General features: G+C 35.8%; 1 long non-coding RNA gene across 2 annotated transcripts; it reads right to left on the bottom strand.

Moving 5' to 3' along the window:
• Positions 1–75,191: 75,191 nt before the first annotated feature.
• Positions 75,192–124,766, bottom strand: LOC116574480. Of its 2 annotated transcripts, none has more exons than XR_004279336.1 (4): positions 124,113–124,766; positions 123,980–124,007; positions 77,542–77,604; positions 75,192–75,484 (listed from the first exon to the last, which is right to left on the bottom strand). It is a non-coding gene; the product is annotated as an uncharacterized LOC116574480 (long non-coding RNA). The 2 variants fall into 2 exon arrangements; XR_004279337.1 differs by having other exon boundaries at positions 124,512–124,766.
• Positions 124,767–144,179: the final 19,413 nt, after the last annotated feature.

Genomic DNA, 144,179 nt, shown 5'->3' with positions numbered 1-144,179 from the left:
ATCATGACCTGATGGAAGGCTGAGACTTTAACCCACTGAGCCACCCAGGCACTCCACCTGCACCAGATTCTTTGCTACACACACAAACACACACACACGCACACACATATAAACTCAAGTCATTTCCTTAAGAAGCATACACTTTAACAGGGGATAGACATCAAAAGATAACCAACCAAGGAATGCAATCATAAAAGCTGTTTAATAAATAATGCAGCCCCTACTCTTTCCCAGAATAGTGAGGCACAATTGATCACATGAGCTAAACTAATAGAGACAGAATAATTTAAGGAGAACTAGAACTTTCACTGGACATTAGGAACCAGAGAATTTGTGCAGACAGAAATGAAATGACAAAGGACAGGATGCATCAGCAAAAATAACTTGTGAGCAAATGTGGGAAACAGAAACCTGAAAGGTCTCCTTGGTGTAGGAATTCATGTTAGGGGTCATAAAGAAAGAAAACAAATAAATTGTTGACTTTATGTCAGTTACATACAAAATATATTTTTAAGGACTAGAAAATAATCTAGATTGATATAGATGTTACACTACCTACTAAGAAAGACTAATATCCCTCCCAGCTGCTTAATTCTATACTATGATGAAAAAGCAAATAAAGAAAGAAACTAATAATTTAATTTTTTTGATTTCTGCTGCATATCAAGGAAATATTAGTAACCCAGCATTTTGCAGCTTGGTAGGTATTTCTAGAATCAGGTAACAAATTAGAGAGAGTTGTATAACTCTCCTGAAAGATACCCTTTGCATCATATTAGTATTTATGGGGTTAGTATTAATTAGCAAAAGTAAACAGAAGAAAAACAAAAACACAGAGACAAGTAACTGAATTCTCCTGTACTTATGAGTCCTGCAGGGTTGCCAACACTTTAAGTAGCCCTCAAGAGGCACTGTTTAGACCTTTTATAGCAGTTCCAGGAATCCTCAGGGAATCTGAGGTCAGCTCATCCAGTCAAGACTTGCCAAAGTCACTTCCTAGTCATGTGCTCTTTAGAACTCATTCACCTTCCCTGAAACACATTTTCCCACAAACTTCTTCACGTTTCTGTGCACAGATTGCCCTTTTTCAAATCCCACCTCTACCCCTTGTTAGCTGTATGACCAAGAGCATGTTTGCTCTTCTGCAAAATGGGAATAGTAAAACTACCTACTTCATAGAATTGTTGAAAAACTTGAATAGTGCTCAGTATGTGTTAAGTGCTATTTACATTTTAGCCTTTACCTTTAGGAAGATTATGGGGGAAGAAAGATTATGGGTAGCACCTAACAGAATTGTTTTAAGTTAAGATGTGCATAACCCATGAATCTTAGAACACTGAAAACAATAAAATAAAATTAGGATGTTAAGAAAAAAAAAGATGTAACCTATACATTCAACAAAGCAAGTTTGTTGGTGTGTGTTTGTTTTTTAATTAACCATCAAGACAACCAAGGGATTTCTGTAGTTATGAAAGATCCCCACACTGAGAGTGAGTTAAATAACAATGGCTATTTCTGGCTCACCACCTAGGACCAAGCTGGGTTACTGGTGATTGGGAGGAACTCTGCCCCACCTGATGTCCCCTTAGTATGAGGATGCTGACATCACAGCATGAGGCTTCACGGTTGAGCATAGCATAAAAAGCCCAACAAGATCCTTAACAGCTCAAAAATATTGCTCTGTCCACATTTCCTTAGCCAAACTAAGTCATATGACCAGGGCCTCTAACATCATGGGTATTGGGTAACCCCATTTGCCAGATTTGGTCAAGGGGAGTGCGGTGAAGAGAGTGGGAATAGTTGTGATAACTAGGAATATCTTCCATAATTATCAAGAGGCTGTAGGCCAGATATATACTGGGGTCTCACAGCTGAATTTCTTACTTAATCATAATAAAATACAACTCATGAATTCTTTAGGTAACTTTTCCCAAATTGTAATCAACTACTTGGTAAACGTTGGAAATATGCTGGTACTTTTTTGTAACTTTGAGATAGATGATTGTACCAAGTGAATCAAGGGTGCCATATGACCACCTGAATTCTTTGCTCATTCTCTGTTACAGTCAAATGTAGGAATCACTATGTAGGAAGTTCAGAGTAAGAATCCCACTAATGGAGATGTGGGTTAATTGGAAGTTTGGAATCAAATTTCATGAGTTCAATATTCACATCTGCCACTTAATTGTGACTCTAGGTGTCTACTTTCCTCTCCCTGAAAGAACTTTTACAGTGGAGGTAACATATACCAATATAAATGTTACCTGTTACTACTACCACTAGGAAGAAATGAAAATAGAAAAATCATCCTGTTTAGAGGAGATTTCTTTTTTATGTAAGAAATAGAAAATGGTATAATCAAAGATGCTCTGGGATTGGAAGATACTGGGTTTTCAGAGGTAAGTCATTTCAGAAATAATATAGTATAGTCTGTCACTGTCTAGAAAGACCCATGGGGAGGGGAGTGGGATTAGGAACAGGGGAAGGGAACATTGTTACAAATGTGTGTGCATGTATATGCATGTTTATAAGATTTCCATATTAAATGTATTGACATAAAGAATATGTTTATACAACTTATATGACAAAAATAATTTAAGTGTTATAAGAATTAATGATATGTGGTAGATAATGCATCAAAAATGGAAAGAATTTTTCAGAATAAGCATCATGATATACTTTTTAGTTGACAGATGATAGAGAATTGCATAATCTCGCTTATGTTATTTGCTCAGCAATTACTTCTTAAAAGTCTTTTGGGGAACAACATATGAGACTTAGTAAAGTTACAATAATGAAATAGGAGAAGTTGAAAAAATGTAAGTAGGTAATCTACTCAGGATCAAACATAATTTCAAAGCCCACTTTGTATAGATGAAAATCCATGAAAACTCATTTCATGCTTCTGTAAAATTGCTTTCAATTATTTTCAAGGATTAGTAAACATCGGGGAAGGTGAATAGGACAGCCTGGTGCAACAACGATTTAACAGGATGGCTAAAATTAGCCTTTAAAATGAATACTGCATTTTTAAATTAAGAAATTGGACAAAGTCCTACTGAGGCTTATCTGGGTTTGGCTTTGAGCCTGCAAAAGTACTTACTATGGTCAACGTCTGCTACTGAAACATTTATTACAGCTGGATGGAGACAGACTTGGTCAAGGAGGAAGGTGATTCTAATTGCATTTACATATGATGTCTTTGCTTTTCACTATATTTCAGTTCAAAATAGTCTTTCACATTCAGCTGGGTTTCTCATCTCCTTGCCCATTTGAAATTTTTTAAGCAAAATTTTTATGGAGGATGTGTAGAGCTTGATTAAGCTTTAGAAAAGGGACATTTTTACATGCCAATTCTCAGATCAAGAAATAGATCAGACATTATTTGCATCACAAATATCCCTAATGAAAACCCTTCTTGCTACTCCCAAAATAACCACTATCATGATTTATAACATGATACATTAATTTTACCTGTCTTATAATTTTGTAGAAATGGAATTATATGTATATTTTTTGTTTTGACACTGTGTTTTGCAATCCAAACATGGCTTTGCATGTAGTGATGATATGTTCATGCTTATATCTGTATATTTCATCTCATGAACATGCCACAGTTTATTTGCCTGGTCTAATATTCACAGTATTGAGATTCCAGGTCGGGGTTGTTTTGCATAATGCCAGGATGAATTCTTAAGTACCTTTTAATGAATATCTGTATGTCTCTGTATGTCTCTCCATTCTTCATCATATAGAACATAATGTAGAACTGAAATTTGTGGGTCATATTGTATACCTATATTCAGACTGGCATCAGTAGATCAGTACTGGCATCAGTAGAAGCCATCAGTTTTCCAAAGAGATCTTAACAATGTACACTCTTGCCAAACAGAGTATGAAATATGATGAGTTCCTGTTACTTAAATCCTTGTCAACACTTGGTACTCTCTTTTTATTCTTTGGTTTTAACCATGTACATCCTTCAGCTTTCCTTTTCTTTCTCAAAATTCCCTTGATTATCCTTTGTTTTTGTGTCCTCAGCTAATTTATAATTAGTTTGCAAATTTTCACGAAATCTGCTGAGATACAGATTGGAATTGTATTAATTCTGTATATCAATTTTGGGAGAATTGAATCCTCACAATAATAAGGCTTAAAATTCATAAATGTGGTATATCTTTCCAAATATATTTAAGTCTTTTAAAAGTGTTTTTAGTAACATTTTCTTATTTCAGCACAGTTCCTGCATGTCTTTTATTAGATTATTCTAAATAATTATTTTTATACTAAACAATATTTTAAAATTTCATTTTCTATTGTTCATTCCTAGTAAATATAAATACCATTTTTTTTACCTTTTATCTTGTGATTTTGCCAACCTCCCTAATCAATTTTAATATTTTATTTATAGATTTTTTTTGAGGGATTTTCAATATATACATCCATCTTAACTCTGAATAATGATGTCTTTTTATTTTTCCTTTTAAATCTTTTTTACAATTTTCATTATTACACCATCTGCCCTGTCACATGATGAATATAAGTGGGGGCAAATAAAATCCTTGCCCTGTTCTTATTTTCAGGAAGAAAGCTTTCTTCACCATTTGGAATTCCTCACCATTTGAAATTCACTATTTAATGTAAGATTTTTGTTGTTGTTGTTGCTGCATTACTATTAAATCAAAGAAATTTCTTCCTAATCCTAGTTTGCCAAAAGCAATTTTATATATAAATATATATAAAACACATTTTATCAAATGTGTTATTTAGCCAATGCCAAGATTATCTGCTGATTTTCTTTTTGTTCTCTGATAATATGGTTAATTACATTGACTACCCAGTGTGTAAACAGTTTCTCGCTCTTTTGGTATAAACTCCACTATTGTAATGGATTTTTCTTTTCTTAGTAATGCTAAATTTGTTTTGCTAACATTTTAAGTTTTTCACTTCTATTTTCCTGAGAGTGTTAGTCTATAATTCTCTTTCCTTCTTGTGTATCTGCTCTGGGTTTCATATCAAGATTAAACTAGCCTCATAAAATACATTTATAAGTATTCTCTCCTTTCCTATTTTCTGAAAGAATTTGTGTAAGATTGACATTGTTACTTTTTTTTTTTTTAATCTTTAGAGGAGTCACTTGTTTTTCCTTTTTTCTTTTAATTACTGATTCAATTTCTCTAGGAATATTCAGATTTTTAAAACTTCTTCTTGAGTCCATTTGATTAGTTGTGCCTTTGATGGAATTTGTGCATTTTCTCTAAAATGCTTATATTTTTAAAATATTTATAGAAAATATAGTGATGTCTTTTTTTCTTATTGCTGGTAGTTGTTTCTTTGTTCTTTCCCTCTTTTGTTAACTGGTAACTTTCCCTATTTTATCATTCATTTATGAAACCGTTCTTTGGCTGTGTTGATTTTCTCTATCATACTTTTGTTTTTCACTAGATTGATTTCTTCTCTGACACATGTGACTTCTTTTACTTTCTTTGGAAATGACTTAACATCCCTCTAAGTTCTTCAAATGGGAACTTAAAGTATTGATTTTCTTTCTTCTTTTGTACTATATTCCTTCACAACTATATATTTCCTTCTTGGCACTGCTTTATCTGTATCCAACATGTTTTGATATTATGTCTTCAGTGAAAAACACGATTTAACTTCTAATTTGAATTCTACCTTGACAGAGAAGCCATTGGAAAGTTTCTTCTTTATTCTCTAAATAATGGAGATGTTATATTTATTATTTTATTATTGACTTCTGCTTTAGCTACAATGTGAGGAGAGAACATATTTTGAATTATTTCAGTCTTGTGAAATTTATAAATTATTGCTTTGTGACTCAGAGTATGATCAATTTTGGTTAACTTACGTGTGCTGTTGAAAGAAGTTTTATTTCATCATTGTTCATTGTATTGTTCTACATACAACATTAGACTAAGTTTATCAATGTTGTCTAGCCTTTTTTGTCTGTCACCTACTTGTGAAAAGTGTGAAACTTATTTCCTTCCATATCAATCTATCTATACTTATTTTGTATTTCATTTAATTTACATTACTTATAATTTATTTATATGATTCATATTTTATACATTTAAATATTAATTGGTGCATGGATATATATATATGTAATTATATTGTACTATTTATCATAATAAAATAGCCTTCTTTATCTGTATTTATGCTGTCTTAATTCTTTTTTCTTTAAAATCTGCTTTGCTTGTTATTATATCTGCACATGAGTTTCCCTTTAATTAATGGTTATGCAGTACACCTTTTCTTGCTCCTTTACTTTCAAACTGCTGTGTTTCTATTACAATGATTCTTCAATAAGCAAATATAGAAGTTTTTTCTGTTCTAAAAAATCTTGAACTTTTAATTGTCAGATTTAGTCCATGCACATTTAATTCCATTGCTGATATATTTGGGTTCATATGTGTCATTTTACTTTTCATTTTCTTATTTGGTCCCTCTGTATTTTTGTTGTTACTCCTTTTTGCTCCTTTCTTGTTTTCCTTTGTGTGAATCAAGTAAGTGTTTCTAAATATACCCTTTCTCTCTAAGTTTTTATATTTTCTTTCATTATTCTCTGAGATCACTTTTCTCAGACTACAGATTACATGATGTATCTTTGATGTTTTACCAGTTGATAGAATTTGATACCTTTACCTTCCTTTGACCTTTTCGCATTATTTTGCATTTTAGCTTCTGTTTTTTTTTTTAAACAACAAAAAATATTATTACTTTATTATTGTCTTTTTTTTTTTTTTTTTAAAGATTTTTATTGTCTTTTAAGGTAAATGCTTATATTTACCCACAATATGCTCTCTAAATTACTCCTTACTAGCTTCTACATTTCCATGTTTCCATCCAGGGCAATTTTTCTTCCTCCTAAAAAATTCATTTTAACATTTGGTGTAGGTATAGTCTCTGCATTTTGATTTCTCTGAAAGTGTCTTTATTTGCTTCTTTCGAGAGATTTTTTGGTTGGATATAGTATTCTAGATTAGAATTTATTCTATTTCAACACTTAAAGATATTGGTAGTTTTTAAAATACTGAAAAGAAAGTCTTGTAATTTTCTGTTTGCTTCTTTAAAGAAATTGTGTCTTTTTGCTACTTTAAAAGTTTTTCTACTGTCTTTGGTTTTCAGTACCTTGCTGAGATATGCCTATGTTATATTTATTCTGTTTACATTTCCTCCACTTATTGAATCTATAAGTTGATGTCATTAATTGCTTGGGAACATTCTTAGTATTTATCTTTACAATTTTTTTTTTTTTTAAAATCTTATCACCTTTGTTCTCTTCTGGAACTGCAGTTACACATATATTAGAACACTTCATTGTATCTTACCCAATAGTTTTTCCTTTTCCTCTCTGATTCAGTTTGGATATTTTCTATAAATCTGCTTCACAGAATTCTCTCTTCTCTAGTTATATGAAACAATTAACCTATTAATTTCAGTTATGTTTTTCATTTTTAGGATTTCTACCCAATTCTTACTATAGATACCAATATTCTATTAAAATTTTACAGCCTTTAATGTGCTTTTCCATCTGACTCCTTTTTCATTTCAGAAATATTTTGAAAGTCTGTGTCTCCAGCTCCAACATCTGAGTCACTAGGTCTATTTCTTTTGCTTATGTTTTGTCTTATATATAGTCACAGGGCTCCCTTTCTTAGATTTTCTAGCAGTTTCCTTATTGAACATGAAATAGTATGTTTTAAACTTTCAGGCTCCTGATGATTTTTTTTTTTTTTTTCTTCAGAGAACTTTCATTCTTTTCTCTCAAAGGTAGTTTGGTAGGCGATGATCATTTTTACTTAACTCAATTAGAGATTAAACTGACTCTCAACTGGTCTGAAGATTTATAAGCTTTCTCCTACTTCTGACTTGATCTCTGTCCTGGGCAGTCCTTTTAAGGACTTCCTATTCAGAGATTGGTGAATTTACAAAACACACTTCCTTTCTCCAGCTGAATCCTCTGCTATTGTTCTTAGATCTGCATTACTGAGATCTCTGTTCTGCCTCTCAGAAGTTCTTTGCTTAGCATTTAACTTTGATGCATCAGAATTCCTCACAGAACTGAGATGGGGAACATTGTGGCAGACTCATTCTTGATCCTCTTTCTCACTGTCATATTGACTCCTCAGGTCTCCAGATTTGTCTCTGGACAAATCTGCTTCATTGGACCAGCTTCATTGGACCACCTAAAACTCTGCTGGTTCCTCCACACTTAGCAACAGTCCTGTGACAGGGAAAATTCTGCATTTCACATCTGTCCCTTTACCTAGAGTAGACAAATGCCTCCAGAATAAAAATGCACAGAACATCACTGGGCTTGTCTTGTTATAGTGCCCTCTCTGGAGTCTCAATTCCTTTAGCCATGTTTGATTTAGTACCTCTTCCATGTTTGTTTGTTTGTTTTTTTAAAAAAGATTTTATTTATTTTTTTGACAGACAGAGATCACAAGTAGGCAGAGAGGCAGGCAGAGAGAGAGGAGGAAGCAGGCTCCCTGCTGAGCAGAGAGCCCGATGCGGGGCTCAATCCCAGGACCCTGGGACCCTGACCTGAGCTGAAGGTAGAGGCTTTAACCCACTGAGCCACCCAAGTGCCCTATCTTCCATGGTTTTAAACAGATTTATTCATGTGTATTTGAATTCAATTTTTAAAATTTTGCTTTTCTTGTAAGGAACATAGGTCTTCCCTTAAGCAACGCTACAATGTCTGAGGGTAACATTTCCCCTAAGCTCCACCAAATGTTTTATTATTTAACACAGAGACCTGTTAGAAAACTTTTGTTCTTCATGGGGTAAAGTTTGTTTGTATCAAGAAGACATGTTTGTCAGTTTATCATCAGATTTTCCTTTATAATTTTACCCACATAATTAAGCTATAGGTAAACACTTCTCTTCCTGAACAACTAAGAATGAATTATAAAGGATATAAAAGGCAGTCATAAATTTAAAATATTTGGAAAAATTAATGTTTAAATATTGTTGTAGATTTCAGCACATAAAGACATAGTTTCTATAGTGGAACTTAAAATTTTCACATACTAACATTCATATGTTCCAGAGGTTTAACTATGGAAAAATAAATAAACAATGAATACTGACTAAATTTTTAAAAATGTCTTTAAAAATTTGTCCATATTGGTTAAGGTTAGAAAAATAGATTATGTCCAGTAAATAAAAACAAACCCGTAGATATGAAATAAAACACATACAATACTTTGGTTCTGTGATATTCTGATATATTATAAGAAACATATATTTAGTTTTTCCTGATTTTTGGAACAAAGATCCTAAAACCCTTGAAATAGACTGTGATGAGAGTGATAAAGATGCATTCTGCTATGTTAATCAGGTGGCTTTTGGAAGGTACCTACAGTTGGTGGCTGGTTGCCAGTGGAGCCAACCACGGCATGAGAAGGGAATTTTCAGTCCCACTCCCAAGGTGGGGGTGTGGGGTGGGACTGAAAATTCCATCACCAATGACCAGTGATCAAATCAAACATGTTTGCCTAATGAAGCCTCCACCAAAAGCCAAATGGGCAAGGTTTGGAGAGCTTCTGCGTTGGTGAACACATGGAGATGTCAGGAGAGTAGTTCCCAGAAAGTGTGGACACTCCCTATTCTTTCCTCACACCTTGTCCGATGCATCTCTTTCATCTGGATGTTCTTGAGTTACATCCTTTTATAATAAACTGGTAATGTAGGAAGCAAAAGGTTTCTTTTTTTTTTTTTTTAAAGATTTTATTTATTTATTTGACAGAGAGAGATCACAAGTAGGCAGAGAGGCAGGCAGAGAGAGAGGAGGAAGCAGGCTCCCTGCTGAGCAGAGAGCCCGATGCGGGACTCGATCCCAGGACCCTGAGATCATGACCTGAGCTGAAGGTAGCGGCTTAACCCACTGAGCCACCCAGGCACCCGTAAAAGGTTTCTCTGAGTTCTGCGAACCATCTAGCAATTAGTTGAATCCAAGGAGGGGGTGGTGGGAACTTAGATCTGTAACCAGTCAGTCAGAAGCACTGGTGACAAACTGGACTTGTGATTGGTGCCTGAAGGAGTGGGGGCAGACTTGCAGGAGTGAGCTTTTAATCTGTGGGACCTCATGCCATCTCCAGTACTTAGTGTCAGAAGTGAGTTGAATTGTCTGAGAATTGCTTGATGTTAAGGGTGGGGGGTAGAGGTGGACCCATGCATTGCAATTGGAGTCACAATCTTAGGTTCCAGTTTGAGTAACAAAATGAATAACATACTATTGCATTGTAACTAAAAATATAAATACCCATGAGTCCATTCTCACATTAATAATGATTAAATAAATAAATGGGACAAAGTAGATAAATATTCTGTGTAGAATCCAAATACTTAGGCAGATACTCCTTACTTAAGTAGGAGAAATATTACCCTCATTCCTCAAGTGTAGGTTTTGGAGACTGACATTTTCCCAAAGAGTAAAGGGGTACACTATGGAAGTGGGGGAAAAATACTTTTACAAGTGAAAAGAAACCTGACAAATGCCACCTCGGCCAGGTGACCAAGGTCAGCACCTTGATCAAGGTTATCTATATTAATAAGTCATACTGATAGCATGCATTCTTAATACGATGTGATGGGAAGGACACAGCACCTCTGTGGCCTTCCTCACCAAAAACGCATGACTCAAGTCTAATTATAGGAAAAACATCAGATACACCCCATTAGAGGGACATTCTACAAAATACCTGAACAATACTCCCCTAAACTTTCAAGGACATCAAGACCAAGGAATGTCTGAGAAACTGTCAGAGTCTAGAGGAGCCTCAAGAGACATGATAACTAAATATTAATGCAGTAGCCTGGGTGAGATTTTGGGACAGAAAAGAACATTAGGAAAAACTAAGGAAATCTGAATAAAGTATGACTTTGGCTTATGAATATGCATGAATATTGTTTCATTACTTCTGCCTAACATATTATAGTCATTTGTGATGTTAACAATAGGGGAAGCTGTGTGTGAGGTGCATAGGAATCTTCTGTACTAGCTTTGCACATTTTTTGGTGAAATGAAGTTAAATAAAAAGGTTATTTAAAAAGTAGTTCAGCTTCTTATACCTTTTTAAAGAGGAACTTCAAAGATAGAATAATGATATTTCATGCCTGTTTTCCCTGTTCCTAATACACAGAGCCTGGCATAAATTATCACAAAGCTAGTTGTCAAGCTTAAGTGAGTTTTTCATTACATGTTGATTTAATATTTTGCTCCTCATAAGCAAATGTGAATAGATGATGTTCACTGAAACTATACAACACCAAAGCCAAACATCATTAATTGTATTTGCACTTAAAGATTCAACAAATAATTTCACCAAATGTTTCATACACTTAGTATGTGGCCAATTAAATAACAGTGATAATACATAGGTTGAGGGAAAATTTATTGAAATATGCTAAGTACACAAATATTTTTAATCAAGTTCTAACTACTTGGCACTTCTCATTTGGCAATTCCTCCTTCCACATAGAATCCCTTCATAGTATAATTGCTATAACGTTCCTAAACAGAATGATTTGGTATATTTTTGTAAAATCCTTTGTTTTGTCTCTACAGATGTATATTATACTTCAGTAATAAAATCTAAGTATTAGCTGGTTTTGCATTTTTTACTAGGGCAATGTTGCTTTTAATTAATCATTCATTTGACAGTTTTGTAACTGGAAATTTCAACACTGGTCTTCTTAGCCTCATCACTTATTTTAATCATCTTTATGCTACTTCCTTGTCCAGTTAATTTTTATTCATCTTTGTCATTTTAAAATAACTCATTTCACGAAAGACCATAAAACTATTTAAATTGAAAGTAATGTTTACATTAGAAAACAAGTACGATAATAGTGTTCACCTCACGTGCAGAATGCAGGGGCGGAGGAGAGCTGAGTTAATCTAGGGTTTCCTTTGCTGTGTAGCCAGTCAATTTTCTCTAGACTCTCCTGTCATTCTGCCTCCTTATAGTTTAACCTTAAGATGTCACCAAATTAAATTTCTGTGCTGTGTGAATAACCCAATTTATCAAAATCTAGTCATGGGGAAAACCAACTCAGCACCTTCCATGTAGCCATTAATTTAAACCTCTCCAGATAATATCTTTATTGCCAGGCCACATCCTCCATCTTTTGTGGGCCACTTACAGAATGATTTACTAAAGGACCTTGAGGCAGTGTGGTTTTTTTTTTTTTTTTTTGGTCCTCCAGAAAAAAGAATCCTAAAAAAGATTCCCCTGAGAGCACTAGACACCAAGATGTTGACATGTTATGCCTTCAAGCAGTGTAATTTAATACGAGGGGGAAACGCCCAGTGTTGGGTTCTGACCATCAATATTTCTGAAAAAAAAAAAAAAAAATACAGCCTTTACAACAAAACAGCTTACTTGCTTAGTTTAGATTATCAAATAAAAAAAGTGGGGTGAGCAATTATGCAGTCTCTAGCATCTTACATCAGAAATAGAAATAACCCAGATTCAAAATAACTTGCAGACTCATCGGTCAATCAAGTAAGGGCACTACTGAGAGAAAGATCTAAATATCTCAGTCACAACAAAGATGACTATTTTCAGGGAGGGCACTGCGGACAAAAACTGTTTGCAGCTGCAACCCAGCCCTGAGCAGACTGCAGACTAGGGGCTGGGAGAAGGACAGAAGTCATGAGCAAAACACACCCGGTAGCCCAGCTCTCCACAGAGAAAGAAAGGCAACACAGGCCATTTTTAGCCACTGCAGTTGTGCAGGGAGTCTCAGGGCATCAAGGTGGCACAACTGTCCCCTTGTCTAAATGCATATTTGGGTTAGTGTCATTGTGTGTATGCAATTGGTTTTTCTCCAAAGCCCCACATGTTGCCTACCAGAAATAGGAAATAAAGCAATGGTAAGTGGTGGGCCCGGCAGAAGAGGAAAAGAATCCATCCCAGGGTCTCAGAGCATAAGCCATGAAGCTGCTAGAATTGTGAACATCCATAAAAGGCCCACCTCCCCTTGTCTGCTTGAGAAAACTTTCAGTGTTCGGTGTTGGGAAGTGGGGAGGCCATGCTGGCTGGGTGGGGTAGGGGATGTAACCTAGGGAAGATGAGTTCACAGCCTAGTTTAAAGGCCCGTATATCAGATAATCAAGTCAAAAAATGAGCAGAAGACATGAACAGACACTTCTCCAAAGAAGACATACAAAGGGCTAACAGACACATGAAAAAATGTTCATCATCACTAGCCATCAGGGAGATTCAAATCAAAACCACATTGAGATACCACCTTACACCAGTTAGAATGGCCAAAATTAATGAGACAGGAAACAACAAGTGTTGGAGAGGATGTGGAGAAAGGGGAACCCTCTTACACTGCTGGTGGGAATGTAAGTTGGTGCAGCCACTTTGGAGAACAGTGTGGAGATTCCTTAAGAAATTAAAAATAGAGCTACCCTATGACCCTGCAATTGCACTACTAGGTATTTCCCCCAAAGATACAGATGTCATGAAAAGAAGGTGACCCTTCTTTTGTCCATAGCAGCAATGGCCACAGTTGCCAAACTGTGGAAAGAACCAAGATGGTCTTCAGCAGGCAAAAGGATAAAGAAGATATGGCCTATATATACAATGGAGTTTTATATCTCCGTCAGAAAGGATGAATACCCAACTTTTGTATCAACATGGACAGGACTGAAGGAGATTATGGTGAGTGAAATAAGTCGAGCAGAGAGAGTCAATTACCATATGGTTTCACTTACTTGTGGAGCATAAGGAATAACACGGAGGACATTGGGAGTAGGAGAGAAGTGAGTTGGGAGAAATTGGAGGGGAGATGAACCATAAGAGACTGTGGGCTCTGAGAAACTACCTGAGGATTTTGGAAGGGAGGGAGTAGAAGGTTGGGTGAGCCTGGTGGTGGGTATTATGGAGGGCACATATTGCATGGAGCACTGGGTGTGGTGCATAAACAATGAATGCTGGAATACTGAAAAGAAATAAAAAATGAAATAAAATAAAATGGAAAAAATAATAATAAATAAAGGCCCGTAAATCACCACACACTCCTGGATACGGGGACAGGCTCGGCATGAGCTGGTAGTTGAGTGTGTTACTTAAGGTAATTTTAAAAGTTGGGAAAACAACAGATTCCATTTCACTTTAAAGTAAAATCATATTGCAAAATGATTTTGGTTCTTAAATATGTAAAACAAGTATTGATGTTTGCAATTTGAACCAAAGCATTTTATAGCAAAAAGTGACATAACTGAATATGCCATCAGTCACTCTGGCACAGGGGCAGTTTTGAAGGAAGACACAGAGGGGGAGAATGAAAAGCCTATGCTGCTACCTTCATTAGCACTCCCAGACCATAAATGGTCAGCAGTGGGAGGAATCAGAAGCATGGCATTGATCTGACCCCAGTGCAATATCTGTGAAGGCCAACTTCTCTGTGTTTTCATATGCCCATGAGTGAGCTAGCCCTGAGGCTGGGAAACCTAGTTTGGGCCCCACTCCCACCCTCCTAAAACTGTAGCGAATAAGTTTCTCAATATATTGATAAATTACAGATATATTTTAAGTACCATGCACCAGCATACTTGATTAGTGACCTACCATCCCTTAGATATAACAGTTTAGTAGGTTATTTACTTATTTGCTCATTTATTTGTTTATCTGATGTCTATTGCTTAATTACATTATGTCAGGCATTAGTTTCAGCTTTATAGAAAACAGGACATATATCTGAGATCTGCCCTGCATGTATGAAAAAGCAAACATAAAAAGAGATCAGTAGAATACAGCTGCCATTTCCATGGGGAGCCATGGAGGTCACTGGCCAATCCAGTCTAAAGTTAGCTTTGCCACCCCAGTAGCAAAATGTTCATAAGGTAAATCCTCCTTGAAGAAGTGTCAATTCCTAAAATTCCTGTTAACCAGTTTATGAAACCTCTATAGGTTCCTTTACAAAGCCAGGTGTGGGTTCTGAATAGCAGAAATATTTTATAGTTATCAGTTCATTGACCCATATTCTTTTTACTTCCATCCCATGTCATTCCCTGTAGGGTAGAGGAAATATGATAGTTCTTAAGGACATACAATGGGAAAGGTAATAAAAAGCAACTCTGAAAATGAGTATATCTAAATACATATTTCTTTGCTGTGGCAGCTAAAAGAGGCTAGAACCAGTGATACCCCAGTGGCAATGAGCATACCTCATGCCCAGAACCTGGCTCCTAATGTCATTTTCCAAACAAAGGAACCTGAGCCCTTTGCAGAAATAGCGGATTCTCTTATGGCTGAGGCAGGAAATATTAAAGACAAGCCAGGGCATCTTGCAGTGATAGTCAGTAAAGAATTGCTTAAAATAAAAACAAAAACAAAATGCCAAAATCAGGGGCAATTTGAGCAACTAAAAACACAGTATTATATTGCATTTCAAATTTTGGAATAGATAGTGATATGCTCATAGTGATTCGAATTAATGATTGATTAAATAGACAAATGGAAAAGAATCAATAAATCTGTACAGAGCAATTTTATATAACTTATGCAAAAACTCTGCTTCACCCCTTAAGTGTAGGTTGTGCATGGTGACATCACTCCAAAAAGTACGATGAGAAAGGGCTGAAGAAAATAACTGAAGGAGAGAAACTGGACAAACACGGCCTCCACCAGGTGTTCAAATCAACATTAACAGTAATGAATCATGGGATGCCTGGATGGCTCAGTCAGTTAAGCATACACCTTTGGCTCAGGTCATGACCCCTGGGTCCTGGGATTGAGTCCTGGGGAATCTGCTTCTCCCTCTGCCTGCTGCTCCCTCTGCTTGTGCTCTTTCTCTCCCCCTCTCTCTAACCAATAAATAAAAAAAATCTTAAAAAAATGATGAATCATATCAATACCATGCATTTTTGAGATCATGGGAATAGAAGGACTCCTTATCTTTGTGGTAAGGAGAGGTATGCCAAAACAAAATGAAAAATGTCAGTCTCCAAAAAGCCAGAATGTCAGTCTCACCATGAGAAAGCCATCACAAAAACACAAATTGAGAGACATTCTATAAAGCACCAGACCAGTACTTCTCAGAAATGTCAAGGTCATCCAAAACAGAGCAAGCCTGAGAAATTGTCACAGCACAGAGGAGGCTAGGGAGACGTAAGAACTAAATGTAATGTGGTTTCTGGGGTGGAATCTGGAACAGAAAAAGGACATTGGATAAAAATTAAGAAAATCTGAGGAAGGCATGGATTTCATTCATTAATAATGTATCAGCATTGGTTAATTGGAGTTTATTAATTAATAATGTTTTAGCATTGGCTCATTGGTTGTGACAAATGGAACATAGTAATATGAGATGTTGACAATAAGGGGAAGTGAAGGTAGGGTGTATGGGAATACTTTATAATTTTGCAACTTCTTTTGTAAATCTGTAACTGTCCTCAGATAAAATATTTATTTAAAAGGGGATACAAATACATGGCACCTTTCCACTTGACTCTCTGGTCTCCCCTCCATCACAAAGTTAAGAAGGGCAGGATATTTTAGGTAGCAAGAGAGAAGGGCCAATAAAAGCTTTCCTCTCTCCACAGGCCCCTCTTTCCTTTTGTAAGAGGCAAGAGGGTCAATGGTACCCCTGTCTGACAGGCCCTTGAACTCTGGAGATGGAAGTGGACATTCAGAAGGGGCAAAGAGTCAGAAGAGGGACAGTGAATAAGTTCTCAAGACCTAGGATGGCTGGCTACTATAATGGTTGCACTGAAATTACTTTCCATCTAGAATCAAATATATATACACTTACAAAAGAAAGAATGATTTTTTTAAGTGAGACATATTTTTAAATCACCCTTTGTATGAGTACACAGTGACGACATATTTATAGTCATAAAAATATAGCAAAAGTAAGAGAGACATATCATCTTTTGTCCACACTTAGACAAACAATGAACATTTAGAAAATTTTAGGTTGCTGCTCTCAAGTACTAACACCACCATCCATACAAGCTGCGGCAACCCAAGACTGAACCCGAAAATGGAACCTTTCTGAGTCAGGGTCTCTGCCCACTGAACCAGCCTGAAGGTTAGCCAAGGTCAAGGAGCAGCTGCAAGGAATGAATCACCAACTTCCTCCTCTCTAGAAGAGGCATCCAGCCTCCTCATTCGGTGCAATGCCAGCCACACCGTCTGATTGTACCATGTGGACTTCTTCCCAGCTTCCAGCTGAGTGTGAGCAACAGCCCCTGCCTGAGTTCATCCTTTGACATAAAGTATAACATTTTTCCTCCCAAATTAACTTGCTTGGGCCTGATTCCTGTACCCTTTGTTACTAAGTAGTACCGTGGGCTGTTACAGTGGTCTCTTTCTTTCAAGTAGATTCAGGCCCTTTTTCAGGCTGTTGGACAGATCCATAGGGTCTAGAAGGCAAGTGCCCAGATTCAAGGATAATTGCTTGGGAAGCCAGTAATCCCCACTGAACTCTGGAGGGTTGGGAGCACATGGGGTCTGGCAGAGAGAAATCAGAATCATTCAGGGTGCTTTCTCATACTTTCTGCACATACTCCTGGAAATAACACCATCCTTTCTCCCTGATGGGGGTGTCCAACCTCCCACAAGAAACCACTGTGGATGTGAGTCACTGTTATTGGTGAGAATGGAGTGCTGGGCATAGGTAACCAGGGCTGGGCCACATTCACTGGCACAGTTTTGTGAAATATTGTGTTTCTCTTCTACTGACAGGCAGCTGGTCACAATTCCCAACTGCTGTGTGGCTAGATGTTCCACTCCTAGCCCTTAGCGTGATTCCTAAAAAATGATTTATCCTTAAAGATAGATTCAGGGTGATTTTTGTTCGATGTTACTTATTGATAAAAAAGGAAGAAAGTAACCATAATAAGTGAGGTACTGATAGCCAAGTAAATAAATAAAAATCTGATACTTCAATCATACCTGTCCTTTCTCTTCATTCCTGTACTTTTTTGATTATCACTTGTTGATCACCTACTATATTCTATGTGGAGAGTTTGGGAATGTGGTGAATATGTGCTAAGGACAAATGTTGGGGACACTGGTGTAGGAGGACAAACATTTCTTATTTTTACAAGGATGATTGAAAGCAGGCTTTCACAAGAAATGACCCAGGATTCAGGCTGCAGCAAAGCAGTACATCAGCACAATGGAGGTTATTGAGAATGAGGGTGGAAAGCAGGAAGGAAAGAAAGAGGATCAGCCTTCCCAGGAAAGGGAGCAGTATATACACAGTAGGAGGTAGGAAGCTCGTGGGTTTTTGGGGAGAGTGCTTGGGGAAGATAGGGGCAGTGGTGTTGAGACATAATCAGACCATAAATGTCTCCTGATCATGCAAAAGACTAAGATATTATATTGAGGGTGATAGAGAGTTATAAAGGAAAGTAAGTAGTGGGAAGGCCTGATTAGCTTTGGGTTTTGCTGTACTCACTTCAGTGGCTGTGAAGGAGTTTGATTTGAGGGAAGTAAGAGCTGGGGAGGTCTACCTTCTGTGCAGAGTTATATCCTGGGAAGGATCTTCATGTGGTGGTTAAAAACAGGGACCCATGGGGTGCCTGGGTGGCTCAGTGGGTTAAAGTGGGTGGCTCTCTGCTCAGCAGGGAGCCTGCTTCCTCCCCTCTCTCTCTCTGCCTGCCTCTCTGCCTACTTGTGATCTCTGTCTGTCAAATAAATAAATAAAATCTTTAAAACAAACAAACAAACAAAAATCCAAGGACCCTGAAGCCCAATTGACTTGCTTTGAATTAACACCTTGGATGATCTGGATTATGTTACTTCATCTCTCCATGCCTCTGCTTTTCCAATTTGTAAAACAGGAAAAATAATAGCACCTATTCCGTAGGGTTGTAGGGCACCCATTCATGAAGGTACCACTTGCATGACACAATCACCACTCAAAGCTTCTATTTCCTAACACCATCACACATTGAGCTAGGATTTCAACATATGAATTGGAAGACAGGGATACAAAAATTCAGTCTATATAGCTGGAGGAATATGTTGTTTAGATATAATGGAAAGGTTGCCTGTTAAATCTTTTCCATATACCTTTAGAAAGAAGAGCAGGAGGTAATATTAATGCACCTGAAAACATCCCTCAGTAATGATTTTGCAAATCTTGTCATCACTGAAACATACAACATCATTACCTCATTCTGGACTCAAGGCAAGACTGGTCCATCCCTTGTACTGCTGGAGATTCCTAAATCTAACATCTGGTGTTATCACCCCTCTCCTTTAAAACCAAACAAACCACATTTTCTAGGACTCTCATTACCTTAAGTCAAGGTTTCACAAGGCATATCACTCTCTGACTCAAACCTACTTCCCCCAGAAAGTCAGTTAATCTCCTTCCATTGAATGCTGACTTTTGTACACTTTCCATTTCAGCAACACTAAACAATTAGCCATTCCCAGAAAATACTACATTTTACCACATCTTTGTGCTTTTGTCCAGCATGTTTTTTTGGCTGGGAATGCCTGTCTTTGACTTTGGATTTACTCAGCCTAAACTTTACCTCACCTCTGAAAACATGAAGAAATTTAATTTCTTCACTTCTTCTCTGGGCTCCCCTAGCAAAATTCAGGCTACATTACTTCATCCTGTAATATTTATTTAATTCCTCTTTTCTCCCACTACTGTGAGCTTCTTGAGGGTAAGGGTTAAGTATGCCCATTCTGTGGTGTTCAGCCAGAATAGATGTCCAGCTAATACTTGCTGAATAAATGTAGCCTGCGGATATAGACATTTTGCTCTAGCAAAATGTGAATCTAGCCTCCCTTGGGCTTTTATTCAAATGAACAAAGTATAATCAGGCCTCATCATCCTATGTCACAGAACAACTTAAAATTTTCTTGTAGAAGCTTTTGGATCCTCTGACCCATTTCTGTTCTTTCTGCCTACAACAATATTTGAACCCTCTAAAGGCCAATGTTGGCTGCCATACCAGTCTGTTGATGTGGTCACTGTGTGATGTCTGCCATGTTTATGCTCTCCTACCCCAGTTCCCACTGGAATGTCATGAGTCCCACCACTGATGGTGTCCTTCAGGCCTTGTTGACATCCAAGAGCCAAAGGTATTAGGGCACCAGTGGTACAGTTTCTGAGCAGAGCAGGCATGGCCCCTGTGACCCTCTTCTAGAGTATGTTACCCATGCCTCATGGAAGGTCTTCTTGTGTTCAAGATCTCACAAAACCTCTCATAAAAATAATCTTTAGCTCTCACTCTTATTCCTTGTTTCCAATCCAAAGTTTACTGAAAAATCAGGAGTTCTTGTGTGGTTCTAACATCATTCATTTTTTGACTCCAGAGCCCTCGTTCTCTCCACCAACACTTACTGTTTTAAAAATCCATGGAGGTGATGATGCACACATCTTCCTAAATGCAAATGATTTTGGTTTGGACAGAGAGCTTGTTGGGTAATCAGGGAGGAAGTTATATACCTACTTGAGAGAGTCCTTGGGGATTGTCTTCCCACAAACCGTAGGCATCATGGTCAGAGCTCTGATGGTTTAGGGAACAGTGGTCAAGCTATTCCTAGAGTCTACTAACTCACCAATGCTGCTTTTGTCATGTCCATTGATTACTTTCATGTGGCTCATCCAGTAGGTACCAAGGTCCTCCTCCAAGGCCTCATGACACCTGATGGCCATGCTTTTTTCCTCAGTACACATGCTTCCCTGATACCACAGCCTCCTGTTTCTCCCTTTCCATTGATCTTAACTCCTCAGCTCCATTACATGCCTCTCAGGACATTTTCCACTGCATTTCTAACCAAAGTTAGACTTCTTGGGATGATGTGTGTCCCCTTATGCCTTGCTTATCCTTCCAACCTCACTTCAGCTTACTCTTCCGTTCACACACTCTATCCTCTGTGTTACCTACACTAGCCTGCTCATGAACTTGGTCAACTTTTCCTGCCTTAGAAAGTTTCCTTGTGCTATTCTTAGTGACAAAAATGTTTTGGCCTTTTCCCTCATGTGTTGTTTTCCTAAAATCATCACCTAAATGAGATCAATGCATGACCCTCCATTATTTTTTTATCTAAGCATGGCCTTCACAGCACATTTCTAAGTCTGTAATTTCATATTTATTTTCATACTTATTTTTTGTTTGTCTGCTTATTATCTTCCTCTACTAATCTTTATGCTTTCTGGAGATAGGTTACATGTTCATTTTGCTGTGCATTATTTATCTGTGCCTTGCACAGAGCTTGCATGGTTGACTTTTTAACAGATGATTGTGCTAAAACTATGCTGGCTGTCAGCATATGAATAGATGCATAATGCATAAGGAAAGGATACTGGATTCGTTCCCTTTAATAACAGGAGTAAAGAATGTCCATTGTTATTACTATCATTGAAATGACTCTGGAAATATGAAGCAAAGCAACTTATAAATATTATCAAAGAAGAAATAAACATAGATTTTTGCTGATGATACTGATGATATGACCACTAGAAAAAGCCAAGGAACTAAGGAAAATTATATGTATATTAGAATTCAGCAGAGTCCATAGGCTGAAAAAATAGTTTTTTTAATGTATCCAAATCAATCAGGCTATCATAAACATCTAAAAATGTGACAAAAAAAGACTCATGCACCAAATCAACAAAAATAAGATGTTGAGGGGTAAACTTAATGAAAAATTATGGTATCTATGTGGATAAAATCATAACTTATATGTAGAAAACAAAAGAAAATGTTATGATTAGAGAAAACTACCACAATTTGGGATAGGAAAATATAACATTTTTAAACTATTGGTTCTCTACAAATTAAAATTCATTTAATCTATTTCCAAATAAAGCCTCAGAAAAATAATTATGAATAATGACAGAGCCTTGTAAAATGTATCTGAAAAAGTAAACACTTTGCAATATTGGACAAATTCTAACAAAAAGACGATATGTGGGGAAAAAGCCTTACTGTGTATTAATATGTGTTGCTTAATATGTGGTAAAGTGGAATTGATGTAGCATTAGAAATAAAAATTAACATAACAGAATAACAAAGAAACAGATTCAAGTATTTAATGGAATTTAACATAAAGATGTGTCATTTTATCTTTTATAAACAATTATATTTGAGTAGGCAATAAGAACATAACACAAAAAGTTGTACAATGAACTATCCCAGCTCCTTGGCTATTCAATTTCTTTCTCCCAGTGGTAATCAGTCTTTGCAAGTTCTGTTTATCTTTCCAAACTTAATCTCCATATATGTAAGTATATGTGGTGCATGTTCTTGTTGTTTGCATACATGGTCCCAAAGTACATACTATGCCTCTGTATGGTCCTCCTCTTTGTTTTTCTTACCGTAGTAAAGTATCTTAGAGATTTAGTAATACTTAGTAATTACTTAGTAATAGTATCTTAGATACTATTCCATAAGTACTTAGAATTATCTCAATGTTCCTATTGCTGTGTAGCTCCCCATTGAATGGATGGCCTGTAGGTGAACTAGTCTATGAATGCTTTTGCATATTGCAGTAGATGTCCCACCATACATAGTTTCTCTTGCGGATGCCACAGATGTAGGATATGTCTGAGCATCACTGGGTCTTAATGCATTTTGCCAAATTCTTCTCACTAGTGATTCATATTCCTAACAATGAATTCCTACTACCCCACACTCTGCCAAAACCTAATGTAGTAAACTTCTTGAATTTCTTTGATCTGATAGGTAAAAAATAGTGTTTTATGATATTAGTATGCATTTCTCTTAATATGGCTGAGGTTATGCATATTTTGTGATTTTTAAGAAGCATTTGTATTTTACACATACATTTTCTTTATGGATTTCGATGAGTCTTTATGTGGTAAGGGACTTAGTTCTTTATGATTTATGAATTATAACTATTTTTCCCAGTTTATTTTTGGTCTTTGACATAGGTTTTTTTTTTTTTTCAATTAGCAATAATTGTGTCTTTGATAAACCTCATTGGCTATAATATGGGCACACACAAAGCTGACATAGGCTTTTTAAAAAAATATGCATATTTAAAATCACTATATATTTTTGAATCTATCATTCTCTTCTTTTTGGGCTCTGTGGTTTTATATCATATTTGAAAATCTTTTTAAGATTATAAAAATATGTTCCATGTTTCTTTCAATTTATTTATTTATGTTTACATTAAATGTTTGATTTTTTCCAAAATTTTTTCTGATGTAAATTTTGAGATAAAGAATCTTCCCCCTACCCTAGGTACCTAGCCCGTTTTTAAAAAATACTTTGTCAGTGTTTCAAAATTTACAGATGGCATGTTAAATCATTAAATAAATATACTAGGAACCACTATGGAGATGTTTAAAAGTATTTGAATGCCTACATATTTTAGACTTAAAAATCCCCCCACCCATGTGAAAACAGCAACAGATTTATTACATTGCAATGTTTTAACTTCATATGGCTAAAACACTATAAATAAAGTTGAAGGACAAATAAAGAATAACTGATGTGCAACAAATACAGTAGAAGTTAAAACATTTACCAAGTATTTACACACTCATATAAAATATGAGCACTTCAATAGAAAAATAAGCCAAAGACAAAAGAGACAACCATACATATTCAAATGTTCAACCTCACTAGTAACAAAAGGATTGTAAAACAAATGCAGAGCAGTTATTCCCCCCCCCCCATTATACTTGTAGGGTAAAAATCATATTAAATAGATTAAAAATATATTTGTGTTAAAAATGTGTCAAAATAGGCCCTTACAAATGATAATGCTTTAGAGTAAGTGCATATAGTCTTCTTGGAAGGGAATCTGGCCATATGTCATGAAATTTTATGTTTTCCTATCCATTTACTCAGAAACTATATTTACATAAATTTATCAAAAGAAACAAGCAGCTGATGTGTCTCAACGCATCAAATATGTAACTTCAGCATTACTCATGTGCTAGAAAACTATAAATATAGTATTGTTCCCTAATAGGGGTCAATTATAATCATTAGTTATAACCATATCATGACATTATTTATCCATTTAAAAAGATCTAAGAATCTGAGAGTTGACATGCAAAATGTTCATGGAATATGGGTACTGAAAAGCAGGTATAAAATATGTTTAACTTGATCCTATTAACCTATCTATCTACCTAATTTATCCATCTTTCTATCTGTGCATCCCTACATCCATCTACCTACTGACCTACTTGCCTATCTAAAAGGATTTTTACATATAATTTTATGAAATTTAGTAATTACATGTAATACAATAATAGTATTATTATTACTATATGGTATCATGCAATATGATAGATACAGTGGACATTGCAGTGGCTTCACCACAATCTATTTTACTTCCTTTAGTAAATTTCATCCAGCTATTTAGACTGTCTTCACTTCAGTCTGTGAGTTTGGGAGGACTCCACCTGTGGCCCTCAGAGTGGCATGGTTGTTTAAGGTCTACATTGATGAGTGTAATGCCATCATCTGGATATGATTATTGAATCAGATATGACCAGTGATTCCTCTCAGGAGAATGAGATGGGAGAATATATTTGCTGGAAACTTATAGTGATGGCAGTCTTTGCTTTCCTGAAATGGTTCCCAGTCCTCTCCTTGGTTATGGACATGTGCATATCTATCTGTGCCCCTTAGTGTTTGGCACCCACCCTGATATCATAACAGAAGAGGAAAGCATTGGTGAGGTTAATGAGATAGAAAATGGAATGGAGAAACAGGACACAGGCAGATCCTCGATGACATCACTGAGCCCTGCATTAACCTAACCCTGAAAAACATCCTGCCTCTAGACTCAGTTCCACAAAGACTCACTATCCCTTTATCATTTAAATCAATTTACTTAGGAGGGCTGTTGTCAACCCAAATGCAATAAATGTACCATAACTGTGTGTGTGTGTGTGTTTTGTGTGTACATCTACATTAGCAGGTAGATACACATACACATAAAGCAGAAAAAAAATTGAAGTGATATTCACCAGAATATAACAGAGGTGCATTCTGAGATGGAATTGTAATTGATTTTCAGTTCACATTTGTGAAAACCCTTCAGAAGTTTTTTCACAACAAACCTGTATTATTTATTTATTCAGAGGAAAACAAAAATAAAGGCAACTATATGAAAACAAAATCAAACAGTTGTATTTGACAGAAAAAGATTAAGTTCAGAATGTAGTAGAAAGGATGTGTGTGTGTGTATGTGTGTGTCTCTTATGATTTTCTGTGACCACAAGTACCAAATGAGCCAAAAATATGTATCAGCCAAAAATTACATATGAACTTAATGTAAACTTTTTTTTTTTTTTTTAAATAGAACAGTGCCAAGATCAAGGGTGTTAATAATCCCACTGTTCTCTGCTCAGGTCAGACCACACTTGAAGTATTATTTTCAATTCTTTATTCCTACAAGAATTTAGGCACTAACTGACATATTCCAGGGATACTGGGGAAGGATTTATGCATTTGGGAAGAGATGGAATTTTAAGGCTTTTGAGATTTTTTTTCCACATTTAAGATTCTATAGTTCTCCAATTTTACGTGTTTTTCTTGGACTTTAAAAAACAATCATAATCTATACAAAGAAACAAAGTTTCAGAGAGTTGCAATGGCATGCCCAAGGCCATACAATTTATGAACAGCAGAATTTTGTCTCAACGACACATTAAAAGGGATACAGTTAGATGGACATATATTAAGAGGACAGTGATATGGATTATTAATGCTGAATCAGTTAGTTTCAAGTGACTCATGATTAAAGAACCAGATGATTTTTTGAGAGTGAGAGGACATGACATCGTTTTCAAAACCAGTAGTCCTAGGGAAGAGGAAGCTCATTTGTAATTAGCTAAAGAAGTCCAATGGCAGAGATTACCAGGGCAGTTCTTTCACTGGTGGTTCTTTCAGTGTGTAAGTAAGAATTTTCTGATGTGAAAACCTGTATAAGGACAGTCTAAGGTGACTCAGAAGAAAGCAGAGTTTCAAAGACTTCTTACTGTTTCCTGGCATCTCTTCCTCCTCCTCGCCTTGGTACAATACCCAGGCTTTCAGCTGGGCACCTGGTGGCCCAGATGGAGACTGCCTTGCCCTGTTCCTTGACAGCATGGTGAAGCCTGTTACTTTCCCATCTACAAAATACTTCTCCCCTTTTACAAACTTACTACAGGTTGGTAGCTGTGTGATGACTTTAATAGCTATGTATTGCAAGGATTTTCTATGATTCAGGGTGCAATGCCAAGGCTTCCCTTTTGAATTGTTTATCACCTAGACATCCAGCATTGTTTACGCTCTTTTACTAGAAGCTCGGGTGATGGCTGAAAACTGTTATCACAGAAAGACTTAGGAAGGGCAGGGAAACAGGCCAGCACAAAGGTAACTGATGAAGGAATCAACCTAGAACCAGGAGTTTGTTGGAACTTGAGGCAAGTTCAATCTTCATCTGCCATCATAGTAAGTCAATAAGTAAGAGATAAAATAGACTAATATAATATAATAAGTAGATTAATCAAGAATGAGGGAAAGGAAAGTCCAGATTATTTTAGAGAAACAGAGGTCACTGCCAGAAGTTGCCAACAAAGTTAACAGCGGTTGCCTCTTTAGGAGTGGTGCTGGGTGGAGTGTGCAGGAGGCAGGGCGTCCCTGCTTTCATTTTTAAGCACTCGTTTTTATTTTATTTTTAAATATGAGCACACATTTTGCTTTAGTAAAAATGCACAGACACACACACACAGCTCTGGCTTGGTTCTGTGATGCTAAATGATTTTCCAATGTGGGTAAAGGCTGCAAAACAATCTGCAGATGGAGCACTGATACATAATGGACATATTTCTACCCAGAGGCTAAAGCGTCTGTAATAGTCAGACAGCTATGCTGCCTTTGGTCTGTTCCGTCTCTCCTTGTGCGGGGGTGGGGGTGGGGAGGGCGTTACTCCTCTTCCATTCGGTTCTTACTCTCACTGCAGCCAAGGGCGCTACTTCAGCCCACTATCCTCAGGTTTCCTTGTAAAAAGTAATTGAAGCTTTCAGCATATTAGAACATGATTTTTTTTTTGTTGTTGTTGTTATATAAAGACTTCACTGAACAAAGATTTTTAAAAGGACATGTATTTTTTATTTGAAAATTTTCTTGTAGTACGGCATTTTACTCCCCAAGATGTAGCGTGTTGGATGTTAAAAAACGAAAACAAAAGCAAAAACAAAAACAAAAAACCCTAGTCAATAATAGAGCTAGACCATAGGAGAACAAACTGCTAGCAGCTCATGTGAAAGTCTCCTACTGTGAGTATCTGCTGTTTTTCTCTAGATCTTGCTGAAATTACAAAATCACAGAAAAAGAAATAAATATTCCTTTTAATGCTACAAGATCTTACCCATGGTAGGTAAGGATGTCAGTAATGTCTTCAAAATCATTTCCTTATGCATTCTTCCTTTTATATTGCATGAGTCACAAATTGACTTTCTTCTTTTAAACATCAGAATCTCAGTTTTTCTTCTGTTATTGACAAACTGAAGGTACAGTGTAGCAAAATAACACGTTTTGTTTTGTTTTGTTTTGTTTTGTTTTGTTTTGTTTTGTTTTGTTTAGAGCAAGCACTCTGAAGGGCAGAGGGTCATCCTGCTTCAAGCTCCAGAAGAATGTGCTTCCTCCCATGGAAGGGAACTAAAGAACACCATCCAGAAATCAGGACTCATCGGTGGGAGGTTCCAGGGCTCAAAGACATTTGGCAGCACTGCCCATGCAGACGTTCAAGTCAGAAGACCAGATCTTGGCTTAGCTTCAAGGAGAGTGAGGTCTTTGTTGTGCTCCGATGGAAACTGGCAAGGTTCTTTGATAGGTGTTAAGGTTTTAAAGGAGTGAGATAGTGACATTAAATTTGCAGCAGTTATTTTACAAAATCTTCAAATCCGTAGAAATAGCCCTATTTCTGTTACAAAATGAGTTTTGGACAAGTCATGTATTAGCTTTGCATTATTTTTACATTTGTGTTCTTATATTTGTTTTTTTCCCCTTCCCCGCTGGGTTTCTAGTTTTCATTGGGGGTTCAGTTTTAGGTGGCTATACAAGGTCAAAGCCTCAGTGACTAATTTTTGGAATTTTCACTACCCTAGAACTTCTACTATGGAGATCTTTTTTTGGTAACATCCGTCAGCAATACTTTAATATTACAAAAGAAGGAAGTTATATTCCTCTAAGTTCTGGGAATCTCATTTTTCACACATGTAAATAAGGAAATCCCAAATATTGTGTTTGTGGGTTTTTTGTTTGCTTGTTTGTTTTGTTTTGTTTTGCCAGCAAGAATCCGATCTTATGAAGTTATGAAGGAAGGCATGAGCTCTATTATTATATTCTGAGACTTAATCTGTAGAAGTCAAAATGTTACTGTTAGTAATTTCCAAAGGTCTTTGAAGGCTCCACCTAGACTTGATTCTGTGCCAAGATAATACAAGCCATTTTCTTTTTCCTAAGGGAATTTGGTGTTTCTTTCTGGATCCACATTTTCTATGTTACTCCAACTCTTCTTACATCTGCCTCCAGCTAGGACTACGCCTAACACATTGTTGCCACATTTCCAAAAAGAATTCACCGAGTCTGAAAACATAGATGTAGTCAGGTTCTATGTATTGTTTGTGGGTTTTCTAGTTTTTGGAATGAATGTTATCCACAACAGTACTTGTGCTTCCAGCCTCACCAAACCAGAGACACAAGTATTTTTGTCAACTAATTTGGTCTCCCACAATTTAATATTAACTGAGCTCTAGAAGAAATTTGCACAAAAATTGAGGGGTATTGAGGGGGGACCCACAGCAATAGTACATATTTTATCATTGCATATTTACTGTTTCCTAGGAGTAAACAACAAAGTTTTTGGTACATTCTATGTACCTCAAATAAAAAGTAATGGTGCAACACTATTTTCTCTTCCTCTAGAGTATTTCTGAGCATAAAATTTCTCTTATAATTTGAGATCTCAACTATGCATTCCATTTATTATGTTGTATTTGATGTGTTGATACTCTGAGTCTATTGAGATAGTAGACTTTCTCTCAAACCTAAGGGAAAGTTGCTAAACCTTTTGAAAATTGTCTCAATTTTCTATTTCCCCTATTTCCCTCCCATCCATTTTTCCTACAATTGTAGGTCTCCCAGTTTGTTACTGTCAACCTTGTGTAGTCATAGAAACTATCAATACTTGCTAGAATTATTTGTAAAGAATATAATGAATATGGTTAAAGAATTTTCAAATAGTTTCATGGACTCTGTAATGTATGTTTGGCTTCCTAGGTATCCCCCTTCCCTTTTGGTTTGTGTATTTCCCTATTTTTGGCTAGATGCTAGATCAAGGGCTTGTAAATTGTGTTCCAGGATTTCATCGAGATGCTGAGGAGCCACCTCAGGTGAGAACTAGAGCCCAGTGTTCTCCTGCCCTTCAACCTGGTAGACTGTGGATCTGCATGTGCTTGCGTTAAAAAACAAAACAAAACAAAACAAAACAAAAACACAAAAACGTCACAGTTGGTTAAACAATTGAAAACCACAGTTGTAGATGGATGAGGTTATTACACAGCTAAATACATTTAGGTAAGTAAATAAGCCATGAATATATAGGCAGCAGATGTATTGAATTCTTTTATTGACAGATGTATTATCTATTGGTTTAATTAGAATCAACACAATACCACTCAAACCACAAAATTCTTTAGACAAGTGATAAATGAGTGAAGATGAAGGGTTACATAGTATGACTAGTTGGTCTTAAAAAATGGGTTTGGCTAGTTTTGGGGGGTTCTGTGGAATGACTTCTCCCTTAATATTAAACCCTTGTGATTTCAAGGAAAATTTAATCCATATGCTTCTGATTCAATTACTCTTAACTCATTAAATTTTTTTTAAAAAGCTATTTGAAATTTGAGAAGCCTTTTTATGAGCTTTAGTAATCCTTTGTTCTTTGAATTAGTAAGGAGAATATTGCCAAGAGTTAATGGTACTTGAACCTCAATACATTTGAGGGGATTCTAAACTTAACAAAAAGTCCAGCATCCTGTCATAACCAATGACTCAGGTACTTGCAAACCCTCTGCCACTTTCTACCCCTTCCATATGCCCAGTGATGTTAGATGGTTTCTTTTACATGTGACAATAATCTTTGCTTGCAAGATAGCTATTACTGCTGAAGGACAATAACATGATAAGTGGAACACACATTCAAGTTATCATTATTTTGGGGGGAAGCTAATTAAATGAAAATTGAACACTCTGAGAGGCAGAAGTCACGACTCCCCTTTACTTTTACTTATCATTATAGGTCAAAATACATAGATAGTTTAGGTTAATCTTGAGCAGGTATTGTACATTTGAGCAAAGGGAATAAAACAATTTGTAATTTAAAGAACACTAAACATTCAAAATTGACATTTGCAGAATTCCTCTGAGAACACAGATTTGCTGAGTAATATCCATAGCTTATGCTCTTTTAACAAAAGACAGGCTTACCTGAAATATCTATAGATTTTTGAGACCTGAGCTGCTATCTGTATATCAAGCCTGTCAGTGATGATTCAATCAGCAGTGAAGAAATGTTCCCTCTAGCTTAAGGGTGGGAAGAATTTGTCTGTTGACTTTTTATTTGTTTTAGTAAGTTGGATCATGAAAACCTCCTGGAAAAAAAGAACCATTAAAGCACACAGAAACCACAATTTCGAACTATGGGACACAACTATTGAATTTGAAGAATCAGTGTATTAATGGCTTTCTAGGAGCCAGAGACAAAATGGCGCATTTGGATCTAAGGTCTCAAAATGTTCATGAGAGAGGAAGAGAATAGCTAGCACTAATAGACAAGCATTCATGATAACTACTATCTTTAAACCTAAGAAGATCCTAATACACTATGTCAGTAGTATGTGGCTATCTCTAATCATCAACATTATCTTCCCATGTAAAATTCATATGGAAAACAGTTGAATTATATGGTATATTCTTCTGGGGTAAGGATAAAGAGTGCCATCTGAGTAGGTTCAGTAATGTTTTTCTACCACCGCTCTTTGAAAAGATTCTTGTATAAGTAGAGAAATATTCTGTTCATTGCAGTGACTAAGGGTTTCGAAGTGAAGCAGTACAGGATAACTTCAAAGCCCAGGACTTCTAAACTTGTAGAACTAAACTTGAACCATATGATCTCTGACCTCCATTTGCTTTCAGATAAATAGAAATTTCCTGGCTCATTGGCAATGTTTATTTTATTTTATTTTTCTAGTAATTGTAAAAGAAAGTCAAAGATTACTTTTGAATGAAGGTCATGATTGTTTACACAACACAAGCATCTACTTGGGTAGAACTAAATGTTTCCAAATACAGTTTTCTAGAAATATTAACTTTAATTAAGGATAAGGGTGTAAAAATGTTTTGTGAAAGTGTCACAAAATCACCCATCCCATGAAATTAGCTCATAATTAGCAAAATCTATTCAATGTCTCTACAATGAATAAGTTTATATAAAAATATGATAGTCTGGTAAGTTTGACCTCTATGGAACCACTCAAGTCTTTAACTCCAAACCTTAAAATAATGGAAAAAAAAAACTAGGCCAGAGGATTTTTTAAATTAATAAAAATATACTCACAAAGGAAGTATTTAGAGATGCAGGAATTGTTTTTAAAGAAAAAAAAAAAAAGGAGCTACCCTGCACATATTTACAACTTCTTGTCAGCACTATACTGTACAGGTATTGTAAAATTATTTGTGGAAAAAAATCTACCAGCAGTTCTGCTTCTTTTAACTCTTTTCCCTTTTGTAGTCTTAGCTCATGACATACACAGTGGAGCAGAACCCACTAAACTACAAGAACAGGGACACACATCCTCACTCAGACCAGGAGAATAACGTGGGAAAGATACCCGTCTGGCCAAAGAAGCAGACATAGGGAACTTCCAAAAATAAACAAAGTTATATTTGTTTTTTTTTTTTTATAAATAAGTATCCAATTTTTCATGTCAATATAGATAATCTGCTTAATAAAATATTGAGTTTTGTTATTTTTCTTTTCTTCTTCTCAAACGTAGGAGTTGTACTGAAGTACTTGAGGTATGTGAGGTATTGGAAAAATAAGCCTGCATGGAGCAAAGGCACAGATGGTTTCTGTGTTTAATGATTTTCCTCCTTCTTCTTCTTTTCATTGTGTTTTAAAGTTGTTTTTTTTTTCTTTTATTTTATTCATGGTTGCCACCCTTTGCTGGCCAACACAAGTTCTGGGTCCTATGGGGACCAGGGTCCTTTAGAGGTCACAGAAACTCTGTGTAAGATCCAGTTCAGTGCAGCAAAACTGAAACTCAGTGACAACAAGGGGGAGACAGTAGCTTCTCATCACTTCAAAACCAAAAGGCAAATTGACTCATCTCAATTCTTTATCTCTGACAATGATTTTAATTCATTGTTTACTCAAAGAACTCAGATTACCTCAAAAAACTAAAATTAAGTTAGCTTTATGTTTGCTTACATATATTATTTGAAATAAATCCCTTGCAAAGACCTATACAACAGCATCAAGAAAAATTTGATATCCTCTTGATTTTTTTTAAAGATTTTATTTATTTATTTGACAGAGAGAGACAACAAGAGAGGAAACACAAGCAAAGGGAAGTGGGAGAGGGAGAAGCAGGCTTCCCACTGAGCAGGGACCCCAATGCAGGGCTCCATCCAAGGAACCTGGGATCATGACCTGAGCCAAAAGCAGATGTGTTTAATGACTGAGCCACCGAGGCACCCCTGATATCCTCTTGATTTTATTGCAAGATGTCACTTTGCTCATGCATTTCTTTTTTCTTGTTTGGACATGTACTGACCAGACTCCATATACTGAACAGAACACAATGTACTAAACAAACTATATACTGAATAGAACCCAATATGCTGACCAAATTCCATGTACTGAGCAGACTCCAATATACTGAGCAGACTCCAATGATAGTTAATAATAACAAGTCTCAGAATAATCTAATTTAGATATGTCATTTAGTTCCCCGCACCTTCAGCCAATCTTTACTGCTAATGTTTATCTTGCTTGTCAGTGAGAAATGGAAGTCAGTCTAGAGGAATGGAAGGGGATAAAGAAGATTTTTTTTTTTTAATCAAATTTACAATTTGATAATTTTTTAAAAGATTTTATTTATTTATTTGACAGAGAGAGATCACAAGTAGGCAGAGGGACAGACAGAGAGAGGGGAGGGAGGAAGCAAGCTCCCTGCTGAGCAGAGAGCCCGAGGCGATGCGAGGCTTGATCGTAGGACCCTGAGATCATGACCTGAGCTGAAGGCAGAGGCTTAACCTACTGAGCAACCCAGGCGCCCCTACAATTTGATAATTTTATTTACAGGTTCTCTTTCATCATTTCCTAGCGGAATGTGTCTGGAACTGTGCAAAGCAAAAGAGAAACGAGAGTGCAGGAGACACCAGAGCTGCTCACTGGCTTGCATTTGGGATGTGACAATGCACCCTGCTGTGCACTGTGATGAGATGGGATCAGAACACCTGTGGGATCCTAATGGCAGTGAGGAGAGCTGGGAGCCCTCTCAGTATTCTCTCAGTATTCAGTAGGGAATATTCAGGGAAGTCATTCTGAAGAAGACATTAACTAAAGGCATGAATCTGGGTTTCTTCCTGTTGGCATAGCCCCACCCATCTTAGAGTTGAACCAGCATGGCCTGAACTCCGGCTCCCCTATCCTCCCATCCACTTTCCTCTCCTCTTCAGCTCCTCCTTAGTCTAGGCTTTATTCTGAGACAACCAACTGTACCCCTTCTAGTTCTTGTGAGTGAGGGAACACATTTATTATTTGTTACAAGGGAAAGAGAGTACAGGAACACACAGGAAATAATTAGAAATAGAATCTGAAAAGGAAGACCAGGTAAAAAATCGGTGCTGAAACACTGAAGTGTTGTGAGTGATCTCCTGGGCCACCAGAACCATGAGAGACACTTTCACAACAATGACCATGCCTTCTGGGGACATTGTGCTCTTTTATTTCAGGGCTTCCAGGGCCTATAGTTCTTGGTTAATGTATGGGAATTTGGAAAGAGTAGGAATAACCTGGCTTTCATAATGCTGCTGTCACCCATAGGATGGCATATAGATGGAGAGAGCTCATGAGCCAAGCCTAAAGCCAGTTAATACCCCAAACTTATGTGTACGTGCAAATGAAAATGGGAGGAGGAATTGGGAATCGGGGCCATGAGGATGGATAGTGATGCACAGTTTGGGCAGAGGGCTAAGAATCTTCTTTTCTCTTAGTCCTTATTTGGGCTCATCCTGCGAGTCCAGAAAAATGAGACACATCAACCCTTACATTGCTGACCAGCACCCTCCTTATGAATACCAGCTTCCACCTCTCACCTTCTCAGCCTGTGTTTCAGAGTGTTGTTGGTAATGAGTCAAGAGCAAGAAAAGAAACAAAGAATAATGGCACATCTGCATTTCCTGCTTCACCAAAATCTCTTGATGCACACAGAGACGAAACGTCCAAGTTGTGCCTCTGAGATCCAGGCACTCTTTTCTCCATTTTAGAGATCTCTGTCTTTCAAAGTGTTCCCAAGTATGATGGGTCCCTTTAGACACAAAGGTTTGTTTTAATTTTTCAATGGTATTCCAGAAGTCACAAGACTCAATGTATAGCCTTGATCATGTGCTGGAGCTAACTTTTCTTACTGGAGAGGCCTAAGCCTCAATGTGTTCAGTGGGGGATATTATGACCTGGTGTGTCCCTGGGCTCATGTGTAGAAAGTGGGTCCTCAGCCCCTGCTGGTCTTGAGAGCAAGCCACAAGCCTACCACTCAGAGAGGAGCCTATATAGGGAGTACCTAGGAAAGGTACTGCATGCAAAGTTGAATTAGTTCAGGAATGACCAATGAAAATTTCCGTGATTTCCACTGGAGAAACATTTATATATATCAGACCTATGCTGTCCAGTATGGTAGCCTGTAGCCATATATAACCATTAAAGTTAAAACTAATCACACTAGCCTCAATTCAAGTGCTCAATACCCACATGTGATTAATGACTACCATTTGGACAATATAGATACAGAACCCTTCCAACAATGAAGAAAGTACTCTAGTTGTCTTTGTCATTTAGAGAGTTCCCATTGAATGTGACTATGGAATCTTGCTTTACTTATGGGGTCGTCTTCCAGATAGAAACTTGAGTCCTATCAAGAAATCATTCTTTTTTTTTTTTTTAATTATGTTCAAATAGCCAACATGTAGTACATCATTAGTGTTCAACCATTCATTAGTTGTGTATAATTCTTTTATATTAACAATGTCTTCTATCTCTTAATTTAATTTTGAGAAGAATTAGTTCTTTTTTCAATTTGATGGCAAGGTGAGAGGCTATTTGTTTTGTTTTGTTTGTTTTAATCTGCTTCTGAACTTGAAATTTCTTTAACCTTTAAGAATGTTGATGTCACAATGACATCAACAGTGGTTTAGGGTATCTATATCTGTACAGGACCCCTGCTGTGTGACCAGTTGCAGCCTATGCCTCCTACATTGAATTATCAGTCTACAATTCCATATTAAGAAAAATGAGATGGACATTTTTGCATCATGCCATCAACAATAAGCTATAATAACACTTCATGTTCAGACAAAATTATTTTCTCCATCCTAGTTTTGATAGAGTTTATATTGTGGCTTATATGTGAACATTAAATACTGTATAAATATTTCTGAGCAAATACTTGAACTCAGTTCTGAATGTCCATCTGGTCTTGGAGTGGCTGGTCTTCAAAAGGAGGAAGGTAGGAGGTAGGAAACATTCACAATCCATTCAGATAACTCCTGCAGGGAGCAAAAAGGTGTGAGAAAAGCAAGGAAGGCTGAATATTGAAGTGCCAGCATTTGAGTAAGTTCTAAATGATTTCATTTCATTGTAAATGAAATACACAACTCATGATAAATCTTAATGACAAAGTAGGTAAGACACCTGGCTTTGGACACAGACACACATGAGGTGGGGTCCTGAATGTCTCCAAGAGCTGGTATTCACTGGCAAGTGGCACGATTTTCTGCTCTATGGACTCTGAATAAACACTTGAATATATCTCATTTGTTGGAGGAGTCAACGAGATAAAGATTTAGTAACCCTAAGTACATTGCCTGGCATGTTGTAAATGCTTAATAGCTGTGATGATGATAGCTTAAAATATTAAAAAAAAATTCAGTGAAACCATAGCTACACATGATAGGTACTCAATCTATATGTTTAGTGAATAAAATCATGTGGAAAGAATATTTTCTAATTTACCTCTATAGGCTGGGTTTCTGTTTTTTAAAAATTGGTTATATAAATTCATCTTTAAAAATATAAGGTAGAGAGGAAAGTTGGCTTAACACCCATCCACTCCAAATCCCTTAAAACCACCTTAGAGTGACATAACAATTGTAATTTGCAGTTTCAAAAAAGCTACCTAAGAGCAATTAGAGTTAACCGTGTCTTTCTGACATAGAGTGTCTTCCTTTATGGATTGGGAGTGCTTCTATATTCAGTGTGAAATCTCTCTGAAACATTCACATATGTCTTATTTGTCTCAACAGTGGCCTTTTGTTTCTTCTGTGACTTGTCACTCCAACTTTCAAGTTTGAAAATGTTGTCGATAAAATATGGCCAGTAAATGAGTAAACCAAACACATTAGTGTTAACAAGAAAACTACAAGGAAGTGTGATTGTATTTTTAGAAACAAATACAGTGGTAACTGTGTAAGCGGATGAGTTCTTTTTTTTTTTTTTAAGATTTTATTTATTTATTTGAAATAGAGAGAGACAGATCACAAGTAGGCAGAGAGGCAGGCAGAGAGAGTGAGAAGCAGACTCCCTGCTGAGCAGAGAGTCCGATGCGGGCCTCAATCCCAGTACCCTGAGATCATGACCCGAGCCGAAGGCAGAGGCTTAACCCACTGAGCCACCCAGGCACCCAAGTGGATGAGTTCTTTAAGAAAGTTTATTCTCCCCATTCAAAATGTTATCAATATAATTCTGATCAGGTGTTCAGTAATCCTTCTGAGTGAGAAGAAAACTATAAAGATCATTAAGAGTTATTGTAGTCAAGACAACAAAAAGCAAACAAAAAACCAAAAATAACCACAACTGAAAGCATTCATTTAAAAATAGTGTCTAAGTACTAAAATATGATGCTTAGAAGTCTACTATGAAGTAGTATTAATTTATAAGAACATAGATCAATTACTCTATCAGAAATCACATAGACTGACAAAATTACACTTTTTGGGTTTGTATGTGAATGGGAAATACAGAGCTAAAAAACAAAACCAACAATTCATAGAGGACTTATAAAGAAATTGGATTATTATTTTATCATAGGATTTCCTTTTAATATTACATTGTATAAATACCTGTCTATAGATACGGATTTCAGACATGGTCCCCAAATGATTTTAAACTAACTGGCAATTTCTAATAATTGCAAAATGTTGATTATGCCAAGGGTAAACTTTTTGCTAACTGAAGCCATCTTCATGTTAGAGACAGATGGATGTTAAAGGTAGAAATTGCTTGTGTGTGTGTATGTGTGTGTGTGTACATGTTATAGCTAGTAAAAAGTAATGTTTACATATGGGAAAATATTTCCCGAAGTCTTGAGTTAAGGAGAGGTTTTTGCTTTGGATTTGGGGTGAGTTTTAAGAAGCTATTTTCTCATAGGGGCTTGCTTACCTGTGAGGACTCAATATTATCAGAAGGACAGTGATGATTTACCATGCATGGTCTAAACAACCAAACAGGGTTAGCCACACTGTTATTTGCCTTTGGATCATATTGTAAATGATATGAAATCTATACTCTTAAACAATAAAGCAAATGATAGGACATTATATTAGTAGATTTATATTGGTGGAAAATCAGAGCAAGAATCAAAGAAAAATCCCTGTACTGGTACAAGACAACTGAATTTAGGCTTCTTAAAAATTATTAATTACTACTTACCATAACTTTAGTAAGTTTTTTGTTTTGAATGAAATTGAAAGACTATAAATCTTTTAACCTAGAAGCAAAACCTTTTCAGAATGTGTGCAGAGATTTAGAACATTGTACTTCACAAGTCATATAACTTGACTCACATGTCGTATACCTTTAGTGTTTGATCTCCTTTCTAAAACCAGGAAGCAGACATACTTTCCATTTATCAAATTGCAAAAGCCATACTGATACCCACAACCACAATTCCCACCTGCTTCCCTTTCATTGAAAGAAAAGTGAAAATGCACATCTGTAATATCTTGAGTTTTGCTGGTGTAAGATACCATTTTTTTCCAATTTAAAAAGTGTCTAATGACACTAAAACATGACCCTACAAGAAAAAAATACATAATTTGCACTTCAGCAGCATTAAAAATATTTGCTCTATGACAAGCCTTGTTAAGAGGGTGAAAAACTAAACAACAGAGTTGGAGAAAATGTCTGTAAGCTACATAGTCAACAAAGAACTTGCATAGAGAATATGTAAAGAGACCTCAAAACTCAACATTACAAAGGAAATAATCTAGGTAGAAAAGTAAATGATATGAGGAGACATTTTACTAAAGACAATACATAGATGACAAGCACATAAAAATCAATTCATAAGTGGCTGAAATTTTAAAAAGTGATAGTACCGAATGTTGAGAAGGATGTAGAGAACTTAATCTCTCACACTTTCCTGAAGGGAAAGTAAATGGTACACCTGCTTGGAAGACAGTTTAGGACTTTCTTATACTAAATACCGAGTAAAATTAAACTATACTTGCCATAAGATTCAGGAAATGGAATCTTGCACATTTATCCTAGAAAATGGAAAACTCATGTCCACACAAGAAAGCCAGTCCACAAGTGTGTACTACAGCTTTACTTTTCATAATCAAAACATAGAAAAAAACAAAATAAAACAAATATCCTCCATTTTGAATAATGGTTAAACACCTGTTGGTACATCCATACTATGAAATACTGCTCAACAATAAAAATGAATGAACTATTTTGGATGCTGATAGCACCTTTCTTTATCCTGATCGGCCTAGTGTTTACACAACTCTGCACCTGTGCAAGATTGCAGAAAACTACACACACACACATACACTGACATACACAAATAAGTATATTAAATAATGATATCTGAATAAGATCTGTAGATTGTACCAATGCCAATTGCCCAGTTTTGATAATGTACTCCTTTATGCAACTTTATATAAATCTGTAAAAAAAATGTCAAAATAAAAACTTAGAAGAAAACAATTTAACAAAAAAATGTCCATGCATTTCTTTCTTTTCACTTCCAGGAAAGAGCCACTATCTACCCATCAGGTAATGATAGAAATTTATGTGCATTAAGACACTAAAAATAACTACAGCACTCCCCATGCAACATTCACAGCTTGATTTCTACTAAAGCACTTGTCTTTCTTTTACTTGAAAATACTTGAGTGGGATTACAAACTGCTATTAATAATTACAATGGTTCTAAAATGTGAGGAGTACGCTTGAAAAAATCCACAATACCCTTCCTGACAGCAACTTCCTGGTTGAGAAATCCAGATTACAAATAGAAGATTATTAAAAGTTTAAAAACCCAGGGGCACTGGATAGCTAAGTTTGTTAAGTGTCTGCCTTTGGTTCAGATAGTGATCTCAGAGTCCTGAGATGGAGTGCCCACCCCCTGCTCAGTGGGGAGTCAGCTTCTCCCTCTACCCCTCCCCCAGCTTGCTCACACACACTCTCTCTCTCTCCCCGCCTTGCCAAAATCTTAACCAAAAAAATCCAAGTTTAAAAAACCCAAAGCTAATATTAGAAGGACTTCTAAAGACACAAAGCTGTAAGAAGTTTCACATTTAGGGAATTAACATAGTTTCTTCCATATAGATAAGCATAGTTAAGATGTTGAGATACAGTTGACAGCATTGTCATTCATTTATTGATCAAATATCCATTAATTATATACATTAGATGACAATAACTCTGAAAACAGGTGAATGAACTATTTATACTTGGTTACATTAAAATCCATTGGTCTATCTTTAAAAATAAAACTAGTTATCATCTTAGATTTTGGAAATTAAAAAAGAACATGGCTATATTTTTCCTGTCAAAGTGCTACCAGTTTAGTGTAAGACTGATAAGCAAGGAAATAAATAAAAATATTAACTGAATCTTGTTATGACATCCAACACTTTTGTAAATACTTGTGGAGATTTAAATGCAATGTCTTTAATTGATGAAAATACATGTTTAAATGGAGATAAAGTATCTTTGATTAACAAAGTGAATTAATACACTTAATAATTAAGTGAAATATTAAAAATAACGTGTGTAATCATTCCTTGAAAAGTAAGCTGGATTTATCTTTAATTTTGAGAAATAAATTGATATCCCTAAACTGTTTAGGGATATATAACTATTTTTTATTCTGGGACTTCTAATGGAGCACTCTGAAAATTATAAATAATAGAGTTTAGAGTAAGTAAATCATATATGTGCCTTAGAGAAGACCTTATCATATTTCAGTTTTTCCACACTGGGTCCAAATAACTTCTGCCTGGAATTTTTTTTTTTCTTTTGCTTTACTTTAAGTAGTACATGTTAATTTAGTTCTGGTTACTCCATCCTTTTCCTTTTGGGGTCTACAATCCCTTTTTTTGTAAAGAGGATGGCCCAGGGTAACCAACCGAGTGATTACAGGACAAAAGAAAAATGGGATACGAATTAACAAGAAGTCAAGAAACTCTCAGGCATACGCCATTTTGTCTTTTGTGCATCATCTCCTGGCTCCTCACTTGGATAGAAGTGACATCAAGAACATGATCATTTTTTCCCTGAATTATGATTTTATGATTACAAATTTTATAATGCTGTTCATTTGCTTTGCACTTATGAGTTTATTTATTTTCACACTTGGTTCTCTCATTTGATCATCAACAGCCTTTTGAGGTGGATGTGACTCTCAATTCAGAGAAAACTGAAGTTCAGATACTCAAGTAGCAGGTGAAAATTCACACACATCAAGTAAAGGAGTTGCCAGTTCACATCACCGGAGCCAAGATGGGTCCTTTCCATTGTAGCGTATTTTGCTCTAAGTCATTTTAAGTTCTGGAAATTTTTTATTGTTGATCTTAAGTATGTGATAGCTGTTTTAGATATCTTCCATTCAGGAGTGGACAGTAGGAATTTTCATTCACTTCCACTCTTTGGGGAGTCTGCCACTCTGGGAATGTAAGAGTTTTTCCTAAGTCTTTTTGGCAGAAACTATGAAATGTCGGCTTTTAATTATCACTACTCCAGTCTTTGTCTTCTATAATTTCTTTCTTCCAAAAGACAGGAACCAAAATCCATGTCTCATCTCCACCTGCTAATCTTGAAACCAGCTGTCAAACCTTTGAATCATTTCACTCAAAGGGTATTTTTAAGGAACCTGTTTTCAAGGCTAAGGTGTTTCAGAATTTTCCTGTTATCCAGCTAAGTCCATAGTTACAGAGCTCTCATCCTAGCCTGGTTTCTGTGAACTTGAGGTTGAGTTGACCTAGTTGATTTAATGCTTGTTTACATTCATAATCCATGCTCCTTTCCCATTCTTTGCTACTGTCTTCTTCCTTATGAACACCCCAATTATTAAAAATAATTATTTATAGTCCTGATATTATGCTATGTGAATTGTGGGTCACACTTGGGAAGAGTTTCTTTTTTCCCTTGCACTGAATTGAAAGACCACTAAAAGTTAGCTTTGTCTCATCTCTCTGTAGATGCATTTTCCTGAACGTTGGTATTTAGCTTATAGTAGTGATCATTTTGATGTTTTTAAAATCCCAGACATTCAAACCAATAGTATTCTTGTTTCAGGACAGAATCCAAGTTAAAAAAATTAATACCTTGAAATTATATGAATGCATTTTAGAAGGAGAGAAAAGTTACATTTGTCAGTATAGTTAACTACAAAAGGATGGCCATAAGGATCATTTCCAGCCTGTCAGTCTGCACTAGGTGCACTGTATTGAAGGCCAGTGTCCAATTATCTTCAGCCAGACTTGGATCAGTATGACTGGGGAGAAACACAAATGCCTGAAATGCACCAGGAGTCTGATTATAGTCAACAGAGAATCAATGCCAAGCCTCCATGGATCCACAAAAACCTGTCCAAGTTGGCAATTCACCTTGCATTTTTCTGCACAGGATAAACCCTTGACTCTCTGGAATGTTTGATCTGACCTATAGATGAGAAATGCAATCAACCATTCCTTATCTGTGTTAGATTTTTTATACTATCAATATTAATATGTTTCTCCTTGATGCCAAAGACAACTGCTCTCCATTGCATGTTCTGATTACAGTGACAGCTTTGAACTTATATGATTCAATTTGCAAATTTTTATTTGCTTCCCTAGCTTATGTGCCAGCTGAGGCAATTTAAGTAGACTGATACATTTTACATATGGTATTTCTTTTCTGTTTTCCCACCTAATGTGACCTTTAAGGAGTGAGTCATTATCTCGTTTGAGATAAATTACTGCTTTTACGCAGGAAATGTACTGGCCAATCATCCTGGAGAGAATAACTGGACACATCTCAAGAAAGGGTTGTGAGTCGGCCTGAGAAATGGCCACAGAAGCCCAGCAAGAGGTATAGCTCACCTAGGGCACTTCTGGGGAGAGGAGTTCAGTTGTCTTTCTTTTCTAATTCCAATGTTGGGTTTTCACTTGGTGCATTTTATCAATTACAATACAAAATTCTATATGTGTACTACTTTGGAACCAACTTATCTTGTTAGTAATGGAAAATACAGACCAGAAACTAGGACATCTCCACCTGCTTCTCTATTCATTTTCTTTCCCCCAAAATCAAATTTTCTACTATTGCCCACACTAATACATAATAGAAATTCAGAAGGTAATGCATTGTGGTAGTTTATTCTTTTCTGAAGTTTTATTATATATTCATGGTTTGCATTTGTTTTACAAATGGAGGAGCTAAAGTATTGAGTACAGGAACTGAAGATGACCTTATCATATATAGTCAAGAGCATATTGTCAGTAGTAAGACTGCTATTAAAAAAAAACTCAGATTTTAGACAAAAAAAATGATAAATGATATATGGGTTCTGAATAAGAATTTCAGAGTTTGAAACCAAAGTAGCTTACTTTTGAAAAATTTAATGGGGATTCTACCTCCAAGGGGAGAAGAGAATAATACTTTCAAAGAGGTGGGTTTAATTTGCCTTCAAGAAAAGCACAGAGAAATGACAGAAACTTCAGTGTCTAGAAGACTTAGGGATATGATTCACAAGGAGGAAAGCTGAGTGTAGGGGAGAAAATAAGGAGAAGAAAAGGCAATGAGTATAGCTCATGTTCTTATCTCAAGTTGGAATTTGTGGGCCTTTACCAATGATGCTAGGTAGGAAAATGGGACCAGAGTTGAGATGTTATATTTTGTTTCTCAAAAGAAGCCAAGGATCCAGGTTCATAAAATATATCTTTATTTTGTTGTTGCTGTTGTTGTTTACTACTCACTGTTCTTATTTAAATTTTGTGAGAACCCCCTCTGTCCAGTGGGTTACCGCTTTTCACTCTTTGTCATAGAGACACGGAAAATAACATTTTTATTTTTCTTTGCTTTGTTCTATTATTCTCAAATTACTTATTTGGAACATGATGTTCTTTTTCCAGGTTTTCCTTCCCTACTCATCACCCTCCACCTGCCACATTGGAAGATTTTTGTACATAAAGAATGGATGATCTAAATTCTGAAAATAAGAGGAAGCCTGCTTGTTAATTCTATTGGAGATGAAATCCATATCCATTTGGAAATAAATGGGAGATAGTCACAAGAATCTTGCTTCTTATTTCCAAATTGGTCTCCCCATTTTCTTCTGAGGTCAGCTCTCGCATTCAGCTAGAGTAGAGCACAGGAGCTGGGGTGAACAAAGTATACAAAGGTTTTCTCTCAAAAAAATTATTTGCTTGGAAAGAAGAATATTTGCTCTCTGGAAGCCCTGTTGGTTGAACTCCTGAATTCCCAATTAAGTCTAGAAAAGAGAATTCATGCATGTCTAAGACTTCTTTACACAAGTTTCTCTCTGTAGCTCATCCTGCTGCTCAAAGACCCTTGACACAAGAATGGACCCAACAATTTTCTTTTTAGAGTAGGAGGCCCCAAATGAAGCTGGAACTACTATATATTCAAACATATGTCACTTTAAATTAGATTCTCCTGTAACCTGTAGCACTTGAAGGTGGAAGCTCTCCTTAAAATGAGAAATAAAAGAATCTTGTTTAAATAACCTCTATCTCTAGCTGATTTAAAATATTTTGACAGATCTATATTTTTTTGAAAAATGAATCAAAAATAATTCAATCAGAAAAGCAACATCTGTTACTAATCAATAGCCTTGCAAGAGAATTAAAATGGTCTTTTTCTCTCCCTTAAAATCTACTGATAATTTTTTTTTTATCTATACCATTCATTGAGATCAGATGCACTTACTCTGCATCAGATCTTGGAATTACATAAATAATAAAGTCCTCGAGTCTGATGGCATGGGAACAGTGGAATGTGAAACAATATAATCAGAGGGAAAAATCTATATTTAATGTAAAGCATTCTAACACTGTAAAGTAAGATGAATTTTAAGCTTCTTTGTTCTCTGAGGCCAGGTTGTGCCATAGCTAATGTTTTGTATTAAGTCTTGTGCCATTTTATCTGAGGTGATGTCTTATTTTCTTTGTTTATGACTTTAGAAATTATTATAATAGGACACATGAAAGAGACGACAGGGCAAGTACAAATGGATAAAACAGCATTCACTACCCAAAGCAAGTGTAAATGGAGCCAATCATTTTTTAACTTGACAGTCCCTTAATCTTTTCTAGTGAGCTCAGTGATGATTTTTCTTGGTTCAAAACCTGTCACGGCATTCATTTGTGACCATTTTTATTGCTGGGATTAGTCGAGGTCTATCAATTCTAAAACTCCAGTTTGGCCCAGCGAATGTCAGCTTTAATCACTAAATGCCGAACAATGCAAGAATTCCAGAGAGTACCTTTGTAGTTATGATTACATTTTAAAACGGCCCTGTAGTTCATGGACTGACCTAAGCCTGCAAAAATTCAAAATACAGGAGGTCCCTGAATAGAGGCCATGCCTTTTGTTCTCTCTAAAACCTTTAGCTAAATTATTCACCAACCCCCCAAGTCAAAATAGAGAGCAGCGATGTTAAACTTAACCAAGGTGGTTGTGATTCGTATATAGACCCAGGCCATTTTCATGTGCCCTTGGCTTGTCTGGATATGGAAATGTTTACACTGGCACTTCATTATTGAAATCCAGGTTTATTGCTGACATTTAATTTGCACATTTACCAGAGAATCCTATCAGATTTTTCTGCTTGTGCCTAAAGTTGGAGGTGCAGATATTCTTCTAGCATGTTAAGGAAGGTCATTTGCTAGAGATTTAGAGAATATGTTAATGCCTTTAAGATCTGCATTTGGATAACATCAAGATAGGGTTTGCCCTGTTCTACCCAGGGGGGTCAGTTAGGAATATGAAAGATTCCTTCAGGCTAAGGGACAATTTAGGGCCTCTGCCCTGTTCTTCCATTCAGCAGAGGAACAGAACTGGGAATATGATTCTAATTAGTAAATCTGAAATGTTTTATGAAAATTCCCAGAAATAATTATCTCCCGAATGAGCTGGGAAATTTTATTATTGTGTCTGGAAGGTTTAGTGGAAGCATTGCTCCAACACTGGCCACTAGACCCTTCAGGGAGAATGACCATCAGCTTAGGAGTGCAAGAGAAAGATTTCAGAGACACTGACTCACCCACAGAAAGGAAGATGGGCATGTAGAAGTCAGAAAAAAATGTTGTACATATGCTCTACAGCCACTCACATAGGACACCCAGGGCCAGGTGGATTTGCCAATCAGTAGGTCCAGAGAGCCACTGCTACCCAGAATGCTAGCAACTAGAAAGCAGTGATTATCTCCCAGATGGTCAAACTTCTACCTTAAGATGGTGTTTCTCCATTCCAACCCTTGAGTCACCTGTTTGGCTTTTGAAACACATGTATACCATAGCCTTAGTCCTCATGAGTGTGACTCAGTGGGTCTAGGATGGGGCCTAGGTATTATTTCTTAAGTTCCAGTGATGATTCTCATGCAAGCCAAGATTCAGAACCATTATCCTCAGGCATATAGTCTTAGCAGCACATCACATATTAAAACAAAACACAAAAATAAACTTTAGTGAATAAATCAAAGATAATTCCAGACCAAGTGGGAAAAAGAGGGAGGATGAAATGTACATGATTTCCTTGGAAATGAAGCTATAATTCAAAATAAAATCGTGGTTTTCAAGCATTAGGATCCATAGAACTACCTAGGAAACTAGTTTAAAACATAGACTTTTTGGCCACACTTCCAACAGATACTGAATCTGTGGATCTTGGTCTAGTGTCAGGAGACTGATTTTTGAAATAAGTGTTCCAGCTGATTCTAATGGCTTAGTAAAACAACAGCAACAAAACAAAACCCAATCTCAGAACTTTCCTGGTTTTCAAATTGTCAGAGGAGGAATATGTCAATATATAGAACATAATTCTACAAGAAAGGTGTCCTCTTCCTCTGGGTGAATTTTATACTGCAATTGAGTAATGCCTTGCAATCCACTGAAGTATTATTCACATATAAATTATTATTATGACATGGGCCACAAGACCCCAGAATTCTACTGATTTTTCTGTTTCTATTCTGATTGTGCCATGAATTGCTAAACAGGCAGTACAGGGGGTAAATTCATATTGATCAGATAAGAAGTTAAAAAGAACTTCCAGGGTATCTATGACTAAGTTAAAATGGTAATAGTTCGTTCTCAGACTTTTTGACTCCAAAGAATTCTTTGGTGGGGTCAAAGGCCATTCAGAACACTTGACCTACCTCATCTAATTTACCCTGGAATAGTGACAAAGCAGGCCTTCAGAATGACTGCGAATCATTGGCCCTGTCATTATCAAAATGCCAATTAATAAAGTTCTAAAATGTTTTGTTATTTTCCAGAACTGTGGGCAGAAATGTTGGCAGAGGGCTAATCAAAACCCTAAGAATATACGAGACGAGGAATCTTTCCTCATGGATTTTAGAATCTAAGTGAGATAAGAGTCACACATGCGAAATAATTGTGAATAATTTCTAATAGTAAATTAATTACGTACTAAAATACACGTTATTAATAAGATGCCTGGAACAGGACTACATCATATATGGAGTCCACAATGCAAGAAGGATGACTAAATAAATGTTGGGTCATTCAGGAAAACTTTCTGGAGAAGGTGGGGCTGGATATGCCACCTGCTGTATTTTAGCTATCAAATGCATTCTCTGCTCACAAATATAAATCTCAAGTAATTCAACTGACTTGAATCTGTGAGTTCCTAACCAACCCTGTCCTGGGTAACAAAAATTTCACTTATCTTGTTTGTTTGTCTGTTTGTTTGTTTGCTTGTTTTTACCTTTTTTATTATCAGAGGTATTTTTTATATTATCAATGTTTGAAATAACAAGTCACTTTGTACTAAAGGATAAAACTCTGGCTGGCTAACTTCTGCATTTCTTCTCATCATCTCTGGGCTCAGCTTCTATCTCAAGACACTTTTCTGCCCATTCCCTGTCTCTCAAATCTCACAACCCTTAACCAGTCCGTATTCATTCTTTGAGTAATATAGGACATAAAAACTATTTCACATGTTCCTGTGAAATATTAAGTAATGAGCATGCCCACAATTTTAACTTCTTTCATAACGGCAGTACAAAACACACACATTAAACACAGCTGATGTAAATGGCCCATGGCGGCTGGGTAGAGGGAAATGAATGATCGATAGGAAAGAAGGAGAAATCCATCCAGAACACTTTTCTAGTAGCTTGTCATCTGTCATCTCATTCAGCGTTCAATACAACTCTAAAAAGCAGAAAAACCAAGAGGTTTTATAGAGGTGAAAGTCAAGAGGAGAAAACCAGAATTTGGAGAGATGAAGCAACTGGTCAAGGTCACACAGGTTCTCAAAGCTCTCTGATCAAATCTGCCCTCTTACTGGTGCATCCAAATACTTAGTGAGAACCCAAGGAAGCACTTCTATAATTACAACACTCTGAATTTTGCACAGCATGTTTGGTAAAGACAATTTTACTGAATGATAACAACAATCCCAAAGGAAAAGGATGTCATTCTCCATTTATTTTTCAACCCCATTTTACTGATGAAATTCCATTTTCAGAGAAAATGAAGGCTTAAAAATGTTAAATAACTTGTTCAGTTGTGCCAAGGTCAATGTTTTCTTCCAGTAGAATGCATTGCTACCAATCTGGCTGGGCTTCAAAGTTACTCAATGGGGCTGTTTCACAAAAGAAAATGATTCCATCTACTGAGCTACTAGAAATTTTATCACAAAAATTTATCCTTTTTAGGTCTCTCTAATCTTTAAGAGGGCTTTTATCTAACTTCCATGTTCCCCAAAGATGTGCATGCACTATTGTTCATCACAATTTTGTTTAAAATAGCAAGTTACATATTGCCGCATAACAAATAACCCTAAACATAGTGCCTCAAAAACGAGAATGCCTGATTTATTCAAGTTTCTTCAGTTTCATTTGGGCTTAACTGGGTTGGCCAGTTCTGCTGTTGGTGTCTTCTGGAGTTGTCCACAAGTCTATACCTGACAACAAAGTCAGGGCTATGTGATCCATGATAGTCTCACTCCTAGACCTGGCTATTTGCTAAAGCCATGGGCACTCTAGTTCCTATTCAAATGATGTTTCCACCAAGACAACAAAGATTTTATCTATGGCATGATATGTGGCAGAATGATTCCCAGGGGACAAGCCCTATTGCTTAGGCATTTATCCACAGTTAGTTTGTGCAGGATTTGCCGATGTCCCATTGGCCCAAGCAATTCATGGTAAGCAGAATAACAGCCCCCAGAGATATCTACATCCTAATCGTGTTGCATGGCAGAAGGGACTTGATAGGTGTGGTTAGGTTAAGGTTCTTGGAATGATAAAAATAATCCCGGATGATTTGAGTGGTCCTGATGTAATCACAAGGATCTGTAATCACAAGGGTACTTATAAAAAGGAGGAAGGAGGGGGTAAGAGTCAGAGTAGACATGTAGCCAAAGCAGAGGTTGGAGTGAGACAGCCATGAACCAAGGAAGGAAACTGGCCTCCAGAAGCTAGAAAATGTAGAAAATGAATCCTCCCCTAGAACCAGCAGAAGATACAGAGTTCTGCCAAATTTTGATTTTAGCCCTGTAAGACCAATATTGGACTTCTGACCTTGGGAATGGTAAAACATATTTGGCTCTTTAAAACCATGAAATTTGACATAATCTGTTACAGCAGCAAGAGGAAACAATATACAAGTCTCATAGCCAAGCCAGAATCAGCATTGGAGGAGATTCACAGGGAATGGGATCCACTGAAGCCCATTAATGTGACAATCTACCACATAGATGTTCTAAATGTTCAATAATAGAAAATTGTTTTAGTGGATTATGATAATACCCTGAGATGGAATAATATTCATTAAAATATGTTAATTATAATTATATTAATAAGATTATAATTATATATATAAGATTACAATTATAATAATATTAGAAGAATGATGTCATATATTGTTCACATGATATTAAATTTAAGTCTAAAATGTAAGTTGCAAAATATCGAGCACAGTGTAAACCCAGATTTTTAGAGGGAAACCTAAATGAACATCTTGCTCTTAGATGATAGATAGATAGGTAGACAGATGTCCATAAGTAGTCTGGATGTGTATATAACCTTCAAATGAGGTATAGAGGTACATATCATAAAATATAAATTATAGTTTATGGATGATTTGGGCATTTTATTTTTCTACATAATTTCAAATACTTCACAATGAGCAGGCATTAAATTTTTCCAAAAAAGAAACAAATCTGTTAAAATGTAATAAGGGTTTTGAAGAAAACAAAAATGAACCACACTCTTAGTACTGGTGTGTACTATTCGTATTGCAAGAACAATGGGGACTAGAGAACCTGACTTTGAAGATCTCTTCTAACTCAAGGAAACAGAACACACAGTTGTGAGACCATGAAAAAATACCGTCATACAACAACATTTGAATGGCAATCAACCAGGTAGCTGAAGAAAGGAGAAAGGGCCACTTGTCAAAGCCTGCACTAGGATTGGGGACACTGAACTGACATTTACAGTGGGTGCGTATATATATATGCTGATGGACAGCAGGGTCAAGTTTGCAGGGAGAAGCATAACTAGAGCTAGCAGAGGAAACATTCTTGATGGAAGTTGAAACTAACTCAGAACGTGGGTGAGCCAAGCTTCATCTGTATTGAACAAGTCAAGGTTTAAGTCTCAAAATAAATGATAGCTTAGAGTGGAAACTTTGAGAGGAGAAAGAGATGAAAAGAGCTTTGAAAGCTAAGCTGAGAATTTCAAATTGAAATAAAAAAATATTGTTTTGTGTTTTGTTTTATTTTGTTTTAACTATCCTGAAAGCATGTTGTTGGTGGTTTTTTTGTTTCATTTTTTAAATCATTTCTTTATAAATAAAAATTTTTTTCTTAATAGTTTCAGATCTTCTATGAGTGTGATACAAGTCTGATCAGAGCTAAACTCATGTGCAATGTTGGGGCCCTGCAATCATGAGAAAGATGCCTGCTTATAATAAATCTAATTCGACTAAATAGAAAACAAAAAGAAACACATGTTACGTCTTCTTTTAACTCATGCCTCCTCTCACTGCTGGTGTGTTTACAAAGCTTACTCTTGCAGTGAAGAGATGCAAATGACCAAACCTACTTTCCCCTCTTGTCTTAAAGGAAAAGAGCAAATGTGGGTGCAAAAGTTAAGAATGCATTGAGCTCAGGGCTCCAAAGAGGAGGAGGAGAAACACATCTAGGAATTTCCCATTTGTAACCCCGACTTTAAATCTAAGGCACTTGGGATTTAAGGTAAAAAAAAAAAAAAAAAAAAAAAGAATGTGGTGCTTGCTATGCCCCAAAAGTGTTAAATCTCCCACCAGGAAGGCCTGATACAATTAGGATGGAAATAAAAGCGGCATCTGTTCTAGTTCATCAGACAGACCACCTACAACTCTTACTTTCAACCTCTTAGGATTTGACATGCCCGACTTTCTCTGTTTCAAAGGAAACATTACTAAGTTCAACAGCCACAGATGGAGCTGACAATCGCGATGCTCCTGCTGTCACTGTGGTGGTCAGGGCCATCAATCAGAGGCATGTTAGCCCTGCGAGGGCCTGGAATCCAGGAAACCCCTGGGCTCTGGAGAGCAGGGCGAAAGGCTGTGGGCCCTCATCCTTTTCCTCACTTGTCCTCGACATCTACAGCAGGTGGCAGTGAAGAAAGATAACTAGGGGACTCCTCGTGTATTCTTTATCCTCTCGGAAAAAAAAAAAAAAAAAAAGAGGGAGAGATGGACTTATAAACACCGCAGTGTGACTTACAGAGTTGTAGAAATAAACTCATCACCATTACTGGAGCCTTTTTCTAAAGCATTACCATTTGCAGCAGAGTCTACAGAGCCCTGGATCTTTAGTGTCCCATGGAACTTGGTAGAAATGCAGAATCCCAGGCCTCACTCCAGGTCTATTTAAGCAGAATCTGTATTTTATTTTTTTAAATTTTTTTTACTACCATTTGTGTTTTTAATTAAACATTTTTACTTTTCAGTTTGAAATAATTTATACTTACAAAGAGTTTCAAAAATGGTACCCAAAAAAGCCCTGTTTGCCCAGAATCGTATTTTAACAGGATCTTCAAGATATGCTGATGCATGTCAGAGTTTGAGAAGCACCGGTATAAGGAGTATGAGAGAGTGAACTTCCTGATGACCAGGCAATAATAATGAAGTGAGAAAGAAGTTAAATGCAGAAAGTTAATGTTACGTTTTTCATCCTTACATAGTACATGGCTCAAAACTGACATTTTAAAAATGAAACAGAGGGGCACTTGGGTGGCTCAGTGGGTTAAAGCCTCTGCCTTCGGCTCAGGTCATGATCCCAGGGTCCTGGGATCGAGCCCTGCATTGGGCTCTCTGCTCAGCAGGGAGCCTGCTTCTCCCTCTGCCTCTGCCTGCCTCTCTGCCTACTTGTGATCTCTGTCTATCAAATAAATAAATAAAATCTTTAGAAACATATTTAATTTTTAGTCTATATTTTTGCATGCTGGACATTTTGGTCAGATCAGTTAAAGTCAGGGTAGCTCCACTGAAATGCACATGAAATGAGAAAGAAATGGAGATAACCACGGTCCACAAAATGGACCAGTCAGACCCATATTCCTGTCAGGGGAATTTGGAAAGGGTATTATTACCTATAAAGAGATGGTCATACCCTCACCTCTATCTCTATTACCTCAGAATACATTTTCCAGATGCTTTTCTGCTTTGACCAGTACTTAACTTAACTGTACTTAAACTTGATCATTATGGTTGAGAGACATTTATTATTATAACGTATACTGAAATTTTTTGAGCAGATTCCATGGTAGCAGTTTGAATATTTTCGAAACCAGGGAGAAGGCCTATTTCTGAATAGAAGTAGCACAAGCAAACAAAGAGTCTTTTGAGAATATTCAGAGAAAACTTAATTCGCTGTTCAGCATTTATGCTTTCTCGTGCACTCAAAACTCCAATTACATTAACTCCAAAGAGCCTGATTTCCACCGTGGTGTGGCTTTCATTTTTTACAGTCAGTTTAGTTTGGACGGAGGGTGTATAGTCTCTCAGTCTCTCCAGTAGCTCCATATAACCTTCCTGAGCCATTCTGGGGTACAGGGGTAGGATCGCCTCTCCAAAGAGACCTCAGTATGCCAGGGGGGGTTGTGGCATGGGCAGCCTAACCCTTCAGCTATTACTGTCCAGCATGGCTCGTCAGTGACACGGTAGTGATGATGCATCTCTCCAGATGTGTACTTTAAAAATACACACAGGAAAACCACATCATCCATTGTCCCATTTTAGCTTTCACTCAGAGGAAAGTATCATTTTCAAATCATTTCAATGACAAGCACCCATTTCAAGGTCAGATAAAATATCTTGCTTTAAGTTTTAAAATGTTTCATCTTCTCTTCCAGCCAGCGGCCATGTCATTCTCTTACAAATGACTATAAATGCTTTGTGGGAGGTTTCTTCCAGGGTTTGTACTCTGCTGTGGAAGTGTTCTGCTAAGAGAACGACCCTGTCAGGGGTTTCTCACTGACGTGCTATGTGACACCTTGCTAAAGGCAATAGACAACTTCTGTTACTGAGCCCTCAGGGGAAATGTAATTCAAAGGGCCCAAGATCTTGCATGTAAAAATATTGCTATTAATATCCATGTCAGAGGAAATGGGTACCTGCACATTTGTGTGATCAATGCCTGCAAAAGGCATCTAGTTCTAGTTCTCCACGTCGAAGCTTATATGGTTCTGAACCAGTATTCTTACAAAAGTGAGAAATTCACAGTTTTCACAAATTGTTAGGAAAGGCTCCTAACAGGTGAATCCCAAAGTCTCAGCTTAAAGATACTTTCAGAATGTAGGTAGCTTTGAAAGGTGCTAATTTCAAGCAATTCGATTTATGAAAAATGTGTAGACAAAATGCCAGAGTGAGATAAACCCCTTTAAATGCAATCTGTAAATAGAAAACATTTCTTAGATAAATTGAAAGAAACGTATACAAAGGAATTTAAAATGACCCATAATCCCAAATCTAAGAGCTAAACACTATTGGCATTCAGGAGTATTTCTCATATTCCTCGCCAGTTTTAAAAATTACATGTGCATATTTGCACATTTCTGATTACACAGAAATACCATTGCCAAAAAAGTCCCTTTAGGACACACTCCTATCAGAATGAGATTGTTAAGTACTGAATCCAAACAAACCTGTGTATTTCTGTCAAAGTCAAAGTCACATTGTCTTTTTGCCTTCCTATGTAAGGAGTCCCCAAAGTAAAAGGTAGGGTGAACAAGCTGATATAAGACACCCATTGCCATGAGAGACTCTGGACCCTGGGAAACAAGCCCAGAGTTTCAGAAGAGAAGGGATGGGGGGATAGGGTAGCCAGATGATGGGTCTTAAGGGGGACACATGTTGAGATGAGTACTGGGTGTTATAGCAACTAATGAATCATTGACCACTACATCAAAAACTAATGATATACTATATGCTGGTTAACTGAACATGATAATAATAATAATAATAATAATAAAAAGACATCCATTCACTGTGGTTATAATGGCATAAATACAGGGTAGCCTGCACAGATCAGGTTCCACTTAATTATTAATAGTGCTCCTGTCTCATGCTCAAAGGTATTCCAGTTGAGACGAGAAATAATATGGTTACCGTATATAAATGGCAGCCTGCTTTTAATGCGTCCACACGCTTTGCGTGGGAAATTAACTGCTCACCTGGGTATTGAATTTGCTTTTCCAGGAAAAAAATATCCCTTTCTCCTATGCAAGCTTTTGTGGGTGGTCTTTTGGCCAGATCTTCATGTAAAATTGCCCCTCCCTAGAGCAAAAGACCCATTTAGTCAACTTTGCTTTATGCAGTTGTGGGGGCTGGGGCTGGGGACTGGGGAAAACTCACCCTTACTTAATGCGGAAGAATCTTCCTGAGGAGATGGGGGTGGTTGGGTGAATAAGCTTAAAGCCTATACACAGAGAAATCCATGAACCGGGTGGCTTGCGCTGGAGAAGTAAATTTTCAGTGCCGTTGAGTGGGTTCCGTCTATTAACTTATCTCTTACTTTGGTCTCCACTTTAAATTTTTTATGAATCAACCCAAGGGTAATGAACCAGAGAATCCTCAGGTTATTGTGTTTTTGTTATGAATTCCTGATCCTAGGAGTTTCCAACTCAGGTGCATAAAGTTGTTCTGACTTGAAATGACTTGAAAATCGAGTTAGGAGGGGGTTCAAAGTTGGGGGCTAATATTTCCTTAGAGACTGTGTGATTAAGAGCAAAGATGGGAAGATGACAGAAGTGTGTGGTTTTTAGGTCTTTTGAATTCTAATAAAAAAAATTTGGAAGAAGGTAAGAAAGAAGTGCTAACCTATCAGTTGGCCATCTTCTCCTCCAGTATTGTCTCAGTCAAGATGGGACTATATCTTGATTTGAATCACAAATTTATTTTCGTAACTGGCTTCTTCTTTCCTTGTTCCACAACTGACTTCCTGCTCTGAAAGGAAAGATTCATGAAAGACAATAGTTTTCTAAATGGTTTTCTGTGATGAGACCATGTTTGCAAAACTGTCTGGCACAAGGGAGCACATCTGCTGAATGCTCATACCAGCTCCAGATGACACTTTGGTCTCCATTGTCTGATATTAATTGCTTGAACTTCACCAATTTCTGTCAATTCTCTCATTTTTGGGGGAGGATCTCAAGTATTGAATTAATTATAATTGGTGGTTACTGACATCCTCACACACTGTAATTCTGAGTTCATGACTAGTCAGCTCTCTTCTACTCATTTATTTACATTCATTCATTTAGTATACTAAGTATACAAATATCCTGTATATATTTAATATACTTAATATATTTAATATATAATGTATATATTATAAAATAAATATATTTTACAATAAAGTATCCTGTATATATTAAATATTTATATATTTAATATATATTTAATATATTTAATTTAATAAACAGCTGTGAACCACTGCCCAATCAAAGACCTTGAACATACCTACTAACTTACATGCTCTTTACATCCCATTATAGAGCCTAAACAATGTACTACTTACATTAATATGCTTTGAGGTATTATCCTGACTGTTCCTTCTGGTATTTGCTCTTTTACTTAAGGTAACTGTTATGAGCTGAACATTTATGTTCCCCCCAAATTCATTCTGAAACCTTATCCCCCAAGGTGATAGTATTAGGAGGCAGGGCCTTCGGGGGGTAAATGGGAGCGTGAGATGAGGTCATGAGGGTGGAGCTCTCATGAATTTAGTGCCCTTCTAAGATGAGGCAGAGACTCTAGAGGTTTCTGTCTCACCATGACGTGCACTGAGGAAAAACATTGTGAGCAAACATTAAAAAGGTAGCTATCTGCAAACCAGGAGGACTGCTCTTACCAGGAATCAAATAACCAGCATCCTTGATTTTGGATTCCCAGCCTTCACAGATGGGAGAAATAAATGCTGTTTCAGCCACCCAAAGTATGGTGTTTTGTTATAGTAGCTGGAGCTAAGACAGTAATTTTATAAAATTTAATCTATGTTGTATGGACTTTCACTCTTTCATTTTCAATGCTCTGTAATGTTCATTTGTGTACATGTATCTTAACTTATTAACACTTTTCTGTGAATAACTATTTGGGTTACTTATAGTTTTTGGTAATTAAGAAAAGGACTTCTCTTGGAGACATGACTCTTGGTAGACATGTATTTGGGTATATTCTGAATGTGGGACTGCTGACTCATAGGGTATGCAGATGTTCAGTTTCACAAAATAATGCCAAAATGTTTTCCATGTGGATGTATAATTTACAGTCCCACTAGTGATGTTTAGAAGCTCCCATTGATCCACATCCTTTCCAACATTTAGTATTGTCAGACATCTTAATCTTCGTAAACTGAAGGGTTGTTTAAGAGGACATTTTAGTCACCTTGACTTACCTTTCTTTAATTAGTGACTGTCTTTTCATGTTTGCTATCCTGTGGTGTTTTCTCCTCTGTTAAATGCCTCTTCTTGTGTTTTGTTCAGTTTTTGCTCATGTAATTTTTTTCTTACTTTTTTTTGCAAAGTTTCTATGTTTTTTTTTTGCACATTTTTAATTTTAATCTTTTATTGGTTTTACTTGTTGCAAGTATTTCTCTCCCATTTTGTAGCTTGTATTTAAGTTTTTTTTTTTATAAACAGATTTTTTAAAATTTTTAATATAATCAAATAATATAATCAAATCTATAATTCCTTTTCATTATGTTTGGCACTTTTTGTGTCATGTTTAAAAATATTTCCCTACCCTGTGGTAATAAAGCTGCTCCTTTATATTTTATTCTAAAAGTTTTAAGATTTTACTTTTGACATTTAAGTTCTTAATCCATCTGGAATTGATTTTTATGTATGGTAAGAAGTAGGAAACCCATTTTCATTTTTTTCCATATGAATAACCAATTCTTCAAGTACTATTTGTTGAGCTGTATTTTTTCCTTTATCAATTTTATAATAGCTTCACACATGCACACACACACACACACACACACACACACACACAGTCGAGAAAATGTCCCCAAGGTTTTTTCTTTTATCCCCAATGACAAAAAAAAAAAAGTAAAAATTATCATCTTGAATCTGTATGGGTGAGATAACATGTCAGGAAATATACAAAGATTTAATCACAACAAACTTATTGATTAGGTATAATATTTATTGCCATTTTATAAAGAAGTCAAGTAAGGCTAAGAAATGTTACATAGATGTTATGAATATAATAAAAAAGTGTTAAATGTTTCCCAAGGTCCCCCAGCTGATTGGGAGCAGAGTAAGGGTTCTAGCAAAGACCTAACAGTCTTTGCTTTCACTACTTTAATAGAAAGGGAATTAAATAAGGCCAGCTGTTCTCATGTTATTTGTTCAACATTAAAAGTGAAAAAGAAGGATTGGCCCACTAGCAAATAAGTAGATTGATACTGCCCTTGGGAAAGTGCCTTTCCCTCTTTTTCACAAGGGTCATACATTGACACCAGTCATTTTTCTCTTTGCTACCATACTGCTGTGTACCCCTGGAAGCATTCCTCCTCCTTAGAGTAAGAAGGGGGTATTAAAATTAATAAAGTCAAATATTGGATAGAGACAGTGAAGGGTTGCCGAGAATAGGAGCTACACCCATCCCAGGTTCTCAAGGGTCTTTGTAGGATTTTAAAGCATGGATAATCGGCATTTGTGTAAGTGAATTATTCCCTCATCATTTGTTTCATATCACAGCCATCTCTCCCAAATATGCTCTGGGATATTTAACCAATTTTGAAAGGAGGGTATAACTTTTAAGAAATTGCTTTCCATTCTTTGCAACTTTAGAGAAGACACCAAAAGTCATGGAACCTGAGAAAATACAGAACCAGTCTGTTCCATGTTAGAATCCCCACTGCTCTGTTTACTAGCTGCATGACTTCAGACAAGTAATCCAAATCAGAGATTGCCATACTTTTCCTGGAAAGAACCAACTAGTAAATAGTGTAGTCTCTACAAACCACAGAGTCTGTGTCTATCACAGTATGAAAGTAGCTGTAGGAAGATATATAAACAAATGAGTGTGCTGTGTGTCAATAAAACTTTATATAGAAATACTGAAATTTGAATTTTATTTAATGTTTCATGAAATACTGTTGTTCTTTGATTTTTTCTTTTTTCCATCCATTTGAAAATGTCAACTTTTAGTGCTTGGGTGCTGGATTTAGTGCTTTTAGCGCAAGAGTTAGGGCTGGATTTGGCCTAGGACAGTAGTTTACTGAGCCCTAGTCAAACTCTCCTCAGTTGGTTTCTCTGTAAAACTCAAATCATGAGAATCGTCATAGGTATTAAGTTGTGGACGGTGTGAGACCATTGAACTGTTTCACTCAGCATAAGCCACAGAGGAGGATATATATATATACATATATATATTTGGTTTATAAATCTGAAATTATTGTATTATTAACTTATTTGATAAGTATGTATTCTATCTTTTTATCTCTTTTCATGTCATCTGTTGTTTGGGGTCCTGGGGATGTAGCAGTGAATAGGATAGAGCTCCTGCCCTTTTCACATTTACAATCTAGTGGAAGGAGAAGGACATTAAGATAAAGAGGTGACACTTACAGCATGTCAGATAGTGAGAAATACTAGGAAATAGAAGTATAAGTGGAGAATTTAGACTGTGGTTTTACATTTTTGAATCATCAGAACATAAAATTTTAAGCTGTAAGATTTTATGACGTCTAAATCATAAAGGAAAGAGGTCTCAGGTTTAAGCAGGGAGCCACTCTATTATTTAGCAGTCAGCAAGAGAAAGAAGGATACTGAGAAGTACATAAAAAAACAAAAACAAAAACAAAACAAACAAACAAACAAAAAAAAACAACAAAAAACCAACCAACCAAACAAAACCCAGGAGAGCATGTTCTCCTGGGAATTTGCTGTTAAACAATGAGAGGGCCAAAAGGAAGGGAGAGGTCTCCATTGACAGAATTCCCATTTGGTCCATAAAGATGAGCGAAGAATGCTTGGATCCACCAGGAGATCAAAGAAGAACGGAAACAATTCATGGGAACCAATGAGAATGAAGACACTTTGGTCCAAAACCTATGGGATACAGCAAAGGCAGTCCTAAGGGGGAAATACATAGCCATCCAAGCCTCCCTCAAAAAAATTGAAAAATCCAGAATGCAGCAGCTGTCTCTACACCTTAAAGAACTGGAGAATCAACAACAAATCAAACCAACTCCACACATAAGAAGGGAAATCATCAAGATTAGAGCTGAGATCAATGAGGTAGAAACCAAAGATACAGTAGAATGTATCAATGAAACTAGAAGTTGGTTTTTTGAAAGAATCAATAAGATCAATAAACCACGGGCTAAACTAATCCAAAAGAAAAGAGAGAAAGCCCAAATTCATAAAATTATGAATGAAAAGGGAGAGATCATAACTAACACCAAGGAAGTAGAAACAATCATCAGAAGTTATTATCAACAGTTATATGCCAAAAAGCTTAGCAACCTTGATGAAAGGATGCATTCCTGGAAAATTATAAACTCCCAAAAATGAACCAGGAAGAAATCAACAACCTGAATGGACCGATATCTAGTAACGAGATTGAAGCAGTGATCAAAAACCTCCCAAAAAACAAGAACCCAGGACCTGACGGATTCCCTGGGGAATTCTACCAAACTTTCAAAGAAGAAATAACACCTATTCTCCTGAAGCTGTTTCAAAAAATTGAAGCAGAAGGAAAACTTCATGACTCTTTCTATGAAGCCAGCATCACCCGGATCCCCAAACCAGGCAAAGACCCTACCAAAAAAGAGAATTTCAGACCAATATCACTGATGAATATGGATGCTAAGATTCTCAACAAGATCCTAGCAAACAGGATCCAACAGCACATTAAAAAGATTATCCACCATGACCAGATGGGATTCATCCCTGGGCTACAAGGATGGTTGAACATTTGCAAATCAATCAATGCGATACAACAAATTAATAGGAGAAGAGAGAAGAACCACATGGTCCTCTCAATGGATGCAGAAAAAGCATTTGACAAAATCCAGCATCCGTTCCTGATAAAAACGCTTCAAAGTATAGGGATAGAGGGAACATTCCTGAACTTCATCAAATCTATCTATGAAAGACCCACAGCAAATATCATCCTCAATGGGAAAAAGCTTGCAGCCTTCCCGTTGAGATCAGGAACAAGACAAGGATGCCCACTTTCACCACTCTTGGTCCGTAAAGATGAAATCTGAGCAGTGGCTAGTGGATTCAGTAACCTTGAAGCCACTGGTGCCCTTGATGAGTAACAACTTTGGTAGGTGGTTGGAAAAGGGGGCAGTCCCTTTGGTTGAAGAAAACAATAGGAGGAGTACTTGGCTGGCTCAGTCAGTGAAGCATGTAACTCTTGATCTCAGGTGTTGTGAGTTCAAGCCCCCATGGGTGTGGAAATTTACTTAAAAATAAAATCTTAAAAAAAAAAGAGGGGGAGTCCCTACAAGCAATCAAAAAAAAGAAAAAAAAAGGAGTTTTCCTGTTAAAAAAGATAGAAATATGTTAGTAGCTAAGGGTGGAAGGGTGGGTTAGGATGAGAGGGTGGGATTAAAGATCTTTGGTTGGTTTTAATTTCTCTTTTAAGTGGGAGAAATAATAACTTGTTAATATGCTGACAGGAAGAACCAACAGAGAGGGAGAATGGAGGAAGCAGGAGTGGAGAGATCAGCAAATTGCTGGAGCAATGTCCTTGGAGTGAACGAGGAAGTTTCTGAACCATTGTATAGATCAAAGGATTCACCTCAACTAATAGCCAAGACAACTCATCCATGGAAACAAGAAAAGAAGGCAGAAGAAACAACACATACTTGCAGGTGGGCATTTGCAGTGGCAAAAGCTGACCTCTTCAGGTTACTTCTATTTTCCCAGTGAAATAGGCTTCGGCTGACAGTAATAATGGGTGCGTAAAGTTGGAGAAGAGAAGGTTTGAGTAATCACATATAATTGTTGGATTATGATTGTTGGATAGTATATAGAAACGTTTCTTAGGAAGGGCACGTGGATTTAATAGTTTGTGGGTGGCCTTTAGCATATCCCCCCCTAAAACTGTATGAAGGATTTTCTTTAGACACGCATATTTGTTTTTTGTTTTTTTCCCCTGAGAGGCAGCACCTTGCTCTCTTTATATTAGCTAATAGCTTCATGACTCACACAAGTTTAAAAAACAAAGCAAGATATGCAAGCCTACTGAAGAAAGAGTTTAGCCAGGGTATCAAATCAGAGTTTGTGCTCCAGGCCTGACTCTGACAGGAAAGCTGGCATTCCTCTTGCCTGTGATGAATTGTGGCTGAAGCCCAGATGCTGAGGTCCAGCTATAGAATTATAGTCAGTGAGTCATCAGAGGGAAAGAGGCCCTGGGTGAGGATCAAGAGGAGTCAACCCGAACAAAGGTCATAGACATTGAACCAGGTGAAGAGCTAGAAGGGTGAGCCACACAGTCCTCAGCAGCACTCAGCTGCCTTCCAGACCCAAGTCAACTACCCTACCACCCGCCCTGTCCCTCCATACAGAGCGTATCTTCGAGGATGTTAAGCAATGGTAAAATCATATTCGAACAAAAGGCATTCAAAACAATTTAGATTGGGGAAGGTATGTACTATGGTGAGTGCTGTGAAGTGTGTAAACCTGGCAATTCACAGACCTGTACCCCTGGGGCTAATAATACATTATAAGTTAATAAAAAAATAAAAAAAAATTATAAAAAAACAAACACAATTTGGTTTCCTCTAAGTTAAAATATATATTTGTTTTAAATGTGAGAATACAAAAGAGGAAGGTAGTTTAGACTTAAAACTGAAACAAATGTCCTATTTTGGGAAGATAATGTAGTATTGAACAATCCCACTGGAGTACTCAAATTAAGGAATTACTTGACATTTAAGAGATTGTTGCTATCTCTTAATTGATTTAATTTTACATTCCCAAAAGATAATGTTGTAAGTATTGTTGTAATGTTGTAAGTAAGTATTTTATAAGAAAATACTTATCAGAATAAAAATCCCAATTGTGATGAAGGTAAATTATGTCACATATAAATTAATCATTTGGTGAACTTATTTTTTAAAATTTTCCCTGAAACTCCAAAAAAAATATTAACTGTTCAATGGGTAACTTTTTTAAATTAAAAACTTTTTAAGTCTTAAGTTATTTTTTTGAATAACTCGAGCTGATTTTTATTTGACATTGAAATATATCTTCCTAACTTACTTCAAAGCTGAAGGGGGAAAAAAAAAAGCAGCTGTCTCACCCGATTTTTGCCTTTGGTATTATTAAAAGGAGGAGAAAAGCCTGCCCCAGGCTGAGATGTTATTTACCAAGTTAAAGGCTAAAGCCAATTGTCATGTCCAAGTTATAAAGTCCTTATGAAAACAGCAACTTATAATGGAAATTTGGACCCACCTAAGCTCTAGAAAGGCAACATGCTTCAATAATAACAATAATAATAAATCTGGTTTTTCTATATTCAAACTTAAACCACATTCTTGCTGTGAGGAAAATCAATTTATATTTCCAGGGAGGAATTCCAAAGTAGAGCTGGGTATTTATCATGACTGAACTGAACTGACAACTTCTTCGCATTCTATTTTGCAGATTTTCTACATGTTTACATTTTTTTATTTTTAATGTCTTAATGAAAAATACTGCAGGTTAAAATTGACTTTTCCTCTTATTCCTAAAGAAAGTTCTCACCCTTCTAATTTAACTAAGATATGACCACAATTCATTTTATTAAATATTCCAATAGAAAAACTCTTTCATAGCAAAGTATGCACTTGCTTTAGTCTTGGCATTTTCCTTTCTAGCTGCCGTCATTCGGTTGAAGCATTTACTTTGAAATGTCTGCCAAATATTTTTGCCCAATACCACAATAACAATGCAGCAATGTATGAGTGATTTATTCTAGTAAGTTTACAACTGGGGAGCCTGTGTGGAATACTCTCTGGAGTTCAAACAGAAGGTTTGCTTTTGTCTCTTAAACTGCAAGTAGATTGTCCACCAGCGTGTGGTGTGCTGACAGACATTCCTTTGCAGGTGTAAACACCACCAAGTAATTAATTGGTTGCTTTAACGTTAAAAAGAGAGAGAGAGAGAGAGAGAGAGAGAGAGGCAAACCCACAAATATCTATGTACATGTCCATCCATGAATTCATAGGTAATGTGCAAGCAACGCATACATGTATGTATGGTAATCATTCCCTTCTACTTGTTCTTATTAAGACTTTTGTTATGGACACATTTTTATTAAGTAAATGAAAGCATCATTTCTTTGCTTCAGTGCTTAAAAACCCCATTTTTATTTCTACCATTAATTAACATAAGCATGTCTTGTTTGGGTTGCCTAACTATTAGACTTCACTCTAAATAACTGAAACGAACATATTTTCAAATTTGTGTTCTGTTTCACTTCTGCGTGTGGCTTTTTAAAAAGCTCCACAACAAAGGGAAAAATGCTCATACGCCGCAGTTCCAAAGGCTGAATGCTTATTTAGAAAGGTCGCTGTATCCAAAGGACAGATTGCCAGTTCTTTTGAATTTTCCTTACTTGCCCCTTCTATGGAAACAGAAAGAAACACGAATCACCGTCTGGGAGGTAATAGGTAGAGACCACCCAGGGCAGAGCTCATTTAGCGTCTAGTGACCTTCTGTTACACACGCAGCAAAGCCGTGAGGAAAAAATCCAGACACAATTCCTCCCTCCCAAGTCCTGAAGTATTTTCTACTTCATCTTGCTCTTTAAAGGTTTAAAAGATGCAGAAGGGGCTGATTATTTCAAAAACAAAGCAACGCCCAACTGGGACTGGCCCTCCGAAGTGTTTCAGCCCATGTTCTCTGACCTCCTTCCTCCCACTTCACTTGCCTTGTGTCTGGAGAATGATTATCTGTTTTCTTTTCTCAAAGAATGGTCAAGAAAGTGGGTCTCTGTGAAATAATCAATTGCAAATGGTGGACTCCTAAGACACAAAAGTGTGTGTGCACACTTGTTGCCTCCGAGCTCCAGTACTGGCATGGGGAAGCCTAGTCTTCGGCTCTGTGCAAATGAATTGATGTGACATAGCTGTGGGATGACAAAGGGACATAACCAAAGTCATCTCCCATGTTACATTTAGATCCAACTGAGACAGATGGACATGGTGTGTCAAACTTGGTAGTGACATTAACCGTGGTAAGGCAACTGGGTCATTCCAAACACATTTAACTTTTTTTTTTTTTTTTAAAGACTGTTTTGTCGGGATTTTTAAAAACTTAATTTTGCTATAGACATGTTTGTGTTGCTGACAGGGGTTGATTTACATTTTCTTTCATTTACTGCATAGCTTAGTCAGTGAAATTCATTATAAAGGACTGGTTTGGAGTCAAGAGTGAAGAATAAAATTGTTCATAAATATGGGATGGGACGAGGTGGTATGAGGAAAGCAAAGAGAGTGAAATGGAGAAAGTCTGAAGAGACTTGTGGAACTTTGTGATGGTACATCTAGATAAGCAAATTTAAGGTAGACATTCATTCACTGGGTCAACAATATTTATGGACTATTTTGCATTGATCTGACACGGAGCTAAAGGCTAGGATTCCAAAGAGAAATGAGACAGAGCTCTTACCTTCAGTAAGCTGGAGACCAATGGAGGAACATGGGCCTACAAATTAGCAGATGGTTCTCTTTTACGCACTTTATGACCAAGCTTGGGAAACAGTAGGTAATCAAATGTTTGATGAGTAGATGAATGAATTGTCTAGCATTGCGGGGTCTTTACTAGGTGACTAATAAATGAGAGCTCCCTAAGTAGTTCAGTTTTGTTTTGTAATTATTTTACATATGTGTTAAAATGTTTTTATTATTACCCAACCAAATCAGTAAGTTCACTGAGACTAGGCACTATGTTTAGTGTTTGTTGTCCAGGACTTGGTGTGCAGAATGAGATCTGAAGTGAGGATTACATCCAGGAAGGAAAGAAATTTTTTTTCAGTTTCATGGTCTATCTTTTAAAGTTTTCTATGTTTTATGAACATGACCATTTTAATACTAACATAACATTGAAATGCTTAATGATTCATACAGTGTCATGTTTAGTTTTTTTTTTATTTTGGAAATCAGGCTGAATTAGACAATACAAATACTACACATATCTGATTCAGCCTACAGGCAAATTCTCATCTTTAGTTTGATGTCACAGTAGTTTATGAATTTAAGCATACACCTGCAAATATCAACAGAACCATGATCATGATGGCTTCTCAAACCCCCACGAATTCACCACATAAATCCCAGGATATATGTCCCATGTGTCATGTTGCCTTAGACCCATGAAATTATAGATTCATGAATGGAAAGTGGTGCTCGTTTTAAGGTGTGCTAGTCATGCACCTATCTGTTCTCAGATACACGATACACCCTATCTTTTCTTTTCTTCTGCTCTGTGTTCAGGGATCTTAATTCTGCAAAAGCTTTTTTCTCTGTTCCTTTGCCAACTGGTATCCATCTGGTTTGGAAGGCACTTGTATAAAACTGAAGGTTGGGAACAAAGGAGATTCCATGGGATATGGCCCCTGTTCTGTTCTGTCCCTTCTCCAGCAGTGGTGTGTTTCCTCCTCAGTCCCATCTGTTGCCAGGGTGCACTGGCATCCTCCTCCCATTGTTCTTTTGGTCCTTGGACTACTGATTGCTTTCTACTGCCCTTGTTGCCTTTTTGGCTTTTCCAATAGCTTTATAGCTAGCTCTCCATATTAAAATCTCTCTGTTGAAATGCCAAGCATGTGCTGCTCCCTTTTCCTGACTGAAGACTGATCAATACTAAGACTTTTGTTCAGAAAAAACATGTTACCACTTGAAACTATTTGATCTGGTATCTGGCAAAATTTCCAAAGCACGTATTTCACTCCGTACTATTCTATTTCATGAGAATATTTTTGCAACTTTATTCACAAGGCTACTCTCTCTATCTCCTTACAGAATAGCGATGACACAAGAGCAAATCTGATAAGCACTTGCATTAGTCTGTTTGAGCTGCCATAACAAAATGCCATAGACTGGAAGCTTCAATTACAGACATTTATTTTCTCATAGCTCTGAAATCTGGAAGTCTAAAATCAAGGTGCCAACCAAGTTAGTGTCTGGTGAGGATGTCCTCTTGAGTTGTAGGTGGCCACTTTCTTGGTATATATTCCCATGACCTTTCCTCAATGAATGCATGCACAGAACAAGGGAGAGGGAATACTCTGGTATCTTTTCCTTATAAGGACATTAATCCATTCAGATCACCTCTGAATTGTGTGAAGAATTTAGTAGAATTATTTCCTTACTCCAAATATAGCTGCATATTGGGTGTTAGGGTTTTAACATATGAATTTTGTGGGGATACATACATTCTTTCCATAAGAGCACTCATTCAGAAAGGCTATTTTTCCAGAAAGCTATTTTTTAAGGATTTTATTTATTTATTTGAAAGACAGAGATCACAAGTAGGCAGAGAGGCAGGCAGAGAGAGAAGAGGAAGCAGGCTCCCTGCCGAGCAGAGAACCCGCTGCAGCACTCGATCCCAGGACCCTGGGATCATGACCTGAGCCGAAGGCAGAGGCTTTAACCCACTGAGCCAGCCAGGCGCCCCAGAAAGCTATCCTCGTTTTACAGGAAAACAAAACAAAAATCCCCAAAACAAAATTTGTGGCATTTAGGATGTATGTGGCATAAAAGGAAAGGTATCTATGTAGAGTAGCAGTTTTCTACTCCAGCATGTGTTGTGATGAGTTATAAAACTTATGATACATAAAAACATTGTAAATAACTTACTCATTTTTATTTATTTATTTTTAAAATTTATTTATTTGACAGAGAGAGAGACAGAGAGGGAGCACAAGCAGGAGGAGCAGCAGAGGAAGATGGGGAAGGAGGCTCTCCACTGAACAAGGAGCCAGATGAGGGGCTCAATTCAGGACCCTGGGATCATGACCTGAGCCAAAGGCAGGTGCATAACCAAATGAGTCACCCAGGTACCCCAGATTTACTCATTTTTAAATAAAAAAATTAGTATTAAATAATTAGAGAAAAAATAACAAATAAGACAAAATCTGTAGTTTAACATGTTGTATGCCAAATTGATCTTATTGTTATTTATAGAACATTAGATCCAATTTAACTGCAGAGCACACATTCTTTTCAAACATCAAAGAAATATCTGTCAAGATCAACCAGATCAACCATATGTAGGGATATGATAAGGATCTCAATTGATCTAAAAAATCTCAATAACTTTCAAAGATTGAAACATTATGACATATATTCTTTTGCTACAGGGAAGATTTTCTAAGAAATCAATAGATGTAAGATAGCTATAAAATATCTACATGCTTGGAAATCAAAGAATACACTTTTAAGTAACTCATTGTTCAAAGAAGAGAACATAGAAATTAAAAAAAATTATAAAGTAATTGATAATAAAACATACAATGTCATAACTGATGTGATGCAGCTAAAGCAATACTTATAGAAGAATTTATAGCTTTACGTGCCAATATTAGAAGAAATAAGGTGTTTTACAATCAGGTGAATTCAAATTTCTAGGTTAAGAAGTTGAAGAAATCACAAATACAATACACATAAAGAAAAAGAAAGAAGTAGTATAATTTAGAGTAGAAATCAATAAAGTACAAGACACAAAGATAATTAACAAATCTAAAACTTGTACCTTGGTAAAGGCCAATAAAATACATTTATTACTGGGCACGTGAGTGGTACTGTGGGTTAAGCCTCTGCCTTCGGCTTGGGTTCTGGTCCCAGAACCCAAGGGATGGAGCCCTGGCTCTCTGCTCAGTGGGAAGTTTCCTTCCCCTTCCCTCTCTGTCTACTTGTGATCTCTCTCTGTGTCAAATAAATAAATAAAATCTTAATAAAAAATACACATATCCTTAACAAGGCTAATTAAGGGGGAGAAAAGAGAAATGCATAATTGTCAGGTACAGGAAAGAAAGTGAGGATTCTACCATCATTTTTAAAAGAATAAAAATAGAATATTATAAACAACTTTATGTCAACAAATTTAATAACTCGTGCAAAAGGACCAATTCCCTGAAAGACAAAACTTACTACAAATGACTTGGGGAGGGGGAAAAAGAAGAAGAAGAAGACAACAATGACAAAGAAGAAGAAGACAAAGAAGAAGATGACGAAGATGAAGAAGGCGAAGGAGAAGGAGGAGAAGCAGCAGCAGCAGCAGCAGCAGCCAATAGATCTCTATTAAAGAAATTGAATTAATACTCCAAAACTTCCCACAAAGAAAATTTCAAATCCACATGATTTCACTGATGGTGGGGGGGAGAAAAACAAAAACAAAAACACTAAGGAAGAAGTAATACCAAATCTTACACAAACTTATCTCAATTCATGACCTTGATATTAAGATAAGATAAAGAAATTAAAAAAAAAAAATTGAAGACCAAAACAATTCTCATGATCATGGATGCAAAACCTCAAAAATAATATTAGTGAATTTTACTCAGGATTATATTTAAAAAAATACATCCTGGCCAAGCAGAGTTTATTCCAGAAATCCAAAGTTGGTTCAATATTGACTATTACTTATACAATCAAACTAGCCGATGCAGAAAGGTATTATACAAACTTCAACACCCATTTATTATCAAAATTCTCAGCAAAGTGGGAATCAGAGGAAATGTTCTAAAAGTGATAAAGGGTACCCATGAAATAAACATCACACATAAAGTTAAAAGACAAAATGTTTTCCTTTTAAGTTTAGGAGAAAAAGATTTTACTATCAATCCTCACTAGTGCAATAAAACAAGAAAAGGAAATAAAAAGCATAAAGTATTGGGGGAGGAAACAGTCTTATTTTTAAAAGGCTTGATTCTCTCTTCCAAAGAAATCTATGAAAAAACTTCCAGAATTAATGGGTTTGGCATGGATACATGAAACAAGATCAATGACAAAAATTAGTGAATTGTATATAATAGCAACAAAAATTTGACAAATATGATTTTAAATGCTATTCATAATAGCTTCAACAAGTATGGAAAACTTCATAATAGATTTAAATAAACATACACAAAACCGTGGTAATGAAAATACTCAATAGTGAAAGACAAAACACTGTTGAGATAAAAAAGATCTAATTAAATAAATATAACCTGTTCATGATTTGAAATATTTAAGATTGTCAATGTCATCTACAGTCTTAACATGATGCCAACGAAAACTTTTAGCAGCATGTTTTGACTCATTGATGATAAAATTTATATAGAATGCTAAAGACCTATTATTTGGAAAAATTAGGACAATGTTAGGGAATCTACATCACTTGATTTGAAAACTTAATATAAAACTTCAGAAAATCAGAGTTTGTGTTGAATTTGCTGTCATTCTGTAGTCATGGGGCTGTTGAGGACTTGTAATGTTGCTAGTCCAAACTGAGATACACTTGATGTAGATGCACATCAGATTTTGAAGATTGTATGAAAAAGGGAAAGTAGAATATCTCAGTGATAACTTTTATGTTGATTGCATGGTGAAATAATAATTTGAATATATTAGGCTAAATAAAACACTGTATTAAAATTAATTTCATCTGTTTATTTTTACTTATAAGTAAAAAGGCTAGTAGAAAATGAAAAATTACATTTGTGAGTACCATTTGTGTCTTGTTTTATAGTTCCATCAAGTGGTGGTAGAATAGAGACTCAAACTGTAGTCAATTGATTTTCAGAAAATTGTCAGTGTAATCTTACTGAGAAAGGATGGATGGCATTTTCAACAAGTGACACTGAACAACTGAACATATGTGGTTTTTTAAAAAAAGGACTCTAAACTCACATCATATTCAAAACTTAATTTGAAATGGATAATAAAGTGTAAAAAATTTAAGCCTACAGCTTTATTGCCTTTAGGAAAAAAAGAAACAGGAAAAAAAAATTTTTGCCCCCCCCTTTGTGTAAGTAAAAAGTATACAAAAACTACTAATGGCAAAAGAAAAAAAAATGTTAAATTTAACTTCCTGAAACCTAAAACCCCTGTTTTTCAAAAGATGCCGTTAAAAAGAAAAAAAAGGAAAAGGGAAATCAGGGACTAGAAGAATATATTGTCAGTGCACATATCTAATGACTTATATTCAGCATGTGCAAAGAACTCTTATAGCCAATAATAAAAAGAGAAGCAATCATATAAAAATGGGAAAAAAATATTTGAACTGACCCTTATAAAAGAAATTTATGAATAGCCAGTGAGCATGTAAAAAAGATGGTCAACACTACCAGTTCTTAGGAAGTGTAAATTAAATCACAATGAAATCAACACCCCTGGAATGGCTGACATAAAATTGATTAATAATACACGTATTGTGGGGGTGTGGAGCTACTGGAACATTCTCACACTGTGCCTCAGGCTGTAAAATGAAATACCACAACCATTTTGTAAACCTTGTTTAGCAGTTACTTAAGACTACAATTTCATCCCTTTATTTACCCAAGTGGAAAGAGAAGAAGTTCACAGAAAGAATTGTACGTGAAAGTTTCCAGCAGCTTCTTTCATAATATGCGGGACACCCTATAAATGTTCACTAAAAGGGGAATGGATAAGCCTTAATTTATCCATGCTCTACTCATAAAATAATATTATTCAGCATAGAACAGTAACATAGTACAGATATATGTAGCAATGTGGAAGGGCCTTAAGAACATTATACTAAGTGAAAGAGCCAAGACACAAGAGACACATTCTGTAGGGTTCCACATACGTGAACATTTCTAACCTGCAAAACTAATTTACAGTTAGAGAAATCAGATCGGGGGTTGCCCAAGGGGGAGGAATTGAATACAAAGAAGTTGACACCAGGGAGTTTTGGGGCAATGTAACTCTTTCATGTCTTGCTCCAATTGTGATTATAAGGTCACATTGCCTTCCAAAACTTATTTTACTGAGCCCTCAAAATGGGTGCATTTTATCAAATGTAAATTATTTTTCAATAAAGTTAATTGTGTAGGGGCACCTGGGTGGTTCAGTTGTTAAGTGTCTGCCTTTGGCTCCGGTCATGATCCCAGGGTCCTGGGTTCGAGCCCCACATTAGGGTCCCTGCTCAGCGGGAAGCCTGATTCTCCCTCTCCCACTCCCCCTGCTGGTGTTTCCTCTCTTGCTGTGTCTCTCTCTGTCAACGAAATAATTAAAATTTAAAAAATAAATAAATAAAGTTAATTGTGTATACATGTACAGTAGATTATGGACAGAAGGTTTTTCTTCATTGTCTACCTGTGTCAAAGTGGAAAAGCAGAATTAAAATCCCCAAGAAATCATTTTTCAGACACTGTCTCAGCTCTGCTCATAATTGATCAAGAGTTACATGATTACAAATATAATGTATGTAATTGTTGAGTCACTTATTTGTACACCTGAAACTAATATTATACTGAATGTTAACTAATTGGAATTTAAATTAAAACTTTAAAGAAACAAAGAAAGGAACAAAGAAATTAAAAAAAGAAAGAAAGAGGCAAACTAAGAAACAGAAACAGAATCTTCACTATACAGAACACACTGTTACCAGAGGGGAGATGGGTAGGGGATGGGGGCTAAGGAGTCACTTGTGATGAGTACTGGGCGATATATGGAATTGCTGAATCACAATATTGTACACCAGAAGCTAATACTGCACAGTATGTTAATTAAATGGAATATAAATAAAAACTTAAAAAAACAAAATGTAACTAAAATATGGATTCTCTTTTTCTAGAACTTGATATTTTTCTTTTTACAATTTGAAAAAAAGAATGACCTTTCAGCACTATCTCTCTCATGAGTCTTAAACCATTTATAAGTGTTTTATTTCCTAAAAGCGTAAAGATCCAAAAGAAACCTCATAGATTTAAATGAAAGGTACTCAGGTTTGTAGCTAGCTGTTCCTTATTCGGGCTCAGCGTATTGGAAATATGTGACAGAAAGATTGTTTTTTCTTCTTCCTCAGCAAGGCAGATGTCCTGGTACTTTTTCAGATCCCTTTACAAAAATAACACTTTTCTCTAGGGAAATATTTGCACATTTAAAATAAGTCAGAAGGATTTTTTTAGTTTCTTTGGGTGTTTGATCATTTACCAGTTTGTTTTGTTTTTCTTGGTTTCCGATCCAAGACCATCTGACACGTGCTTTGGTTTTCTCAGTTGGAAATATGCATACAGAGAAAAGTACGAGACATGAGCAACGGAATCTGGCTTGCCCTTAAGTTGTGCCTTATTTTAAAAGACAAAATCAGGAAGGACACAGTGGAACCTCCACCCTGTCCAGAAAGTGAGTAGCAGGGACTGGGAGGTGGGGAAGTGCTTGCAGAATACCCAGCTCTGATTCTCCCTGATGGGAAGTTGTCTGAGGCATGAGCCCTGCAGATAGTGTGAGCCCTCACGCTATCTTGCGAGTCTGTGGTAGGAAACACCTCAAAACCATATAGACCTTTCCTCTGGTCTGTTTCCTTTCATCACCTCCCTGACAGGGGCATATTCATTCTGCCCAGTTCTTAGTACGATTTTTTACTAGCATCCAGTCTCAATTCTCTACTTGGCTCTGGAGCCCTTGTATCACTGTGTTTTCTTTTTCATCCATAAAACCCTCTTCAAGTCTGGCTTTCTTTACTTTGATGTCAGTGGGAAGAGATAGCCAACTTGAGAAGAGAGACATTTTATTAGCAAATGTGCATTGATAGCAACCACAGGCACATTTTGAAGAGTCTGGAGGAATTTGGGATTCATGTGAGAATTCCTGCATCTCTGCTGCATACAGCGGATAATCAATTATTTTTCTCTTTGTCTTAACCTGAAGTGTCTAGAATATTTCTTGGGCAGGTAGCAGAAATATTACTTAGCCCCAAATCATAATTTTGAATATGATGTCAGTGAACCTGTCATTGTGGTTATTAGCTTGGATTTGATACAGATCAGTTCTGACAGAGGAATCTTCTGATTGGAAATCATGCACGAGTTGTTCTGCAATTTTATAGCCCTTGCTATGCACTTCACATATTCTCACTCACTAAATACTTTGGGGGAAGGTACTACTGTCATTCTCCCCTCTCCCCACATTCATGAAGAATGAAGTACATATAGATAAAGTAACTTGCCTATGTTGCCTGGCCAGGAATTGCTGAGGCAGAGAATTTGATTTAGCTCCAGCATCTGTGTTTGTTGACTAACCTATAGTACCTTGCACCCAACGCAGGTGAACTCCAGATTAATTTTTATTAGTTTTAGTTGAAAAATAGAATAAGTCATTATGTTAAGCCAATTTAAAATACCTGCAGCCAGCTCTACAATAAGATTCAATCACAAGTGTAGAAAATTCTAAAGTGTGGGTATATTTCACCCAAAGCATACGTAAGTGTTCAATGAGGTCACTCAAGAACAGCATTTAAAATAGCCTGGTATATGGTAAACACTTGATAAATATGGGGTAAATTAAATGTAAATAAGAGAAAAAAAATAAAACTGGTCATAAAATTGTTTCTTAGGGTAGTGGGAGGGGACATCAAGAAACTGACCCACCTAATAATAGTAAGCAAAAAGACAATCTGGGTGTCAAAAGAAGGGCACAGTGATTTCAAGGTTAAATCTAGAATTGGTCAATATCAGGCTGTATAATCAGGAGGTCACACAATAACAGCAGGACATCTTTCCTGGTGACCAAAATTGTAAGAGATAAAATATGAAACTTGTATTCTAAGCTCCGTTTTTAGCCTGTAGCCTAGAGAAGCAGAGATAGTCTGCAGAAAGAAAAAAGAATGAAGCAGATGTGGACAGAGAAGCTCAGTCAGGACTACAAGCCTCAATTGGGTTGAGATCCAGGGCTCAGCTCATTTCTGAGGTGGGCTGCATTCTTGTCCTATTTTTTGGAACACCCCTGTATGGGAGTGTACAAGTCATTTAAAAAATCCATTATATATATATATGTAATGTATATATTACATATATATATATAGTATAAGTTTGAGATATATATATATCAAACTGATAACTATCTATCTATCTCATTATAATATACTACTACATATTTATTGGTTTATTTTCTGAATCACACATTCAAGTTAGAAACTTGGATCACTGATCTATCCCTAGAACCTAGCACAGAGTCAAGCATGTAGTTGGTGCTTGCAAATAAATCAATAGTATGAATAAATTTTCCTATGCTTAAGCTAATTTTTGCTGAATTTATGTTTCTTGCAAATCGGAGTTGTGGCTGACCTGAAGGAGTATAGTGTGGCTGAAATGCATAGACACAGAAGAAGACCTAGGCTGGGATGGTGAGTAAGAGGTAGTAGACTTGGGGCATGGAGGGATGAGGAATATGCTGGAGTAAGAAGTCACACAAAGCTGGCTGTTTGACCGAGATGCACCACATCCTGGATCTGCCCAGCACTGTCCTATGACAGCAACTGCACCAGAAAGTCACCTGCATTCCAGTAAATGTGGGATTTGGAGCATGATTCTAATCCCAATAGATGTATGGTTCATCTGTAGATTTACTTAAGTGGTAAATGGAATATGTTTATAAGGGAGAAGAGTCATGACATTGCTAATCATTCTCATTCTGCTTCTATTAGAAATGGTCTTTTTTTATTTTAATTTTAATTGTTTTCTTAGAAATGGTCTTAAAATAAGGTCATGTCATCCATGAATTCCAGTTCCAAAACCTAAGATAGACAGATAAGCACAGACATGTTGACTATATTATTTCATGCTCATTGATCGTAATGTCATAACCCTGAGTAGTTGAATGTTGGCTGGCAAACTCTGGAGATTCCCAGGTGAAATCTGAAACTGGCCCCTATACATAGATGGGAAGGAGAGACTGAAGAGTCAGACCACTGAAGAATGGTTGGTAGCAGTTTTAATAACCAAGGGAACTGATATATGAGATTTGTCTCGGTGATTGCAAGGTGAGTAGATTTCACCTGAATCTTAAAAGCTTGTGTAGAGGCCTTCAGTCACATATTCAGTTCAGATGGTCTCAGTAATTCCTTACATTCTACATCCTTGACTCAGCACTGGTTATGGCAATGGTAGGTGGAATATACATTCCAAGGACAGGGAGGAGATGAGGAGCCTGTAGTTGTCTGGGTCCAGCTTGTGGGTCAACCTGTGATCACTTCCTTTCCATGATCTTCTCCAATGCTGAGAAAAAGGAAATCATGTTCAGTCTCCTCTGGTTAGTTAGTCAGGGAAGTAGATAATATTTAGAGCATCTTTTCCAGCCAGACAAACTGGTAAAGAGTTTAGAAGAGAGTAACTTAATTAATGTGGATATTGTTGTGTTGGCTAATACATTTATATTCTCCTGTAATAGAACCTCCAAGTTTTAGCTGGCCACATGACTATCCACCAAGAAACTTTCATTTCTTTTCCATTCTTGTAGCAAGTGTGGTCATATTACCAAGTTATGGACAATATTATGTAAACACGAATGGTACCTCCTGGAAAGTGTCCTTACGGGAGAGAGAAGTCATGTCTTTTATCCCCCTCTTTTCATTTCATTTGCTGGAGTGAGGACATAATGGCTGCAACTCTGATAGCCACCTTGGGTCACAGAGTGATCTTGTTGAATGAGAACTCAAGAAGCCTAGGTCTCTGACACTTCAAATCCCCAGTAACATCACTAGCCTGTCCTCTCCTGGAATTGTACATGGAAGAAAATAAAATTCCCAATTGCTTAACCCACTATTGGCTTTTCTTTCATTTTTGAGCAAGGAAGTAAGGGAATTTATCCCTTAATAATGGCAAATAATGAGGTATTGATAAAATGACTAGGTTTATATGATTACCAAATTATATTAATAATAAATTTATATAAAGGAGTCTAAGCAGTAGAACTTATATGACCAAATTGAATTTATCTTCTTAACTCTTTTCCCAAGTACTTTGTATAAAAGTGATACATCAGGGAAAATTTCTAAGTCAAAAATGATGTGTCTTAGTTTTGTGATTAGCTTGCTCTTTTCCTTCTATGAAAGAAATCTCCTGAGAGTTGCATGAATCTAACTGATTGGTAGTTTGTACTTGTCAGGATCCTTTGAAAAGCAGACATTTGTGACACTAAAATTGAAGAGGTTATTTTTATACAGACCAAGGAGATGTTTAAAACTCAACAATGGCAGAGCCACACCAGCAGGACTGAAAAGACAAGTTCCTAGTTGAGTGGACCACCTGTGTTTCTCAGGCTTGCAACCCAACACTCCAGATACTCATCAGGAAAACGTGGGCAAGGACAAATAGTTTTATATTTAGATTTTCCGTAACTGACCCATTGAGCACTAATCAGGGGAATTACTGTGACTAAGCAAATTCTTGTTGCTAATAATCTAACATACAGTTTTCCATAACAGAGCCTTCTGGGATAATGTACACATTCATGTATACAAGTCAGAGTTGACTGGGCCCCCATCAGTAAAACCAGTGTTTATTTTCTCTTTTTAAAAATGTATGGCATGTTTATATTAATAGGTTTTATCTGGGCTTATCATTTATTGTCATACCTTAGTAACTAAAAATAGTTTAAGGAAGATTGCTGCTTTTCTCTTTGAGGTATCTCTAGAATTTAAAATGACATATTTTAAATTAAATCACTGTAGGTGCACTATAGTGGCTCAGCTGGTTAAGCATCTGCCTTTGGCTCAGGTCATTATCCCAGGGTCCTGGGATCAAACCCTCATGCTTCTCTCTCTGCTGCTCCCTCTGTTTATGCTCTCTCTGTCAAATAAATAACTAAAATATTAAAAATAAAATACAGTAAAATAAAATAATTGAAAACATAAATGTCACATTTAGTGAAAATTAATTCAGCCTTTTTGATTATTAGTTGCTAACAAATAAAAACACATTAAATTCATATAGGTTAATTTGATCTGCTCATGGTGTAGGGTAAAGAACACAGGTTTTAAGAGTCTATTAATTATATTCAAAGCTATTTGCCACATTTTCTGGCTATGCCAAATTAGAGTAATTATTAATCCTAAGTGAACCATAATTTTGTTCTCTATAAATTAAATAATAGCTAATATTTAGTAAGTATTTACTACTTGCCAGATATTGTTCTAAATTCCTTAAATTTGTTAAATTATTTAATCCTTAAAAAATAAAAAGCTTATGAGATAGGAACTATTATTATCCCCAAAATGCAGAGGAGGAATTAAGATACAGAGACTCAAAGATACTTACCCAGGCTTACTACCTACCAAGTGCTAAAGCCAGGATTTAAACTCCAGCAGTCAGGCTCCAGAATCCATACTATTTACTACCTGGAAAGGAAAGGAAGACATAGTTATTCAATCTTTAAGAATTTCTGAGGTTGGAAACAATGTATGTAAAGTGCCTTGAACACACTGGGTATTAAATATCAATGTAAAAATATGCTATTAGTTGTTATTAATTATAATAAAATACAACACTTACAAAGAAATTCAGAGATAATCTAAACATTGAAGGCTATCATATGATGAAATTGCCTTTACTTTCTCTAGTCTTTGGAAAAGTTTGATATTCCCCTTCAACTTAGAGTGTTTTCTGTATAAAAAAGAGACTAAATGAATGGGAAATGCTTCATTTATGCCATCCTTACCTCCACTACCTCCATATTCCCTTCCATAAAAGTATCCTCTTATCAGAGTCCATGATTTTAGGCTAAGACCTAGAATTGTAAACAGAAGCCAGAATATACAGAGACAATGGAAACATTCAACCCAGAGAAAAGGCAAACATGTAGACAGATTATTGTTTAATATACTAGAAAGACAGAAAATTTGAATTGGAGGATATAATCATGAGAACATGATGAAACTTAAAATACATGAAAGAATCCAGGAATTGCTCTAAAAACCATATTCTTAGCTATCAAAGAAGAGGAAAAAGTTCAAGTCAAGGGAAGTCCCACCTTGTACCTAATAATGACTCCTAATCTTTCAAATCCCAGCAAACTTTTAATGAGTAAAGAATATCAATGGCCAAGATAAGCAGGAAATTATCCAATAACCTCAATATAACATGAGAAGTCTGTCTTCTAATAAAACAAAATCAAACAATAAAAAAGGGGAAGGACTTCTACTTTTATTTTTTTTAAATGATTTGTTTTTAAGTAATCTCTACACTCAACGTAGGGCTTAAATTCACAACCCTGAGATCAAGAGTTACATATTCCACTAACTGAGTCAACCAGGCTCCCTGAGGACTTCTAGTCCTGAGTAAGATGGTATAAATAACAGACAGCTCTTCACTCCTAATATAGCAACTAGGAAGAAAATAGATAAATTATATTTTTGTTATATGTTATTTAGAATATGTTATATATTATTATTTCTTATATAATTATTATATTTTAATGACCAGAAAAAAGCAAAAAGACCTAGATGAACTAAAGTTTCGGAGACAGGGTGCCTGGGTGGCTCAGTGGGTTAAGCTGCGGCCTCCAGTTCAGGTCATGATCTCAGGGTCCGGGATTGAGGCTCGTATTCAGCTCTCTGCTCAGCAGGGAGCCTGCTTCCCTTTCTCTTTCTCTCTGCCTACTTGTGATCTCTCTCTGTCAAATAAATAAATAAAATCTTTAAAAAAATAAAGTTTCAGAGACAGAAAAGCCATTCTAAATTGACAATAATTACTCATTTTATTCCCTGAGGGGAAACTGATTCTGAAAACAGACTGATATTTGGGCTCAGTAAACAAAGAAGGGTTCTGCTGGGAGAAAGAGAAACAGACCATTTGATGGTCACATGGATTGAGTCAAGGTTTGGAATCTAGAAAAGTCCCCAATGCATCTTTCTTTTCCCCACATATTTACTGAGTGATGAGGTAGGACAAAATTTGGGGGAGAGCTAGTTAAAAGTATAGAATAAAAACTCCCACACTCTGATGTTGCTTTGAAAACAGCAACACACTCCAGAAAAGGGGTTGCTGCTAACAGGTATCAGATAACCCCAAACATTATTTGCAGAGATTTTCAACTGTGTATTTTGTGAGGCTAAAAGGTTAAGCTAAAATTTCCAGAGGCAAGATCAAGTTTTCTGTAGTATTTAAGGGATGAGGCAATAAAGATTCAACATTTTCTCAATAAAAACCCTAAGAGGACCAAACCTAATGCACAGGACAAGACAGGTGGGGTAAGCCTAAATAGAACTGCAACCTAGCCTAGCTCATTTTCTAAGGGAACTGAGGTAATCATCTTTTTTATCTGTTTAACAGAGGAAAGAGAATGCATATTTAGGAGGAAAAGAGCAGTATTCTCATGCTCTACAATGATTTCACACAATGTCAGATTATACGATAAAATGTATGAGATATGCAAAGCTGCAGAAAAAATGAGGCCAAGAATCAAGATGAGAAATAGTAAATAAAAGTAGAATCACACCTGATTCAGATGTTGAAAGAGGCAAAGAAACTGTGGAAGTCAGAAGATAATGAACTAACATTTTTAAAGTGCTAAAAGGAAAAAACAGTCTATGCCAACTTAGAATTTCCTATAAAACAAAAATACCCTTTAAGAATAAAGGAAGAATGAAGATGATATAAGAACCACAAAATCTGAGGGAATGTATTGCCAGCAGTCACGGTACTATAAGAAATACTAAGGGACATCTTTGAAACTGAAGGAAAATGATACCAGGTGAAAATACAGAACCATTAGAAAGAAAGAAGTGTACTATAAAGGGTAAATATGGAGGTGGTCTGTGGCTTCTGCCTGGTGCCCTCAAGGGAGAGGGTGCCAGGCTTAGCATGACAAGTGAAGGTATATAGGAAGGACCTCTGAGGGAGGGCCCTGAGCTTGGTCACTGAGGTGCCAGCCTGTCCCTTGCAAGGAGTGTGGTAAAGGGCTTGGGGGAGGGGGCTTCGAGCTTCTGCTGGTGCTTGGTCCATCTGCTGTAGACCTTTCAGTCCTCTCCCAGCCTGGTTGGCTCTTGGGGATCCCATCTTCTGTTGGGCCTCTCCTCCGAGCCTGTGCCCCATGAGCAAGGGACCTTACGGTGGCCAGAAAAGCGACTAACTGAATTCCCATTGTCCAAGAGTCAAGTTGGAAAACCAAGAAAATAAAGTGATATGGTACCCACAAAAAAAAATGATACCAGGTGAAAATACAGAACCATTAGAAACAAAGAAGTGTACTATAAAGGGTAAATATGAATGTGACTATGAAAATAACTTATTGTTTAAAACAACAATAATCAAAATATCTTGAAGGGTTTATAGCAGATTTATAAGTAAAAATGTATGCCAGCAAAAGTAGAAAAGGCAGGAGGGGTGTGCTAGAATTAAACTGTCTGGAGATTCTTGTCCAGGAAGTTACAAATATTCTCGTTTATTGTAGACTGTAAAATGAAAAGATACATATTCTAAGAAAAAAATACCAATTTTTGCTGAAGAAAGAAACCAGCTGGAACTCCGATATGTTGCTGTTGGGTCTAAAAACTGATACTACCACTTTTAAAACTGGACAGAACCATTATTCATAATAGTGAAAATATGGAAGCAACCTAAGTGTCCATTGACAGATGGATGGATAAAGAAGAAATATATAAAGTAATGTGTGTGTGTATGTATATTTTATATATATATATATATATATATATATATATATATATATATATGCAGGATACTACTCTGCCATAAAAAAAAATGAGATATCTTGTCATTTGTGACATGGATGGACCTAGAGGGTATTATGCTAAGTGAAATAAATCAGATAGAAGAAGACAAGTGCCATACAATTCCACTTTTTGGTGGAGTCTGAAAAACAAAATGAATGAACAAACAAAACCAGAAACAGACCTATAAATACAGGAACAAACTACAAGGGACAGTGGGAGGATGGGTGAAATGAGTGAAGCAGAGTGTGAGGTACAGGCTTCCAGTTATGGAATGAATAAATCACAGTGATGAAAGGTACAGAATAGGGAATATGGTCAATAGTATTGTAATAGCATCATAGGGTGACAGAGGAGAGCTCCACTTGTGAGAACAGCATAATGTACAGAGATGTTGAATCTCTACTTATACACCTGAAGCTAATGTAATGTGTGTCAACTATACATGAGAAGGGGTGAATAAATTATATTTGCATTATAGGATGCCACACAGCAAAAAAATAGCAAACGTTGTACATAAACATTAACGTGGATGGGTGGAAAAATATAAAGATAATTGAAATAATTCAGATACAAAATTGTAATTAATGTATAATTTCAGTTTAATGATGTTCAAGGACAGGCAAAGTAAGTGGAAGGTACTAAAGGTTAAACTATTAGTAACCTCTGGAAAATTGTTACTGAGTGGGGAGGAGATTTTGGGAACCTGCTTGAATACCAGAAATTTTGTCCCTCTTCAGTTGAGTGGAGGTTACATTTGTTAAATACATGTAACAAGTCCTCAAGCTATACACATGAGTGCATGTTACTGTAGACATATTATACTGTAATATTTATTTTTTAAAAGAAAAAAGTATTTTCAAAACATGTAGAATCCAGCATGGCTAGGTACAGTCAGTCTCCAGGTAGGTAGTGTAACTCTCTATTTAAGAGATCACAAACTAGGAGCACCTGGGTGGCTCAGTGTGTTAAAGCCTCCACCTTCAGCTCAGGTCATGGTCTCAGGGTCCTGGGATCGAGCCCCACATCGGGCTCTCTGCTCAGCGGAGAACATGCTTCTTCCTCTCTCTCTGCCTGTCTCTCTGACTACTTGTAATCTCATGTAAATAAATTAAATATTAAAAAAAAGAGAGAGAGAGACCACAAACTAATAACTGATATTTGCCCAGACAGAGTGGGATACAGATTCAGAATTCAAGGACAAAGAAAATAAGTATTATTAAATTCTGAAATAATGATTCCTTGAATTTTATATGTGTAGACCAAAATTAGAATCTTCTCATGGTCTGTAAAAGCCAGCATTGCAATTGGTATCCAAAGTGATGTTTGGCTTAATGCTTATGTGACTTTAAGGTAGCACCGAACTTTTTAAAAAACGTTCGATTGTTTCACACACATCACAGTACTAGTATGGGGTCCAAACTGGTGGACAAGAAAGCATCTTATAAAAGCTAGTCCTACTAAAAAGTGAAGATCTGATCTGAACAGAAGTTGCAATGTGTGATGAGTATAAAGGGTCAAGTTTAAAATAAATGGGTCGAGGGAGTAAAGGACCTTTGGGAATTCTGACTTGAGATTTTCTATTTATTTTGGCTATAGTAACATCTTATGTGAAGCACTTACCAATTATCATAGAGTTCTTTTTATATCACAAAACCATACATATTTGGGGTTAGAAGACAGCCCTATATATTTTGTACCATGATATATCCTAACACAGGCAATCAGTTAAGAGGTTGGTTTACCCCACATTTAAAAAAAAAATCTTATTAACATCAGAAAAAATGGAAAAATTCAGTAAATGAGGTACTTACTGTCTTTATTTTTGTGTGTGTGTTTTGTTTTGTTTCCCTTTGTTGTGACATAGTTAACAGATAACATTTTGTAGGTGTAAGATGTGCACCAAGCTGACTTAATACATTTAATATATTATGAAATGATTATCACCATTGCATAAGACAACAGCTCTATCTCATCATATAATAACCATTCCCTTTTCATGGAAAGAATATTTAAGACTTACTCCCTTAGCAAGTTTCAGGTATCCAGTTCAGTATTCTTAATTGTAATCGTCGAACTATGCATTAGATCTCTAGAAATTATTCTCCTTATAACTGGAAGTTTATAAACACAAAGAGTATACTCTTTGATCAGTATCTCCCTATTTCTTCTATCCCTCCCCTAACCCTGGTGATCATCACTCTAGTCCCTCTTTTTATGAATTCAGCTTTTTTTAGATTTCACATATCAGTGATATCATCCAATATTTGTCTATCAGTGCCTGATTTATTTCACCTAGCATAATGCCCATAAAATCTATCCATGTTGCCATACATGTTAGGATTTTTTCTTCCTTGAGGTTGAATATTATATTGTGCATGTAAATCACATCTTCTTTAACCATTCATCCATTGACAGATACTTGGGGTTTTTTTCTATACCTTGGTCTATGTTAGCAAGGCTGCAACAAACATGGGAATGAAGTTATCTCTTCAAATTCCTGTTTCATTTCCTTTGTATAAATATCTAAAAGTAGGGTCACTGGATCATATGGTAGTTCTATTTTTAATATCAGGAGGAATCTCCATATTGTTTTCCACAATGGCTGCACCAATTTACCTTCCAACAAACAGTACACAATGGCCTTTTCCTTTTATTGACATCCTCATGGGCAACCCTTTTGGGATCCCTCTCACTCTTGAGAGCTTTTTCTATATCTTTACTTAATAAACTTCCATCGCTTGGAATGCCTGGCTGACTCAGCCATTCAGCGTCTGCCTTCTGCTCAGGTCATGTTTCTCAGATCCTGGGATCGAGTCCTGCATTGGGCTCCCTACTTGGTAGGAAGCCTGCTTTCTCCCCTTTCCCACTCCCCCTGCCCCCTGCTTATGTTCCCTCGTTAAAAAAACAAACAAAACAAAACAAACACCTCACCAATAATTGTTATCACTTTTCCTTTTGGTAAGTTCAATAAATTAAATACTAAGCAAGATAAAGGAAAAAACAAAACAAAACATACAAAGACATCATAACTAATGTGCTGTAAACTAATAATAAAGTTCATATCATGAAAGCAACCTTTTCATACAAGGGCTCATTTCATGCAGGGAAACAAAATTAAGAATGACTGCTGACATCATGAGAGACCGTGCAGTATGGAAGAACTGAGTAACATCCTTGCTCTGGAAATAAAAATAACAACAAAAGAATTTTAACCTATAAATATAAATATAACAAAATTATTTAAAACATGGAAAAGTAAAGATATTTTCCAGTAAACAATATCTCAACAAATCTGTCTTGACAGGTCTACAACACAAGTAATCTTCAAGGTTTTTCTTCTAGGTTAAGGACAATAATTCCAAACTCAAAAGTATACAAGGGAATGAAAACAACCAGAAATGGTATGTATGTCAGAAAATGCAAGATGTTTTTTTTTTTCTTGTTTTTTAATGTTTTTAAAAGGCAATTGATTAATTTACAGGAGAAATAAGAATATGAAAAATTAACATTTAAGGAAGTAAAATACAATGACAATGACAATAATAGTGCAAAGGCAAATTTCCATCTCCAGATTTTCTGATTCAGTAGACAGGAGGGGGAGTTTAAGAATTTATATTTTTATATTATATTTCAGGTGATGCTAATGTTGTTTGCCAGAGACCAGTCTTTGGGAACCACTAAACTGTAGCTTTAATTTTATCCTTATACAAACCTCAGCAAGCCTTTAAAAAAGAAATTGACAAACTAATTTAAATGGTTAATGAAAATTAAAGGAATATGGAATATCCAAAATGTTCTTGAAAAAAATATAACAAAATTGGAGGACTTACACATTACCTGATTTCAAGATGTGTAATATAGCTGTAAGAATCCTGACATAATGATATTTCTATGAGGATAAACATATAGAAACAGAAAAGAGGTTCTAGAAATAGACCAGTGCATATAGGATCAATATATTTTCTTTTTTTTTAATTAAAATTTTTTTTAAGATTTTATTTATTTATTTGACAGGTAGAGAATACAAGTAGGCAGAGCAGCAGGCAGAGGGAGAGGGAGAAGCAGATTCCCTGCTGAGCAGGGAGCCCCATGCGGAGCTTGATCCCAGGATTCTGAGATCATGACCTGAGCCAAAGGCAGCCGCTTAACCGACTGAGCCACCCAGGCGTCCCGGATCAATATATTTTCAATAAAAGATAAAACAGCCTTTTCAACAAATTTTGGTAACATTTCAACAAACATTGCTTTGTATATGCTTTATATATATTTAATCCTTAAATCACACCATAAATTAAGATAAGCTAAAAAATGTTAAAATTAAAATATTAAATAAAATACGTTGAAGGGTCACAGGTCTAAATATAAAAGATAAAACTACAGAATTTCTAAAAGATAAGATGGGAGAAAATATGGATGATATTGGAGTAGGCAAAAAAGAAAAAACATAAAAGAAAAAAAATATGAGTAGATTTCATCAAAATCAACTTTTGGTCCTCAGAAGACACAGTTAAGAAAATGAAAAAGCAAGCTAGGAGCAGGGAGAAAATAATCTCAATTCAAATACTTGACAAAGAATATTTATCTGGAATAAATAAATAACACTTGACAATAAGATGGCAGAAAATTTGAAGAGAACTGTCTTAGAAAATGCAAATGGCAATGTGCATTAAAAAAAATGCTCAGAATTACTTGTCATGAGGGAATTGCAAATTAAAATCACAGTGCTGTATTACTACACCTCAAGCAGGATAGTTAAAATTTAAAAGATGGGCAATACCAAGCTTTGGTGAGGCTGCAGAATGACTAGAACTCTTCCCACCCAAGGCTAGTGGAAATGTAAATGTTAAAATGATTTTATTTATATTTTTTAAATTTTCTATGTTCTATATTCTATGAATGTTCTATGAATAAGCACAATTTGGAAACAAGCCAGCTGGTAATCAGCCAAATGCCCATCAGCTGAAGACTAGATAATCAAGTTGTGTCATATTCATGCAATGGAATACTACTTGGCAATTTAAAAGAATAAATTACCTTTATGTTTAACATCATGGATGTCAAAAATATTAGGCTAAGCAAACAAGGCCACACAGAAGGGAGTCACACATCCTATATGATTCCATTTTATATAAAACTCTAGGGAAAACATTTAACTGTTGGTGATGGAAGGTAGATTAGTCATTGTCTGAGGTCATGGATGGGGGAGAAATTGACTGTTGAAGATATGAGGGATCTTTTGACTATGATGAAAATTTCCTATAGCTTGATTCATATGGTGCTTGCATGTGTATACACATTTGTCAAAATTGACTACATTTTAGGTTTAAAGTGCTTGTATTATATTGTAGATAAAGTATATCCAACTATAGGGGATTTTAAAAGACATTATACAAAGGGGTGTTCAGGATTACCTCCACTATGTAAGACAGATAGCAAAAAATTCTTTTTTGACAAACTTTATCTTATTTAAAATGTTTTTAGATGATGACTTATAATGCTACACCTTGAGGAATATGTTTAATTTCTGGTGACATGTATTTTAACATTTTAAAATCTATAATATATATCATTAGTTGTGGATATTTGAAGATGTATGTTTGTGTTAGTAATTTACACGTGAAATAATATGTATATGTGTAAAAATACAAACAATTCAAGTTTCTTACAGTTGTACATATATTAATATTATCTTATTATATAAGTATAAAATACTACTTAATCCAAATTTTGATATTTGAATTCCAGAAAAATATCCAATAACAGAGGCTTCCTATGACAAAATTTTTATTATTTTGTCTAATCTTTTAGCAGCAAAAATGAGATTATCATTAATAATTATAATCCAAAGGGGGGAAAACAGTCTGAAGAAAGGACCAGGTTGTTCTTTGTCACTATGATGTTCTGTTTTGTTTTTTTTTTTTTTGCCTTGGTTAAATGAAAATGGTTGATGGATTTTAATTTCATTTTATCCCTTTAATTCTACAGTAAATGATTAATCTTTTATGATGAAATGTAGTCATGTTTAATAATTCTGTCATTGTCTTTCACTGTAGCCCTGATTCTGAAGAACTTTTGATCCTTTGATTAGGCTTTAACAAATTTCCTTTTGACGTGCAGACAGACATCTTTCATCAGATGTAGGATTAACCAGGATTAACAATCTTTCAGAGACAGAGATGTCCAGGATTCTATTTTCTGCTGTGAGCCTTTTCTGTGGATTATAGGGAGATGTAATATATGCACTATGGTAAGCTCTTCAATATATGATGTTTTGGAAATGTAAGAGAATAGAAAAATAAGGATGGGGAAGAAAACTGTGACATTTTTTAAGACCTATAATGTAAAACTAGACTCCTTGAGTTAGAGGAGTAGAAATATTGCATGAAGCGGGAAGAAATCTAGGAGAAACAGTATCTTTTATGAAGAAATCACTGGCACATTTTGATCCTTTCATGGGGCCTCTCATAGTTCATACAATTCTCCAGAATGAATGCTGAAAGAGAGCACATTTAAAGCCAAATAAATTCTCTAGGATTTTCTGTGAATTCCTAGAAAAGTGGTGTGGGGCTTCCCTGTGCAGTCAAGTCATTCCTTTACATCATTAGCTAATTGATTTCATAAAGAGATTCCTTTAAACCTGGTCTTTATTCCAAATTAAAACTCCATTTTTCTCTTTGTGCATTCATTGGTACTTACATGCATATAAAAATGGAAAGAAAACTGTTCAAATCTTCAGTCCAAACTGTCTACTTTTCAACCTCTGATTTCTTATCCCTCTTTATCTCTCCTTTATTTGTTTTTAAATGTTAGAAGTTTTATTTTAACTGGCTTCAAAGCTAAATATTTATCCCACAAAACTTTACAGATGTAATGTTTATAGACAATAACAACTATTGAGAGCAACTAGGCCAGCCCATGCAAAGCTACCACACTAATAAGCCAAGTACATGTACATATACATCCAGTTCCAGCATTGCTATAGGATGGTAGATAGCTGGTTCTCAGGATCAACTTCAAAGCCATAAAAAAAGGACATCTTGTCCATATCCTGATCAATTGCACTAAAATGATACTTGCTTATGGAGTTCACTTTAGGTAATATTCTGCTTGATGTTGTAATGGTGTGGCAACTGTGCTAAAGAGAATTTAAGTATTCTTATCAGGACATTTATGAGTGAATAAAATGATGCTTTAAATGTTTGAGAAAAAATTGTTTAGGAACATAAATGAGATAAGATTAGAAAAATATTGAGAGTTGATGAATGTTGGTAATAGAAATATGAGAATTCTCTATACTAAACCATACTTTGTTGTATGTCTGAATAATTCTAATAAAAATTAATGCAAGAAAAATACTGCACTATTTTTTCTCCATATCTTCAAAGCAGTAACATTTCAGATATTCACTTAGTAATGAATGGATGAATTTCTACTCACCAGTCACTAGCTGATTCTGAAAAGAACAGAAAAAACCTATATTTTGACAAGGATTTTAAGTTGGCCATACATTATTCAATATGGTGCATATGGACTAAAAATACAGAGTAGGCAAGTAAATGCCTAAGACGATATGATTGTCCTTGAAGTGAGTTTTGGTATTTGATTTAGCTACAAAAGAATTTTAATGTTAAATAAAATAGTTTAAATGAAATTTAAATTATGCAGAGCATAACATTTTATGTTATGTAGGTGGTACTACAATTATGTCTGCACATTTTTAAAAAGACTATGTAGAAATAGAAATCTTGACATTTACGACGACGTGGATGGAGCTAGAGGGTATCATGCTTAGCGAAATAAGCCAATCTGAGAAAGACAACTGTCATATGATCTCCCTGATATGAGGAAGTGGAGATGCAACGTGGGGGTTTGGGGGGTAGAAAAAGAATAAATGAAACAAGATGGGATGGGGAGGGAGACAAACCATTAGAGACTCTTAATCTCACAAAACTAACCGAGGGTTGCTAGGGGGAGGGGGGTCGGGAGAGGGTGGTGGGGTTATGGACTTTGGGGAGGGTATGTGTTATGGTGAGTGCTGTGAAGTGTGTAAACCTGGCAATTCACAGACCTGTACCCCTGGGGCTAATAATACATTATATGTTTATAAAAAATTTAAAAAAATTAAAATTAAAATTAATGGAATTCTCGTTTAGCAATAGAAACTAAGTAATACTTATTAATCTTCAAAAGAGCCAAGAAAACTATTCATTAAACTTATCTAAGACTAAATTATATATTAGGTGGTCAAAAATAAGGTCTTTATTGATTAAATGAAAAAGCAAAGCAAATTTACTACCAGATTATTTTATGAGACTCATGGTCATTAGGTAAAAGCTATATATCCTAAAAAAAAAAAAAAAAAAAAATTCGGGCGACTCAATTAAATTTTCAGGACAAATTATGGTGTGAAATATGCCTATCAGATTATATTTCACTCAAAGGATTAATATTAAAAGATAAGCTTTGTGGGGTACCTGGGGGGCTCAGTTCGCTAAGCTTCTTCCTTCGGCTTGGGTCATGATCCTGGGTTTCTGGTATCAAGCCCTGAGTCCAGCCCTCTGCTCCGGGGGGAGCCTGCTTCTTCTAACTCCCTGCCTCTCCACCCCTCTTGCACTGTCTCTATCACGTTCTTTCCCTGAAATAAATAAATAAAATCTTTTTAAAAAATAGATAAGCTTTGCTTTAGATTTATAATTTCTTACCCCTTACAAGAAATTTATAATTTCTTATCTTTATCTTTATTTCCAAGAATTTGTACCTTCTTGGAAATAAGGATAGTGTCTAATAAAAACATAATGTAAGATCTATATATATGTTTTAATTTTCTAGTGTTTATACTAAAAAGAAAGTAAAAAGAAACTGGTGAAATTAATTTTAAGAGCATATTTTATACAATTCAATATGTCCAAAATGTAATTTCAGGAGAAAATCAATATAAAACATTTTAATGAACTTAACTTACTTTTTGTTATTCATACTGAGGTTTTGAAATCTGTTTTTATTTTTTTAAGTTTTTATTTAAATTCCAGTGAGTTAATAGACAGTGTAATATTATATATGTTTCATGTGTATAATACAATGCTTCCCTACAGCGCCCAGTGGCCATCACAAGTGCACTCCTTAATCCCCATCACCTATTTCCCCCATCCCACACCCACCTTCCATCTGGTAACCATCACCTTGTTTCTTCTGGTTGAGTCTATTTTTTGGTTTGCCTCTTTCTCTTTTTTCTCCCCTTTCCTCAACCTAGTGTATACTCTATACTTATAGAACATTGCAATTTGAATGTTAGATTTTCATTAGAAATACATGATCATCATCACTAGCCATCAGGAGAATTAAATTAAAACCACATTGAGATATCACCTTACACCAGTTAGAATGGCCAAAATTAGCAAGACAGGAAACAACATGTGCTGGAGGGGATGTGGAGAAAGGGGAACCCTCTTCCACTGTTGGTGGGAATGCAAGTTGGTGCAGCCTCTTGGGAGAACAGTGTGGAGATTCCTCAAGAAATTAAAAATAGAACTTCCCTATGACCCTGCCATTGCACTACTGGGTATTTACCCCAAAAATACAGATGTAGTGAAAAGAAGGGCCATCTGTACCCCAATGTTATAGCAGCAATGGCCACGTTCGCCAAACTGTGGAAAGAACCAAGATGCCCTTCAACGGGCGAATGGATAAGGAAGATGTGGTCCATATACACTATGGAGTATTATGCCTCCATCAGAAAGGGTGAATACCCAACTTTTGTAGCAACATGGACGGGACTGGAAGAGATTATGCTGAGTGTGAGATAAGTCAAGCAGAGAGAGTCAATTATCCAATGGTTTCACTTATTTGTGGAGCATAACAAATAGCATGGAGGACATGGGGAGATAGAAAGGAGAAGGGAGTTGGGGGAAATTGGAAGGGGCGATGAACCATGAGAGACTATGGACTCTGAAAAACAATCTGAGGGCTTTGAAGTGGCGGGGGGTGGCGGTGAGAGGTTGGGGTACCAGGTGGTGGGTATTATAGAGGGCACGGATTGCATGGATCACTGGGTGTGGTGCAAAAATAATGAATACTGTTATGCTGAAAATAAATAAAAAAGAAATTAAAAAAAAAAAAAGAAAAATACATGATCCATCAGGGTGCCTGGGTGGCTCAGTGGGTTGAGCCTCTGCCTTCAGCTCAGGTCATGATCTCAGGGTCCTGGGATCGAGCCCCACATCGGACTCTCTGCTCAGCAGGGAGCCTGCTTCCCCTTCTCTCTCTGCCTGCCTCTCTGCTTACTTGTGATGTCTCTCTCTGTGTCGCGTAAATAAATAAAATCTTTAAAAAAAATACATGATCCATATTTACAGTCCATAAAATTTATAGCTGAAAAAGCAGATTCATATATTCACATTGATCCAAATGTACCTAATGTTTTCAACAACATAAGACTATCAGTTTTAGAATTTCAATAAAATCTAATAAATTAAAATTATAGTTCCCCAACCTCACTAGTTGCATTTATTTATTTTTTTACTATGTTATGTTAGTCACCATAAAATAGTTGCATTTAGAGTATTTTGTAGCCACATATGGCTAGCAGCTACCACCTCAGCTCAGGTCTACCATCTTTGAACACAAGGCAATGAAAGTGAAGATTGGCTAGGAACCATTTAGACTGTGTATTTTAGAAGGGAAAAAATGAGGAAAATAAAAGTATTTCAGTCTTTTTCCCCTCTCAGAAAATAGCAAGTCACAATTTAATTATTTTCACTTTTATATATTAGCCACAGATAAAAATAAAAACTTCAAAGTCTGTCTAGTGTTCGCTATGAGACTTTTAAAAAGTTTATTATCCCTTTGAGTATAAAATATTTGCTTTTGAATAAACAAACTCTGTAGTTATTTTTTTAAGGATACAAAAATTACCTAATAATAAATAGCTTGGATCTTTCCAGTTTTACTTCCAAGCCCTGAGCTATGGACTTATTTCAGGCTATAAAAACTGATATAGGGCAACTCTAAACCACAGATGTCCTACTAAATCCAATTCCAGTGACATTTAGATACACACATTGCCAATGGAAATTTATTAGTTTTCCTCCACAAGCATCATAACATGGACTCACACTGTACCTGGATTAGTTTTTTTGACATTCCTCATATCTTTTCATTCACTTTTTCTATATTCAACTTCATGAAGCTTTACACTGTGGCTTTGGATACTTCAAAAAATACTGAATTACAGGGATATAATATGTCCTTTAACCCAAATAATTTATTTCAGTATGATAGCACGTACAATATTACCTTGCACTGATCTAGGAATGTTACATGTTCAATTCTCTTTCACCCTCTTAGTACCCCTTGATGTTGTATTACTGTCTTTCTTATTTTACTGATGTGATAACCACAACACAGAGAGGCTAGGCATGTCACCCAATGTTACACAGCAGGGGGTGGTGAAATATATTTGAATACAGGAGTCTGATCTCAATGTCCATGTTCACTCACTACTCTCTAATGTTTCACCACAGAGGTCTTTGGCCCAACTTCTTGAAAGTCATATCCTGAAGTAAGCTTGTTTCTTTGGAATTACATTGCTTTTGCAGTTGCTGGTCCTAGGATCCTAGGAAACATAAGCACAGCTAATTCATATGGAACCTGTCTTAAGGCAATATAGGGTCCTGATACTGAGATTCCTCTTAGTCCAGACCACATCACAGAGACTATAATGGGTCACCTGAGCAGCAGAACATCTTTGTAATCAGGGAAACATAGCGGTGCTCAGGACACTTTGAAATTCTTTTATTAAGTCTGAAGTCATACTTCAATAGGAATCATACTTCAATATGAAGACAGGTGAAACTCTCCTGCCTCCTGACCACATGCTTCTGTCTCTGCCAGTACTTTGAAATTGACTCATATTGAAAGTAACCTCTTGTCCAGTGGCCTGTTTCTGTCACCAGTAAACTTCTGTTTGCCCTTCCTGTAACAAATTTCTGTTTCAACTACTTTTTAGAAATTGGCCATTAATAGATATGTACAATCTCTTTTGTAATTATTTGTTAACTCTATACCAATGGTTCATATTTTTCTAAAATGAGAGAGATGGTGATGAGTTTTTTCCTTAAATTTTGGATTGCAGTAAATTATTGACCTTTTCATTTGTTTGTTTTTAACTTCAAGTTCCTATCAATCACTGATAGTTGGGTAAATATCTCTAAAAACATACATTTGCATTTTTTTAAAGATTTAATAATTTATTTGAGAGAAAGAGTGAGAGAGAAAGCATCAGGAGTGGGGGTTTGGGGGTGCAGAGGAAGAGGGAGTAGACTCCCTGCTGAGAACAGAGCCACATGCTGAGATGCTGGGCTTGATCCCAGGACCCTGAGACTATAACCTGAGCCAAAATCAAGAGTAAGCCACTTAATCTACTAAGTCACCCAGATGTCCCTAGATTTGCATTTTTTTTTTTTTTAGAAACTTGGTTTCTAAAATCACACTTTTAGTGTGATTTCTTTTATTTTTTAACTTTACATCTCTTTAAAATATCAATATAATATTTCGAAAATTGCTATTTAGGTTAAGTGACATTTTCACTGTCACAGTTTTGTGTTTGACCTGAATAATCTATGTTTTCTTTGTTTTCCCTTTGCCGATAATTCTTTCCCATGGTTCAGCTCTCCAGTCATGATAGTGAATTGGTATGTTGGTATCCCTGACTGGTGTTAAGTGATGGATGGAAAGGAAAGCCATGTGGGGGTAGGGGGTGTCTTTAAGTCTTTGAACACTATCTATTCAGTTATTCAAATGTTTAACATGGGGGAGAGAAGATGGCTGCTTTATCATGATATAATAACACCCTATGGGTCTTCAGTATTCCAATTAAGTTTTCATACTCTCCCACCATACTCTGAAATCACCAAAGTCTCCCCAAAGTCTTCCTGTGGCATAATCAATATGAATCCTCATTACTTACCTTCTCAGCAACAACTGATAAAGTTGGTCATACTTTCCTTTGCAAATATGATGACTCAATTTATAGGACACCATTATCTTGTTTTTCCCTTAATTTCCTGCTGACTTTTTGCAGGCCCCTTTGCTACTCAAGTTTCAGACCCATTATTTTATCCCATCATATTTATTTTGTAGGCAGTCTAATGCAATCCCAGGCTTTAAATATCACCCATTCACTCTTAAATATCCAACATTCTACTTAATATCTTTACTTAAATGTTTTGAATTTAATACATCCAGTACTAATTCTTGATTTTCCTCCTCAATCTGCATCTCCATTCTTATCTTAGTAAATAGCAGTTTATTCAGTTGTTCATTTAATAATCACTTTTTTTCATAATTACTTTTAATTCACTTTTTATTTTTCTTTTCTTTTTCCTTTTTTTTTTTAAGATTTTGTGTATTTATTTGACAGACTGAGATCACCAGTAGGCAGAAAGGCAGACAGAGAGAGAGGGGAAAGCAGACACCCTGCCGAGCAGAGAGTCCAATGCAGGGCTCGATCCCAGGACCCTGGGATTATGATCTGAGCCAAAGGCAGAGGTTTTAACCCACTGAGCCACCAAGGCACCTTTATTCACTATTTCATCAGTCTTTTGTCTCCAGTGCAAATCTAACTGATGAGAAAATCCTGTCAATTTCAAATTTGTAATTACCTTAGCTCAGGCTGCCAAAGCAAAGTGTCATGGACTTGGTGTCCTTAACAAAATAAACTAATTTTCTCATAGTTCTGGAGGCTAGAATTAAGGAGATGGCAAAGTAAGTTCATTTTATAGTCTCTTTCCTTGGGTTGTAGATAGCTGCCATCTTGGTAAATACCCACATAATCTTTGCTTCATGTACATTTATAAGAGAGTGAGCAAGTTTTCTGGTATCTCTTTGCATAAGTATATTAACCTAATCATGAGGGCCCTACTCTCATGACATTATCGAAACTTAATTCTTAAAAGTCTGGGTCATCCCCTTCCAGCTCCTTGTGAGGTGCTTAAGTTGTATAATAAAACGTTAATCTCTCCTGATGGAAAAAAACAATAGATAATATAGCTGGCCAAGTCTTACCACAATGAAGTGTCACTAAACTTGCAGCTTAGTGAAATTAGTGGGAAATTTGGGTTTTAAAAAGAACCAATAAGGGGTGCCTGGGTGGCTCAGTGGGTTAAGCCTCTGCCTTCGACTTGGGTCATGATCTCAGGGTCCTGGGATGGAGCCCTGCATGGGGCTCTCTGCTCAGCGGGGAGCCTGCTTCCCCCCTCTCTCTCTGCCTGCCTCTCTGCCTACTTGTGATCTCTCTTTCTCTCTCTGTCAAATAAATAAATAAAATATTTTAAAAATTAAAAAAAAAGAACCAATAATAGGAGATAAAAAACAATAAAAAATAATTTAGGTAAACATGTACAAAATATGATCAAGATCTGTTCCCGTGAAAACTAAAATCATCAGTGAAAGAATGTATAAAATATGTAAACAAATACAGATACACACAATCTTTATTCAGAAGTCCTTCCTTATTTGCCCCCAACAACCACAGACCCAGGCAACATTTCACATAAATGAAATCATGCAGTATGTGGTCTTTTGTGACTGATTTCTTTCATTTAGTATAATGTTTTCAGTTTGTCTATATAGCATACACTAATACTTCATTCCTCTTTATTGCCAAATAATATTCCATTATGTGAATATATCTTATTTATTTATCTGTTCATCACTTGATGAATATTTGGGTTGGTTCTACTTCTTGGCTATTATAAGTACTGATATAAAACATTCACATACAAATTTTTGTGTGGATATATGTTTATATGTCTCTTGGGTTTCATATCTCTTATGGCATATGTTTTTAGTTCTAATTAGGAGTAGAATTGCTAGGCCATATGATACTCTGTTTAACATGTTGAAGAACTGCCAGACCGTTTTCCATACCATTTTTCATTCCCATCAGCATTATTTGAGGCTTTCAATTGTTCCATATCTTGATTATGGCCTGGGTGGGTGTGAAGTAGTATGTCATTGTGGTTGTGATATGCATTTCCCTAGTGAATAATAATGTTGAGCCTCCTTTCATGTGCTTATTGACCATTTTCATATCTTTGGAGAAATATTTCTTTAGATCTTGAGATCTTTGGCCTATTTTCCTTTTTCTTTTCTTTTCTTTCTTTCTTTATTTTTTTTAACAGAGAGAGAGAGCTTGTGTATGGAGTGTGGGGAAGAGCAGAGGGACAGAGAGAATCTTAAGCAGTCTCCATGCCCATCATGGAGCCCCACTCGGGGCTCAATCTCACAACCCTGAGATCATAACCTGAGCCAAAACCAAGAATTGGACGCTTAACCAACTGAGTAACCAGGCACCTTAGTTTCATTTTTTTTTTAATTATTACAGTTCTTTATATATTCTAAATAAAATTATTTTATCATACACGATTTGCAGATAGTTTTCATTCTATGTTTTCTTTTCACTTTCACTCTTTTCACTCACTTTTGAAACACCAAAATTTTAAATTTTGATAAAATACAATTTATCCATTTCTTTTTGTTGCTTATATTTCAGGTGTGAAATCAAAGAAATCTTTGTATAACTCAAAGTCACAAAGATTTATCCTATATTTTCTTGTAAGAGTTTCATAGTTTTAGCTCTTGCATTTAGATATATAACCCATTTTGAGTTAATTTTTGTGTTATAGTTTGTGTATGGTGTGAAGTAGGGGGTTCAACCTCATTTTCTGCATGTGAAGATCCAGTTGTCCCAGGGACTTGTTCAAAAAACTGTTCTTTCCCTCATTGATTCATCTCGGAACCATTGTCACAAGTCAACCAAGCATAATTGTGAGGATTTATTTGTTAATTCTCAATTCTATTCCTTTGATCCATATTTCTAGCATTATGGAAATTATAGTAACATTTCTACCAGTAACTTTACTTTCTTGAAAATTATGTCTTTATCACAAGTTTTGAAATCATAAAATGTGAGACCTTCATCTTTGTTCTTTTCTTGTTTGTTTTGGCTATTCTGGGTTCCTTCCTTTTCTGTATGAGTTCTGGGTTCAAATTGTCAGATTCTGCAAAAGTACTGGCTAGTATTTTCTTGAGAATTGTGTTGAATCTATAGATAATTTAAATAATATTGCCATCTGAACAGTATTGTCTTTTGATCTATGAACATGGGATGTCTTTCCATTTATTTAGGTTTTCTTTAAATTTTCAACAACAGTTTGCAGTTTTCAGAGGACAGATTTTTCACTTCTTTTGATATATCTGTTTTAAAATAAATTTAATAAATAAACTATTTAGCATTAATGCTATAAATGGAATTATTTTCTTAATTTAATTTTCACATCTCTCAATGCTCATTTAGAGAAATACAACTGTATTTTGTATTTTGATATTATATCCTGTAGTTTTATTGATTTGTTTATTAGTTCAAGGATTTTTGTGGATTCCTCAGGATTTCTATACCCAAGATCAAGTCATCTGTGAGTAGAGATAGTTTTATTTCTTCCTTTCTAATTGGAGTGACCCTTTTTTTTTCCTTGCCCTCTTTGTCTGGCTAGAACCTCTATGACAAGGTTGGATAGAAGTGGTGAGAGCATAATACCCTGTAGTTCCATCCACATTGTTTCAAATGGCAAGAGTTCAATTTTTTTGATGGCTGCATAGTATTCCATTGTGTGTGTGTGTGTGTGTGTGTGTGTGTGTGTGTGTGTACCACATCTTTATCCATTCATCTGTTGATGGACATCTAGGTTCTTTCCCTAGTTTGGCTATTATGGATATTATGCTAAGCGAAATAGGAGAGAGACAGAAAGACAATTATCATATGATCTCACTGATAGGAGGCATTTGAGAAACAAGATAGAGGATCATAGGTGAAGGGAGGGAAAAATGAAACAAGATGAAACCAGAGAGGGAGACAGACCATAAGAGACTCTTAATCTCAGGAAACAAACTGAGGGTTGCTGGAGGGGAGGGGGGTTAGGAGGGATGGTGTGGTTTGGTGATGGACATTGGGGAAGAAATGTGTTCTGGTGAGTGGTGTGAATTGTGTAAGACTGATGAATCATAGACCTGTACCCCTAAAATGAATAATACATTATATGTTAATAAATACAAATAAGGAAAATAAAATTTAGGAGTTGTCTTTCTTCCAGGAAAAAAAAAAAAAGTGGTGAGAGCAGACATCATTGTATTATTTCTTATTCTAAGGGGAAAGCATTGAGCCTTTCACCAAAAGGTAACATGTTAGCTGTAGGTTTTTCATAGAAGTCTTTTATCAGGTTAGATTTATGTTTATTCCAACTTTTTGAATCTTTTTATCATGAAAGAATTTTTTGGATTTGTTAAATGTTTTATATTTATAGGTATGATTGTGTTTTTGTTATTATCTTATTAACAAGATAAATCACATTAATTTATTTGCAGATATAAACATGTCTTGCATTCCTGGGATTAATATCACTTTGTCATTGTGTGTAATACTTTCTATATGTTAGTGGATTGCATTTGCTTGTATTTTGCTGAGGATTTTGCATCTATTATTAATAAGAAATATTTGTCTATAATTCTTCTGTGTGATATCTTTGTCCGAGTTAGGTATCAGGATAATATTGAACTCATAGAATGAGTTCGGAAGAGTTTCCACTCAGAGTTTTTTGAGAGTTTGTAAAGAATTGGTATTGATTCATCTTTAAATGTTTCATAGAATTGACCAGTGAAACCATTTGATACTGGGTTTTTGTGTTTTGGAGGAAAGTCTTTTGTTTGTTAATTCAATCTCTTGTTATGCTTGCCTAGTAGTTATACTTCACTTGTTATTCAGTTTTTATTTCTTCTTGAGTCAGTTTTTATAATGTGTTTCTTGTAGGAATCTGTCCACTTCATCTAATTTATCTAATTTGTTGACCTATAGTTGTTCATAGTATTTTTTTATATCTTGTTTTTTCAAGGTCTATATTAAATGTCTCCTATTTCATTCCTGATTTTATTGGTTTGAGTCTTCTCTCTCTCTCTCTCTCTGGTCAATCTAGTTGAAGTTATGTCAATTTTGTCAACCTTTTTGAAGAAACAACTTCTGGTTTCACTGATTTTATCTCTTAATTTTCTACCTTGCATTCCATTTATTTCTGCTTTAAGTTTAATTATTACCTTCCTTCTGCTTTCTTAGGATTTACTTTGCTATTTTTACAGGTAGAAATTTCGGTTATTGATTTGAGATGTTTTACATATATACATATGGACAATTACAGCTATAAATTTTCTTCAAAACTGCTATAACTACATCCCATAATGTTTGGTATGTTGAGCCTTTCATTTATCTCAAACATATTTTCCAACATCTCTTATTATTTCTTCTCAGACCCATTTATTATTTAGGAATATGTTACTTAATTTTTATGTACTTGTGAATTTCCCAAACATCTTTCCGTTATAAATTTCTAATATTATTCTATTGTGGTCATAGAGCATACCTTGTGTGATTTCAATCCTTGTAAACTTAGTGAGTTATTTTATGGCCTACTATATAGCTAATTCTGTAGTTCAATATGTACTTGAGAACAATATGTATTGTGTTATTAGGTACAATAGTCTACAAATTTCTGTTAAGTTCATTTTATAGATAGTGTTGTGAACATGTTCTATTTCCTTATTGATCTTCTGTCTAGCTTTTCTATCCATTATTCAAGTCTCCAACTATTATATGAATTATCACTTTATCCCTTCAATTTACTCAGATTTTTTCAGATATTTTGAGGATTTGATATTAGGTGAATATAATGCTACAATTGTTAACACTTCCTTATAGATTTTAGCATTTATCATTATAAAATGTACCTCTTCATCTCTGTCCGTTTACTTTCAGTCTATTTGTCTTTGAATCTAAAGTGTGGACAGCACAAGTTGAGTCCAACAATCCTTGCTTTTGATTCAATTTTTCAATTAATTTGCATTTATTGTTATTATTGATAAAGTTAAATTTACTTTTTACATCTTTTGTTTGCTATATGTGTCCTGTCTTTTTTCTTTAATATTTTATTTTTTATAAACATATATTTTTATCCCCAGGGGTACAGGTCTGTGAATCGCCAGGTTTACACACTTCACAGCACTCACCAAAGCACATACCCTCCCCAATGTCCATAACCCCACCCCACTTCTCCCAACCCCCCTCCCCCCAGCAACCCTCAGTTTGTTTTGAGAGATTAAGAGTCACTTATGGTTTGTCTCCCTCCCAATCCCATCTTGTTTCATTGATTCTTCTCCTACCCACTTAAGCAACAGTGGCGAAGCTGTTGCATCACCACTTCCTCATATCAGGGAGAGCATATGATAGTTGTCTTTCTCCGCTTGACTTATTTCATTAAGCATGATACGCTCTAGTTCCATCCATGTTGTCGCAAATGGCAAGATTTCATTTCTTTTGATGGCTGCATAGTATTCCATTGTGTATATATACCACATCTTCTTGATCCATTCATCTGTTGATGGACATCTAGGATCTTTCCATAGTTTGGCTATTGTGGACATTGCTGCTATAAACATTCGGGTGCACGTGCCCCTTTGGATCACTACGTTTGTATCTTTAGGGTAAATACCCAGTAGTGCAATTGCTGGGTCATAGGGCAGTTCTATTTTCAACATTTTGAGGAACCTCCATGCTGTTTTCCAGAGTGGCTGCACCAGCTTGCATTCCCACCAACAGTGTAGGAGGGTTCCCCTTTCTCCGCATCCTCGCCAGCATCTGTCATTTCCTGACTTGTTGATTTTAGCCATTCTGACTGGTGTGAGGTGATATCTCATTGTGGTTTTGATTTGTATTTCCCTGATGCAGAGTGATATGGAGCACTTTTTCATGTGTCTGTTGGCCATCTGGATGTCTTCTTTGCAGAAATGTCTGTTCATGTCCTCTGCCCATTTCTTGATTGGATTATTTGTTCTTTGGGTGTTGAGTTTGCTAAGTTCTTTATAGATTTTGGACACTAGTCCTTTATCTGATATGTCATTTGCAAATATCTTCTCCCATCTGTCAGTTGTCTTTTGATTTTGTTAACTGCTTCCTTTGCTGTGCAAAAGCTTTTGATCTTGATGAAATCCCAATAGTTCATTTGATGTCCCTAGGAAGATGTTGCTGCGGCTGAGGTCGAAGAGGTTGCTACCTGTGTTCTCCTCAAGGATTTGGATGGATTCCTTTCACATATTGAGGTCCTTCATCCATTTTGAGTCTATTTTCATGTGTGGTGCAAGGAAATGGTCCAATTTCATTTTTCTGCATGTGGCTCTCCAATTTTCCCAACACCATTTATTGAAGAGGCTGTCTTTTTTCCATTGGACACTCTTTCCTGCTTTGTCGAAGATTAGTTGACCATAGAGTTGAGGGTCTATTTCTGGGCTCTCTGTTCTGTTCCATTGATCTATGTGTCTGTTTTTGTGCCAGTACTATGCTGTCTTGATGATGACAGCTTTGTAATAGAACTTGAAGTCCGGAATTGTGATGCCACCAACTTTGGCTTTCTTTTTCAATATCCTTTTGGCTATTTGAGGTCTTTTCTAGTTCCATATAAATTTTAGAATTATTTGTTCCATTTCTTTGAAAAAGATGGATGGTACTTTGATAGGAATTGCATTAAATGTGTAGATTGCTTTAGGTAGCATAGACATTTTCACAATATTTATTCCAATCCAGGAGCATGGAACATTTTTCCATTTCTTTGTGTCCTCCTCAATTTCTTTCATGAGTACTTTAGAGTTTTCTGAATATAGAATCTGTGCCTCTTTGGTTAGGTTTATTCCTAGGTATCTTATGGTTTGGGGTGAAATTGTAAATGGGATTGACTCCTTAATTTCTCTTTCTTCTGTCTTATTGTTGGTGTAGAGAAATGCAACTGATTTCTGTGCATTGATTTTATATCCTGACACTTTACTGAATTCCTGTATAAGTTCTAGCAGTTTTGGAGTGGAGTCTTTTGGGTTTTCCACATTTAGTATCATATCATCTACGAAGAGTGATAATTTGACTTCTTCTTTGCCGATTTGGATGCCTTTAATTTCCTTTTGTTGTCTGATTGCTGAGGCTAGGACTTCTAGTACTATGTTGAGTAGCAGTGGTGATAATGGACATCCCTGCCGTGTTCCTGACCTTAGCGGAAAAGCTTTCAGTTTTTCTCCATTGAGAATGATATTTGCGGTGGGTATTTCATAGATGGCTTTGAGGATATTGAGGTATGTGCCCTCTATCCCTACACTTTGAAGAGTTTTGATCAGGAAGGGATGCTGTACTTTGTCAAATGCTTTTTCAGCATCTATTGAGTGTATCATATGGTTCTTGTTCTTTCTTTTACTGATGTGTTGTATCACATTGACTGATTTGCGGATGTTGAACCAACCTTGCAGCCCTGGAATAAATCCCACTTGGTCGTGGTGAATAATCCTTTTAATAATCCTTTTAATGTACTGTTGAATCCTATTGGCTAGTATTTTGGTGAGAATTTTCGCATCTGTGTTCATCAAGGATATTGGTCTATAGCTCTCTTTTTTTAATGGGATTCTTGTCTGGTTTTGGGATCAAGGTGATGCTGGCCTCATAGAATGAGTTTGGAAGTTTTCCTTCTATTTCTATTTTTTGGAACAGTTTCAGGAGAATAGGAATTAGTTCTTCTTTAAATGTTTGGTAGAATTCCCCCGGGAAGCCGTCTGGCCCTGGGCTTTTGTTTGTTTGGAGATTTTTAGTGACTGTTTCAATCTCCTTACTGGTTATGGGTCTGTTCAGGCTTTCTATTTCTTCCTGGTACAGTTGTGGTAGTTTATATGTTTCTAGGAATGCATCCATTTCTTCCAGATTGTTAAATTTGTTGGCGTAGAGTTGCTCATAGTATGTTCTTATAATAGTTTGTATTTCTTTGGTGTTGTGTTTTGTCTTTTTTATTCCTATTTCTCCTTTCCTGCTTTGTTTGCATTAACAGATCTATTCTAGTGTAATATAATAATTATTTTCATTATTTTTCAATCTATATTTTGAGTTATTTAAGAATAGTTGTTCTAAAGCTTACAATATTTCCTAATTAATTATTATTAACCTTAGACTTTTACTAATTCAATTCCAGTACATTATAGAAACATTACTTCTCTGGACTTCTATTTATTCTTCCCCCTTTCTGCGATATCATGTATACATAACATCTGTATATGTTAAAAGCTCAAATATGCATTGCTCTAATTATTAAATAGTTTTATTCCTTTTAGGGAAAGAGAGTATAAGTATATATTTATAGGCTTTGTTGTATTAACCTTATTATTTTCTATTTCTGGTTCTTTTCATTTGTTCTTGAAATCTCATACACTATGTTGTGTCATTTCCTTACTCTAACATATCTGTCTTCCCACCCATCTCTTTTGTACTGGTATTGTCAAAGATATTACATATCTGTATTTTAGAGGTTCAATTGCATACATATTGCTTCACATAATTGCTTTTAAAATAAGTCTATTAGAAGAGAGAGAAGAAATATGCAATTACATTCTTTTTTTATAATTACCATTGGCAATTCTTTTTGTTTTTCATGTAGATTTGAATTATCTGTTGGGTCACTTGCTTTCAGCCTTAAGAGTTCCCTTAAGTATTTCTTGTAAAGTAATATGGTTCCAATAAATTCTTTCAAGTTTTTTTTTCTGTAGAGAGAGCACTGTCAGGTTTCCATTGCCAAATAGGCCTATATAAATAACCCAGATCCACTGAGGTTATCAAAGGAAACATAACCATTAAGGATGAGTTACCCCCACAGACAAAGGGCAAAAAAACACACAAGAGTAAAGATAGATAAAACAGAGAGTAATTTGAGAAATTTGAGAAAATTTACTTTGATAAACAGCTGAATGTCCATGAAAATATAATACTTGCACATTGATGACAGTGGAGATCAATGGGAAGAGGTGCTCGCTGAGGTCACTTATATCCAGTGGAATGTACCAGGAACAATCAGTGGAACATAGGCTGCCAGATAGTATTTGTAAGGGTGAATAGGAGTCAGCATCCTAATAGCCACCCTAGTAGGAGCAGCAAAATCAGCAATATGATGTTATTATTATATGATTTCAAATAATTTTTCTGGACAATAAAAGATTACCACTTTTTGTCATTTCTTTGTTGTTTTATGTGAAAGTATTTCAGATATTTAAGCTTAATCATCTAGATTCTAATAGGCCCATAAACACATGATATATTGCATTAGGCTTTTTATCTTCATCTACCAGGTATTTTTATGAGAATCTAAGTAGTCTTCTGCGTGAATAAATCTAACATATCAGACATGTGAATGTTGGAGGGTAGGGAGGGAAAGGGACATGAAATAGATGGCAGTCATGCGTAACTCCAAAGTTGCTGGCATAGCCAATTGAGTGGATAGATATGACATTTCCTGGAATTAGAATACTAGAGAGGACAAGAGAAATCATATTGGGAGAAGAAAGATTTGTCCAGAGTCCACTCAGACAATTTTAAGAATCTAATGAAATAGTTATGCAAGTGGGCCTAATAAAAGGTAGTACACAACATGAATATTGATGGTGATTATGATGATGGATTGATCACAGCCTTGCAGTCAGATTCCCACTGTACAAATATTTTGGAACCTCTTCTACTATATTCAACTTCATATTAAACACTATCAAAATGTTTCTAGTTGTCTAGGCTGTTTTGGCCCTAAATATAAATGTTAATGTTAATTCTCTTATACTCCTTGGCATCTCAGTCTTCAGCTCTTTCTAATTTCACTATGATAAACATAGCCAAGTATTTTCTTCCAAAATATATCTACAGTACATCCAAGGGTTTTCCTACAAACATATTCCCAGAACACTGAGCAAAAAACTAAAAGATGTAGTATAAACAAAAGCAACTCTATTTACAAAAATTCAACTTAAGGTTGAATAGAGGAAGAATGAGTCAACACCACTCACCATCAACAGATGTTAGAGGTCATTGTGGGTTTTTGTTTTTGTTTTAATTTCTGTCAGTTTTTGTTGCTTTTAACCTTAATATGTGTAAGATTTACCTGGTGGACTTACTAAAATGAAGAGTCCTGGGACACAAAGAAAATCTGATTCAATAACTGAATAAGGAAATTGCATTGTTAACATAGTCATAAAATAATGATGAGATGGTGTTGCCCTTGGATCACAGTGAGAGAAACTAGAACATTTGGTCATTAGTATTTGGCATGCTTGCTGTCCCTCTGCTTACTTTTGAAGATTACAACTGTTGATAAGAGTAAGCATACCATTATACCTAATGCCACAGCTGTGCAAAGGTGTTCTGCCTTCCTTGAATATCTGTAGATTTCAGACTCCTGCTGTTATTGCTCCCACTGCATACTCTAGAGTTTCCTTGATGCTAGCACAGCTGCCTTACAGAGAAAATGAGAAATGTTTCTAATTAGACAAATCCAATGATCAGTTATTTTGAAAACATTTCAGAAGCTGTTTACCAAAAGACATGTACAGATTTAACTTTGACTTTATGATCTGTGTTCAGGGAGTGTATGTCAGAGCCAAGTATTACATAATTGCTTAAGATTTCTTGCTGTGTCATTCAGCTATGTCCTTTTTGTAGAAGGCTTTTCTGGGGAAAAAGAAAATATTGTCATGACCTCAATTTCCCCTTGTCTTATGCCTTATTGGTGGAGAGATGTAAAGGTTATAGGTGTCAAAATTACAAAATTGGGATTGTGTGAGGAGGAACAAATTAGCTTTGGGAGATTGCAAGATTTAGATGTGTCCCAACAGAAGATGTATTTGAGCTGTGAGGTGGGAACTCTCCAATCCAGCAGAAGTAAAAATTGATAAAAACTTTTGAAAAATGGAAAACATTTTTAAAAACTATCAATTTATAATCAAATGGACTTCACAAAGTGTTTCCTAGTTTAACCTGTTTTTTATCTAGTTTAAATGTTTCCTAAAAATTGATTTGTGCTGCAGCTTCCTTGAAGGCATTGTACAAATCTAATTAGAGTTCCGAGAGGAAGTGTTCATGACTACGACCCTTAAAAACATGATATTCACCTTTTTGTTAGTGGGAAAAGTAGGAGGAATTCCTAGAACCATGAGGGAACATTCACAAATCATTTTAAGAACACTGGGAAAGTAGCTAGTAATTCTTACCACTTCTCCAGTTTTATTAAGGTGTAAGTGGCAAATGAGATTGTAAGATATTTAAAGTGTATAATGTCTTCTTTATTCATTCATCTGTCAACAGCCACACACACACACACACACACACACACACACACACACACACTATACACACAGTATAGAATAGAATATCAGTCAGCCATGAAAAAGAATGAGATCTTGACATTTGTGACATGGATGGACCCAGAGGGTATTATGCTAAGTGAAATAAGTCAGACAGAGAAATACCATATGGTTTCACTTATATGTGGAATCTAAAAAACAAAGCAAATGAACAGACAAAAACAGAATCAGAAACATAAATGCAGACAAATACTGGAGGGGAGAGAGTTGGAAGGATGGGTAAAATAGATGAAGGAGATTAAAAGTTCCAGTTATAAAATAAAAAAGTCATAAAGATAAAAAGTACAGCATGGGAAATGCAGTAAATAGTGTTATAATAATGTTGTATAGTGGCAGATCATAACTATCAATAATTATCCTGGTGACCATAGCTTAGTGTATAAAATTGTGAAATCACTCTATTGCACACCTGAAACTAATATAATATTGTTTGTAAACTGTACTTCAGTAAAATAAAAGAATAAATAATAAAAATTTAAAATAAATTATATAAAGTGATAACTTCAAATACATACAAGTAGTGTACACATACATATACATTTCCCTTTTTTAAAAAGATTTTATTTATTGGGGCACCTGGGTGGCTCAGTGGGTTAAGCCGCTGCCTTCAGCTCAGGTCATGGTCTCAGGGTCCTGGGATTGAGCCCCACATCAGGCTCTTTGCTCAGCAGGGAGCTTGCTTCCCCCTCTCTCTCTGCCTGCTTCTCTGCCTACCTGTGATCTTTCTCTGTCAAATAAATACATAAAATCTTTAAAAAAAAAAAAAAAAGAAAAGATTTTATGTATTTATTTGACAGAGAGAGAGACTACAAGCAGGGGGAGCAGTGAAGAAAGAGAGAGAAGCAGGCTCTCTGCTCATCAGGGAGCCTGATGTGGGACTCAATCCTAGGACCCTGGGATCATGACCTAAGCTGAAGGCAGACTCTTAAGTGACTTAGCCACCCAAGCACCCTCATATATATTTCTTTCAGAGAATGGTTTTTAAGTTTCAAGGGCCTGTCTTGTTTATTATTATTATTATTATTACCATTATTATTATTAGTAGTAGTAGTAGTATTTTGTACCAAGGTAGGTGCATGGTTGATACTCAATAATGAATGAAATAAATTTCCTAATGATTAGACTATTTTGATTGCCCTTCTTTACTAAAGTATTTGTACATGTTCACCGTTCATCTTATATCTGAGAACTTCTACTATTATTCTAAATGCTAGTATATATCAATCTTTTTAAAAGCACAGAATCTAGTCCTCCTAGAGTTACCTCCCTAACCAGGAATAGAATAGGATTTAGATGGAGGGGAAGAAAAAATAAGATGAACAGCAGTTTTCATGTTATGTTAGAAGGTGGTCAATATTATAGATGAAGAAAAAGAAGAGAAGGAGATTAGTTAAGGGAAGTCTAAAGTACCAGGCTTAGGAAGCATGAGGAAGCAAACACCTGAAGGAGATGAAGAAAAAGAAGAGAAGGAGATTAGTTAAGGGAAGTCTAAAGTACCAGGCTTAGGAAGCATGAGGAAGCAAACACCTGAAGGAGATGAAGAAATTAGGACTATGTGCGGAGAATGACATTCAAGGAAGAGACATTTGCTCTTTCAAAGACTCTAATGTGGAAGGGTGTGTGGGGTTTCAGGAATAGTCAGGAAACCAGGGTGGATGGGGAACAGGAGGACTCTCGGGGATGAGGGTTTTATTTAGGGCCTCATAGACTTTTTTTTTTTTTTTTTTAAATCAAATCCTCCAGAACACCTCAATTTTATCACTCTGGTTGTTCTGCTGAAAATAGACTGTAAAAGTATAGTGGACCAATTGAGAGGCTATTCCAGGTGATATATATGAAGGGAATTCAAATGCAATGGAACTGGCATGAAGTGGTCAGCATTTTTGCCTTTGGCTATGATGGTGTAGATTTTTATCAGACAAACCATCCTGGAACACTATAAAAAGCTGATAAAATTGAAATAGAAGCAACAATCTTCTGAAGGTTCTAGAGAACAGCCAAGGCACCTACAACTTGAGTGATGGAGAAGCTCAGAGCAGGGAAATGAGATAGAGGTAAGTCTAACGTGGCTTACCAATTTTCTCCTCTAGGGACCTGCCAATTTCTAAAGGTGTGAGATTAAGAGGATAAGATTAAAGCAGTGACAGAGAACTAAAGAAATTTCACAGGCATGGGGAAAAAAATGTTGAAATCTAGAGGTAACAAGGCAGCCTGGATTTGGGAAGAGAAAGGCCAAGGAGAAGGTAATCATGGAGAGCAAAGTGTATTATTTTTCAAGGAGGAATTTACTGATTCTTCAGCTGTGTGTGGGTTGGGGGAGATGGGGGGTCTAGAGGCCAAGAAGTCAAGCAGTACTATAGTGACAATTCCATGCAAGTCAAATCATGTAATGAAGCATTTGGCTGAGAATGCAAACACTGAAGTTCAGAACAAGACAAAGAGGAGGGATCATGCAACACTATGAGCTTTTGGATGAAATCCTTAAAAGACTATTTTCTAAGGTAAAGGGAAAATTAGAAATAGATTACCCATTACTAAGATAGAAACCCAGTTTGAAACATCCATCCTAGAATGGATCAAGTTAATCTGTCCCTATTCCAGCTATCTTTCAAATAAAAGAACATAAACCCTAAATGAAGGTAATATCTTTCATGTCTCTATATTTGCACACAATATTCTCCATTCTGTATTTTATTATCAACCTCTTAGGAGATAAAACTAGGTAATCAAAAAACATGAGAAAAAATAGAAACTAGCAGCAGCTCCACAGGTGATAAAGTTATTGGGTTAATTTGTTCAAGTAAATAAATGATAAGCTGGAATTTTGGGGGGGGGTCAGATAAAGGGTATCTATTAAACAAAATCAAATTGAAATTATAGAGCTATAAAATAAAAAAATGAAATCAACAACTCAACAAACACTTTCAGCAGCAGATCAGACATGGAGGGTGAGTAAGCTGGCGGATAGGTCTGGAGAAAAGACAGAAAGAAGCTTTTTTTTTTTTCCAAGATTATATTTATTTATTTGAGAAAGAGAGAGAGAATGAGTTGGGGGGAGGGGCAGAGTGAGAAGCAGACTTCCCACTGAGCAGGAAGCCCAATGCAGAGCTCAATCCCAGGACACTGAGATCATGACCTGAACTGAAGAGCCACTTAACTGATGGAGCTACCCAGATACCCCAGAAAGAAGCTTTAAAAATGAAAGAAAAACAGTATAGAAAATGCATAAAAGATATCATAAAGGATCTAAAATGTATATATTGGCCATTCCAGATGTGGAGAGCCATGGAATAGAAGTAGTATCCAGGTACAAAAGAGCTGAGAATTTTCAAAACTGTTCAAAGATGCAAGTCAAAGATTAAAGAAAAACTATGGACCCCAAAACGTTAAATTAAAAGAAACAAAAAAGCACATACATCTGCATACTAAAAGCACAGTAAATATGCTAAAAGACAAAGAGGAAAGTTTGCAAAGCAACCAAGGGAAAAATAGACACATTACCTTAAAAGAAGCAACTGAGAGCTGAATTCTCAACAGAAATTATCTAAGCATGAAGAAAGTGAAATAACAATTTTAATATGCTGAAAGAAAATAATTATCAATACAGAATCTTTATTTAGCAGAAACAATTATTTGAAAATGAAGTCCTTTTAGGTACACAGATGCTGGGAGGATTTATTTATTGGTAGCAAACCTACAATGAAAGACATAATTAGGGAGCTCTGCAAATAATTGGATGATAGTAGAAACACAGAAGCACAGAAAGAAATGAAGGACAATTTTAAAAAGTGAATATTTGGGTAAATCTAAATGGTGATTTTTCTCTATAAAAATAATAATAAGATATGCTTGAAAACATGTAAATTTAAAGTACGTGACATTAGTAATGCTAAAAGTAGAAGGGAGTTAATGAAATTCAACTTGTATTGATAAAGAAGTGATAAAAAATACTTATTATTTAGAGCAGCCTTATTCCATCTACGATTTATGTTGAAATCCATAAAGTATTAAACATTCAGGAAATGACAGGTATTGGTGAGGTTGTGGAGAAAGGAGCACCTTCCTAAACTGTTGGTGGGAATGCAGCTGGTGCAACCACTCTGGAAAACAGTATGGAGGTTCCTCAAAAAGTTGAAAAAGTTACCATTCAGCAATTGCACTACAGGGTATTTACCCTAAAGATACAAATGTAGTGATCCAAAGGGGCATGTGTACTCAAGTGTTTCTAGCAGCAATGTCCACAATAGCTAAACTATGGAAAGAGCCTAGATGTCCACTGACAGATGAATGGATAAAGAAGATGTGGTATATATACACAATGGAATACTATGCAGTCATCAAAAACCCTGGAATCTTGCCATTTGCAATGACATGGATGGAACTAGAGGGTATTATGCTAAGTGAAATAAGTTAATCAGAGAAAGACAATTTTAATATGGTCTCACTGATATGAGGAATTTGAGAAACAAAACAGAAGATCATAGGGGAAAGGAGGGAAAATGAAATAAATGAAACCAGAAAGGAAGACCAACTATAAGAGACTCAGGAAACAAACTGAGGGTTGCTGGAGGGGAGGGAGATGAGAGGTTTGGAGTGGCTGGGTGATGGGCATTGGGGAGGGTATGTGCTATGGTGAGTGCTGTGAACTGTGTAAGACTGATGAATTGCAGACCTGTATCCCTGGGGAAAATATCACATTATATGTTAATTTAAAAAAAAGAAATCCATAGAGTAATGCTAATAAGACTATAGAGAAGAAAGATGAAATGAAGAATAGAATAATAAATATTTGAATAAGTAAATCAATACAATAATAAAATAGTAAATATTAAAGGATAAATAGTAAATAGTTCATGGATATAGTATCAAGTAAATGCTTCAATGAAAAGGCAAGGATTTAAAATTTTTTTAAATCTCAAATGTATGCTCTTTATAAGAGATATGCTTTAAATATAAGGACACAGAAAGGTTAAAAGTAAAAGGATGTAAATGTTGTAATGTAAAGACTAACCAAAACAAGCTGTCATAGCTGTGCTAATAGCTGACAAAGCTGACTTTAAGGTGAGAAACAGTATCAGAGATATTTCAAAAGGAAAAAATGGTTGGTCTACTAAGTGGATACAATTTTGAATTTGTTTGAAACTAAGAAAATAATCATAAAATACATAAAATAAAAACTGAAAGTACTGAAAGTAAAAATGGACAAGTCCATAATTGTAGGAAGTCTTTGTTATCCTACTGTTATTAATGAAACAGACCAAAAAAAAAAAAAAAATCAAAGACAGAGTAGTTAAGAGCATGCCTAACAAAGTTGACCTAATTCACACATCTGGAACACTGCACTTAACTTTTCAAGTGCACTTGAGATATTTACTGAAATTGGCCATTTTCTGGGTCATAGGGCAAGTCTCACTAAATTTCAAACCATGGAAATCATGGAAAATTGCCTATGCTACAGTAGAATTAAGCTACATAGAAACAACACAAATTTCTAGAAAATTCTAAATTAAACATAATCTAATGTTCTATAAGAATGATAGTAAATCATGGCAAGGTTGAACAATTTTAAGAAAGAAATAGGAAAAAAATCTCAGAAGTGAAGACAGAACTGGAAGTAGCACAAAGAACAGTATCCGTATTGTGTGTGTGACCTTTCTCATTGTTCTCCTTGCCAAGTACTGTGCACACAGGACTGCATCTGCTGGGATGGAGCCCCATTTCCTAATTGGTACAAAGGCACTAAAGAGATGTCTCTGGAAAACCAAGGGGAAACAAAGTGACACAGGTTACACTTAAAGTATTCTTAAAGCATAAAAGCAACAAGCAAACTAGGTTAACTACAAAAGAATTCAGATAATTGTGTTCCTATGAGCCCTTGTTAGTGAAACTGAGGATGAGTTCTCTGCAAATGCTAGACATTTCAGGAAAATTAGAAAATTATTAGGGAAAATGCCCTGCAACCACAGGACTGAAAATGAGCAAAAATTTTATGTATCTATAGAGCCAACAGAAATATGGTAGTTAAGGAAAATAATGTAAATGTTATATTGAGAATGCAGAAAATGTACAACAAACAAAAATTAGGAGGGGAAAATATCCTAAGAGGTAAAATGTGCTGATTGCTTCATTTCTAACAGTTGAGAGACAAAGATCATAGATCATATAATACTCAAAATTCATATAAGTTAAATAAAGCATGGATACTAAGAGAAATGATATTGTCTCAAATTGGGTGATACAACAAAAAAAGAGAAATAAGAAATGAGATGATTTAACAATTGATTATTAGAGTTCAGAGAAAATAAAAGAAATTAAGGCATGAACTAAGTATATTATTATAATATATAATTCTAATAATAATGGTTACTTCCAGAACAAAAATAAAGTCTTTCTTAATTATCAGTACTTTCATAAAGAAAAACAAACAGAGAAAGGTGATCACATAGTATATAAAAGTTATAAATATAAGTCTGAAACCAAAACACATCACTCATGGCATTAATATAAATGGGCTAAATGATCAGTAATCACGTTAAAGAAACATAAAATTTCTGATTAGAATATTTCATTCTCACCCAAGAAGCACACCTAAATCGATGTGACAGAATGATTGCCAGTAAAAGTATAGGCAGAGGTGCACTACATAAATGCCAATAAAAAGAAAATAGAGGCTTCCAGTTTTTGGTCTAACATGTAAGAAACTTAGATGTTGTCACTTATCCCATGTAAAAAGCTGAAGGAAGTAAAACATCGATAACTCTTCTAAGATTTGTCAGAGAAGTGAGATCACAGCACAAATGCCTGGCCCCCAAATAGGAGAGAAAGAAAGACAGATGCAGAGAACTGAAACTTGGAATAGAAAGGTTTCTAGGAATAGAAACCTCAAAGGGAACCAGGGTGGGAGTAGGAACCCCTGAACTGTAATTGATGAATACTGGAAGCCGAGTGTGGACAAGTCTGAGGTAAAATTCTGGGGGCAGCTAGCATTAGGGGCAGTCTCACACTTTTGTGGATTTTAGCTCCAGGTTTTTATAGTAAATATCCGAGAAAAATCCCCTCATGCTTCTGGTAAGGGAAGGGGAAAGAAAACATTTTGAAATAAGCCAGAGCCCTTATTTTTCATATCAAGGTCTGCCCTCAGGTGAAACTAGTTAGCCAGAGCCTAATCTCCTGAGATTTTATCAGAAGCTAAGTGAGTTGGGGAAGGGAAATTGCCAACTCCAGCTCCTTGTGGCTTTCTATATGGGAGAAAGAAATACCCAACTCCAGGTCCCTCTAACTGTCCTTTCCCACATGAGGTGGAGGGAGCTGAGGAACAATGGTGAGGTTCACATTGTAGGGGCACAGGTTCACCAAAGATTGAGACCTGGTTGCAAGGCTAGAGAATGCTCCTCTTTCCTGCACACCTTACCTCTACATTACTATAGACCAATTTACTCAGTTTCTTTTATCTAGTACCTCATGTCCGACTTTTAGCAAAAATTCAAAACCATTCTAAAACTAAAAAATACAATTTGAAGGGTTGAACAAGCATCAAAATCAGAGTCATATGTGGTAGACATTTTTAAAATTATGATTCATATGCTAAGGGTTTTGATGGAAAAAGTATACAGCATACAAAAACAGATAAATAATAAAAACCAAGGATGAAAATTCTCAGAAAAATTAAAAAAACAAATAGTGGAAGTCAAAAACACTAACAGAAATGAAGAATGCTTTGGATAAGCTCATTAGTAGACCAGACAAAGCTGAAAAGCTGGAAAAAAAAATCTCTGAGTTTGAGTATATGATAGTAGAAATTTCCAAAACTGAAAATCAAGGAGAAAACTTTTTCTGAAGAAAAAACCCCAGAATATCTAACAGTGGGATATCTATAAAAGGTACAACATATGTTTAATGGGAGTGCCAGAAGAAAAGAGAACAAATCAGAAGAAATATTTGAAGGAACAATGACTGAGAATTACTTTGATTAATATCAGACAACAAAACACAAATCTGGGAAGCTCAGAGAACATGAAACAGAATAAATTCTAAAAATTCTATATAAATATTCAAACTTCAGAAAACCAAAAGTAGGAAAAAAAATTTTGAAAGTAATCAGAGGAAAATACATCTTACCTTTGGAGGAGCAAGAAGAAAAATCACATCTGGCTTCTTAGAAACATTGCAAGGTACAAAAAATTAGAGTGAAGTATTTTGACTTTTGAAAACAAAACAAAACAAAACAAACAAACAAAAAAAACCAACTGCTAACCTAGAATTCTATAAAGTTATCCTTCAAAAAATGAAATAAGCACTTTCTCAGACAAATCAACAATGAAAGAACATGTTACCAGTATATTTGACTTGTAAGAAATGTAAGAATTTTTTGTTTAAGGATTTTATTTATTGGAGCACCTGGCTGGCTCAGATGGTTAAGTGTCTGCTTTTGGCTCAGAATGTGACCCTAGAGTCCTGGGACCGAGCCCTGCATTGGGCGCAGGGAATCTGCTCTTCCCTCTTCTTATACTGCTCCCCCTGCTTGTGTGCTCTCTCACTCTCTCTGTCAAATAAATAAATAAAATATTTAAAAATATTTTTATTTATTATGAGAGAGAGAGAGAGAGAATGAGCATGGGGGGAGGGTCAGAGGGAGAAAGAGAATCCTAGGCTGGCTCCACACTCAATGAGGAGCCTGACACTGGGCTTGATCCAAAGATCCTGAGCTCAGTACCTCATCCAAAACCAAGATTCAGACATTTTAACCAACTGCATCACTCAGGCACCCCAAGAATTTCTCTAGAGAGAAGGAAAATTATAGAGGTCAGAAACTTGGATTTACACAGAGAAAGGAAGGTATTGAAAAATGAAGAAGTGAAAGTAAAATAAAAACTTTTATTTTTCTTATTCTAGATCTAACAGATAACAATTTGCTGAAAATAATAACAGCAAAATGTATATAATTATGTGGCTCATGTATATATACACTCTTGGGTACGCTGATGGATAAGTGAAATGGCAGTGATGGTACAAAGAATGAGAAACAAAAATGAGGCATACTCTGTTATTCTAAGATACTTGCACTATTCACAAAGTGGTATAGTGTTATTTGAAAGTGGACTTGAATTAGTTGTAAATATATTTTGCTAACTCTAGAGCAACCACTAAAAAAGGTAAAAAGAGAAGTAAAATTGATATGCTAAAGAAGGAGAGAAGATAGAACATATAATAAAGTCCTCAATTAAAACCACAAATGTCAGAAAAAGAAAGACAAAAATAAGAATAAATAACAAGAGTGGTGAATAGAAAGCAGTAACAAATATGGTAGATACTGATCTAACTATGTCAGTAGTCAGTTTAGATATCATTGGTCTAAATATACCAATTTACCAGTCATTTTCAGTCTGACTTATTTCACTTAGCATATACCTTCTAGATCCATTCATGTTGGTATAAGTGGCATAACCTCACTTTTTTAATGACTGCATAATAGGTAAATAGTAGTGGAATCATTGGATCATATGGTGTTTCTATTTTTAATTTTTTGAGGAAACTCCAAATTGTTTCCATGGTAGCTATACCAATTTATATTGCCACCAACAGTGTCTGAAGGTTCCTTTTTCTCCACATTCTCACCAACACTTGTTATTTCTTGTCTTTTTGATTTTAGCCATTCTGACAGGTGTAAGATGATATCTCATTGTGGTTTTGATTTGCATTTCCCTGATGATTAGTGATGTTGAACATCTTTTCATGAGTCTGTTGGCCATCTGTAGGTCTTCTTTGGAAAAGTGTCAACTATCCAAATTTTTTAAAAAAAAAAAGACAGATTGCCAGAGTGAACCAAAAAACAAGACCTAATTATGTTGTCTATAAGAAACACACTTTAAGTATAAAGACACGTGTAGATTAAAGTAAACAGATGGAGAAAGATAAACCATACTTTCACTTACCTAAAGAAAGCGGGCATAGTTATATTAATTTCAGAAGGAGCAGACTTCAGAGCAAGAAAAATTGTAAGGGATAAAGAAAGACACTACATAATGACAAAATAGTCAATTCTGTAAGAAGACATAGCAATCCTCAGTGGATACACTTAACTTACAAAAAAGCATCAACATATAAGAGGCAAAAATTTATAGCACAGCAAGGAGAAATAGATTAGTCCATTGTTAGAGCTGGGGACTTCAAGACCTATCCTCAGGAATGGACAGATCCACCAGGCAAAGAAATAGTAAGAATATAGTTGAACTCAACAGCACCATCAATCAACTGGGTTTACTGACATCTGTGGACTACTTCATCCAGCAAGAGAGAATACTCATTCTTCTCAAACTTACATAGCAGACAAGCTAAGATAAATCACATTCTGGACCATAAAAGATATCTTAACCAATTTAGAAGATCAGAAATCGTACAATGTCTGTTCTCAGAATACTATGGAATTCAATTAGAAATCATTTACAGGTAGATAGCCAGAAAATCCCCCAAATATTTGGACACTAAGCCACATACTTCTAAATGGGTCAGAGAAGAAATCTCAAGACAAATTTTAAAATGTTAAAATTAAAATTAAAGAAATCTCGAGGATAATTAAATTTTTAGTTCAAAACATTTGAACAGAATGAAATGAAAGCACAACTTAACAAAACTAGTGAATGCAGTGAAAACATTGCTCGGAAGTAAACTGATAGCATTGAACACAGATACTATTAAAAAAAAAAAAAAGAATTGCTAGAGTATCCACAACTTTCATTACTGAGAATCTCATCGTGGACTCCATTGGATGATTCAGTTGAGGGCTCCAACAGGTTTCACCATTGAGGAAACCAATAACCAGAGCAACAGTTATAGACCTGCTTTGGTATAGTACTGAGGGCCTCACAGGTGCTCATGGATTCTAGGTCTCTGAGTTTCTTCTCACCTTATCATAGAAGCCTCAGGCCCAAATAACATGTTTATAAAAAAAAAAAAAAAAAAAAAAAGCCTCAGTCCCCAGGATCCAGTATAGTCACCACACCCTCAGGCTGCCAGATCAGGGATACAGCTGTTTGAGTGCAATGCAGATAACCCCATCACTGTGTCCATGTCCAACCCTTGAAGTACAGGCTATGGCCCCAGCAGCTATATGTCTACCAACAGTTGGCCCTGCGCCCAGCAACCTCTCCTGGCACTTACCACTGCCTGGGTGCCTGTAACCAGTCTCTACCTCCACACAAGTATTTACAGTTGACCTCCACATTAAAGTGGATATACAATACTGGCTTTAGCCACCACTGTCACCTGACCTAGTTCTTCACCACTGCACTTGGAGGCATTGCTTCAGCCTCAACAATCTTGTAACCATTGAGAATCCTCCCCAGCTCTTAGTACTAAGAACCTTGCAATAGTTAAAGTCACAGACCCCAGATTCCTGAGCCAGAGACACCAAGATGCCTGGCCCTATAGGTGCCACATGTCCTGAAACTTGATGCTCCACACCACCAGTCTCAATGTGCTCACCTATATGTGAAGGTATTTTCTTACTGAAGTCTTTCCTGAAAGTCTGGAAGAGTCACTCTTCTTCAACTGCACAGACACCTGTGTAAGGCTACAGGGATCATGAAAAATGAGAGAGATATGACTTGACCAAAGGAATACAATAAACTTCCAGTAACTGACCACAAAAAAGGGAGATACAAGAACTGTGTAACAAAGAACTAAAAATAATTGTTCTACAGAAGCTCAGCAGGCTATGAGAGAACACAATTTAATAAAATCAAGAAAAATACAAGAACAAACTGAGAAGTTTAAAGAAGTGATGACAAAGAACTATACAGAAATTTTGGAGCTGAAGAATACAAGGAGTAAACTAAAAAACAATTTAGAAAGCTACAATAGCAGATTCAATCAAGCAGAAGACAATCAGCACACTCAAAGAAGCCATTTGAAAGGTATTTAGTTAGAGAAGGAAAAAGTAAAGGGGGAAAATAAAAAAGTGAAGAAAGCCTATGGGACTCAATGGAAACCATCAAAAGAGAAATATTCAAGTTACGGGAGTGCCAGAAGAAAAAGAGAGATAGAATGGGACAGAAAGCTTATTTAAATTGAAAAATTACAAATTTAGAAAAAGATATGAACATCAATGGTCATGAAGCTTAAGGATGCCCAGTCAGTTTGAATTCAAGGAAGACTTAACCTAGACACATTATAATAAAACTGTCAAAAATCAAAGTCAAAGAGAAAATCTTGAAGTACCAAGAGAAAAGAAACTCATTACATATGAAGGAACACACATAAGGCTACAAGCAGACTTCTCAGCCGAAGCCTTGCAGGTCCAGAAGGAGTGGGATAATATATTCAAAGCTCTGAAGGAAAAAAAAAAAGTTGATAATCAAGAATATTTTACCCTGAAGCTATCCTTCAGAACTGAAGAACACATAGACATTCCCATACAAACAAAAGCTGGAGTCTGTTACTACTATACTTGCCTTACAAGAAATGCTAAAGGGTGTTCTTCAAGCTGAAAAGGAAGGATGCCAACTAGTAAAATAAAATCACGTGAAAGTATAAAACTACTAAAAGGAAATATATAGTCAAATTCAGAACACTCTAATATTGCTATGGCAATGTATAAATCACAAGTAATTCTAGTATAAAAGTTAGACAAAAAATTAAAAGTAATCATAGCTACAATAATTTGTTAATGGATACACAATATAAAAAATATAAATTGTGACATCAAAAATATAAAATGGGAGGGATAAAAGCATTAAATTTACTTTTTTAAAGATATTATTTATTTATTTTACAGACAGAGATCATAAGTAGGCAGAGAGGCAGGCAGAGAGAGGAGGAAACAGGATCCCTGCCCAGCAGAGAGCCTGATGCAGGGCTCAATCCCAGGACCGTGGGATCATGCTCCGAGCTGAAGGCAGAGGCTTTAACCCACTGAGCCACCCAGGTACCTCAAAAGCATTAAATTTTTATATTCAAACTTATGCTGTTCTCACCGTAAACTAGACTGTTAGAAGATGAAGTTTTATGTAAACCTTGTGGTGTCACACACTGAAGACTAAAGGAATTAATAATGTTAATGTCCACAGTACCCTAATGTCATAGTGTTTCAAAGCAATTTCTAGCAAAATTCCAATGGTATATTTACAAAAATAGAGAAAACAACTGTAAAATTTGTTTGGAAACTCCAAATAGCTAAAGTGACTACCTAAAGAAATCTTTACCAAGGAGAATAAAGTTAGAGGCATCACACTTCCTAATTTTAAACTATATTTAAAGATATAGTAATCAAAACAGGATAAGTCTGGCATAAAACAGGACTCTTAGACCAAGGGAACAGAAAAAACAGCCCAGACATGAACTAATGAAAGCACAGTTAACTGATTTTTAAAAACAGTACCAAGAATATACAATGAGGAAAGAATAGTCTCCTCAGTAAGTGGTACTCAGGAAACTGACTATCCACAATGTAAAATAGGAAATTGAACTCTTGCACTATCTAAAAAAATAATCTAAAAATGGATTAATTAAGACCTGAAGCCATATAACTTTTAGAAGAATGCATAGGGAGAAACGCTTCTTGGACATTAGTCTTGACAATGTTTTTTGGGGGCTTTGTCACCAAAAGCATACATAGTAAAAGTAAAAACAAGAGTCAGACTACATGAAACAAACAAAAATATATGCAGCAAAAGAAACAGTCAACATAATAGAAAAGACGCCTACAGAATAGGAGAAAATATTTGCAATGCACGTATCTGATAACGGGTTAATATCCAAAATACATAAAGAAATCATAGAACTCAATAGCAAAAATCCCCAAAAACCTGATTAAAAATGGGCAAAAGACCTGACTAGTCATTTTTTGGCTGTATTTTTTCCTTCAGTCACTTATCATCAAGGAAATACAAATCAAAACTATGATCAGATATCACCTTTTACCTGTTAAAGATAGCTATTATCAAAAAGTCCAATGGTGGAGTACCTGGGTGGTTCAGTTGTTAAACGTCTGCCTTCAGCTCAGGTCATGATCCCAGGGTCCTGGGATCGACCCCCACATCAGTCTCCCTGCTCAGCGGGAAGACTGCTTCTCCTTCTCCCACTCCCCTGCTTGTGTTACCTCTCTTGCTGTCTCTCTCTCTGTCAAATAAATAAATAAAATCTTAAGAAAAAAATGTATTGATAAAGGAGTTGAGAAAAGGGAACACTTGTGCACATTAAATGGAGATAATGGATAAAGAAAATATGATATATATATGAATATAATAAAATATATTATATATTACATATTATATATGTATAACATGTATAACATGTTATAATAATATAGAATTCTATGTTATATTAACATACATGTTATATTATTAAATAATATGTAATATATAATATATAACATATATGTAATGAAATATTATTCAGCTAGGAGAAAAGGAAATCCTACCATTGGTGACAACATGGAGAGAACTTGAGGGCATTATGCTAAGTGAAGTAAGTCGGTCAGAGAAAAACAAATACTGTATGATCTCACTTGTATGTGAAATCTTTCCTTTTTAAGATTTTATTTATTTATTTGAGAGATAGTGAAAGCAAGAGAAATCACAGAGGGAGAGGGAGAAGCAGACTCACCTCATAAGTGGAAAGTCTAATGCAGGGATCAATCCCAGGACCCTGAAATTATGACCTGAGCCAAAGGTAGACACTTAACTGGCTGAGCTCCACTTGTATATGAAATCTTAAAAAACACCAAACTCCTACAAAAGAGGAACTGATTAGTGGTTGCCAGAGGCTAGGGATAAAAGGTAGAGGAAGTGGGATAAGGTAGTTAAAAGGCAGAAATTTCAAGTTATAAAATAAATAAGTCTTGGGTATGAAATATACAGCATGGTGACTACAGTTATTGCACACTTGAAAGTTGCTAATAGAGTAAATCTTAAAACTCTTCAGCACAAGAATAAAATTTGTCACTATGTAAATGACAGATGTTAACTAACTTACTGTGGTAGTCTTTTTGAGATATATATAGGCATATAGATATAGATATCTCTACATAGGTATATATATATATAATCATGTTGCTGATACAATGTTATATATCAATTATATATCAATAAAACTGGAGAAATGTTGAAGAAAAAATTTTAAAGAAATGATTATTCATTGTAAAATTGTTTAAAAAAGAAAAGTATGGGAACTCACTGCAAGGATACCAAGAGTCTGGTTAAATAAATTATAGTAAACAAAAGAAATCTCTTTTTATTGAATCATAGAGACACATGACAAGAAGTCTTTTCTGATAATTGTGTAGAATAATCTTCAAAGATATTATTGGGTTAAAAAAATCAGGTGCAGGGCGCCTGGGTGGCTCAGTGGGTTAAGCCGCTGCCTTCGGCTCAGGTCATGATCCCGGAGTCCCGGGATCGAGTCCCACATCGGGCTCCCAGCTCCGCGGGGAGTCTGCTTCTCCTCTGACTTTCTCCTTGCTCATGTTCTCTCTCACTGTCTCTCTCTCAAATAAATAAATAAAATCTTAAAAAAAAAAATCAGGTGCAGAACAGTACATAAGGTATGTTACCATTTATGTGAAAGAAGAGGAACAGAGGACAATGACAGAAGATGCAACCATATTCCTTCCATTTGTATAAAAATTTCAGGAAGGATCATAGTCGCCAGATAAAATATCAACCACTCGGTTAAATTTTAATGTGAGATAAATAATGATTTTACTTTAGTATATGTATATCCTGTACAATAATTAGGACATGCTGATACTAAAAAAGTGTTCATTGTTTATCTGAAATTTAAACTAAATCAGGAGCCCTCTGTTTTTTCCACTGAATCTGACAATGCTAACAAGGACGCACAAGTAATTTACAACAATGTTTGGGTATGGATGTAGAAAGGCTGGGATACTCATGGACAAACATGAAAAGGAGGACTTTTTCCTTAATATACATTATACTTCTTGATTTTTAAGCCATGTAACTGTGTTACCTCTTGAAATAACATAAGGAAATAAAAACAAACATAATTAAAGCTAAATATTCATATAAGTGAACTATTACAAACCATGTGTCATTAGAGGATAGTTCTTTTATATTCTATTTAAAGAATGACCTGTTTAAAGGATTATCATACATCCATACCTTATACTTTGAAAATATAAATATCCACATTTGGTTGAAAGTTGAAACATTCTGTGATTTTTACAAGTATCCTAACTCCCCCTAGGCTTCTTATTGTCCCCATTTCAGCAGTGGAAAGGAAAAAAAAAAAAATCAAGCATCTGAGGTTTGGGATGGAGGATAAAAGTGTCATAAAGTATTATTCTTGAGAAGGCATGCTCAGCCAGGTTTTTGAAATCTTCCCAAATCTTCCCAGCCTTTTGACAGCTTCTCAGATAACTCAAATGGCCAGTCAGACATGTTGTTGTAGCAAGCACCAGGTGTGAAAAAAATCAAAGGAAGTGTATGACACAGACTTGTTAGTGTAGCAGGCTGCACATCGACACCTGGTGGACTCATATACATGTGCATACACAAAAATGCATGCGCAAGGGAACCAATCTGTAAAAGTAACGCAAGATTCTCTTGATCATTAGAGACTTGTGGTCTTATCCTAATACAGTAAATGTCAAACTTAATTGGTGGGGAAAGTGAAAAAAATTAACAATTCTGATTAGTTTTAGTCTCTCTTCTTAAAAGTAATGTTATAAAGTTAACACAATGAATTAACTTTTTGACATGAATATCTTTAAATTTAATTTTTCTTTTTTTCTTAGATAGGATGTGTGACAAAATTACAATCAGAGGCTTCTTACAACTGATAAAAATATAACTTTAATATCTATTTTTTCTCTTAAGCAGGATTTAAAAAATATTTATAAGTAAACGACTTGTTCTAAAGGTGCAGATAATATGAGTTAGAAGAGATATTTTGAGCTGAAAATTTCTGAAGCTATCATTGTGTGGCAAAATTGCATGGCAGCCAAGGTTGGGTTTTTCATCATTTGGCATTTTGAAAGTAGAGTTTATGAAAATGTCATAGCCATAGTCCTAATCAGCTGAGATTCCCACCCTCTAACCTTGTGCCAGCTGGCTCATGCAGCCTCAGACTTTTTTGGCAAATGGTCAAATACAACACATATTTTAAGCAGCTGGATTAATCAGAGATAGAAATCTGTTATTGCTAATTGGAAAACACACACGCTTTTATTCCTAATCCATAGAATTACTTCTGGAAGAAAAGTGTAACTTTGAAATTTCAATTCGAAGATGTTATTAAAAGTAAAAGCTCATAAATTTACAATTGCTTTCTATATATATATATATTTTTTTCTCTTTCATTTTTAGTTATAATTTAATTTCAAAAGTAGGAAAAAAGTGGCAACAGTACTTTCTGTATTAATTGTTTGTTCTTTAAAATAAAAATCAAAAGAACAACACAATACAGAATACAAAATAGAAATTTCTGATAAATAAGATACTAGAATTCTTAGTTGAGCATTCAGGGTTGTTGTTTTTGTTTTTGTTTTGTTTTTTTGTTTTTTTTTGTTTGTTTTTTTCCTTTCTGTCTGAGATTATAATCAAAACAGTATTGGTCTTTCTTAAAACTTCACAGTCTCCATCATGATGATGTTTGCAATGTTTTAAATGAGAACCATATGTTCTTCCCTAACCTATTTAACAGTGGTAGCCAGATGTTTGAACAAATTATGAAGGACAGCTCTACTAGCTTATCCTAACAGTTAAGCATAATGCTGACCACTTACCAGTTCTCATGATCTGTCCTCGCCTCAGCTAGCAGAAAGAAAAAAGTATGCCTTTAGTAGCATACATGACTGGGACTTATTATTTTGATCAATGTTAAAAGGTGACAAATCTTTGAGAAGTAAACAAAAATACCTTTTAAAAATATAGATTAAATAGAATATGAAAACTAGTATCTTGGTTGCAAAAATGCTGAAGTCAGTGAAATTCACAATAGTTTTGTATCAATTACAACTGTAATTTCTCAGTAGAAATTCTTTACATTCTACAAGTTCAATAATAGATTCCTTAATGTTAAAGGCTTTTGCTGCTGAAGCCATGCAAAGCAGGTAAAACAGATTAGACATTGTCTCTTGAAGAAAATGTCTAAGGTAACCAACTCAGCATGTAATGCATCACTATCATTTCTTTCTATATATTAAGGTGGAGTTTGCTTGCAATTGTAACTAATTATAATAATTTACTTAAACTATTACTGCTTGGGAAAAATGCACATATTTAAGGTATATTTTTAAAACAAACAAAGATAAATACTTTTATACATGTGTTTATAAACAGCTCTGGACAAGAAAGCTAAATCTCTGGCTATTATTAAAAAGGATGATACATCACTACAATGTTGGTTATATGTCGAGGGCGGATGCTCCAGGGGCCCAGAGATCTGTCAACCGCAGAGCTTTGCAAAATGGCGCCTGGTGATTTGCCAGAAGGTGTGTCTAGAGTGACTGATCGTAAACAGGAAGTACTACCTATTGGCTGTTGAACTATTGCTATGCTGTGGGTACTTAGTAACAAGCTTAAGATTGGTGGATGCATATCGCTGTCTATGCTGATTGGCTTAGCTCCCCTATATAAGTGATGGCCATATGAAATAAAGGGCTTTTTTTGAAACCCAACCGGACGGAGGGCCGTTATTATCACTGCTGGAAGGCGATAAATGGTGGCCCGTATAGGGAGCCCCCTTTCTCCGTTTCTAACAGTGCACTGAGGTAAGTGACGAATTTATTTAGAAGAAAATTCTGGCCAGAGAAGTTTCAGGAAAGTTCACTGATTATAGTGACGATTGCAACGTAAGCTTACTGGTGTTAGTGACGATCTTGAGAAAGCTCACTGTTTTAGTGACGATAGCAGACTAGTCTTTTCTTTGCTTCTTGACTATTTATTTACAGCCAAGTAGATTAATCAACTGTCTACGAATACCGCAGAAGCTCTACAAACCCAGAGTGAAATTAATGATCATCTCGCTGCGGGTATTCTTTTTGCTAATCAGCGGATTGACTTGCTACAAGAACAAATGGACATTGTACTACAACTACTGACTGTAGGATGCCTTCGCTCAGATACTGGACTCTGCATTACTCCAGTTGCATATGATAACCTCACTCGAGCAGCTAATTATTCCAGGGAACAATCCAAGATGCTTACAGGCAACTGGAGTGCCAGATTCGAGAATCTGACAATACAGCTTCATGCTAATAATGTTAACGTTAATGCCAGTAAGGCAGAAGTAGCTTCAGTATCTCAATTTGTTGCCTTTATGAAAAATGTTGTAGGATGGGGGAAGCAATGGTTTGGGTTCATATCCATGGGTGGATTGCTGATATTCGCTGTGGTGTGTTGCTTATGGTGCATTTGCCCCATGATGAGTATTCGTAAAAGAGACACCATTGCCATCAAACAAGCTCTGTTATCCATCGGGTCCGGACAGTCGCCCCAGGTATGGCTCAGTATGCTGGATCGGTAGTCAAAGACGGGTAAGATCGTAGGCGGAATATACCAACCTAAGACAGGACATGATCCTATAAGCATCATGATCCAATGACAGGTAAGGATATTCTTGGCCTTGCGACAACCTAAGACAGGCACGACCCCTGCTAAGTCTTTCTACCATAAAACAAAAAGGGGGAACTGTCGAGGGCGGATGCTCCAGGGGCCCGGAGATACGTCAACCGCAGAGCTTTGCAAAATGGCGCCTGGCAATTTGCCAGAAGGTGTGTCTAGAGTGACTGATCATAAACAGGAAGTACTACCTATTGGCTGTTGAACTATTGCTATGCTGTGGGTACTTGGTAACAAGCTTAAGATTGGTGGATGCATATCGCTGTCTATGCTGATTGGCTTAGCTCCCCTATATAAGCGATGGCCATATGAAATAAAGGGCTTTTTTTGAAACCCAACCAGACGGAGGGTCGTTATTATCGCTGCTGGACCGTGATAGTTTTATATATATATATATATATATGGTTGTATTTTTTTAACGTTTCATAGTCAATTCTCATAATTACATTAGTAGTTGATTATAAAAAGTCTCATTAATTTAAGAATAAGAGATCTATCTCAGCTTGAAAAAGGCCACTTACAAAAAAAGCTAGAGCTAAATTATATTTAATGGCCACACATTGAGCACTCTCTTTTTTAGTATTTGGAATGATTCAAGGGTGTCCTCCTCTTTTATCTCTTCTACTAACATTTCATTAGAGGTCATCTTCAGTGTAATGAGGAAAGAAAGAGGATCAAAAAAGACACAGATGGAAAGGGATGAAGTAAGACTCTCTTCATAGTTAGAAACTATGATGGCTTAAACAGAATATCCTTAGAAATTTACAAAGAAATTACTCGAATTAAATAAGTGGATTTAGAAAGGAGAAGGGAGGCTATAAGGTACATCTCTAAGAACAACTGTATGTCAACATACCACCAGCACAAAAAGTTAAATGGTAATATAATTACCATTAAAATAACAATAAAATCATGAAGTATTTAAGGATAAATTTAACAAAATATATGAACCCTGACACTGAAAACACAAAATGTTTCATAGAAAATGAAGGAACTAATGATATACAGCCTAACATTAATAAATATTAAAAACATTATGCCAAATGCCTGAAACATTGCATGTAAATTTTACTTCAATTAAAAAAAAATTATGCTAGGTGAAAGAAAACAGAAAAAAATGACTACATGCTATGTGAACTCATTTATGGGGACTTCCTGCAGAAATTCTCCATATTGACATAGAGCATTTTATTTTCCAACATTTCACATGATAGACACTACCAAAATGGACCCCAAGATTCCTCCCCAACCCTGGTCTACATGCATTGTATAATCTCCTCCTTGAGTGTGGGACTTTTGAATATATAATGAGTTATCACATGCTCATGAAAAAACACAATCACTAGAGTGTTTTGAAAATCTCCATCCTTTCTACTATTGACATCACTTCTCAGTTTATAAACAAAACATAAATCACTTATTTCCATTATGCCAACTTATATTACTTGGAACTATGGTCTGCAAATGGATACAGAAAATAAAGATAATAATAGATGGAAATGTCAGTAGAGCGGAGAGGGGAGAAAGGAGTGAAAAAAATCTTGATTGTTCAAGAAGGAAGTTCTATGTTGACTGTCAGGAAAAGGGCCTGCAGGAGTATAGGAATTAGGTGAAGAGAGGAGCAATTTATTGAACAAAGACCCATATCTCTGAAGTAAGTCTATGTAGTGGAAGATAGGAATTACCCAGCACATGCCTGCTTACTTCAGCAGTTATACTTCGATAACTTATGATTACCTTAGCTGGGGATAATTTTACCTTGTTCTGATAAATTCCTGATAACTCTACTTGTGTCCATTGTTTTAATAAGTCCCTCTTACCTCACCCCTTGATAACCCATGGATTTTTAATAAGATCACAGACTATGACAAAATAGAATAGTTAAAAAAGCTATATATCCTCACTTGATAGTTTCCTTTCTTTGTCATTTCTGGGCATATTTCTAATGACTAAGTTTTCTCCTCATTATCAGTCACTTTTTTTGCATGCTTGGTAGTTTTTGATTGGATGGCAGATACTGTGAATATTATTGTCCACTGGAGTTTGTTGTATTCCTATAAATAGTGTTATTTCTTTTCCCTGGCTTGTAATGAAATTACTTGAAATCAGATTGTTTTCAGACTTAACTTTTAAGCTTTGGTCGTCAGGACTAGAGAAGCCTTTAATGTACAACTAATGTAACAACACTGCTAAGGCAAGTCTAGTCATAGTAGCCTTAGTACTCAGGTGGAAACACAAACAATTCTCGGTTTTGTGTGAATCCTGGCAGTTTTTCTATCTTCTCTTTTCTAGTTGCTTTTTTTCCCCCCTAGCCTTGGGTCATTTTGACTCATGCATACACAGATTGGTACTCACCATAAACTCCAAGGCTACCCCTCTATAGCTCTCTCTGTGCAGCTTCCTCCGTTATGTGTCTTGCCCTATAAATTTTATGTGGCTTAGTCTCCCTGAATTTCCATTTCTGTTTCCTCAATTCACAGAGAATGGCAGGCTCTATTTGGGTTCTTCTTGAAACTACCTCTAGGCATTTAACTAATACAACCATAGGTTTTCTTTGTTTTCCTTTTACCCACATTTATATTTGTGTAAGTTTGAGTATTTGTGTGGGGAGCAAGGGGAGTAGGGTTCTTAAATCCAACTCTCTTTCTTACTTCATCTTTACTGGAATTTACTCGATTTCTTTTAAAGTAATAAAACCATAATTCTAGGACCACAGAATTCTATAATCAGCCACTTTAATAATTCAGAACAATTTTCAACCCATCTACAAGTTCATAAATTTTCATCTGTTTTTGAAAAGTAACATTATATTGTGTTAATAATACTTCCCCCCAACACACAGTTAATTATATTGGTTTGACACAATATTCATTTGGAACCAAGAAATAGGTTAAAGTTAAAAGTATGTATTATTAATTTCCCATAGGCCTTTATAACCGTATACACATTATACATACAAATGTAATAGAGAACTACGATTACAAACAAAAACACAGAAAAGTAAAGGAAGGAGGGGAAAAGGACATTAGAAAAATGAATTGGGTCAATAAGTAACTGAATCACATAAGATGAAGTATAGCACATATGCTTTATGATCAAATAAAGTTTGATCCTTTTTTTCCACATCCTATATGTTTTCATTTCTAATTCGTTGGTGACCAGACCACCCTCTAGTGGGATAAAGAAGCATGTTGAGGGGCGCCTGGGTGGCTCAGTGGGTTAAGCCGCTGCCTTCGGCTCAGGTCATGATCTCGGGGTCCTGGGATCGAGTCCCGCATCGGGCTCTCTGCTCAGCAGGGAGCCTGCTTCCCTCTCTCTCTCTCTGCCTGCCTCTCTGCCTACTTGTGATCTCTCTCTGTCAAATAAATAAATAAAATTAAAAAAAAAAAAAGAAGCATGTTGACTGGCCAAATCATAAAAGAAAGCAAAAAAGTGTTCTGCAGTATTTTCCTCTCAACTTCCTTTATTTAAGAGATTTTACTTCAAATGTATTAGTATAATTTGGAATGTTTAAAGTTTCACATATTTTAGAAGGCTCATGAATAGAGAGGACAAGGATTCATAACCTTTTTTAAAAAATGTTGAGGCCAAGGATTGAAATAGATTTGACCTACTTGGTCAGCTGTATTAATAACTAAGTGATGTGATTAGCATCCACAAATCTGATGTTAGGAGTAACATTCATTATATCAGGAATAGAATTGTACACAGTTCCTCAGAGAAGGCTACTGAGACTACTTCAAGATTTCTAATGACAATTGTTGCAGAATATCCATATTTTCCATTTGGGAAAATAAATTTTCCAGGCCTTTTTAGTATGTAATCTTGATAGTAAGACTACTTAAGATTAAGATTACTAAAATTATTATAAATATATAAAAACATCTTCCTAATTTATTATATATATTTTAAAATTTGAAAGAACAAAACCAAACAGCATAGATATCTTTAACTCTGATGATAAAATTGCCAAGAATTTTTAGAAAAAAAATGTTCCCTTTGTATGAAAAAACATCTATATTCTTTACTGTATCATTTTCCAGTAAGTACTAGAAAACCTCTGACTTTGGGGGTCTCTGAGAAATTCCTAAATACCTCTTTGGTTTTGTGGTGTGAATTTATTTAAAGGTTCTGTTAACTTTATTGTGCTAAGAAACACTTTGTCCCCATTTATTCATTGTGGATTTTTGTCTTAGTGGCTAAGATAGATGTGAAGTTCAACCCAATAACCTAACTTCTAATTTTATCTCATCACCTCAAAAACATATTTTTACACCTATTACCTAAAGGAGTAATTAGAGGGAGTAGTAGTAGTGTGGTTTAGTGGTTGAAGACTTAGTCTGAAAACTAAAGAAACTTTACTCCCACTCCTTGAGCTGAAGCTATGTCACTGGTTAACCCTTTAAGTTCTATAAAAGTAGGGTTTTCAAAAGGAAAACCAACACTTCTCCAGAGGTGATGAGGCAAGTATTTTCCAGAATAGAGTCATATTGTAATTGTCCTGAATGACAGTAATTTATTTTGAGGTTTTACAATCAACGGTGGATTTTGAGGGCAGCTATTAAAAGATCATGACCTGGAATGAGCAAAAGACACATTCTCCTCTTAGTCCAGGTTTATGATTGTATGCCAGAGAGGCACAAGAGAGTCCAGAGGACTTGCTTCATTATAGAAAACAACCCAGGTAGTAAAGAAGGTTGAAAGTATATTTCTTTACTTTACTTTTGATCAAATCCATAATGCTCTCCAGAAAGTAGTACCCTATAATAGCTGCCACTGAATCTAAAATTTCCAAAGGTTTCAGAGAGAAAAGACAGAATAATATATCTTTCCAACTTTGTCCACTATACACTCTTAAACCTACTAAAAAGAATTACAAAAAATTAAAGATAATTCATCCACACTAAAGTTAAGATAAAATCCAGGTTTATATCTGAAACTCCAGAAGTCAATTAATTCTTATATTTATAAGAACAATGTAAATCAAATGGAGAGAAAACATTATGAACCTTTCAAATATCACAGCAAATTAAATTAAATGTAAAATCTGTTGACAGATTGTACTTTATCCCTGAAGAATTTTTAGATTACACAATTTCCACTCATGAAAATTTTCAAAATATCAACTCTGACATAGAGTATTACAGAATGATATAAATGAGGCACAGTATATGTAAAGGACAATAACAGGGAAAAATAAAATTTAAAAGCATATGACAATACATGAACAGAATTGATCCTGGAGAAAGTAAAATTAATAAAATTGAGATATGAGATAACCAGAGTATAAGAAGTCTTACAATTTGAAAACAAGCAAATATAACTACAATTGCAAAATGGGTTAAGGATTTGAATAGACATTTCTCCAAAGAACATATATAAATGATCACAAGCACATAAAAAGATGTTCAACATCATTAGTCATCAAGGAAATGCAATCAAATACACATTCTGGCAGTTTAATCATGAGTCACCATATAACTCAGCAATTTCATTCTTTGATGCACATCCAAGACCGGTGAAAAGCACATGTCCACACAAAACCTTTACACAAATGTTCATAGCAGCATAAGTCATAATAGTCAAAAGAAGAAATCAACCCAAATGTCCAAAATGGATGAAGGGATAAACAAAGTGTGGCATGTGAATATTAGGAATGTTATCAGCCTTAAAAGCTAAGGAAATTCAGGCACCTGCTACAACATGGCTGAATATGTATGACATTATGCTAAGTGAAACAAACAAGATACAAAAGAACAATTACTATGTAATTCCTAATAAGGTCACATCCTGAAGTCCTGGGTGAACATCAGCTTTTGAGGGATACTATTGAAAACCCCATCATTTTTGTACTAAGCAATAATTCTAAGAATATTTACTTCTTTTTTTTTTTTTAGGATTTTATTTATTTATCAGAGAGAGAGAGGGGGAGAGAGCGAGCACAGGTAGACAGAATGGCAGGCAGAGGCAGAGGGAGAAGCAGGCTCCCTGCGGAGCAAGGAGCCCGATAGTGGGACTCGATCCCAGGACGCTGGGATCATGACCTGAGCCGAAGGCAGCTGCTTAACCAACTGAGCCACCCAGGCGTCCCAAGAATATTTACTTCTAATACCTAATTTATTTTTCACAAAACCTGTGAGGTCATCCAACCTTTCAGATAGGAAAACAGGCATGGAAAATACGTACAGCTAATTGACTGAGTCAGTATTTGGCCCATGGTTATATTTAAAAGTATTTGGCCTTGCATTAGACACAGCCAAACTGGTTTGGTTTGCCATGTTTTTGTATCTTTACTCACTTTCATCTAACTCAGGAATTTTTCTGCTTTTCCATTTATTGATTTCTCTCTGAATTTTTAGTAACTGATGCTCATTATGTATTATTATTAATGTCAAATAGTAGTAATAGTGAATGTCTAACAATTTGGGTTAGTAATAAAGAATGTCTAATAACAGGATTTATATTTAGGGTTTCTAAATTATGTTTTTAATTTCAAAAACAATACATGTTAATTTCCACAAACTAGAGAAATAAAACAATGGAAAACTAGGGAAAATTATATTCTTTATTTTATTTACCCAGTGATAATCATTCTTAAGAACTTAGGATATGCCTTCCTATTCTATACATAATTTGTTTTGCTATGGAAACATGTTTTACATACTTTTAAAGTATTTAGTCATAAATTAGAGACTTAATCTGCTTACTCATTTCTTCATTTGTTCACATATTCAATAATTGTTTCCTAGGTACCTATAATGTGTTGGGTGTCATGCTAGACATGGGGGACAATGATAATGAAATGTGAAGAGTCCCTGCCCTCACACAATGTATAGTCTGGGGAGAGAAACATATCTTTATAAAATAATCATACACATGAATGAAAAAAGGAACTATAATAGGAAAATACAGGCAAAAAAGTGAGGGGGAAATTCAAATGAAGAATACATCATGTACAAAGGGCGTATAGGTGCTGAGAGTGCTCAGGAGATTCCAGGATGTTAAAGGATCAGCTACCGAGAGAGTGAATGTGGAAAGGAGGCAGTTTGGGATTTATGAGAGTAGTCTGGGGATAAATCATGCAATATGTTATATGCAATTATAAATATTTTGGATTTTATCAGACATACAATTGGAATCCATTCAAGGATTCTGAGAAGGGATGTGACATCACCCATTTTTTTCCAACTACAGTTCTATTGCTAGATATTTAGCTTACCTTTGTATAATAACTTACCTTTGTATATTTAAGTGGTTCTAATAAGTTGTTCTAATAAATATCATATTATTAAAATTAAGTTTGCTCCTACTGACTCTCTATCACTGAAACTTTAGTTTGTCCCAACTAATTACTCATTTATGACATTTAAAGTATTTTCCACTAACTCACTATTGCTGGTCAATTATTTTGTTCCAACGTTTGTTTTATAAACTTACAATATTTTATAAACCCAAATAATATATTTTATATATCTGAAATAATATATTTGAAATGTTTAATTATATTAAAACATAAAAGTAAGATATTTAGAGTGATTAATAAAAATGTGTCATCTCATGAGCCATCGTTTATGCTTTAACTCTCAAAAAATTGTCACATACTTATACAATAATGAGAAAACTCCATGATGTACCGATCAATAAGAATTAATACCTGACAGCTGATGATACTCCTTTTTGGGTAAATGGTTATTTAAAAGAAAACTTCCTGTTAACCAGTTTCTTTTCATAAATTGTTTTATCATTTTGCAATCAAATCAGTTGGTACGATCAGTTGGGATAATTGTTCATCCCTGCCTTTGAACCATCCCCTCTTCAAGTCTTCAGATGTGGATTTGCCTGTCAAACTGTGCTCAGCTTTGTCTGATTCTGGAACTGATCACAAAAAGGGGATGACAAAGAAGGAGAGCGAGTAGCTGTGGCTGATTATCTGTAGGAACTTCTCAAGAAGTTTTGAATCTACCAGTCCTATGAAACAAGGTTCAGTATGACTCTATAAAGCAACATTTGATTCACTCTACGGTGGAGAAACATGGCTACTTGATGACTTCTATCGCTCTGTCAGTAATTCTGAAATCTAAATGCAACTTTAGTTTCAAGCTTTTCTGTCTCTAAATACTTTTTACTAGTTATATTGAGGGTGAATAGATTTGGTTTCTCTTTGGCCCTTGATTCCAACACAGGTTGTGAGAGGAATAAATTAACAAAAAAAAAAAAAAATGGACAAAGATGAGAATGGTGATGATAAAGCAGGGAAAGAACATCAAGAGGGTTGGACAGGATTGTAATTTTAATTAGACAACCCACACTGAGAAGGTGTCATGCAAATCAAGAATTGAAGAAAGAACATCTCAGTCAGAGAAAAATAAATGTGGAAATTTTGAGGCAGGTGCATGCTTGAAAAATTGAAAAGAGGCAAAGACCATCCTGGCTGAAGCCAAGTGAGCAAGGAAGACATTAAAAAAAGCAAAGTTCCAAAGGGAAGAGATAGTGTGTGAAGACAAGGAAGGATCTCTTCTACATGATAAAGATAATTTAGGACGATAAAGTGAAGGAAACAAAGAAAGTTGGGTATGTAAGACCCTTGTAAGATTGGTAAGGATGTCTTGAAAGTTACAGAGAATAAAGGAAAAGTGTTTTGGTATTATGATTGTGGTTTATTTTATAGTTAGTAACTGTTTTAGAAAGAAAGACCAAACTTGTTTTTCAAAATTGCTGAGTAAGAATGCACCAAAACCTTCTCCTGCTGCAAAATCCCTAGATAACACAGAATACAATTTTAAAATTGGCAATCACTGTAACACAACGGAAAAGCCAGAGGCTGTGAAAAATCTCTGTTGTTAAATAAACAGAATCAGCCTGAAAAATATAATGACATCTGAAACCGTGCATAAGACAGTTGCAGCAAGATCAAGTACCGAAGTAAGACCGAGAGTGTTTCCCTACCCAGAGGGGAGAGGTGCCAGAGGAGGAAGGGAATCCAGCAGAAATTTGCAGAGGATTTCCTGGAAGTACTACATCAGAGGTCATCACTGTTCAAACTCTACACATCTCTTCTCCTCACAGCTTTGTCTAGACTGCCATAACTGAGGTGCCCCTTTACCTGGGACATAGCAGGTCAGAAAGAAACATGACAGTGATAATCTCTGGGAGGAGCTTGGAGAACATACACAGAAGATTAGTCATTGTAGTATCCTGTTGGGTGGCTCATCAAAAACTTCTGCCTCTCTCACCTATGAAAACACTGAATATAAGCTATAGAGTTATATCACCATACTCCACCTCCCATGCTTGCAGGCTGTCATATACACATACTGCAGGTAAATGCAACAGGTGCATCTCAGCTTCAAAACTCACCATGAAAATGAGACAAACTCAACAAACTGAACAGCTTACACCTGAAGAAACAAAATTTATAGAATGGTGAAACAGAGCTTTAAAATAATGCATTTCTTTTTCTTTTTTTTTAAGATTTATTTTTTTGAAAGACAGAGAGAGAGAGAGAGAGAGAGTACTCACATGCATGCACGGGGCAGGGGCAGAGGGAGAAAAATCTTCAAGCAGACTCCCTGCTGAGCACAGAACCTGACCCCTGCCCCATCAGGCTTGATCCTACCATCCGTGAGATCATGGCCTGAACCGAAATCAAAAGTCCCACTCTTAGCCAATTAAGCCACCCAGGTGCCCCTAAAATAATGCATTTCTAAAAGTCAGAAGGTGATGTTGATAAAAATGGACATCAAAGAAAAGATATACACTGTTGGTGGGAATGCAAACTGGTGCAGCTACTCCAGAAAACAGTATAGAGGTTCCTCAAAAAGTTAAAAATAGAACTATCTAACCACTCAGCAACTGTACTAGTAGGTATTTACACAAAGTATGCAAAAATACTGATTTGTAGGGACACATGCACCCCAATGTTTATAGCAGCATTATCAACAATAGCTAAATTATGGAAAGAGCCTAAATGTCCATCGACTGATGAGTGTGTAAAGAAACTGTGGTATCCATACACAATGAAAGATTACTCAGCCATCCAAAGGTGAAATCTTGCCATTTGCAACAATGTGGATGGAGCTAGAGAATATAATGCTATATGAAATAAGTCAGTCAGACAAAGACAAATACATAAAATTTCACTCATATGTATAATTTCAGAAACAAATCAGATGAACATAGGGGAAGGGAAAAAAAAAAGAGAGAGGAAGGCAAGCCATAACAGAGTCTTAACTATAGAGAACAAAATGAGTCTTGCTGGAAGGGAGATGGGTGGGGGATTGTCTAAATGGGTGAAGGGTATTAAGGAAGGTGCTTAAGGAGGGTGAAAGGTATTAAGGAGTTGAGCACTGAGTTTTATATGTAAGAGATTAATCTAAATTTTACTCCTGAAATCAATCTTATGCTATATGTTAACTAACCAGAGTTTAAATAAAAATTTGAAAAAAAAAAAAACAGAAAAGATACTTAGAAAGATGAAGAATTAAGTGAGAGAACTTTCCTAGAATGTTATACAAATGCATAGAGAGAGATTATAAAAGAGAAATATAGAATAAAACTAGAATATCCAACATCCAATTAAAAACAATGTCAATAGGGGAAAATGTGATAAATAAATATTTAAAGAATCAATAAAAGAATATAATAATAAAGATGAATTTTCATATTGAAAAGGCAATTAGGTTCTAAGTTGAGCTTATAAGCAAATGAACAATCCTCTCCTACAAACACAGGAAAATCCTAAAATTACCCAACGAGAAGGAATAGATTATTTAAAAAGTAAGGAGGGACAGGTGGACATTAAGCTTCTTGGCAACACTAGCTACCAGAAGACAATGGGGTCATAGCTTCCATTTTCTGAGGGAAAGTAACTTTAAGCATAAAATTTTAAGCTAAGTCATTTAGCCAAACTTTGTTTAAAGGGTGAGAGTAGAAGGATAACATTATATATGCATATGACAAAAACTCCATCAATTACTGACCTTTTCTAAAATATCTATTAGGGAATATATTTCAGAAAAAAGAAAGTAAGTCCTTGAGTAAGACACATACAAAAAGGAGAGATGAACAAACATTTATTATTTAGTCAAAATATATTAGATATATTTGCCTGCCAGGAGTGAAACTGAAAACAATACAGTGCATACAATTTTATACTTGTAAATCTAAATATATTTTCTATTGGCATGAAATTAACAAAACAAAATTATAATCATTTTAAAATGAACAATTCGGTGACATTTAGGCTTTATCCCATGCATTTCGGTAGTCATGTTTTCATTTTTATTTATCTCTAAGGGTTTTTTCTAATTTCTCTTGTTCTTTCCTCTTTAACACATTGATTGTTTAAGACTATGTTGTTTTAAATATCTAAATATTTTAACTTTGTGCCCAGGATTGTTGTGAGCTGTACAGTTAACCTTAAAATGTTTTTGAAAACTACTCAATGTTTTTCCACCCTGAATGACCTCCAGGATCCCCCAGTCAGGTTGAAACAGAGAGGCACAATTATTTGTGACCATGTGGTACTCCCTCCAGAGTCTGGAATTGGGGTCCCACCCTGGAAATGTGGACTGCCATCTTCAAAAGTGCTGTGAGCCAGGAGGGAGTGGGACAAAAGGAATTAAAAATACCACAAAGCTTCCCTACTATTTTCAAGTTGCCTTTTCCTTGATTCAGGATTCAGTTGGATACTGTAAACTTTGACCATTTTTCAGAGTTCTAACAAAGTTAGTTCTGTTTCTGCTTGATTTCTTGATATTTCTGTGGAGGCAGAGGCACTCAGAGCTGCCTCCTGGGCCATTTTTGCTGACCTCACCCTTCTACACCCACATATTTTTGCCCTGTGGGGAAATGGCCCACTTTCCTAGGAAAATATGAACGATAATCATCTTAAGAAGAGGGAGAAAACTGAACTAGAACAAGAAATAAGGAAGACATTGAAGTACTAATCAAGATCTGAACCACAGAGTGGAACAAGGCCCTGGAAGCTTTATAGTGGATTTCAATGAAGCTTCTAAGAAATAAATAACCCTGAGCACCTATGAAATCAGGTTATTCATTTCACATGGCTGATCTTTGCTAAAGTCCTTAAAGAACTATGAACTATAGCAAGAAAGTTTATCAGAAATATGAGGATGGTTCAATATTAGGTAGTTTGTCAACGCTAACGCTATCATCTATATTAACAGAGGATGAGAAGAAAACAAGTCATTCATACAGATGCCTAAATAACAGTTGATAAAATTCACCACCTATTTCCTTCCAAAACAAATGGAAATTCTTATTTAGTATATCATAAAAACATGAAAAAAATGTATATTTGATCCAGAAGAAATAAAGTGTAATCTCCAGGTATCAGAAACAAAGAAGGGACTTGTAACTGAAGAATAAACCAAGTTAGAGATTCAGTGGTCCCAAGGGAGGTTTTGAACAGGAATATAAATTTTTTATCTGTGCTTATATAATTGGACTGATTTCCCCAAGAAAATTTCAGCCTAGGGAAAGAGAGAGACATGCACCTAAGACTAATAATCTAAGACGTTAGCCTGTAGGTGTGCCTGGGTGGCTTAGTCATTAAGCATCTGTCTTTGGCTGAGGTCATGATCCGGGATCCTTGGCTTGAGCCCACATGGGGTTCCCTGCTCTGTGGGAAGCCTGTTTCTCCCTCTCCCACTCCCCCTGCTTGTGTTCCCTCTCTCACTGTGTCTCTCTCTGTCAATAAATAAATAAATAAATAAATAAATAAATAAAATCTTAAAATAAAAATACCTTAGCTTCTGAAGTATAGATAGCCGCAACTGGAGGTTGAAATGGCAAATCCTCAGCTTTCGGAGTTCAGGCAATATTCTTTTTAGCTGAGTTTAAAGCACAAGCCATGGGTGGAACAAGAGTGAGCTGAGGAGGGTGACCCATATAAAATATTTAAAGTCAAATTTTAAAAAGTAAACACTGCTGGCAAACAAAGAAATCAATTTGATTCACAGTTGAATAAATCCCTGGCTGGCTTTGGTTTCTGGAAGACCTATCTGCAATGATGTGGGGTAACTCACATAATTCCTTGATAGGTTTTTGTCAGTGCTGCTCAGCATTTTTGTCCACAGCCAAATGAGGACTCCTTTCACTCTGCTCCATGTCAGCAAATTGTTCATGTCAATCATCAAATTAAAATAAATGTTCTCAGCCTTCCCTCACAAACACAGATTTGTAATCAAACCACATTACAATGGAATTTAAAGAATATCCATCTTCCCTGTTTAAAATATTGTTGGAGACCCTTCCCACATTTTTTAATACATACCCTGATTTCCCTGATGTCACAAGTAGGTTTTTAAAAATTTTTTAGTATTTATTTAATCCCAATATATGCCAGGTCTGTGCTAAAGGATAAAATGGAAAAAGGGAGAAGTAAAAATAGCCATTGACTAATTTATTTTGAACTTATGATAAGAAATAAAAAGGCAAATAGAGTTCATTAAAATAGCAAGAAAGCAGTATACATGGATTATGAGTATATTTGAAGTCAAGGACAACTTTAGATGAGTGGGTTGTCATGGGAGACCCCACTGAGACACAGAGCCAATGTTCAAGGTTGATTTAAGCCTTGCTTTCACTTTAGGTCAAAATGGTGTTTAAATTTGCCTGATTGAACATGTAATGTTGTTTTAAATGTACCTAATTATAATGTGCAAACTTAACACAATTCCATTTATTATTATAAGAATGTTTTTGAACCAATATCATTATTAAAATAAATATTCTAAACTTGATAATAATTTTTAAAAGACTGCCCAGAAAAGCTTTCTCTACCATATATTATGATGACTTATAAAACTATAGTCATTAAAGCTGTGTGATACTGAAAGAAATAAGTCAATGGAGCAGAAATTCATGTATGCTATCCAAATAATTGAAAGCTTATGTAGATGCAAAAGGTATAAATGGTTATCCCTCTGTGCTGTAATCATAGCTATAATCATCTCCCACTTTTTTCTCTGTTTGCCGATACATAATTTATAGATCACAGCAAGGGGCTTCCTTGAATAAGGCTTTCAGTTGGGTTTAGCCAGTGAGAAGTATATAGCCAGAGATTAAGGGCATGAGGACAGTGAGTGTGGAGTATTTATTCCTTTAGCTCCCTTGCTGCTGTCTCTCTTTCTTTCTCACTTCTGCTCTCTCTATCTCTCTCTAATAAATAAATAAATCTAATTTTTAAAAAAAAAAAAAGACACTGAGGCCAGCAGCGATGACTTATTTTGGCAATAAGGATAATTTGGGGCAATAATGGTAATTATGATCGTAGGGCCAAGAGTTGATTCTGTTGACTATAGAGATTATACTCAGGGAGAAGTAACATTGAATGCCTTGAATAAGGCATATAACTTATGTGTGGGGGTGGGGGGAATAGGAATCAGACTCTGTGATCTTTTTGAAGGACTCCTTCCCAGTGGAGTGGTAGGATTGCAGAGTTGTGTTCCTCAGTCCCACCAGTTTTCTTATGTGAAAGTCTGGGAACACATAGAACAAGAGAGGGATCCTGAAATGTGGGAGGAAGGACTTTGGCAGATACAGATAACCTGAAAATTTTGAAAGCCCTGATCCCCTGAAATTCTCCTATTGATTAAGGAGGCAGTTCCTTCATCTTATCTGACAGAAAAAGCTGCTCCCAGACAAACATCCTGCAGTGACTGCTTTGGAGGTGATTGTCTCTCGAGGGATGATTCTTGCCTTCAGAAATCACTCCCACCCATTCCTCCCTGACTGCAGTTCCATAAAGAGATGTGTCCCAGAAGAACCCAGACCGAGTGAAGTCTAATGTTGAGAAGACTTGTAGGACTTAATAAACTGTACCAGTGGGACTCCAGAGAGCAAATATAGGAATAGTCTTAAGTGATAAAACAAAGAGGGTAAAATTTTGAGTTCCGATCTGGCTAATTTTACTGATAGAAATAGGCTTACCTGAAATTTGTAATTTAATGTGTTGATTTAAGCACCTAGGAGTGGTTAAGTTTGCTTGTGGTTTCTAAGAGTCAACTCATTATCTTATGACCAATGAGGTGCCATGCTGGAACTTAGCTCACACATTAGGGAGGAAGATGTCTGAAGGCTCAGAGAGTTGAGAATGTTAGATTGAATGAATCATGTGCATACTTTTCCAATTCCTCTATCATATATTTTTAAAAGGTCTGGAGAACATTCATTTCTCCCCATTATTAAGAAATGGATTAGGGAGAGGTTCACTGAGATCCTTGAAAAGTCCTGTGGAGGTGCCCTCTCTGGGCTGAAGATGATGGTGGAAGTTGAATCCAGGCTGGCATCATTACTTCTATGGGAATAATGGGTCTGAGAGTGGAAGATGTCACAGAGGAGGTGGTGTGATTATTACAGTAAGTCATAGCAGACATCTTGTCATGCATGGTCTCTGGTGATAAAGTACACAGATGAACTACCAAGTTTTTGCTTTATATATGTATTTTTTGAGATGTGAAGTGCAGATACATAATTCGAAGTACTGTGGAGGATGTTCACATCAACTTACCCAGTCTGCAGTGAACACAGTTTAAAAACAGCACCTCAAATGAGGAGGATGCCAAGTCCCTTAATGGAAGGGCCCTTTAGCATAGTTACCAGTATACACAGTTGACACTTGAACAGTGTGGGGTTGGAAGTGCCAGTGCCCTGCACAGTTGAAAATCTGCATATAAATTTTGACTCCTTCAAAACTTAACTGCTAATAGCCTATTGTTGAACTAAAGCCTCCTTGAAAACATAACCAGCTGATTAACCCATAATTTGCTTATAAGCACTATATACTGCATTTGTACATTAAAGTGAGCTACAGAAAAGAAAATATCAAGAAACTCATAAGGAAGAGAAAATACACTTACAGTACTGTAAAAAATCCACACGTAAGTGAACTTGGGTAGTTTAAACCATGTAGTTCATGGGTCAACTGTACTTTGAATTGTCCTTGCACTTATTCCAGAAGGATCTGCAGTCATCTGCCCGTTTACACAAGGGAAAAGGAATACCTGGTCTTGCCGTGGGTCATCGGAATGGAACTTCAAGGGACAACAAACTCCCAGAGACTCACAAAGCCACAGTGGCCCCATATCAGAGAGGAATTTTGGCCTAAATCCACCTCTCTGTGAGACCAGTGGATCCATTGTTCTAATTCCAGGTCTCTGTTGTAATATAATGCCCTAATATGATCTCATAGGCCTTTGGTCTTCCTGATGCTTCAATGAGCATTCCTTTAATACCATTAGCTACCTGGACATAGGTGCAGGCATTTCCCCATGCATCACTCCAGGTGCCTGGGCCTCTGCACAGTCTGTTTTCTACGATGATACTCTTTCCCCAGATAGCGTTATGACAAACTGTTCCCCTTGTTAAGTCCTTACCAGACGTTTCTCCTTCATAGATAATTCCCTGGTTACTGTATTTAAAACCCTATTCAATGTACGGGCTTTACAAAAACCTCTTTAATGTTACATGCATTTAAGTAGGAGCTCATGTAGGGATGGGGGACAGTGAGAAGGAATAGTAAAATGAAATAAGAGGAGGACTGATGACAATATTATACGATAAATTGTGGGATAATTCTTTGCATCTAAAAACCAAAAAAGAAAAAAAATGTAAAGGACACAATGCATTATATTATAAAACTGGGTATATTCTATCTTATTTATGCATAGATACATATATGGTAAATATATAAAAAATGAGCCTGTAATGTTCAAGAACAGTGGTGTCTTTGGGAAAGGTGAGAAGGAAGAAAGGGGGAGGGAGAGCTTTGCTGTGTATTTATAGTATATGGGGAAACTTTAATATCTGTCCTGTCTCTATGGTCAATTTATAAGTGTCATTACCAAATTTTCTTTAAAAAGGCAGACAGCAGTGTTGGATGATAATGCAGAGGTAGACAAGGAGCAGCTCAGGGACGACCCTGTGTTCTATTCTAGGAGGTTTAAATTTCTTCCTATGGGAAAGGGCAAGCCACTGAATTATTCCCCAAAGCAAGCAAATAGACAGTCAAATTTTTCCTTTTGTGGGAATCACTCTATCATATAAAGGAACACCCCCCCCCCAAAAAAAAAAGAAAAGAGGGAGTCCAGTGCAAGGTAGCAAAGAAAGCGGGCCTGGAATGTGCAGAAGTAGTGGGAATGAATACAAAGAGGAAGCCAAAATCAGGATCCTTACTTGGTAGTGTGTGGCTTATCACAGCATAATTCAGCATAGGAAAGAGAATTGAAGTGATCAGAACCAGTTCTGCATCCAGCCTGAATCCCTGGTGTTAGCCCAATGTGGATTCATCCCGCTGAATTAGGTGCCAATCATCACAGAACAAAATGTGGTACAGGATGATAATGAAAGTCCAAGAAATATTGTCTAGCCTTCTATCTAGGTGATATGAAGTGTTCCTTATTTGCAAGGTCTGGAGAAAAAAAAAAATAAGAACTGTTCTAAATGATTCCTCTTAATTGCTACCTAAAGTCCTAAAATTTAATGTTTGGCACCTCAAAGTCCTGGTTAATACATGCATTGCATTTTCTTAAAACTGTATAAATTGAACTTCTATGAAAATAAACCAGTAATTACTCAAACAACCTTTTTTGAATCATCAACCAATCATTATATAGGACCTCACTTATAAAAATCCTCCATAAAGTAGATAAAAAAAAGAGCAAAATTATACAATTTTAAGAATACTGAATGAACACCCTAATGAGTAACAGAAAAATAAAAGTAGTGTTCATATAGTTTCAAACAATAGTTTTGGTAACATTAAGTAAAAAAATGTCAAAGAAAATATCTCACCCATGCCATAATAATTAGTCAAATGGAAGGGTCAGATAAATTTACCAAAGTGAGCTGTGAAGCTACTGATTTTCATAGTATGTTTAAAAATCTTAATTTCATCTTTCTTGTTTTTTACCTATAGAGTTCACAAAAATCGAAAAAGGAAAACATAGAAAGTATGTATACATGTATATTTTTAAATGAGTACCAGTAGTAATACATGCAAGTGTTTAGTTTACAATCCATACATATGTAAAGGTCAAAGATGTTGATACAGCATTTTAATTAACCCATGGGTCACCGAGGTTAAACAGAAGCCCAAGAAAGTGACAGAGACAAATTGAATCCTTTATAGCTCATTATATTCTGCTAGTGAAAATCAAATGATCATGGCTAACATCCTCTCTAGGAACCTGTTTCTATACTTCTTTCTCTAGATGCAATGAGAGTCAGTATTTCATCATGCTTTGGAAAAAATGTAATACATATCTTTGAAATATTAACTAATTCCTATGATTCATGATTTCTTGAGTAGAAAGAAGGGGGAAAATCCTAAGAAAATGG

The sequence above is a fragment of the Mustela erminea genome, chromosome 15 (assembly GCF_009829155.1).
Source record: "Mustela erminea isolate mMusErm1 chromosome 15, mMusErm1.Pri, whole genome shotgun sequence".
Lineage (NCBI taxonomy): Eukaryota > Metazoa > Chordata > Mammalia > Carnivora > Mustelidae > Mustela > Mustela erminea.
This window is presented reverse-complemented; position numbering and strand designations above follow the sequence as displayed.